General features: G+C 36.7%; 1 protein-coding gene and 2 long non-coding RNA genes across 4 annotated transcripts; all 3 read left to right on the top strand.

Annotated features, from left to right (window-relative positions):
* Nucleotides 1-28,736: 28,736 nt before the first annotated feature.
* PICALM (phosphatidylinositol binding clathrin assembly protein) lies at nucleotides 28,737-130,988 on the top strand. Of its 2 annotated transcripts, XM_081238780.1 has the most exons (22): nucleotides 28,737-29,153; nucleotides 55,322-55,464; nucleotides 58,819-58,894; nucleotides 62,357-62,459; nucleotides 78,696-78,789; nucleotides 81,863-81,974; nucleotides 83,586-83,692; nucleotides 85,993-86,034; nucleotides 89,343-89,428; nucleotides 91,739-91,862; nucleotides 92,135-92,268; nucleotides 94,427-94,530; nucleotides 99,856-100,005; nucleotides 107,593-107,700; nucleotides 109,238-109,369; nucleotides 109,462-109,492; nucleotides 109,673-109,772; nucleotides 113,515-113,538; nucleotides 114,927-114,986; nucleotides 116,475-116,579; nucleotides 128,277-128,379; nucleotides 129,630-130,988. In XM_081238780.1, exons 1-21 carry the CDS (start codon nucleotides 29,024-29,026, stop codon nucleotides 128,367-128,369), a joined length of 2,058 nt encoding a protein of 685 aa, XP_081094906.1. In that variant the 5' UTR covers nucleotides 28,737-29,023; the 3' UTR covers nucleotides 128,370-128,379; nucleotides 129,630-130,988. The 2 variants fall into 2 exon arrangements, with proteins under 2 accessions (XP_081094906.1, XP_081094907.1); XM_081238781.1 differs by lacking the exon at nucleotides 128,277-128,379 and having other exon boundaries at nucleotides 28,741-29,153.
* Nucleotides 44,708-47,259, top strand: LOC308619697. The gene is made up of 2 exons (XR_014016216.1): nucleotides 44,708-46,877; nucleotides 47,109-47,259. It is a non-coding gene; the product is annotated as an uncharacterized lncRNA (long non-coding RNA).
* LOC308619696 lies at nucleotides 58,901-62,344 on the top strand. The gene is made up of 3 exons (XR_014016215.1): nucleotides 58,901-59,321; nucleotides 60,180-60,895; nucleotides 60,936-62,344. It is a non-coding gene; the product is annotated as an uncharacterized lncRNA (long non-coding RNA).
* Nucleotides 130,989-144,179: the final 13,191 nt, after the last annotated feature.

Here is a 144,179-nt window from a genome sequence, read left to right as displayed (position 1 = left end):
GGCCTGACCTCAGGTCTACTAATGCTAGGCTTTTGCCAAATAAATGTAGGGATATTGATGTTGTTTCCTAAAGTTTTCTTGTTTAGGTATATGTGCTGATTTTACTTTACTGTAGTTGAAAACCACAATGGAGTTTAGAAAAGACACAATAGGTAGGAATTGGCAAGAAAAAATTCATGTTAGCATCTTACCAGTAATGAAGAAATGAGATTTTATAGGTGGGTCCATAGTTTTTTTTTGTTTGTTTTTTTTTTTTTTTGCGGTACGCGGGCCTCTCACTGCTGTGGCCTCTCCCGTTGCGGAGCACAGGCTCCAGACGCGCAGGCTCAGCGGCCATGGCTCACGGGCCCAGCCGCTTCGCGGCATGTGGGATCTTCCCGGACCGGGGCACAAACCCGTGTTCTCTGCATCAGCAGGCGGACTCTCAACCACTGCGCCACCAGGGAAGCCCATAGGTTTTTGTTTGGCTTTGTTTTTGTTTTTCTTTCTGGATGACGGCATAGGTCTTTGAAATCTTGTACATTTCTTCAGTATTTTACATACTAAAGAAAAATAATAAACCCATGAAAACAGCTGATTAAAGTCTCTTTTTCTGGGCTTCCCTGGTGGCGCAGCGGTTGAGAGTCTGCCTGCCGATGCAGGGGACACGGGTTCATGACCAAGACCGGACCGGGAGAATCCCACATGCTGCGGAGCGGCTGGGCCCGTGAGCCATGGCCGCTGAGCCTGCGCGTCCGGAGCCTGTGCTCCGCAACGGGAGAGGCCACAACAGTGAGAGGCCCATGTACCGCAAAAAAAAAAAAAAAAAAGTCTCCTTTTCTTGCTTAAGTAGGTTGAAAAGTAGGCCAGTAGTTAATGAAATTTTTAATGACTTTGACCTTGATGGCATCTTCTCCAAAAGTTGAGCAAAGGCCATGCTATCATTAGTTTTCTTTGTAGGACTTTCTCATTCGTGATTTCCTCAGTGTTCTAAGAAGTCCTTATAAATATTAGTGAGCGATTGTCATAAGAATTTTCTTTCATTTAAGGATACAGCCCTCTTTATTACTCATAGGTCCTTAAGAAATGGGGATAAGTACCTGTGCACCCCAAAGACTGAGGCTTAGTTGACATTAATTTATCTTTGGATCATTTTGGCCATAGTTCCCCACTACTAATTTCTCAAGCTTTTTGATTTGAGAAGTAGTGTGTGAGGTGGTGGGACAGACACTGGCTTCAGAACTTGGACACAGAGTTTGAAACCTGGTTTTGCAACAATCTAACTGCATGGGTTTACTTGTCTTGTCTTTTCTCACCACTTGGACAGGGACTGTGTTTTATTTGCCTACTTATTCTTACCACCTGGCATATAGTTTTTACTCAGCTAATGTTTACTTAATGAAGCTTGAATGAATTCCTAATCTTGGGCAGCTCACAGTCTTTCTGGACTTCAGATTTGTCATTTGTAAAATAGACCAGTTGTTCTCTAGCATTATTTCTAGGTCTGACATTCTGCAATTATATGATCTGTGTATTCTGAAGCCAACTTCCCTAAGCAAGCTCTCTTGTTTGGGGCATTGAGAAATGGTATTGCATTACTTGGTTATAAGTGGCTTCTTCATCTCTGAGTCATTCTTACTGAAAACAGTTTCAAAGAGCATGCAGAATTGCTGTATATTTAGTGTAGAACAGCTTAGAGAATTGACCATTCAATATTTATTTTATAGTTTCAGGCAGAGCTCTCGGCTCTAGGAGGACTGCTGAGATATTTCACGTAGCTTCTTTTTTTTAAAAAATTATTTATTTTATTAACTTTTGGCTGCGTTGGGTCTTCGTTGCTGTGCGCAGGCTTTCTCTGGTTGCGGCAAACGGGAGCTACTCTGTTGCGGTGTGTGGGCTTCTCATTGCGGTGGCTTCTCTTGTTGCGGAGGATGGGCTCTAGGGCACATGGGCTTCAGCAGTTGCAGCACGTGGGCTCAGCAGTTGTGGCTTATGGGCTCTAGAGCTCAGGCTCAGTAGTTGTGGTGCTCAGGCTTAATTGCTCTGTGGCATGTGGGATCTTCCCGGACCAGGGCTCGAACCCGTGTCCCTTGCATTGGCAGGTGGATTCGTAACCACTGCGCCACCAGGGAAGCCCTCACGTAGCTTCTTAAAGACATCTTCTGTCTCAAGGAGTTTGGTAGTTATCTGGTTAAACTGATTTGGCTGTATTTCAGCAAATTTGTTGGCCAGCTTGTAAGAGTTCAGATGCCAAGGCATCCATCTGTCCATAACATACTACAGTTTTTCTTTATCCCTTTCAAGTAAACAGAGTTTGCATGAAGAATCATAGAAACATAAGGGCTGGAATCATAACATCAACAATGTAGGTTAGAGTGGGAAGGATGTGAGTTTTGTTGGGAAGGCTTCAGGAGCTGCCCGAGCAGGGTACAGTGGGGGGAAATTCTCATTAGACAGTATTCTGAGTTCTCCTCATTCCAGCTTCAACCATCTCAACTAAGAGCAAAACTGTTTCTGTCCTTTTTACATGCTGATCTTCTGAATACATTTATTTAAAATATTTTTCTGCAGCTGAATAGAAGTTTGACCTATCAATCTAGTCCAACTCACCATTTATAATAAAGAGCCTGAAGAGCATAAGGGATTTGTTCTCGAAAGAGGTAACTGAAGGATTCAGACTCACTCTTAATTTTCAAAAAAAGATTTTCAGGAAAAGAAATATCAAGGTAGATCCAAAGTTATAGGCAGAAAAGCCTGCAGTAAGAGAATGCTTAACTTTTATAATTTACAAAGCACTACCACATACACATCGTTGGATCTTCACAACAGACTTCTGAGCAAGCAGTACAGGTGTTATTAACCCCAATTTAAAGATGAGGAAACTGACACTGGGCAAGGTCAAGCGGCATGCACAAGGCCATGAAGTGTGAGAACCTGGCCCAGGGCTCAAGTCTTCCGACCTTGAACCCAGTGCTCTTTGTATTACACTACACTGCTGACTAAAAACAGACACATGACAAGTGTGTCAACATATCTTAGAGACATGAGTCGGTAGTGGGTAGAGGACTCACACATATTCTGGTGCCTGAGGATATGATTTGGCAATTGTGTGCATTTCCCCAACATCATGGTAAGTTGCCATTGCTCACAGGCTGAATCATGCACATTGTTACCACTGGGGGAACATCTGAGCATATTTTTCCATGTGTTATTTTAACAACATCCATTTGCTAATAAGAAGACAAAATTATCTTATTAGATCATAAGGAAACCTGCCTTTTGGTTTTGTCAGACTTCTTCTGTTCCTGCTGGTTAAAAATCTTTTGGTATTTCTTATTAGAACTTTCTTGGCCAAAATGTTTAATGTGCACTTAGATAAGTTTTCTTTTGTGTTAAAGTCTAATTTTTCCATTTCATTTTTTTTTCTCCTCCCACCCCCTACTCTTATCTACCTCCCTAATAATTATTCACTATTCAAAACGTAAAATATCTTTTCAAGGGTAAAAAGAAAATTTAAAAGAAATGAATTTGTAACTTTACAACATAGGACTAAATATATAATAATAGATTGAAAGATTTTAGAGATTAGATTATAAAAATGAGGGAACATTTGAAAAGAAATGCTAAGCTTTTAGGAGAAACAAGTGTGTGGTTCTTTTCAATGCTATATATAAACCAGGTTGAAGTTTGAGGTTAAAAGTCACATTTGGCTGGTTTACCTTTCTTAGTACTTTAGGAAAAGGTTCTAAGGCTTAGTACTCTAGGAAAAGGTTCTAATTTTAAAGGTGTAAAGTTAATGAACTGTGTAAAGAGCAGGGAAATCATTTAAACTAATTTTATAGAACAAAACCCAGAATATTTAATTAAGTCATCTTGGGAGAATATAAGCATATTATCTGAAAAGTTGCTACTGTATTCATAAGCTAGGGTTAATTGACAAATTGAATCTTCTTGAAGTTGTTTAGCTGTCTTCGGCTTCTATGGGCCAGATGGAAATAGGATAGTCATTCAGCGTGGGGAATAGAAAAAGAAAATGATCGTGGAGATAAGGTCAAATCCTTCTCTTTGCTTTGCCCAAGAGAGAAAAATATATGCGGACTCTGTAATAGATCCTTCTGTCTCTTAGGATTAGGTACAGATGAGAAAGACAGAAAGCAGCAAGTAACAGTGTCTTAAATGAGATATAAATTCATTTCTCTCTTACATAAATGAAGTCTGGAAGTAAGCAGTCCAGGGTTGGTAAAGCAGATCGACGATCATCAAAGAGATAGATTCTTTTACCCTCTTGCTCTGCCACCTACAGGGTGTGGCTTCTACCTGATGATCCAGAATCGTTGCTGGAGCTCTAGCCATCACAATTTGTTTTCAGTCCAAATGAAGAGATAGAGATGAAGAAGAAGGCTGCACGATTTCCCTTTAAGGAGTCTCCCAGGAAATTGCAAAGGACAGTTCTACTAACATCTCACTGATTAGAATTCAGTTATATAGACATACCTAACTGCAAAAGAAACTTTGTTTTTTTTTTGTTTTGTTTTGTTTGTTTTTTTTGAGTGGCTATAAACCCACAAGTTTCCATCACCAAGTAAGGATGAAGGAGTGGATATTTGGGATTACGTCTGACACAAGTCTTTTTTTTTTTTTCATCACCATTTTGGTTAGCCACTCACTTGGGCTTATGCTGCTTGAGTCTGCCTGAAATCCCATTTTCCCAGTCTGGACTAAAGTGTAAATAAATAGCTGCTGCTTCCGGTCCAGTAGAAGAACTGGCGGCTGTTCATTTTTTCCTCCTACAAATTGCTAGGAAATGCATTTTAGGATGTTGTTCAGTACTAGATGCACGTTGCTCCTTGTGGAACTCCAGAAGAACTGAAACTCAGAATAAAACTGTATAGAACCATTACTGTATCCCTAATATACGAACTTAAATTTAAATGTTATTTTAAATGTCAGTCAAACAAATAACAATATCCAAAGCTGGTATGAACCTGTGTGTACGATGAGATTTTTCTGAGAAAAATATAGCCACATGCAGTTCAAATCTAAATAAAGAAAACATCTCTCTAAACATCCTGTAATTTGTTTTCTAGCAAGGATCCTAAGAATAATAGTGGAAAGAAAAGAATTTGAATGTTCCTAGTCTTCACCTCAAAAAGGTTCATGGCAGAGTCAAGGCCTACATGCCCTGGGTAAAACATGTCAAAACAAGAACTAAGGGTATAGAAATGACTGAACTTAAAAAATCATTATTTAATCATATAAAATTTTGTTACATGAAGCAGAGGTAGTACTGCAGTTAGCTCAGTGAATCTATTTTAGACTCTCAAGTCACAAAGTATTATGTTTGTTAATTTCCCTAGCCTGTTCTTGGCTCCAGATTAATCATCATTGGTTTGCTAACCCTATATATACATAATTGAGGTATAGTTGATTTACAGTGTACACCAGTTTCTGGTGTACAACAAAGTGATTCAGTTATACATATACATATATAAGCTTCTTCATATTCTTTTCCATTATAGGTTATTACAAGATATTGAATTTAGTTCCCTGTGCTATACAGTAGGACCTTGTTTTTTATTTTATATATAGTAGTTTGTATCTGCTAATCCCAAATTCCTAATTTGTCCCTCTCACACCCAACCCCTGCCTTTTCCCTTTGGTAACCATAAATTTGTTTTCCATGTCCTTGAGTCTGTTTCTGGTTTGTAAATAAGTTCATTTGTATCATCTTTTAGATTCCACATATAAGTGACATCATATGACATTTGTCTTTCTCTAGTTTGACAAGCATATATTGCGTGTCAACTGTGTTCCTGGCACTGTGCTAAGAGCTGAATAAAACAATCTCTGCCCTCAAGGAGCTCAAAGTCTGGTGATGACAAGTTACTTACAATTTTCGTCCTTAAGAATAATAGTAACATTGTACCCTGTGAACTTGGAATCTGGGATTAGGAGACATGGTTGATTCACCAAGAACAAAGTGAAAAAAATACAGGCTGAAGACTCAGAAAACATCTATTTGAAGCTCAGCCCAGTCACTTACTACCTGTGCCCTTGAGCAGATTAGTTAACTAGTCTTACTTTTAGTTTCTTCCTCTGAAAATTGAGAATAATGCCTACCTCTTGAGAGTGTTCTGAGGCTCAAATGATATAATGTAAATGCTGTGCTTGGCACATAGAAGGCACTCAAAAACTAGTTGTAATTATTATAATTATTATTAATGATTGTGTTATTTCCAATAATGAATTGGTTTAAAACATAGAATAATCGTATATAATAATAATGATATATCATGTAATTACTAATATATTGTATTAATCATTATATAATATTATATTAATATATAATTACATATATATAACTTGCTATAATCCATGTACTGTTCTCAACACATTACTCAATGAGACAGGTGTTTTTAAGCATGGCAACTGTCCTTCAAGGTAGTTATTGTTATTAGCACCCCCATTCTACAGATGAGAAAACTGAGATGTAGGAAGGTTAAGTGACTTGCCCAATGTTACAAAACTAAGTAGCAAAGTTGGGATGTGAACCTAAGCACTATGTCTCCAGAGTCTGTGTGCTCTCACTATTATACTGTATCACTACAGATAACTTAATTCATTAATCCATGAATCACATAAGGGACTAGAACGAACTTTCTGACTTTCAATGATTGACTTTTGGAGCAGTAGTGCAACCAACTCTGCTCCCTGGGCAAGGTGGCCCTGCCTTAGACCCTGTGTTTTAGAAGGCCCCACTTATCATAAAAACACACACAAAATTTATTAAATAGCACATGGGCACCTCTGGCACTTGAGTTCTGTGCTCAGCATTGGCACAGCATGTCCTTAAACATTCACTTTCATGCTTAACAGCATTCAGGCCCCAGGGAAATGCTTCTTTATGTTCCTTCTCCTATGTCCTTTAGTGAAAAGGCAACTGCATCTAAATGCTATGAAGTCCTGTGGATTATAACGCCACCAAACTTGGAGATGTACATCAGCAATTTGGGTATTAGATAATAGAAACACCTAGGAAGAATAAAAGACTACCTTTTCAGATTCCTCCTCTCAGATAGTGTGAACGCAAGAGATTTTTCATAGCGTGGTATCACTTTCTAGCATATCAAGCATCCATTTTCTTGCTTTTCTTCACGTTTTAATTTGTGTCTCCAGACGTACTTGTGAATTAGCATATTATTTGCAGTAATTGAACATGATGGCTGAGGGACTTTTTGCAACATAAAACAATTCATATTACTCTTACATGTGTGTATATGTAGGCTAACATAACATACATGAAGCGGTGATATCAGTTCCTCACATTGGCCATAGGATGGTCAATGTGAGAATCAAGAATACTTTTATTTTAATTAAAATATTTAAATAATGCAAATAAACTTTCAAAAATTTTTTCTGTAATTTTGATTTAAAATTTTGATATTCAATAACTACAATTTATTTTTCCCTTTTCAATTTTTAGGGAGAGAGTTTTGAATTCTCTAGAAAAAAAGTTTTTTTTATACCCTGAGAAAACCATAATTCAAAAAGAGTCACAGTGTTCATTGCAGCACTATTTACAATAGCCAGGACATGGAAGTGACCTAAGTGTCCATCGACAAATGAATGGATAAAGAAGATGTGGCACATATATACAATGGAATATTACTCAACCATAAAAAGAAATGAAATTGATTTTTTTGTTGTGAGATGGATGGACCTAGAGTCTGTCATACAAAGTGAAGTAAGTCCGAAAGAGAAAATAAATACCATATGCTAACACACATATATGGAATCTAAAAAAAAAGAAAAATGGTTCTGAAGAACCTAGGGGCAGAATAGAGATAAAGACACAGATGTAGAGAATGGACTTGAGGACATGGGGAGGGGGAAGGGTAAAGTGGGACAAAGTGAGAGAGTGGCATGGACATATAAACACTACCAAATGTAAAATAGATAGCTAGTGGGAAGCAGCTGCATAGCACAGGGAGATCAGCTCAGTGCTTTGTGGTCAGCTAGAGAGGTGGGATAGGGAGGGTGGGAGGGAGATGCAAGAGGGAGGAGATATGGGGATATATGTATACATATAGCTGATTCACTTTGTTATACAGCAGAAACTAACACACCACTGTAAAGCAATTATACTCCAATGAAGATGTTAAAAAAATAACATATAAAATATTGCAATTATTTCCAGTTTTATTGAGATACAATTTGCATATAACATTGTGTAAGTTTAAGGTGTACAACATAATAATTTGATACAGTCATCTCTGGATTGGTTCCAGGACCCCCTTGGATACCAGAATCCATGGATGCTCAAGTTCCCTATATAAAATGGTGTAGTATTTGCATATAGCCTATGAACATCTTCCATATAGTTTAAATCATCTGTGGCTTACATATAATACCTAATACAATATAAATGCTATGTAAATAGTTGCCTGTATGGAACAAATTAAAGTTTTTCTATTTGAAACTTTCTGGAACATTTTTTTTCTCAAATATTTTTGATCTATGGTTAGTTGAATCCATGGATGCATAACCTGCTGATACAGAGGGCCAACTGTATGTATATATTGCAAAATGATTACCACAATAAGCTTAGTTAACATCCATTAAATCACAGTTACAATTTTTTTCCCCTTGTGGCGAAAACTTTTAAAATCTACTCTCTTAGCAACTTTCAAATATACAAGACAGTATTTTTAACTATAACTATCATGTTGTACTTTATATCCCCAGAACTTATTTATCTTATAGCTGAAATTTTGCACTTTTTGACCACCTTAATCCAAAAATAATTGTAATTTTTCAGGTTGTTTTGTTTACTTTACATTTTTTGATGGAAAATATATTCAAAATTTGGACAGTTTGAATACAATTACATTTTGTTTTTCAGTCTTTTAGAGCATTAAGAGTGAGTACAAGTTCAGGCCAAGATAGAAATAGAAAAATGTAAACGTGAAATTCAGAAAAGAAAAGAGAAAATATGTCAAGTAGAAGTATAGGGTGTTCTTTTTCTCTAAAAGTTTGAGAACTTGATACGTAACTTTTAAACATGTAGACATATGATATGTGGCCCTCTATGTACCGTCTGGTCTCACCTCCACATATGTTAGGGGTGTGCCTTTTGGGCAGAGTCCATACACAGCAAGCTCATTTTGGCCTAACTGGTATTTTGGCCTGTCTAAAATAATATAGTTAAATCAGTAGCCTCACAAGTAGAGTCACAGATTAAGAGACTGGGAGAGCGAATTAACAGCAAAAAATTTAGCACATTTCTGAAATATGAATACCTTAAAGAGGATTACATAAGGGATTTAGGTGTTTTAAGTACTATACAGTTTTCTTGGGGAAAATAGTCCATGTGGAAAATCTCTGTACTATGTTCTAAAACAAAGAATGATTTCTGAGACAAAATGATCTTCATGGAGGAAAAGCATGATAAGTGGGTTTTTCTTGAAGAAGTGTTCCTATTAATTTGGTCAATCAATAAATGGGTAATGATGTTCATGTAACATAGTTGGCCAACATAGTTGGCCAACATCGAGGGTTTAAAATTTAATTGAAGGGGTAAATGATGTATATTTGGAAAAATTAGAGAATAGATACTAAGAACTGTGAACAGTGAGGTCCAAACAAGTATTATGGAGGATCAAAGTAGAGAAAGATTGGTGTGATCTTGAACCATCCAGCAGGGAGGATTTCACAGAGGGGCACTGGAGTGAGACCAATAATATAATCCCTGGAATGGAGTTAGGGCCTTATAGGTCCAGGGAAATCACATGAGCTGTAAACAATATTTTCAAACAAATGAAATGCCATCCCTCTGTCTCCTTCCTCTTCCATAACAATGCTGTAAAGGCTCCTACTGTTACCTAGTTGTTGTTTTTTTATCGATGAGGGAACTGTGATGTGTGTGTGTGTGAATGTCATTAATAGCGCTCTTTTCCTCTACCTGACTGTGGAATCAGCTGAGAGACAGATATAGAATGCAGATAATTGAAGATTAAAATAGAAGCTTTATTAGTGGTGAAAAGCTAAATGGGAAGATATGGCTCTGATATGTGACCAAATATCTTCCAATCTGATATACATTTCACCCCCAAATTGGGTAGACTTACTCATCTAGACATGGGTCCACTGGAGACACCAGGCCTCCCTAAGCAGGCCCAGGCCCCTTACCATTTAGCAGAGACAGACCAGACACAGGCCTCTGCAGGCAGACAGATCCAAACAGGTGAAGGCTACGCACAGGACTAGAGTGTGTAGGGTGCAAAATTCAAGGAGGCCCGCATTCTCAGGCTCATGACCATGTCTGTCTCATGACCCTGAGTGTGAGCGCCTTCTTAAATTTTGTGCCCCAGATGCCTCCCTGGCCTCATACCATCCTGGCCCTAGCCAGCATGTCCATTTCTTTTTCCTGAACTCACCCATCAGGTAAATCCCTCCTCTTTCCCTAGGGAGAGTGATTGTGGAGGAAAAGAGAGGCCAGGGGGGTGACTCTAGTGGAGGTATCCGCACTTGGAAAAAGGCTAGGGGAAAGGAGTTTCCCTTAAAAGAGATCATAGAGGGACTTCCTTGGTGGTCCAGTTGTTAAGGCTCCATGATTACCCTGCAGGGGGCACGGGTTTGATCCCCGGTTGGGGAACTAGGATCCCACATGCTGCATGGCATCGCCAAAAAAAAAAGAAAAAAAGAAGAAAGAAAGATCATAGAAGTAAAGCTTTTTGCCAAGGCTATACAACCAGTGGTGGCTAGAACCCAGGATTCTTGTTCCTCTTCATAAAAACAAAAAGATGATATGATGCGCTTTGTGAATTAAACCCATTCACTAGAGCACTCAATTAACCAGGTCCTCTATTATTACTATTATTATTACTGTTATTATCATTTTGCTTTCATAACTCTTCTGGGTGACTTAAGCAAATTATATATTAAATTATATGTAAACTCATATAGCATGTAGTAGGTTGAATGGTGGCCCCCCCAGAGATATGTCCACATTCTCTAACATATGAATGTGACCTTATTTGAAAAAAAGGTTTTTGCAGATATAATTATATTAAGGATCTGGATATGAAATCGTCCTTCATTATCTGCATAGGCTCTAAATCCAAGGGTCCTTGTAACAGCCACACAAAGGGGAGACACACAGAGAAGAGAAGAAAGCCATGTGAAAGTGGAGGCAGAATGAAGTTAAAGTAGCCACAAGCCAAGGAACACATGGAGCCACCAGAAGCGGGAAGAGGCAAAGAAGGGTTCTCCCCTAGAGGCCTAGGAGGGAGTGCAGCCTTGCCAACACCTTGGTTTTGGACTTTTGGCCTCCAGAACTGTGAGAGAATAAATTTGTGTTGTTTTAAGCCACGAAATGTGTAGTAATTTATTACAGTCACCCTAGGAAACTAATACATAGGGCAGAGATATGTTATTAAAGCCCTGTATTAGTTATCATTATCTCAAAACTTAGTGGCTTAAAACAATACTTCACACAGTTTCTGTGGATCAGGAATTTGGAAATGGCTTGGCTGGGTGATTCTGGCTCAGGGTCTCTCCTGGGGTTGCAATCAAGATGTTGGTCAGGGCTTCTGAAGACTTGGCTGTGGTGCCAGAGGATCTGCTTCCAAGATGGCCCACTCACAAGGCTGGCAAGTTCATGCAGGCTGGGGGCGGGAGGCCTGTGTTCTTTGCCACATGCGCCTCTCCATTAGACTGAGTGTTCTCATAACGTGGTGATGGACTCCTGACAGAGTGAGTGAGCCAAGAGAGAGCAAAGTGAAGGCTGCAATAGTTTTTATGATCAAGCCTGAGAAGACACACACCATCATTTCCTCAATGTTCCCACACAGGCCGTTCCTGTTCATTGTGAGAGGGGACCATACAGGGACATGAATACCAGGAGGTGAGGATCACTGAAGTCCATCATGGAGGCTGGCTAGCACAGGTCCCAAATTTTTCAGGGTATTTAGGGAACCGGAATACTTCCTATATAGCCACTTGAACCATCTATATTTGAAGCCATAATGATAAACTATACAAAACACTCTTTGGAGTGATGAACTTGAGTTACTACAAGTTATTTAAATATTCAGGTCAGTTCACTTTCCTATTTTACATTGAACCATATGAAATTTGTGATTTTTGTGGGTAAATAATTATCCAATATCAGCAATTTCATGTTTTCAACCCACTACTTATAAAGGTAGGACTATGAACTAAGATACCTTAGATCAATTTTTAAGCAGTTATAAATATAAAAACACTTTGCTTTCAAACAATTATTTAACCATCAGTTTAAATGAACTAGAATAAACTATTCTTCAAACACTCTGGTTATTTGAAATGTTACTATAGAATTGACGTCCCCATAAAGTTTTCGGTCCATGAGCCAAAGGGTCTGTGAGGGCATTGTATCAGAGTGACTTCATAAAAAGTAATTTAACATCTCTGGGACCAATTTTCCTCATCCATAAATGAAAGAATTTGACTAGATGACATCTAGGCTGACTTTCTGTGCAGAAATGTTAAATAAGTCTTTATATGCTATGCTTGAGCCACTACCAGTTCCTTTCTCAAACTCACAGTAAGACAAATTGCATATTTAATACGGTTGTAGGAAAGTCTTTAACTAAATATGTTTATTAATTAATATGTAATATTAATAGTTAAACTCAAGATCCCTAATTTTTTCAGAAGTCCAGAGAGTCCTCCCTCCTCCTTTGTTCTCTAGAAAGCATAGACTGCCCTTCAGTAAATCAATTTTCTTAATTTGACTTGCTATATTTGACAACATTTTTTGGGTTCACATATTTTCTCTTGTGCCAAGTGCTGCATTTTTCATTTCCCACAGAATCAGGACAAACTGTACATCCCCTGCTGTGTCCAGGGCAGATCTGGCTAAATGTCAACTATGTTAATTGGTATAGAGAAAACAGCAGCCCTATTATTATCTGATTAAAAATCCCCACAAACATTCTCCGCTAAAGTAAATCTATGTCAGTACAAAGTGATTTAGTTACAATGTCAAGTTTGGCAGATGTATCCCTCCTGTCTTCATTTTACTGTAGCAGGCAGAATGCTGCTGTTTCCTGGAAGCTTTCAGTATCTAAACTTTTAATCATACTTTTGGAGGCTCAGAACTTGGTACTCAAAACTTTCTGTGGCCTGCCAATTGGAATACAATATCTTCTCTTTACAGTGATATTTTTAAACAAAAAATTTATAGGATAATCTATAGATTGTAATTTAAAAGGCAGTTTAAAATATTTAATTATACTTTTAAAAAGTCTCCACGTTAAAAATTGCCCCAGGATGAGAAGATTATGTAATATAATTGCTTCAGTTAATTGGGGTGTGGGAGGTGTGGGTGTAAAAGAATAAAAGGTAATGAACTTTGATAAATTTATATGAGCAACAACAAAGTACCAGAGAAAATTTAATTTTATTGGAGGGTGGCTATATCTTCAGTGCTCCTTTAAAATTGTATGCTGCCTCTTTAATGTTGGAATTCCCCAGGACTCCGTCTCACTCCTGGGAGCTCACTCCTAGGTAGACTTCATATACTCCGTGATTTCACCAACTGCACAACTTGTACACTCATATTGTTTGGGCCTGTATCTCCAGCTTACTGAAAGCCACATTACTATCCCTTGATATACTTTGGGTGTCTCATGAGCACTTCAAAATCCCCTCTTCTGGTTTCTGGTCCCAAATATAAGGAGCTTAGAAGTCAGCACTCTGTCATAACAACAGGTAAAAAGCTGAACAAACTGAAAAATGAACTCTTCATACATCTGTCAGAGAAGTGAGGTCACAGAGCAAACTGCCCCAAAAATTGGAGAGACACATAGGTGAACACAGTGAGTCACAGTTTGCTGGAGCAGAAACCCACAAGCAGAAACCTCCACAGGAACCAGTACCAGCATAGGGAAACCTAAACTATAATTAACAAATTGCTGGTGGCTCAACACATCTTTCTCAATGGTGAAAAACTGAAACCATTTCCTCTAAGATCAGGAACAAGACAAGGTTGTCCACTCTCACCACTATTATTCAACGTAGTTTTGGAAGTTTAACCACAGTAATCAGAGAAGAAAAAGAAATAAAAGGAATCCAAATCAGAAAAGAAGAAGTAAAGCTGTCACTGTTTGCAGATGACACAATACTATACATAGAGAAGCCTAAAGATGCTACCAAAAAACTACTAGATATAATCAATGAATTTGGTAGAGTAGCAGGATACACAATTAATGCACAGAAATCTCTTGCATTCCTATACACTAATGATGAAAAATCTGAAAGAGAAATTAAGGAAATGCTCCCATTTACCATTGTAACAAAAAGAATAAAATACCTAGGAATAAAACTACCTAAGGAGACAAAAGAACTGTATGCAGAAAACTATGACACTGATGAAAGAAATTAAAGATGATACAAACAGATGGAGAGATGTACCATCTTCTTGGATTGGAAGAATCAACATTGTGGAAATGACCATCCTACCTAAAGCAATCTACAGATTCAATGCAATCCGTATCAAACTACCAATGGTATTTTTCACAGAACTAGAACAAAAAATTTCACAATTTGTATGGAAACACGAAAGACCCCAAAGAGCCAAAGCAATCTTGAGAAAGAAAAACAGAGTTGGAGGAATCAGGCTCCCTGACTTCAGACTATACTACAAAGCTACAGTAATCAAGACAGTACGATACTGGCACAGAAACAGAAATATAGATCATTGGAACAGGATAGAAAGCCCAGAGATAAACCCATGCACCTATGGTCACCTTATTTTTGATAAATGAGGCAAGAATATATAATGGAGAAAAGACAGCCTCTTCAATAAGTGGTGCTGGGAAAACAGGGCAGCTACATGTAAAAGAATGAAATTACAACACTCCCTAACACCATACACAAAAATAAACTTGAAATGGATTAGAGACCTAAATGTAAGGCCAGACACTATCAAACTCTTAGAGGAAAACATAGGCAGAACACTCTGACATAAATCACAGCAAGATCCTTTTGGAGCCACCTCCTAGAGAAATGGAAAAAAAACAAAAATAAACAAATGGGACTCAATGAAACTTAAAAGCTTTTGCACAGCAAAGGAAACCATAAACAAGATGAAAAGACAACCCTCAGAATGGGAGAAAATATTTGCAATGAAGCAACTGACAAAGGATTAATCTCCCAAATTTAAAAGCAGCTCATGCAGCTCAATATCAGAAAAACAAACAACCCAATCCAAAAATGGGTAGAAGATCTAAATAGACATTTCCCCAAAGAAGGTATACAGATTGCCAACAAACACATGAAAGGATGTTCAACATCACTAATCATTAGAGAAATGCAACTCAAAACCACAATGAGGTATCACCTCACACCAGTCAGAACAGGCATCATCAGAAAATCTACAAACAACAAATGCTGGAGAGGGTGTGGAGAAAAGGGAACCCTCTTGCACTGTTGGAGGGAATGTAAATTGATACAGTCACTATGGAGAACAGTATGGAGGTTCCTTAAAAAACTAAAACTAGAACTACCATATGACCCAGCAATCCCACTATTGGGCATATACCCTGAGAAAACCATAATTCAAAGAGTCATGTACCACAATGTTCATTGCAGCACTATTTACAATAGCCAGGACATGGAAGCAACCTAAGTGTCCATTGACAGATGAATGGATAAAGAAGATGTGGCACATATATACAAGGGAATATTACTCAACCATAAAAAGAAACGAAATTGAGTTATTTGTGATGAGGTGAATGGACCTAGAGTCTGTCATACGAGTGAAGGAAGTCAGAAAGAGAAAAACAAATACCATATGCTAACACATATATATGGAATCTAAAAAAAAAATTGGTTATGAAGAACCTAAGAGCAGGACAGGAATAAAGATGTAGATGTAGAGAACAGACTTGAGGACATGAGGTGGGGGGAAGGGTAAGCTGCGATGAAGTGAGAGAGTGGCATGGACATATATACACTACCAGATGTAAAATAGATAGCTAGTGGGAAGCAGCCACATAGCACAGGGAGATCAGCTCGGTGCTTTGTGACCACCTAGAAGGGTGAAATAGGGAAGGTGGGAGGGAGATGCAAGAGGGAGGAGATATGGGGATATATGTATATGTATAGTTGATTCACTTTGTTATAAAGCAGAAACTAACGCACCATTGTAAAGCAATTATACTCTAATAAAGATGTTAAAAAAAATTCTGGTGTCTCACTGTGGACAAGCTGAGAGTTAAAATCTCCAGGGGAACTCAGGAATAAGGGGCCCCCCATTTCTGTGAGTTTTACTTCTAGGAGCTCCTCCAGGCCCTCACAGCAAATACCAGAGAAAATTCCCCTGGTGTTTCCAGCAGAGGGAGGAGAAAAGGAACCATTTTGAAATATACCAGAGCATTCTGTTATTCTTAATAAGGTCTATCTTCAGGAGAAACTAGAAGAGTCTAACCTGCTGGGTTTTATCAGAGCCTAACCTACCTGGGGCAAGGGAAATACACAACTCCAGCCCCCTCTGGCCATCCTGTCCTACCTAAGTGGGGGGAAATACTGAGAAGCACTGGTAAAGTTCACAGTCCATGGGCACAGGCTTACTAAAAGACTGAGACCCAAAATCATAGAACTAGAGCATGCTTTTCCTCCCCTGACACCTTAACACCACACCACAAAAGGCCTATTCACTGGAGTTTCTTTCACTCAGTACCTCACATCTGGATTTCAACAAGATATTACAAGGAATACAAAAGGGTAAAAACACAATTTGAAGAGACTGAACAAGCATCAGACTAGAGTCAGGTATGGCAGGGGTGCTGGAATTATCAGACTGGGGACTATGATTAAACAACTATGATTAAAATGTTAAGGGATCTAATGGAAAAAGTAGACGACATGCAAGATAGATGGATAATGTAGGCAGAGAGATGGAAACACTACGAAAGAATAAAAAAGAAATGCTAGAGATCAAAAACACTGTAAGAGAAATGAAGAATGCTTTTTTTTTTTTTTTTTTTTGGTACGTGGGCCTCTCACTGTTGTGACCTCTCCCGTTGCAGAGCACAGGCTCCGGACGTGCAGGCTCAGTGGCCATGGCTCATGGGTCTAGCCACTCTGCAGCATGTGGGATCTTCCCGGACCGGGGCACAAACCTATGTCCCCTGCATCGACAGGCAGACTTCTCAACCACTGCACCACCAGGGAAGCCCCGAAGAATGCTTTTGATGGGCTCATCGGTAGACTGGAAATGGCAGAGGAAAGCCCATGACTGCATTCTGAGCTTGAGGATATACTAATAGAAACTTGCAAAACTGAAAAGCAAAGAGAGAAAAGACTGAAAGGACAAAACAGAATATCCAACTGTGGGACAGCTACAAAAGGTATAACATGTGTAACAGGAATACCAGAAGGAAAAGAAAGAGTTAAAGGAACAGAAGCATTATTTGAAGCAATAATGCCTGAGAATGTCCCCAAATTATTGTCAGACACGAAACTACAGATCCAGGAAGCTCAGAGAACACCAAGCAGGATATATGCCAAATAAAAAACAATAAAACAAAACAAAAGCTACATCATGCCATATCATATCCAAAGTTCAGAAAATCAAAGATAGAGAAAAAAATTTTGAAAGAAGCCAGAGGAAAAAACACCTTACCTATAGAGGAGCCAAGATAAGAATTACATCTGACTTCTCAGAAACCACGTGAGCAAGAAGAGAGTGGAGTAAAATATTTAAAGTGTGGAGATTAAAAAAAAAAACTATCTAATGAAGGAAGACAAGAAAAGGAGTTAAAAGATATACAGACTGGGAAGGAAGAAATAAAAATATTTTTGTTTGCAGATGACACTATTGTCTATATAGAAAATCTGAAAGAATCAACAAAAGAAAAAACCTTCTGGGCTTCCCTGGTGGCACAGTGGTTGAGAGTCCCCCTGCCAATGCAGGGGACCCGGGTTCGTGCCCCGGTCCAGAAAGATCCCATATGCCATGGAGCGGCTAGGCCCGTTGCCGCGGAGCGGCTAGGCCCATAAGCCATGGCTGCTGAGCCTGCGCGTCTGGAGCCTGTGCTCCACAATGGGAGAGGCCACAACAGTGAGAGGCCCGCATACCGAAAAAAAAAAAAAAGAAAAGAAAAAACCTTCTGGACCTAATAAGCGATTATAGTCATTCTGCAGAATACAAGGCCAATAAACAAAAGTCAGCTAGTTTCCTACATTCCAGCAACAGAGAAGCAGAATTTGATATTGAAAACACATTATCATTTACATTAGCACTCAGAAAAGTGAAATACTTAGGTACAGATCTAAAAAAATATGTATAATGTTGATATGAGGAAAACCACAAAACTCTAGTGAAAGATATTTTTTAAGAAACCTAAATAAATAGATATTCCACATTCATAAATAGGAAGACTCAGTATTGTCAAGATTTCAGTTTTTCCTAACTTGATCTATAGATTCATTGCAATCCCAATCCAAATCCCAGCAAGTTATTTTGTGGACAATGACAAACTGATTCTAAAGTTTACATGGAGAAGTAAAAAACCCAGAAAGTCAACTCAATATAGAAGGAGAAGAACAAAGATAGAGAACTGACACTACCCAACTTCAAGACTTACTATAATACTACAATCATCAAGACAGTGTGGTATTGGCTAAAGAATAGTCAGATAGATCAATGGAATAGAATGGTGAGCCCAGAAATACAGCCACATAAACATAGTTAACTGATCTTTGACAAAGGCACAAAAGCAATACAATGGAGCAAAAATAGTCTTCTGTATAAATGGTACTGGAATACATCCACATGCAAAAACAAAAAGACCTAGACACAGACCTTACACCTGCCACAAAAATTAACTCAAAATGAATCATAGCCCTGAATATAAAATGCAAAATTATAAAACTCATAGGAGATAACATAGGAGGAAACCTAGATAACCTTGGGTATGGCAATGACTATTTAGATACAACAACAAAGGCATCATCCACTATAGAAATAAAATTGATAAGCTGGAATTAATTAAATAAAAAACTTATGCTTTTCAAAAGACAATGTCAAGAGAAAGAAGTCAAGCCACAGGTTGGGAGAAAATATTTGCAAAAGACACATCTGATTAAAGGACTTATTCAAAGTATACAAAAACTTTAAAAACTGAACAATAAGAAATCAAACAACCCACTTAAAAAATGGGCAAAACACCACAACAGGTACATCATCAAAGAAGATACACAGATAGCAAGTAAGCATACGAAAAAATATTAAACATCACACGTCATTAGGGAATTACAAATTAAAACAACAAAGAGATACCTCTATACACCTATTATAATGGCCAAAATTCAGAACAATGAAAACACTAAATGCTGGTGAGGATGTGGAGTAACAGGAACTCTCATTCATTGCTGGTGGGAATGGTACAGCCACTTTGGAAGACAGTTGGCAGTTTCTTACAAAACTAACCATACTAATACCATACAATCCAGCAATCGTGCTCCTTGGTATTTACCCAAATGAATTGAAAACTTATGTCTATACAAAATACAAAAACCAGTATACAGATGTTTATAGAGCTTTATTTATAATTACCAAAACTTGGAAACAACCAAGATGTCCTTCAGTAGGTGAATGAAAAAATACCTTGTGGTATATCTAGATCAGCACGAAAAAAGGGGAGCTATCAAGCCATGAAAAGACATAGAGGAACCTTAGATGCATACCACTAAGTGAAAGAAGCAACCCTGAAAAGCCTACGTACTGTATGATGCCAACTATATGGCATTCTGGAAAAGGCAAAACTACAGTAAAAAGATCAGTGGTTGACAGAGGTTGGGGGTGGGGAGGAAGGACTAAAAAGGGAGAGCACAAAAATGTTTAGGGCAGAAACTTCTCTTTATGATACTACAGTGGTGGATGCTTGTTATTATACAGTTGTCCAAACCTATAGAATGTACACTGCCAAGAGTGAACACTAAAGTAAACTTCAGACTTGGGCTAATAATGATGTGTCAGTGTAGGTTCATCGGTTGTAACAGATGTACCGCTGTGGATGTCGATAGTGGGGGAGTTTGTGCATGTGTGGGGACAGAGGTGTACGGGGACTGTCTGTACTCTCTACTCCGTTTTGCTGTGAACCTAAAACTGCTCTTAAAATATCAATTTTATTAGTTAAAAAATAAATTATATTCAAATTGAATGCATCATTCTCTCCCTGCCATCTTCCCAACTTCCTCTCCCTCTAGGTTCCTCCTTTTCAATAACTGGAATCGTGATGTATCCAGATGAACCCTATCAGAAACCTAGGAATCAACCTTTACTTTGTGTCCTCCCTTGTATATTTCATGCAATCTCTTTATCAAGTTCTATGCATTTTCCCTCATATATCTAGAATCTATCTCCTTCTTCCCCTCTCTAATGCCACTGTTACAATGCCCTCTACCCACCAACCAGTTTTCCCTTGATCTACCCTTGGGCTAAGTGTTATGAACAAGTACAACTATTTTTATAAGCTTTTTGTTTTCTAATCTATCAGACTTCTGTAAATCAGGCCCAGTGCAGACCATAAAATGCAAAGCTTAGCGGTTCAGAACTTTCTTGATAACTTTTCTCATAACAAGGCTTTAATTAAATTAAAAACCAAAGCATTACACAGGTAGAGAATGAGGAAAGAGATGGAATAATGGTTTATGGCTTTGGGACATCTGTTAATGTATTAATCGAACTAAGAAAATGAAAGGGACACAAAGGTCAGTTAGACCTCCATCCCATTCCTGTACTTAGAATATTTCAATACATTCCCTTTGCCTTCAGGACAATATCCAGATTCCTAAACACAGCATACAACGTTCTTCATGACCTGCCTACTGTCTTCATTCCAGCTTCATCTGCCCCTATTCTGCATTCACCCACTTGTTCAGGCCAAATTTTAGAAGTCATCATTGTATAATCTCTTTCCCTTGAGTCACTGTCCTCAGATTCTCTCCCCACCATTTGAGCCACAAGCAAATTCTGTTGATTCTACATTAAAAATATACCTAAATCTATCTACTGTTCATTTCCATGCCTTCCACTCTAATCCAAGTCACTGTCACTGACTGCTCTTCTTGTCTAAAGCAATTCCTTCCTACTTTCCCTGCTTCTATCTTGCTCTAAATTCCATTCTCCACACAGCAAGAATGTACATTAATATATATATATATATATATATATATATATATATATATATATATTGAGATCCATCTGATGACTTCTCATCTCACTTAGAATAAAATCCAAATTCCTGCCAAAGTTCTCTGCATTAGTTTCCTATTGCTACTGTAACAAAATTACCACAAACTCAGTGACTTGCATAATATAAATTTATTCTGTTGTCTTATTTTAGACCTGTAACCTCCAGAATTCACTTCAAGGTGACAATACGGCTGGTCCCTTATAGAGGCTCAAGAGACAATGCATTCCTTGTTTCTTCCAGCTTCTAGAGGTGACTGGCATTCCTTGGCTTGTGGTCACATCACTCCAATTTCTGTTTCTGTTGTCACATAGCCTTCTTCTCCCTCTGACCTCCTCTTTCCCTCTATAAGGACCCTTTACATCAGGCCCACCCAGATAATAAAGAATAATCTCCCCATCCTCAACTTAATCTTATCTGCTACATCCTTTTTACTATGTAAGATAACAAATTCACAGGTTCTGGGAATTAGGACATGGACACCTCTGTGGGGCATGTGATTTAGTCTGCCACATTCCATACAAAGATCATGAGAAAAATATTTCATCATAAAAACATGGATTTGTTAAAGTTGCTAATAAGGGGAAGCATCACAGTAATAGAGTCTCAATAACGTCTCAAAAGGGGGTGGTAAGGGGAAGATATTTATAGGATCAACCATAGGGTGCCTTTGTGGTGGATATTAGTAGCCTAGGCAGGAATTTTACAAATTAGAATTTGTAAAGTAACTGAATTACTAGAACCTATGAATCTGTGCAGAGTTACAGTTAAATCAGTTTATTTGTGGTCTTATATTGTTACAAATGGGCCTAAATAAGCTGGTGTTAAAACAATAAGAGCTTAAAGAGTTTTTATTACATATCATGGAATGGTACAGTTGATCATTTCAGTTTTTGCTTCATTTCATTTTGCAAATCATTAGTTTTGGCTTAATTTCTCAGTCCCCCTTCTTTTGGTCACTCTGTAGCCTAAGCTGAAAGAAAGACGATTATTTTCCTGGGGAGGTGACAAATCCAGATCTGCACTGCTATTTAGTAAGTTGCAATTACATATTGAATTTTTCATGGTAGTCATATTGACCTCTATAAGTATCAGGCTTTCTTGTTCTTTTTGTTGGATGATCATTTGTAAATCATCTAGTGTTAGCAGTGGCTGTGCAGCAGCATTTAAGACTCTGAAGATCATATATCTGGTAACTGCTATGCAGACAGACACTAAGACAAAAATTATTAGAGTTTGAAAGGCATTTGAAAGCCATATTCTTAGATTTTGAAAACTGAACAATGAAAGCATGTGACAATCTATTGGGACTTTCCTTATGTAATCAAGTTTCTTTTTCCCTTTAATTTGGGTAGGGTTTATTCAACCTTACTAGTGTATGAGGAATACAGGTCTTGGGGATACCATGAGTAAAGGACGCAGATGTCCATTAGCTATCTAGGACCTTAATCCTGAAGTGGGGGAAGAAAATAGCTGAGAAGATAAAGATGCAAAACCCAAGGGGATACAGGTACAAAGAAGAACATGGCAACAAACGGGGTCTTGTTCCAGCTGTCTTGGTTGGAAACAGCCTACTTCATGCAGTCTTTAGTTGTTCCAAGGACCTAGGGCTGTCTCTTCTCATGGGACATCTACCTCTAGATGTTACCTAGATTCCTCAACATGACTTATAAAGCCCTTCATAATCTGGTCATATCTCTGGGATCATTTCCTAAATCTTTTTCTCTTCACTCTCTCTTTGGTGGCCACACTGTTCTTACTGTTCCACAAACAAGTTAATCTTGTTCCTGTCTGAGAGACATTGTACTCATTGTTCCCTTTATGCAAAATGATCTCCCCAATATTTGCACCGCTGACTCCCACAATCCACTCAAGTCACATGTCACCTTCTTAGAAAGGCTTTCCCTTGTCATCATCCAATTTAAAGTCCTCTTGATTCTTTTACCTTGCTTAATTTTTCTTCATAGCACTCTTCTCTCCCTGCATCTGTTTCATATTTATTTGTTATATGCCCCTCTTGAATATACACACCATTCAAGAAGGCAGAAAACTTTTCTATTTTGTTCACTGATGTGTTTTCAGGACCTAGAACACTATTCAGCATACGTAGGTGCTCAATAACTACTCGCTGATTGACTGAATAAATAAAAACCTCACATACACTATGTTTCAGCCGTATATAACAATTTGCAGTCCCCAAATGGCTCCTTCTTTTGCAGATGTGGTTTTCCTCTGCCTGCAATAACTTCTCCTTGATTCCTTCACAATTCCTAATCATCCTTCAAGAGTCTGTTTATGTGTCACTGTCCCTGATAAACCTTTGTTGATCCCATCAGGAAGAACTAGGTGTCATCTCTCTTTGTTCTAATAGTACTCTAGGCATACCTCTATCATATTACTTAATACAGTTGACCCTTGAACAAAGCAAGAGTTGCCCCCCATCTCCCACCCCACTGTCAAGTCGAAAATCCATGTATAGCTTTACAGTCCAATCTCTGCATCTGCAGATTCAACCACAGGGATCATGTAGCACTACAGTACGTATTTATTGAAAAAAGTCTATGTATAAGTGGATCTGTGCAGTTGAAATCCATGTTGTTCAAGGGTCAATTGTACATTGCATTAACATTTTGTCTAATCTATGTCTGTATCCTGAGACTCTAGTAGAGGGCTTTGCCCATAGTAAATTCTGAGCAAGTGTTTGTTGAATGATTTTATTCATTGAGTGACAACTGTGTGTCAAGCACTGTACTAGTTTTTATGCACATTATTTTATTTTTTAAAGTTTTTATTGGGGTATAGTTGATTTACAATGTTGTTTTAGTTTCAGGTGTACAGCACAGTGAATCAGTTATACATATACATATATCCACTCTTTTGTAGATTCTTTCCTCATATAGGCCATTACAGAGTATTGAGTTCCCTGTGCTATACAGTAGGTCCTTATTAGTTATCTATTTTATATATAGTAGTATGTATGTATCAATCCCAATCTCCCAATCTATCCCTCCCCCACTCCTTACCTCCAGTAATCATAAGTTTATTTTCTACATCTGTAACTCTCTTTCCATTTTGTAGATAAGTTCATTTGTACATATATACAATGGAATATTACTCAGCCATAATAAAGGATGAAATAATGCCATTAGCAACAACATGTCTAGACCTAGAGATTGTCATACTGAGTGAAGTAGGACAAAGACAAATATCATATGATATCGCTTATATGTGTAATCTAAATAAAGGCTACAAAGGTACATTATCTTAATCCTGACAAGAAATCTGTAAGATATATGCTACTATCCCTGTTTTACATACGATGAAACTGAATAACTTGCCCAGAGTTTCAAACCTAAGTGTGTCTGACTCCAAACTGGTATTTCTCCCATTGCCTCAAATGAATTAATAAATCTCCTTAATTTTAGTGATACTTACTGGTCAAAATTTAATATCCTAATTTTACCATTAACATTGAAACTCTGATCTTTTAGTTCAGTGTTGCATGCTGTAATACATTTTTACTTGATTCAGCCTCTTTATATTACAGGGAAGAATGGACCCCAGGTACCTTAACAGCACAGGTATCCTATTTTTATTCTGCTTCATACTTAAAGAATTTTTGATGATGATTCAGGGTCAAGGTTTGGTTACTCTTTCCTTTTAAGAGAAGGATTATATTTAAAAGCTAGTCCACATGTCATCTTTCAAGAGGTATAAAAGGCCCAAATACATTGAAAGTCATATTGAAATTATAGAATTAATATACCTGGAAGAAAGGAAAATGTGGCAGGAATGAGTTAAAAATAGTAAGACAGTCACACATATGTGGGAGAACCTGGTGGTCACCCTGATTTCTGTCTTTTCTGCATGCTAGGTGAAGCAGTGTGTACTAAATTTTAATAAAGTTTTTAGAAGTATGTAAAATAGTATCACAAGGATCTCAAGCAGTGAGAGCCCAAGCTCTAAAGTCAGACAGACCTGAGATCTAATCCTTGCTCCCCTACCTAATAGCTGAGCAAATTTAAGCAAGTTACTTAACCTTTCCTAAGCCTCAATTTCTTCATCAGTAAAATGAAGAGAAAAGAAGGGCATTAGGTAGGGTAGCTAATTACTACTATAACACACAGCATTAAAATTTTAGAGGCATAATTTAATAAAACAAGTAAAATCCAATACAGGCGTTCCTGGTCATGCAGTTCTCTGGGGCACCATTCCTTCAAGGACTAATTTGGGGCCCCATGCTTCTTCTATTTTGCAGTTTTGACTTCCTCTAGATTCTTTGAAATCTTCATTCAGCTGGTAGGTAGGGAAAGAAAGAGAATATGGCACATGTGTAGGAGGTTTTAGAGGTTTTGTGGGTCCAAACTTAAACAGCTTTCATGGTTTCTGTCCACAGTCTATTGTGTATTGTCAGTCACATGACCCCAACTAATCACAAGAGAGGCTGGGAAACATAGTATATGTGCTCAGGAGAAAAGGAAACAGACTTCGGGGAATTCAGAGGTGTCTCTGCCACTTCAGGTCATGAGGTGGTCTCAGGGTTTAACTGAGATAATGCATGTAACATGCTTAGCATAGGGTAAGTAATCAACACAGTTGCATGTAATTATTATTATCACAAGGGTGTATGCTGCGAGTCTGAATAAGGAAGTGAAGTCCTTGCTTGGAGGTTCTAGCAAGAGAGCTCAGCTACATTCAAAGAAAAGTCCTTACCTTTGTGTAAGGTTATATAAGATTATGATCTTTAACTGATTTGGCAGCATCAGGAAACATAAACATTGAAAGGTGAGGGATGTAGGGGTTGCCAAGTTGTTCATGTCAGCTTAGCTAACAGAATGTCAAAAGATTATAATTTAGATAAGCTTAATGTCTAAGAAGAGTGGGAATAGGGAACTGGTAGACTCTTTGGATTTGGGAATGGGCTTAACTGAAATAATAAAGGGTAAAAATTCTGATCAATCCCCTCTTCCATATTCTTTTTCTCCCTCATTTTCTTACTTTAAAGTTACAGACATCATAAAGATTCTTCAAGTGCAGCATATTTTCTTCTCCCCACTTATTTTTCTCCCCTGTTGCCATTTAAAATAGTGTAAGAACTCTGAGAACAGAGACCATGTTTGCCTCACACATTATTACATCTTAGCACCTAGCAATGCCTAGCACAGGGTATGCAGGCAAGAAGTATTTGTTGAATGAATTTAATATATATGGTAGTTGCTTCAAGTCTTGCTTAAAGAATCTAGATAAAGTAATGGAAAGACAATGAGTTTTTAAATCTTCCTTCTATCACTTGAGTATTTGTGGGATTCTGGGGCTTCTAAGACTTAATTTTTTTTTTTAAGCAATAGAGAAAAATTGTATAAGCATTTAATCTCTAAGATTTTTTTCTTCCCTGTATTAAGTGGCACAATTCTTTTTAGAGTTATAGTAATGAGAACTAAATGAAAAAATTCATGTAGTGTTCCTAGCACATAGAAAGCATTCAAAAAACGGTTGTTCCCTCCCCTGTACCTCGCACCTCTCTACAATATACTTTTTAATTTAGGGGACCCTAACAATTAATTGACACTAATTGTTTTCATATTTAGAAACTTCTAAAATATACCCTTGAAAAAAAGTACAGTGATATTTCTAACAGAAGCTAGTTTATTTATAAGGTGAACATGTCTACAGTTATTTGAATAATGGTGGTTTATAGGAATCTCTTTGGTAAAAGTAATGGTGAAATACCTTCCTAGAATGTCATTCATAGTAGTGCAAAAAATACATGTTGCCTTCTGTGTGTTTAGGTATAATTTTTACATCTTCCCTAAAGATGAAATATTTAGCTACTGATTTAGCTCCTGTTGACCTCAGCAGGGGTCTACCAATGCAGAGGCTCAGGCCACCTGGTAATTTATTAAATGGAAGCCACAGAAGAATAGTAAGGATGTCTTAAGAATTGGGTAACTCCATGGCCCAATGGACACAGGGCAGCAAACTGGGCACCAAACTGCAGATGGATTGCAGATGCACTGAAGGAAGTCATTACAGTTTTGAGAAATTTGGGGCTGGCTTGACAAAGATGAAGCCTGCTGGTTTCAGCACTTTATGTTCTTGGCAAAAGCATGGTGTTGCAAATTTTCACCAGCCATAGTGAAAAAAAGGGGGGAAAGGGAATGGGAGGAGACCACAAAATTCATGATGATACATAAAATGTTAACCATTAGCTTTGCATCTTTTGAGAGTCACCAGATTGAAGCACAGTATTTTGGACTTGGCTGGCAGATGGTGTACACAGACTTTCTGAGTATGTTAGCATTTCATTTGAAACTAGCAAGATTACATAGGACTATCATGATAATTTAACATTCATGGAGATTTTAAAATTTATCCTTAAACTTGTGTTGAAAGTGGGGCATTTTAACATTTTAAAAGGCTTTGTGAAATAGATCTGGATCTCATAGAACAGATTCACAGGATATAATAATTCCTCTAAAATGCCCACAGGACAGTTTCAAGTGTCTTCTTTCCCTGAAAATCTGGCTTACGCAAGAGAAAAAGAGGCCAAAGAGAACAAAGACTAAACCAGGGGAGATGGCAGGTAGTGATGTCTGGATTCTCTGAATGGGACTTCTCCACTTACTACCTTCTCACTTCCTTCTATGGTCTGGACCTTTAATCACCACAGCAGTCAGCCTTGTAGGGTCAGCTAATCTCTGGTGACATCACCGTACTACTTCCCTTTTCAAATTCCAGTGAAGCTATGTGTTTCCTGTCCTATTTGACACTCTAGAGAAAAAATACTGGCCCATTAGTATCCAAATTTAGACTGGCAGCAATGTGTCAAGTTTTCAGGGAAGAGATAAACAAAAACAGGTGACATTTCCAAGCCTCTCAAGAAAAGGGGAAAAAACCCCCAACCCTTCTGGGGTAAGTAAGCAGGGAGAGCTTCAATACCCACTGTAGGGAGAGGCCTGCTGACAGCCTCCGAGAATGGGCCGACGGAAGCCTTTTCCTTTTCATTAAAGCCAGGATGGTTTTGGGGGCCTCCCTAAACACATTCTTGATTCTGCTAGGAAAGCCCAAGCAGCTCTGACACCCCCTTGCTCAGGGGGAGCTGTGAAGGTAGCTGCACCTCCTCTTCGGGAAGCCGTTGGTTTCAACCACAGACACTAGGACACCCTTGTGGGGGAAAAGGGAGACGCCATACGTCCCTCGCCCCGCCCCCTCCCCCCCCCGTGACCCCAGCGAGCCCAGCCTCGGGCAACCTGTTGGCAGCGAGCATCACGTGACGCGGCGGGCCGCGCACTGCCCCCGCGGGGGAGCCTCCTGTTGCGCCGGCCGGGCGGGTTCCAGCACGTAACACGCGGGCGCCGCCCCGCTGTTCCCTCGCCGAGCGAGGGAGGGCCTGCGTCGAAGAGGAAAGAGAAGGGAAAAGGGGCGGGAGACGGAGAAGGAGGGGCGGTGCCCGAGTCACGTGACCTGGGGCAGCCCGGAAAGCTCCGAGGAGGAGCCTGGCGCCGCCATTTTCCTGCAGCTGCCTGTCCCTTTTGCCCTGCCCGGCTTCAGCTGACCAGGGAGGGGGTGGGCTGAGCTGAGGCGGGGGCAGGGGAGTGCCCCATATCGTGCCTGACCCCGCGGGTGACAAGAGCCGGTTCTTTCCGGGCTGGGTGGCAGCGCGCGGCCCTGAGCCCCGCCCCAGGCCGGCAGGCGGAGAAGGAGCCGGTGGGGGTAGGGGGGGTGGGGGTCCTCCGGTGCTTGGGGGTCCCAGTCCCCGCCGGCTGCCGAGCGGGAGGGGTGGCGGAGGAGCCGCAGAGATGTCCGGCCAGAGCTTGACGGACCGAATCACCGCCGCCCAACACAGTGTCACCGGCTCCGCCGTGTCCAAGACAGTATGCAAGGCCACGACCCACGAGATCATGGGGCCCAAGAAAAAGCACCTGGACTGTGAGTGAAGCCGACCGCTGCCCCCGCGACCCGCATCCTTCTCCCCATCTCTTTTCTTCCCCGCTTCAGCTGCCTCTTCCCTCCCTGCGTCTTCTCTGGCGCGGCGGGTCCTGTGCTCATCCGAGCTGTGTTCTTTTTGCTTCCATCACACCTGCCTTCACGGCTTCCGTTCCCTGTCTAAAAATCCCTGACAAGCCACTCCCCTCCGGGTTCCTAGGGGACCCTCGCTTCTCTGCCCGGTGCTCCGCGATACACATCACAGCCGGCCAACTTGCCTCTCCACCTAGCCCCTCACCTCCCGGCCTCTGTCTGCTGCAGCCGTCTACTCTTTCTTCCCACCCGTCCCGTGCTGCCTAGCCGCCCTCTCCTGAGCGTCTCCCCGCTTGCTCCCGGCCTCACCGCCCTATTGTTTCCCCACTAGCATTCTTCGGGTTTCCGTAAACGCCCGGTTCCGTGGGCCCGGATCCCTCTTTCTCCGCAACCCTGAGGGCCGCCTCCCTTGAAGTGATTCCCACTTCCTTTGCTCCACTAGCCTCTTCTGTCCCTTCCTTTCCCGGTTTTCTCGTCCACCTTTCCTCTCCCCCCCCCCGCCCTTGAGTTACCTTTCTTTGCCTCTGTAGCTTCACTTAAGTTCCTTCGTCTCATTGTAAATATCATACTCAATATCCGACTTTTTTACCCTGACTACTTTCTTCGTGGGCGTGAAAGTAAAAGGGATTCCATTGGTGTGGGGAAAGCTTTGTGGAACGCCGGGATTTTTAATCACCTCTGGTGGGGTTTAATCATTGTATTTTCATGCTTTTGACTGGGATAATTTGTGAATGTCAGTCACCCCCCCCCTTTTTTTTTTCTAATGGGGATATGGAAAAGGGTTTGCTGATTTTGGTATCAATTCCTAGAGCTGTTAAGTCTGGCGGTTTGAATTCAGAAGCTTGAGTGAAGCGTAGACTGTTGGAATTCAAAATAGATTAATAATCAAATCTACAAATAATACATCCTTTAAAAAACTGGTAAAAAGATATTTGGTGATGCTTGAGTTTGGACTCCGTTTTAATTTATGCTGGTTATCTTTTGAGGAACTAGCTTATCTTACACGCATGATATTACACCATTCACTAACTTAGCTACAGTTACTAGAGCTAACTCCTCCCAACTTTTTCCAAACCTGGAAGCCACCTGTAATATCCTCCTTTTTTATTCCACTCCTTTACCTCAAGGTACAAAGATCAGTGGATTACTCAAGCTTTGAATCAATGGAGATTTGACCTGAAACTTTTCAGGGAAACATAGGGGAAAAGGCATTGTAATAGATAAGTTCCTTTTTTAAATGGCTACTGGACACATAAGCCTGACTGACTTCATCCTACGTGAAAGTTACTTTGCTTTACTGTTTGAAGCAAGAGTGAGCATGTCCTGAAAGGGAATTCACTGACGGGAGTCCTGTTTTGAGTTCTCGTTTGGACTTTGGCCATAAGGTTTGCGCTTTTAAAAAAAATGTACAAAATGTGAATTCTTCCAAGATACTTTGCTCATGAAGTACTGTTAGAACAAGTTACTGCTACAGACAAACCCATTATTCATTGTGACTTATTCCTTCCTTGTGGAAAAGTTTAAAAAAGCATCATTATTGCTTGGTTCTTCTTTTGATGTGCGGTTCATGGAGGCTGCTTGTTAACTATCAATCCTTGACTGTTTTAAAGAATTCAGAATATATTTAAATGGTGACACATTTATAAATGGAAAATTCTTTAAAATATATTATGAAGCCGTAAGTGCCTCTTTTGATTGTCTGATATTTGGAGTAGACATTTCTACTGTTTACTTCTCTTCAAATGACTACTTGGCTTGCTCTACCTAATCTATGGTTTGCCCTAACACTGTTAATTCTTTTGTTAGGTTGGTTTTGTTGTTTGTTTGCTTTTGGCGTTGAAGAAACTACTTGTGACTTTGTGAACTGTTATCCGCATCTCTCCCTTCAAAATGATAAATTATAACACGAATAGATACCACTTTTAAAAGTCTTTTTAAAGGTTCTTGTCTTATTTCAAATGTTGCAGTTCTAACACATTGTGGAAAAGGTCAGAAAATAGGCTAGGTAAATTTAGGAGAGTGAGACTTGCTTGTGGTTTTATGAATGTTAGCCTTTTCTCTTGTAATGGAAGCTGCTGCAGATAAGAACTGGGATTAAGTTTGGTATGGATAATCTCACATTTGTAGTCTTTTTCTCTACCACTGCTGTGTTTATAAATTCCCACTTTAGAACCTGAATATTCCTGGTAATGTTTGATTTTTTAAAAAAACCTGTATGAATAAGGAGCCACTTACTCTATGAGGTTTTTAAAATACAGTAATACTATTTTCCTTATATTGTTGTTTAAAACACCCTTATAACCAGTTCCACTAATGGAATAAATTTAAGTCTGACCAGTGAGTGGTTTTTGTAAACACCTTCTTCCCCCACACACTTTAACATACTTTGAGGAAATTGAAAAGGCTTTCACAAACAGTTCTGTGTTTTGACATCATGGACTTTTAAGTCTTTAATGTAGTTACAATTTTTCCTCTTTTAGGAATTTTTCTTTCTAGTGAAGGCTTAGTTCTCTTGCGCCTTTTAATATACTGAGAAACTGTTGCCTAATTAGTTGACCCTAATAAAAATGATTTCATTTTTTAAATATTAGTATTTAACAAAAATATGCTTAAGACTGTTTTTTCCTATAAGCCTTTAGAGTGTGGAGGTGATTTCTGTGTACTTCGCCAAGGTCTGTCAATATTAGGAAATGACGATTGTAATCCATGAATTATGGCTTAATTCATACTACATTGTATACTTGTTTAAGCAAGAGCTTTTGCTTTGCTTATAAGGGTCAGTAGATAATAATGTTAAGTAGTGTCCCTAGTGTGAAAAGAGTTGTCAAACCTGAAACATATTTTTAAAAATAAGCATGGTTTGCATTTAATTTCAGGCCTCTAATGGCCATAATCAAGATAGAAGAATAGCAGCCTTGTATTTGAAGGACTTCAGTTTGCCAGGCACTTATTAACCATTATCTAATTTAATCCTTTCTCATAGCTATGGGAGAGGCAAGTCATATGCATAGAAGGTCATCTCTAACTAAATTTAAAGAGGGTATAGAATACTTAAAACATTATTGGTTGAAGTACAGACAGAACAGTTTTAAAATTTATAAATTCTTAAAGTAAAAACATTCCTACCTGATTTCACAACCTTTACTCTTGTTTTTTGACAAGAACACTTTTTTCTATACTTGTTTACTTTCCTTGGGCATTTATGTTGGGGCATGTTTCACTGAGATGAAATATTATGTTAATGGCTCTAATGTTTTCACTTTTTTATCCATATTTTTTCCAGTTAATTTCAAGGGACACTTCATTCCAGCCACCATCTGCCTTACATTCTGTACAACAAAATCAAGATCATGTTCTTATTAAGTATCCGTTATAAGCATATCTCTAAGGTAGATACAGTGTGGGTACTTGTGTGTTGTGTACTGGCTCTAGACTCTGCCTACTTTTAATTGTGGAAACATATTTTTTTTAAAAGTAAGAATTTCTGAATGTTTTGAATATGCAGAGGGTGGAATTTGTATTTGGGTTCGTGGTTTGTATAACCATTGAAAATACATATAAAATATTGACATGCACCCAAAATAATTATCTTTCTAAGTAAATTATTGATTTTTAATGTCTTAGTTAATGATATCCAATGGGTGCTTAGTTTGTGTATTGTCAAGAATGTATCTGGTAACTGGGATCTGATTTGAAAGAAGGTACCTGAGAGGAAGATAGTAAGTAGAAGATCTGCCCCTAGATGGCGCTTGTTTAGAAATAAGGTAACTGGGGCTTTCCAAATGGACAATTATTTCGTAGTTATGTTTGGGCTTACTGTTCTTTCCCATAAGAATTAATCGTATAATTTATATTTTCATTTTCATTATTTGACCTATTCTGTCCCTTACTACTTTAATAGTTCTGAAATACAAAAAAAATGGTAATTAAGTCATCAAAGTGGTAATAGTAAGATTTGACTACTTATTACAAATGCAGGAGGTATATAGTAGAACTACACAAATGTAAGTTTTTCCTCCTTGACATATTTAGTTATGTTTCTGAATAGTATGTATTTTAAAAGAGAAACCTGAAGAGAATTTTACCTATAGCCATTTCGGTAGCTGCCTTATTTGTAACTAGCAAATTAATTCTAAAATTTCTTTGTAAAGTAATTAGGTTTCACTGGTGGACTTGTTACTTTAAGAAATACTGTTTAGACTTTATTCATCTATTTTTTATCCTTGTAGCAGTTCTTTTTATGTTTATATATTTTATATATCTGAATACTTTTTAAAGATGTCATAGAATTTAATTTCAACTGAAAAGAAGTGAAACTTCATTATGAAGTAACATGCTTTTTTTCTCTCATTTGAGTTGTAAAGCACTTGTATGATATTTAATTAGATGTTTTATTTTTTAACTTTTTTAAGCTCTTCCACTTTACTTTTTAAATTAAAAAAATTATTTATTTATTTATTTATTTATTTATTTACTTTTGGCTGTGTTGGTCTTCATTGCTGTGTGCGGGCTTTTCTCTAGTTGCAGTGAGCGAGTGCTACTCTTCATTGTGGTGTGTGGGCTTCTCGTTGTGGTGGCTTATCTTGTTGAGGAGCACAGGCTCTAGGCATGCGGGATTCAGTAGTTGCGGCACCTGGGCCCAGTAGTTGTGGCTTGCGGGCTCTAGAGCACAGGCTCAGTAGTTGTGGCGCACGGGCCCAGCTGCTCCACGGCATGTGCGATCTTCCTGAACCAGGGCTCGAACCCGTGTTCCCTGCATTGGCAGGTGGATTCTTAACCACTGCGCCACCAGGGAAGTCCCTATTTTTTTTTTTTTTTGGCTGTGCCGCACAGCTTGGGGTATCTTAGTTTCCTGATCAGGGATTGAACCCGTGCCCCCTTTAGTGGAAGCGTGGCGTCCTAACCACTGGACCGCCAGGGAATTCTCTAGATGTTTTAAAAATACATTGTTTAATTTATTTTAACTAATCAGAATTGCTTTAATTTAAATAATGTGAAAGTTCACCAATTTGTTTAAAATAATTGATTTTAATTATTCATCAGAATTGCTTTAATTTGAATAAAGTAGTTTATTTTGACTTTGATTATCATTTAGAATATTTAATGTGAAAGTTCACCCTAATACATAGAAAGTCTCTTCTGTTTTCTTCAGTTTCAAAGTGCTTAGTTCCATGATTTTGCCCTTAAAGTCAAAGAAGCAAGTAAAATAAACTTAAGGACTTCTTGGCAAGAGGTTAGAGCCCTACCAAGAAGAAGTAGGGTTAGATTTTCAAAGTAAAGGCTTAATATTTGCTTTTCCTGTTCTTTTGGTGGCTGAAGTGGCATTTCCGTTACTTTGTGTTCTGTCTCAGTATGTTCCCAGTTAAATGGCTTTATATATTTCTTTAGAGAATTGAAATTTTTGGATTTGATCTTTCAGAATTTTGTATATTCACTGTGTATATGGTTCTTTTCGTGGAGAATTGTTTGTAGGCAGTTACAATTTACTAATGATATTCCTTTAAAAGGGAATTTTAATGAACTTAAACCTTTGTATTAAAAATTATGTTCAGAATTGTAATTTGCCAGGTTATCAGAATATTAAGGATTTCTCGTTACATTAGAATATAGTGGCAATACTCACAGCTAGATGTGTTTTTTGTGTTTATGCCTAGGTTGTGTTTATATTTATTTAACAAATGTTTATTTATGCTTACTTTGTGCTGGGCACTCACATTACTGAACACTTTGCATTTGTAAACTTGTTTATTCCTTTCAACAACTTTGTGAGAGATTTTATTATTATTATTATTTTTTTAAAATTTATTTATTTATTTTTGGCTGTGTTGGGTCTTCGTTGCTGCGCGCAGACTTTCTCTAGTTGCAGCGAGCGGGGGCTACTCTTTGTTGCAGTACGTGGGCTTGTCATTGCAGTGGCTTCTCTTGTTGCAGAGCATGGGCCCTAGGCGTGTGGGCTTCAGTAGTTGTGGCATATGGGCTCGCTCAGTCGTTGTGGTCGCGAGCTCTAGAGCACAGGCTCCGTAGTAGTTGCTCCACAACATGTGGAATCTTCCTGGACCAGGGCTCGAACCTGTGTCCCCTACATTGGCAGGCAGATTCTTAACCACTGTGCCACCAGCGATGTCCAAGGGATTTTATTATTATCACCATTTTACTGAAGAGGAAACTAAGGCACTGAGTTTCGTAATTTGCCCAAGGTCACATTGCCAGGAAGAGGAGAACTGGGATTTGAACCCAGGTAGTTCAGCATCAGGTCTGGCTTTCACTTTAGTGTAACTTTTTATGTAATGCTTTTCTATTCTAGAGAATGAATAGACCATGTTTATCTATTCATGGCTGTTTCTTAAAGTGTGGTCCGGGGATACCTGGGAGTCCCCAAGACCCCTTCAGCGTATTTGTGAAATCGAAACTATATTCATATGCTGAGACATTATTTTCCTTTTCCATTTTCATTCTTCCACTATTGTACAGTGGAGTTTTCCAGAGGCTATGTGATACTGCAACAAATTGAATGTAGTAGCAGATATGAAAATCTAACTGTTTTCTATTAAGCCAGATAGTAAAGAGTTTTGGAAAAAATGTGAAACAATGCCATTGTTCTAAATTTTGGTTTTGGAAAATACAGTTATTTTTTATGAATAATGCTAACATATGATGAATTTTATTATTTTAAAATGAATTAATATTTTAAAATTTCTCAGTTTTAATTTCTAACACAGTAAATACCAATAGAGAAAAACCACATAAGCAAAAGCTCTTTGGGGTCTTCAGTTTTTAAGATTGTAAAGGTTCTGAGACTAAAAAAATGCAACTCTAAGGAAGGGTGTTTAGAAGAGGGGAGAAAAGAATACTCAGAGAGAAACTAGATGCAAGTGGTCCTTTAAATTCTCAGAGTAATTTTGATTTGATTTGATGGGTATCAGGGGCCCAATCATTGTAGGACTGAGCAAGAGATGTGACGTGATCTTTTGATTACGTCATACTGTTGAGTAGATTGGAAAGAATGTGCTGTTTGACTTGGAAAGGAGACTTCTGGGGGGCAAAAAGAGTCTCTAACAGTAATGATGTAATTTTTCCTAAAAGGCCTTGATAGAGTCCATCATTAATTGAGACTCTTGATCTATTTTTCCTCACTTGTGTTGTTTTGTTTTAAATATATCTAAGCTATTTCTTTTCAGCCAAGCAGGTTAGGTACCAGGTGAGCCAAAATAAGTTCTTGACCCTCAAACTATTAGCCAGCCTTTGCAGATCCCATTCCTTGGACACAAAATATCTTCACCTCTCTGTCAGTACAGATGCATCCTTCCTTTTAAATCTTCTTTAAAATAACTTGCTTTTGTTAACATTCACATTTAAAGTAACCTCTTTCATAAAGACGTTACTGAATAACTCCCCCTGGTTCTGTCAGTCCAACATTATTATTACCATTTAAAGTTTACATGTATATATATATATTTTTAACTGTACTTAGTATTATGCTTTTATATATATATTGGGTTCATGTGTGTTTTCTCTGTGAATAGAACTGTTCTTTTTTGTACTGTTCTATGTCTCTTCTCAAAGTACCTAATCAGTGACCCTTTGGGTACCCAGTAAGTACTGAATGATTACACATAATCTCCCGTCACAGCTCAGGCTATTCCATGAACAACGTATGGACACACCGTAGAGATCTATTCCAGTAGATATTTTAATAATGTTTTTATGGCCATTATCTTAGTTGCAGTGAATGGTAATCACCTGGTTACAAAATTATATATGGAGTCATTCAGTAGCATTGATAAAAAAGATTATAACAAATTGCTATGGCACCCATGAGGCATTGAGGTTTAGTTTTGTTTAGGTATTATGTGGTTTTTCCAAAGTATTGTTATAGCAAAGAAAAAAAAGTTTCTTAGTTACAGCTACTCAGTTTGAAAGCTATATTCAAATGCATGTTTTTGAGGATATGGTCTTAAAAGTAGAAATTAATTTTAAGAATTAAACAGGGGACCAGAATTAGATTTGAAATGTTCATCAGAGCTGCTTCCTTGTACAACTCTAGGAGGTGCTGATCACATTATAATCTATGTACACGGTGCCTCCAGTATATAACTGTATGGCAGCCTCACTTTAGATATAAGGAAGGATAAAGTACACTTAATAGATAATGTCAAAATGCAAAAGAAAAGAAGTGACTGTTTTAGAATTAAGGCTTGTGAGGTATGAAGCAAAGGTTGGAGTAGTAGTAGTGATGGCCTAAAGTACACGTAATAGATAACATCAAGATGCAAAAGAAAAGAAATGACCATTTTAGAACGAAGCCTTGTAGGGTAAGCAAAGGTTGGAGTGCTAAGTAGTGATGGCCATGATAGTAAGACCACTAAATCCAGATCATCAATTCATTCCAGGGGCTGGTAGGAGTTGCTGCAAGTCTTCTCTGAATGCTTGGAATTCCAGCAGTGATTTCTGAAATGGTGCTGGTATTTATAGTCATAAACTTAGTACTTGAAAGTTTGCTAGGGGCCCTGATTTTACTCAAGGGACATTTCTTTCAAGTAGTGGTTGAGGAAGCTAGATATGCTTTCCATACTTCTTCCCTCACTAAAGATTGCAGGTATACTTTACAAGTGACTTCCTAGGGTATACTCAGTTGCTGTATTTTAATGTACATGTTTCTGCTGATTATAGATCTCATGTGATTTATAAGCTCTGAGAACAAGGGTGTGTGTGTGTGTATGTATGTTAAAATTTTTATGTGCTGGTAATAGAGTTAGTTATCCTGTGGAAGCTTGAGAAATACAAATGTAACATTTTAAGTACATCTAATATGCAAAAATCTTATCGTAATTCAAGTATATACCAAAAAGTAAATAGGGTGGTATTCACACCGGAGAGGATTTGCAGACCTTTTTGGTGTATTAGAAACAATTGTTTGCAGAAATTTATTATCATGTGTGGTATTGACTGATTTGAGATATTGTCATTTAATCCAAAGCTAATGTGAAAAGGGGGATTGTGAGGCAAAGTGATTTTTTTAATGCAATTTTTAAATTGAGATGTAGTTCACATAACATAAAATATATTCACAGTGTTGTGTGCAACCATCTCCAGTATCTAATTCCAGAACGTTTCCCCCCACCCCAAAAAGAAACCACCTATCTGTTAGCAATCACTCCCCCCATCTCTCCACCCTCATTCCCTAGCAACCAGTAATCTACTTTCTGTCTATGGATTTTCCTATTCTGGACATTTCATATGAGTAGAATCATACAATACATGGCCTTTCATGTCTGGCTTCTTTCACTTAGCATAATGTTTTCAAGGTTTATTTATGTTGTAGCATGTAACAATACTTCATTCTTTTTATAACCTAATAATATTCCCTTGTATGGATATACCACATTTTGCTCATTCATCCATTCATGGACACTTGGGTTGTTTATCCCTTTAAATCCAGAAGAATAGTATTGCTATGAACATCTGTATAGAAGTGTTTGTGTTAACGTGTTTTCAGTTCTCTTGGGTATGTACAAAGGAGAAGAATTTCTGGGTCATATGGTGGTTATATGTTAACTTTTTGAGGAATTACTAGACTGTTTTCCACAGCAGCTGCACCATTTTACATTCCCAACAACAATGTATAAAGGTTTCAGTTTCTCTGTATTCTTGCTAACAATTGTTATTTTCAGGGTATTTAAAAAAATTTTTTTTCATCGTAGTCATCCTAGTTAAATATATATAGTATATATCATGATTTTGGTTTGCATTTCCCTAATGACTAATGATGTTAAACATCTTGTTAATGATGTTGAGCTTATTGACCATTTGTATATCTTTGAAAAAATGTCTATTCAGATCCTTTGCTCATTTTAAATTTGGTTCTTTATTATTTGGAATGCTAGAAGAGTTCTTTACATATTCTGCGTACTAGATCCTTATATGACTTGAAAATATTTTTCCCATCCTGTGTCTTGTCTTTCCACTTTTTTGATAGTGTTCCGCCTGCCCTTTTAAAAATCAAAGTATAGTTGATTTGCAATATTATATTAGTTCCACATTTACAACATAGTGATTCATAATTTTTTTAATAAATGATAGTGTCCTTTGATGCACAAAAGTTTTTAATTTTGAAGTTCAGTTTGTCTATATTTTCTTTGAATATTTGTGCTTTTGGTATAATATCTTAAGAAACCATTGGCTAATCCAAGGTTACGCAGATTTACACTTCACCTACTCCTAAGAGTTTTAGCTCTTTTAGGTTTGATCAACTTTGAGTTAATTTTTATATATGGTGTGTGGACACAAGGTGACGTTAAGGAAAATGAAGGATATTTGAGTTTTTCCCCTTCTTTTGAGTTTTACATGGGGTACAACTCTACTACCTCTTGTAATGTGGAAATAGAGATTAGTGAGGGAGAAAAAATTTTCCTTGATGGCATTCTCCTGTACTGGTAATAGTTCATTGACTATGGAAAATTCAAGTCAAACATTTTTCAACTGGATGGACTAATTAATCTAATCCAACAAACTTTTTTTTTTTTTAAGGTTCTTGGGATACTTTAAATGTGTGAAGAGATAATACATAGTTGCATGAGTGTCCATAAGCAGTTATTTTTGTCTATACAGAATGGTGTGTATGTTTCCATAGTATCTTGCACTTCTCTATAATGACTTGTACTTCTTTTTATTATTGGAGTAAAATTGCTTTACAATGTTGTATTAGTTTTTGCTGTACAATGAAGTGAATCAGCTATATGTATACCTATATCCCCCCTCTTGGACCTCCCACCTCCCCATCCCACCCATCTAGGTCGTTACAGAGCATGGAGCTGAGCTCCCTGTGCTATACATCAGGTTCCCACTAGCTATCTATTTTACACTTGGTAGTGGTGCATTTATGTCAAACCTAATCTCCCAATTCGTCCCACCCTCCACTTCCCACCCTGTGTCCACATGTCTGTTCTCTATGTCTACATCTCTATTCCTGCCCTACAAATAGGTTCATCTGTACCATTTTTCTAGATTCCACATATATACGTTAATATACGATATTTGTTTTTCTCCTTCTGGCTTACTTCACTCTGTATGACAGACTCTAGGTCCATCTACATCTCTACAAATGACCCAGTTTCATTCCTTTTTATGGCTGAGTAATATTCCATTGTATATATGTACCACATCTTCTTTATCCATTCATCTGTCATTGGACATTTAGGTTGTTTCCATGTCCTGGCTATTGTAAATAGTGCTGCAGTGGACATTGGGGTACGTATAGCTTCTATAATTATAAGTGTTTACAGAAAACCCTTGTGTGTCCTCTTTACTGTGCTAAATAGAGCATATAGCAAGTATGTAATAAAAAGATGCTGAAAGAATGAAGGAGGGATGGAATTTCCATGAGAGGTTTCTAATGTGTTACCAAAGAACGTTTTAGGATTTTTTCCACAAAGGAAGAGAAAGATTACTGTAGGGGTAATGCCTTTGCTATAAGTAGTAGTTGTTTGTTTAAACTTCTTTCTGTTTCCGTGATGAAGTAAATTTTTATTCTTTATTGGTTGAAAATGTGAAGAATTATGGAAGTTAAGAAGTAAATTTCCAGAGTTAGATTATATAAAATTAGGGTAGTTTGACACACTTAAAATATTATTTATTCCAGGACCTACTTAATATTGGTATATTTGATTTCAAATGTTTCTTTTGTTTTTGTTTTTGTTTTTTTCCCTGTTATTATGAGTATTATTTGCTAATGTATGGTTGTTGTAAGTGAATTCCAGGCAGTCTTTGATTTTAGAGTTTGTGTTATCTGTGATAGTTCACACCTGATAGCAGAATGCTATAGGCCTTATTTGCTAAGTGCTTGTGTTTTTTGTTTTAAGATATTGGCAAAACTTGTAAAGTGCAAAGAAAGATAGAAATGAAGTATATGTCTTTAATAGGCTATAATGAATGAACTGGATGTTGACCTTGATTGGCTTCTTCCTACTACCTACTTCACCTATGCCCTTTTTGTCCTTGTCTTAGGGCTCTGTGGTGAATTGCCTATGGAAATCCAAATTAATTTTTTTTGAATGTGTAATGTAGCTAAATCTTAATTCATTTGTGTACCAGCAGACTCAAGAGTTTATTATTTTGTGTGACTTTATATTTCTTGGAGAAGGCCTGAGTGGAAAAAAGAGAATTATAAGAGCAGATCTTTTTCTAAAATTTCATGTTATTTTAGTAAAATTATCTAGGAAACTGTATTAAAATCTTTTGCTTGTTCTATGAGCAAGAATATGGGGTGAAAGTTCTGAGATTGAGTTCTGTTGAATTGAACAGTGCTGGCAAAACCCCTGGTTAGAAGCATTAAATGGGGTGCTGAGGAAAAGTGATCAAGGTCTAGAAAGTAATGTAAAATGAATGGCACTTAATCATTACTCTAAAAGGAACATGAGATCTGATGTTGAAAATGTATAAACAAATAATTGTAATAACTGAGATAAATGCATAATACGATTTACATGAAGTATCAAAGTAGGGGCTGGAGTAATTTTGAAGGAGTTAATGACAGCTTCGTAGAGGAGGTAACAAGAATTTTAAGGATGAACAGTGATTTGCCAGATGGACAAAGGGATTCCTCCTAAATAGATTAGCACATTTAGGGACACAGAGGCAAGAAAGCATTTTGATGTGTTTGGGGAAAACTTTAAGTAGTGCTGTATGGTGGAATGTAAAGTGTTAATGAGAGTAAGAGGGAGATGAGGTTGGAGAGAGAGCCCTTAAATGTCTTGTAAGGACAGGAGTTATCTTGATAGACTCTGGTCTCTTCTCCCCAGATCCTGATTTTAGGATCCCCTTTCCTCCCATTTATTAGCTGCTTTCCTAGCTTTAGATGCCAGCGTTACGGAACTGGAGAAGTACGCTTTCCTTTTTCCTGGTAATTTGTGGCAGGGTTATTGAAAGGGAAGGAAGATAGGAATCTACAATCCTGTTGCCATTTGTGCAGGGGCTAGATGAGCTTTGGCACCTGAAGTGTACTTCTGAATGTTGTTATACATGGTGGTTTGGCTCACTGAATAAATAAAATCAGGTACACTGATCTCATGGCTTTTGGGGGCTTGGGTGCAAGTGAAGTTTTTTTGAGTTCCAAATTTATGAATGAACTTAAACACAAACTATCTTATCATCTGATGATGGTCAGCGTGAAGAGGAAAAGTTTGATAAGATTCTTGGGGGCATGTTTGATTTATGTGGTTTAACAATTGATATCAATTTATCTACAAAGGATACATTAATTATTAGTTTCTTTAGGTTTTTAAAGCCTGATTTCTACCAAACAAGACTTTATTAGTCTAGTGGAAATTAATATATGCATTAGCAATTGCATATTGAGTGTCTGTTATATAAACAAGTTACCATGTTGAGATTATTGAGAAATCTAAAACTGAAATTGCTGATCACGTCCTCAGTCTAGTAAGGAAGATGACATATACAGATAGTTGTATTACCAGGCAGTGTGAGATAAACTCAGATCAGATGTCATTGAAAACTAGAGGAGAGAGAGAGATAACTGCTTTCGATAAGGGGAAGAAATGGACCTTAAATGATAATTAGGGAGGAGCGGTCGGCATTTCAGGTGGAGGAAAGAGCACTGAGCAAACATCTGTAGGTAGGAAAGCTGGAACTGTGCTTGGGGAACAAAGGAATCTGTACAACTGGAGATGGTAAATGGGGGTGCTTTGAGGCCAGAGGAAGGAAACATTACTAATAAAAGGAAATAGAGAATAAATTTAGCACTTAAATGGCAATGAAGAACCTTGAGTAGAAGTCAGGCAATCTGGGGAATCTCATAGCTCACAGAGAACTTTTAGGGAATGGGATGTAGTTAGGAGAAAGCCTTTCTTTGAGAAATATAATTTCTGTAAATATGTAAGATTACATTTGGAAACAGCAACTTCTTATACTTCTTATGCTTTTAGAGGAATAAGCCCTGAACTGGAATGTGGTGTGCTGGCCCCAGCTCCATATGACCTTAAGAAAATCCCTTACTCACTTAAATTGCTTTTTTTCTAAATTACCTCCCTGCTCTGCTGTTCTGTGATGCTATATTTGTGCCCCTTTAGCTTTTTTGTTCTTGGCTTGGTGCTTTGGAAACTAAGATTAAGGATGGTTTCTTTATGAGCTTTTGCTTCATTCTCCATTAATTAGAGTAGTTCACCTACCAATATATCATCTTTCCTTGAAAAACAATTTTAACTTACATATTTTACTGTCATTGGGAGGGAGGGGTAGCATTGTTTTCTGTGACTTTGTTTTAGGAGAAAATGGCCAACAAAAATGTGGATTTTCTTCTATCATATTAAAAATGTGTGAATTATGTAAAATATTAAAATACTTGATAATAAAATACTTCCTATTAGCCTTTCCAACCATGTTTCAAATGCTTTCTTTTCTGAATTTTTCACTTCAGTCAGCCAGGTTGACCACAGGATGTTTATCTTCCTTTAATGTTTGCCCCCTTGGGGCACGTATGTTTGAGTTGGATGCCCTTATTTGGTGAGGGAGAACAGGAACCTTCTCCCCTCTTCCCCTTTCCCTGGTTGGTCAGATGAGCCATATCTGTCAAGCTTTCAGTAGCAGTTGTAATCAAATTGCTCCTCTATCCCTCTGCAGAGGCATTTTCTTTTTTCTGTTTTCCTTTTCTTCTTCTTTTTCTTTTTTTTTTTTTTAACTCAGAGCATCCTGAGCATGTTTATTTCTCCTGAAGACAGGGACTCTGCTTTGTCTTGGTATCCCCAATACCCAGAATATAATGAATGCCTGGTGCATAATAATATCTTAGTAAATATTTAATAAATTTTTGATGACGATAATGGACTTAATATACTGGGCTGGTGAATGAACTATTTAGTCAACAGTTTTTTTTTTTTTTAAAGGGCTTCAAATGCTTGGCTTTTTATTTATTTGTTTATTTATTTATTTTTGGCTGTGTTGGGTCTTCATTTCTGTGCGAGGGCTTTCTCTAGTTGTGGTAAGCAGGGGCCACTCTTCATCGTGGTGCGTGGGCCTCTCACTATCGCGGCCTCTCTTGTTGCGAGCACAGGCTCTGGACGCACAGGCGCTGGACGCACAGGCTCAGCAGCCATGGCTCACGGGCCCAGCCGCTCCGCGGCATGTGGGATCCTCCTGGACTGGGGCACGAACCCGTGTCCCCTGCATCGGCAGTCGGACTCTCAACCACTGCGCCACCAGGGAAGCCCTACATGGAATTTTTAAGTTAAAAAAGTAATATCTTCGGGCTTCCCTGGTGGCGCAGTGGTTGAGAGTCCGCCTGCCGATGCAGGGGACACGGGTTCGTGCCCCTATCCCGGAAGATCCCACATGCCGCGGAGCGGCTGGGCCCGCGAGCCATGGCCGCGGAGCCTGTGTGTCCGGAGCCTGTGCTCCGCAACGGGAGAGGCCACAGCAGTGAGAGGCCCGCGTACAGCAAAAAAAAAAAAAAAGTAATATCTTCAATTTTGACATCTTATAAAGCATATTTTTATCTCAGAAGATATTATGCCTTTCAAGAAAGTCATTTGTCATGAAATTTTCAGCTTTTTTTTTTTTTGCTGAGAAATAGGCAAATGTGGGTTATAGTGAATTTCATAAGAACAGTTGTATGGTTACGAAATGTGTGAGAATGGAGATCTTTTGGCTGAAATACTCTGAGTGATTATTTTTTCCTGTAGAAACTTAAAGGCTCAAGTTTAAACTTACTAGGAAAAATACTTTGGCTTTAGTTTATTGGGATTTGTTAATAAGATATTAATTGCTCACATTTTCCACTTAGCGTTATTTCAAAACTTAAAGCCATGTAGGTGGGTTATTCTTTAGTGCTTACTATTTTTGGTTATATCTGTCATTACTGTTTACATCAGTTTGGAAAAAGGTTTTTCAGAAATGGCATTCACTTTGTTACCCACTGGCTTTGAGGGGTCTCTTGATGCCTACTTCATGAACTGTAGTAGATGGCTGGTACCATTTTGACTCACTGAAGGTGAACGTATTGCTTTGATTTAATTGTGAAGTGTGTGAATAAATGAGATTTCCGCTGTCTCTACTTAACTACGTAAAACTAGAGGCTTTGCAGAATCAACAAGATTGCTGTTCAGCATGACTTTGGTTTGGTAAGGGAGAAGCACACATAGGTGATGTAGAATGAATGGGATGCCTCCGTACTTCCCTACTATGTGGAAGATGGTAATTAATCATGGTGGTCAGTTCCATAGGCCTCCAAGCCACTGGTGACACCCTACCATTGTTGCTGTTAATTTTTAGAAGTCTCTTTATGCAGGACCCCTGATTATCATGTATAAATATCAACCTCCCCCAAGCACCTGCCCCATTCTTCTTAAGGGCTAACAAATCCTTAGCACTTCTCACCATCTGACATGTTTTTGTTCATTTGTTTATTGATTGTCTCCCCCACTAGTATATAAGCTTCATGATGGCAGAACTTTGTCCACTATTGTATATTTCTAACTCGTCAGACTATTTGGCATATTATAGTATGCAGTGAGTATTGTAGAAGAAATGGGATTTCTGTTTGTTTGTACTGAAGTTTGCAAAGTTGTGGGAAGGTGGAATATAAAGATTCTATTGTTGTAATTGCATTGGGGACATGAAATTTGTGTTTTCTGGGTGAGTAGACTTTGGCACAGAGGCTAACTGCAATTTGTTATTCCCTCTGTCTAGGCAGATTTAAATTCTTAAGAGAAGCCATTAAAATTCTTTTGGATTCCTACTTTTTAGATGTGGGGTTGGCTGTTACTGAATAACATTAACCTAGCTATGGGGAGGACTTTTTGCCTCTTATTCTCTTCTTCCCTCTGGATCTTAGAGTGGAGAAATGGACTTTTGTTTCACCTATAACTCTACAAGTATTTATACCATCATATCAACACATGTACAAGGAACCATGCCACACGTTGTGGAAGATAAAAGGAAACAAAAGATTCCTGAATTTATTTTAAAAAAGCAAAGAATGAATCTTTATCACTTAAAACAAAAATGGTGGGACAGTCAGGTTACAGTTAAGATTATGTTCCTGTTTTTTAAGCAAAAGATATTTTTGGACATAGAGGTGAAAATTTCTAGTATTTCCAATTCCCCAGAGAAGAAACTTGAGAATCATTTGCATAGAGGTTTCTGTTGGGGATGAGAGGACAAAATAGAATGGTATAACCCTCAGAGAAAGAAAAATGCAAATATACTCAGAGTAGATGGTGATTGTCTATTAATTCCTTAGCTACATGTAGACTTTTATTAGGTCATTTATAATAGAGTGACATATGATTTATATTCCAAACTGGGTCACTTTCAAGAGTGAAAGTATATGCTATCTGAAGTATATGCTATCTGAATGGAACACTGGGACAACAGGTGTAAGCCAGGACTGTTACAGGAAAATCAGGGCACTGATCACCGCTTCCTAATAACATACTTTTCTACAGACTTAGTCCCAGTTCTTTGAACCTCTCCACATAATTTTCTTCTCCTTTAGAGAACTCTGATCTGCACTCATAGAGTCTCTCAAGCTTTGGTTCCTTTTTCCTGGTCTCAGTGGAATGAAAGAATTCTTTCCATATTTTCTGCAGCCCTGGACTGTTCTGGTTTACAGCATTGTTGGAGGTAAGTACAGAACTTGTAATGTATTGTTAGTTGACCTTTTATTTTGCTTAGGAAATCAGGTTTTGTGTGTTTCTGATCCAGTGTTCGATTGTTTTTGAGAATCCTGGTTGTATCTCCTTAACAGGGCTGATGAACTATTATTAAGTTCCTAGAATGTAGTACAAAGAGAATTTGTAATTTTGGCATTTACTCTTAAATTATTCAATCCGTACTTTGTTTTCTTTTCTACAGGTGGGATTGTAATTCTGAAACTTCAGATCTCCAAAGAAGGGAAGGAGAACGCCTTGTGCTTATACCATAGACATGTGATTTTTTTTTTAAGTTGGAGCACTGTAATGTTTTTATTTTGTTTAAATAAATTTAAATAATTTTTTTATTCTTATATTAAGTGATGTGTTTTTATTCTGTTAAGTAACTTTCTATTGTTACCTTACATTATCTGGTAAATTTAACATTAACACAGAAGTAATAGTTACCTCTGAGGTAGTGCTTACCAAAATGTGGTTCTCCTCACCTCTAAGATCTTATTTGGAATCTGGGTTGGGACTAAACTTGTCTAGGTTTGGAAATTACCTGGAATCCTAAGCAGTCTCAAAATTAAGGGGTCTGTTTATAGGTAAGCTTGAACCCATGTCTGTTCTTGCCAGTCCTGTTGTTTCTCTGTACAGTCTCCCATCTAGTGGTAGGAATGCAAAGTACATCACAACACCATGGAGAAAGCTTTAGGTTTTCAGACTTTTTCATATTAAGAATGCTTTTACATAGTAGGCTAAAACATTTTGATAGTGGGGGGGCGGAGAGAAAGAAGAGAAAGAAGGTAGTGGCAGTGAATTCTGAGAGTATTCTAGGAGTATATGTTTCTCTGTGTAGCGCTTTCATGACTTAAACTTTCTTCTGCTCTTGTTCTAAAACTTTTATGTATGACAGATTGCTTGGTAAAGAGGCAGATGCATAAATAATAATAGATAATTTAAAGAGACAGGTTGAGCTGATTTGAAGAAGATGCTTGGTGTGTGATTAAAATTTTACGGCAACTACGTGATGATTCCATTAACTAAAACAATTTATTTTGAACTTTTAAAATTAAAGTATGGACAACTCAGCAAACTTGGCTTGTGTTAATCTGTGACATAAGAGCTAAATTTCAGTGAAATATTAATGTAGAGTACCTTAGGGTTGGCTTTGTTTACCTAGTTCCATCTGAATTCTTCTCTTAGGAATTCCCTTTTTAGTTCTACTTCTTTCTTCTGCTACAGATGTAAAGGAGGTCAGTCCTTTATCTTCTATTGGTTTTTAAAGTGTTCTGAAGGCACTGAACACTTCCTAAATCTGTTGTTTTTAATTCCTCTTTCTAAAAAAATTGATTTCTTTTGGTGGCCTCCATAAGCACCTGAAATTAGCACTGATGGAGGTGTTTTCAGGTTAATATCTTCTTCAAAAAAACTTTGTTTAAAATAAACAGAAAACCAGGTAATGAGAGAATTTGTGACGATTTATAGCAGCTTTTCTGTTGAATAGTTTCTAAGGGGTAAAACACCTCTCCTTTTACATGGTGATTAAAAAAAACAGTTAAAGAAAAACTTACTGCTCAATAACCAGGTTAAAAATAACTATACTATCATACTATTAATATAACTATACTAATATATGATTATCAAATTGTAAAGTTATCTTTACATTTCTTAGTTTTCACGTGTGAATCCTTAGTCCATTCATTTTGCAGAAAACACGGTGACAGAAATAGCATATCTAGTTGTGCTAACAGATTGATTTTTCCTACAGCTGCAACTTGTTTCTTTTTAGTAAGATGGGAGTTTGCCTTACTTTCTTTATGGGTTCTGGAGATTCCTCAAGACTTAGCTACCATGGTGAGAGATTGAGCTTGTATTCAAAATATTGGCCTTACCTCTGCAAGAGTGGCTGCCGAATTTCCAGCTGTTATACCATGCAAGTCTTGTACCACCTCTTCCTCACATCCTTGAGGAAATAAAGGAACATGTCAGTGCTGTCCTTTCAACCATTGATCATAATATGCTCCAAAGGGTCTGGAATGAATTACAGTACAGGATTGGTGTTTGCTGTGTGACATGAGAGGTGCCTACTGAAATTTGTGAAATTATGGAAATACCAGTGATATAGTTCTGTTACATATTGGTTTTAAGTACATGTTCATATATAACAATTGCTGAGTAATTTTGAAAGTTCAATTCTTTTTGCATCATCCCATATTTGGGCAAATACACTATATATCAGAAAATATAGTATATCTATGATTTTAAAAAATGGAATCTTACTCTGCATTGTTCTTTAACGTGTGTTTTTTTTTTTTTTTAATCTATTTATTTATTTATTTTTGGCTGCGTTGGGTCTTTGTTACTGTGCACGGGCTTTCTCTAGTTGTGGCAAGTTGGGGCTACTCTTTGTTGCAGTGCGCGGGCTTCTCCTTGCGGTGGCTTCTCTTGTTGCAGAGCACAGGCTCTAGGCGCGGGGTCGTCAATAGTTGTGGCACGCAGGCTTAGGGTCGTCAATAGTTGTGGCACGCAGGCTTAGTTGATCTGCGGCATTTGGGATCTTCCTGGGCCAGGGCTCGAACCCATGTCCCCCACATTGGCAGGCGGATTCTTAACCTCTGTGCCACCAGGGAAGTCCCTTTAATGTGGTTTTGATATAATATACTGTGAGCGTTTTCCCCACTCAGCTTTTCTTGCCATGTATTTGTTGGCCTCATAGTATTTCAGTGTCAGACTGCTGCCATTTAATGAACTATTGCTCCATTATTGGACGTGTCCACTCACATTGTGACTTACGTATCCTAGCGTCATAGTACTTTTATCAAAGCCTTTTAGATACCTTTGTCATTTCTTTTTAGTACTTTGCTCCTTTCTCTCCTCTTTTCAAATTAATTCAATCCTTATTACTTGTACTGAGCACTCTATATTTTGTGAGTCTTTCCCTAGTTTTAATTTTAACATCCAACTAAAATGTTAGTTAGATTTATTTCTTAAGGTATAAATCAGTCTGTGAAGACTGTATTTTTGAGTGAATTCTAATGGAAGTTATGTTAAAGTGCAACATGTTTCTCACAGAGGATCCCACAAACGTTAAAGATAAAATTGTAACAGTTACATCTTAATTTGGACCGTGTTTTGTGACCCCTTACACAAAAAATTGAATGGAGTAAGGTATAAGACTGTTCATTTTGTTTCCCAGACATCTTTTGGCTGAGGTCTGATTTCAGCTTGCATGTTTTCTAAATACTTTCACACTTTTGCTAAGTGAAAAAAATTGTGCCAATACTTTATAGCAAAAGTTCAGAAACTGTTTTCTTTATCCTCTAGTTACTGGATATTTGGTGAATATTTCTCCTTTTTATTTGTACTCCTACCCAGGGAAAATTTCAGAGATCTGATCAGTGAAGGAACATTTGATGAACCACTTAATTTGCCTTCCAAACTGAGTGTGTCTCCAGTTTTCTGGATGGTTGACAAAGTCAGTCTTGTGTTACTAAAATCAATTATGAAAGCATTTGCAAAAAGAGTATCTTTCAAAGTGACCCTTTTCAAAGAGACGATGATATGTGGCTAAATGATTATATATATATATATATATATATAAATTTTTTTTATTTTAAAGACGAGTTTTAGGCAAGCTCATTTATTAGAAAATCTACTTGGGTGTCAGCATAGTTTTGATATAGCCTAGAGAGTGCCTGTTTAGATGGGAACTTGAGGCCTCTACATTCTGCTAATGGTGCATGCCACTGGCTGGGTTGCCTGACTTGCTGTGGAAGTCAGCCCCAAGTCCTGTAAGTTTCTAAAGTTGGTGAACTTTGCCTGGGGAGGTCTATACAGATGTGTGGCCTGTTGTACAAATACGGCTGTAAGATTAATGAAACCATCTGGTAACTAGTTACTTCCGAGTTTTTGTACTTTGCTGAACATTTTCCCTTGAATACAAAATATTTTTTTTTTTGCATTTCACTACTTTTCTTTCTGTTTTTTGTTTTTAGTTAGCTAGAAATTTAGAACTTGCATTAAATTGGCTGGTTGGGTATTCACTTCGTATATGTTTCCAAGCACCCTTATCTTTTACAAAAATTTAATTCTATTAATAAATCTGTTATATTTAGTAGTGAGCTCCTGTGACCTTACCTATGGGTAAGCACCTAACCTGTGTTAATACAATTAACATTTATTTTATCTACCCCAGACCTTGTTTGTTGGAGAGGCATATTAAATAATAAAAGTGAGAACATTTTTTTAATATAGTAGGGATTGGTTCCTTCTGCTGTCTCTGTATGGAAAAATGCTCTTCATTTCCATAGTGGGCCTATTTTCTCCCTGCCCTTAAATACTGGAAATCCTCATGAATTCTCACCTACCTAAAGCAGAGAATCTATGTGCCATATAGTAGTTGCTTTTTGAGTGTAGAGTTTAGAATTTGTTACTAATGTAATATTAAAGAAGGTTTTACAATTTTTAATATTTGTAAGGTAAATAGCTAAAAGAAAATATGAGTTTCTACTTTGGAGGCCTTTTGATTGGTAAAGGAAGTTTAATACCAAGTTTGTGCTTTTTAAGAAGTGAAATCTGGATTGAGAATGAAAAAAGCAGTAGCTATCAAGATTCCTATGATATGCTTGACTTTTGTTTGAAACAGTTTGCTTTTGGTTAGTCAGAGGTGGGGAAAACATTTTCCTTCCTGAGTTGTTGGAGCTCAGACTTAAAAGCATTTTCAGGTTACTACTATAGTAGAAACATTGTTCAGAGGAAAAATTACCCCTGGAGAAAATGACTGGTTGAGTTAAAGTACTATGGGGAAGTGTGCGGAGTTTGTATAACCCGTGCAGTATTTTTTCTCCCAGTAATGTTTGTATATCTTTGGTTTTGCTTTTGGTCTACTCTGAATTCATGCATGAACTCTTATCTCATTTCTCCTGTTATATGTGAAGTGTTACATTTTAGCTTCTGGAGTTTTCCTTCAGCTTTTATGTGGTCATTTCTAAAGCATACTATATAGTTTTCATAGCATTACGATAAACCATTAATTGTTAGATCCCCTTTAACTTGAAATTGAAAATTTTTACATGCGATGGGCTCAGGTTTGTTTTTCAACTTTTGGGGAACAGCAGGTTGTGCAGAGAGTTGTGGATCGTTGGTTTAGTCTACGTAAAAAATACCATTTTGGATGGTCCTGTTACGACTGTCCTCCTGCATACTAAAATAAGTGTATTTATTCAAAAAGTATGGGTGGCCACTGTATGCGTTGCACTATTCTCGGCCTTTGGGGATACAGCAGAGAACATAATAGAGCCCTACCTACATGGAACTTATACTTTAATTGGGAGAGAAAGACATTAAACAAATTAAAATGAGTTAGGTGATGATAAGTGCTTTGGAGAGAAATAAAGCAGAGTAAGCGGGTATAGTGAGGGTATGGAGGTAGAGGAGTGCCCTTAAGGCTTTATTACTTTTTATAAATATTGAGAGATGTTCTTCTGATGGATGACATTTGAGCAAAGATCTATAGTAATAAAGCCAGGGAGTAAGAGAAGTGTGGATATCTGGGAGAAGAGTATTCTAGGCAGAAGGAACAGAAGTACTGAGCTCCTGAGGTAAGGGTACTTGACTCGTGGGAGGCATTGCAAAGGAGACATCAGTGTAACTGAAGCAAAGTGCTGCAGAGAGGAGAGCTGATCACAAAGGGAATATAGCATAGATAGAATATATATATTCCAATATATAAAATACTGTAGTTGTTGAAACTGCAATCTATACTTTTGGCTTCATTTAGGATCAGGCTCTATCTGACTAATTAGCAGTTTACTTCCCTCCCTGATTAAGAGTATGGAAATTACTAACAAAAGTGTTTGCAGGTTACTTTTAAAATCTCTCATTCTAGAAGAAGAGAATGATGTGGAAGTAAATAATTAAAATGTAGAATTATGTACCAGCTTTAGTGTCTGTTTGGCGGGTACCTTAGTCTGTGGAGGAGAAGATTTCACAAAGGAAAAGACATCATTCATTTTGAAGAATGAGCAAGAATGGAAGGATTTGGTTGTGTAACAGCAAGGTACATTACAGAACACTGGAAGGTGGTTCTGTGTTGGAAGCTAAGGTTCAAGAAGGAGGATATGGACAAAGATGAAATGTATGCCAATCCTGTAAGCAGTTGGGACATCATTGAGGTTAGGCAGTGACAGTCAGTGTTGTGTTATAGGTCAGTTTATGGCCAGTTTAGAGAATGTTTGGAAGTGTGGCGTGGGTAAGACCCCAAATTAGGTATCGTTAGAAGTGAAGAGACCAGTCAGTCCAGTATTTTCTCAGTGGGGACAGTTTTGGGTGGGGTAATTTTTAATTGTGGAGTGTTAATTGTGCATTGCATGACAGTCTCCCTCACCTTGACATTAAGTGCCAGTAAAACTCCTCAGAGAGCGTGGTAATCACTCTCCCCAATTTCTGAATGCTCTAGGAAGTGGTGACCTCTAGTTAAGGAAAAATAGGATCTGAACTCTGGCTTTGGCAGTGATAACGGGTTGGAGAGGAGAAGGTGGGATTGCTAGAGGTTTAAGAGACTTGGTTACTGATTGGCTCTAGGGAGTGTTTATAAACACACATACACAGGTAGGAGCACCTTTGGGCAAGTACTGCGACAAGAAATTTTGTGACAGGTTCAATTTTGGAAACTAAAATAAGATTCTGAGGAGTAAAATGACTTGATGTCATTGTGAGAAAGTAACTATTATATTTAAGAACTGAATAGCTTATCAAGATAGTTTCTAGAAGGATATAGAAAAATATATAAGGGTAAATCCATGGGAAAAAAGGAAGCTAGAAGTATAACTTCTTATAAAGTTCAGAACTTGACCACTGTGCTTGAAGTTTTAAAGGATTCAGAATGAGCAAGACATGGATAGGCCTTGCCCCCAGTAAATTATATTTTGAGAGAGACAGAAAATTTATCTTTGGGAATAAGGCAAGTACAGTATATTCAGTACCATAGGACAGGTATAAAGTATTATTCAAGAAGTTTCAGAGAAGGCAGAGGTCAAATTATAAAATACCAGAAGTAAAATATCAGAAGCTGAGCCATACAAACCAAGTTGAATGTACTATTTAATTTTTGTTGCAGGTAGTCTCAATTGTGAAAACCTTGTGTTCTCCTGTTCCATGGGCATTCTGTTTGACTGTTTTGTGCTTTGTTCTTCAGGCATTGTGGGCCAGGGTAACTGCTTATCTAAAATGCATTTGCTTATCAAATGTTACTTTGTATAGTAATTAGACCTATTAGAACAAACATTTTTGAAAGATTATAAGCAGATAAACGGTCATAGTTAACATTGATGTTTCTTACTAGCAATCACGGCCAAGTTAGGTCGCTTGAATTCATATTTAATCATTAGGTACTAAAGGTTAAAAGTGGACAAAACTGCTGATGAGTCACAGATAACTAATTTTTTCCCCTTTATGGTAGTTATAACTGAGGTATTTATACACTTTGTTTTATGCATACTTTAAAAATAAAACAACTCATTTCTTGGTCTTCCTCTTCATTAAGTCTCTAAATTGGACCATATTTTGTATTTTCTTCATTGAATTTGCCAGTAATATCTCTGAAGCAGATTGGAGGTGGAACTCTGAGGTATATTAACTTTTTTTTCAGTTTTGGTGCTAAAACAATTGTGTATTAGATGATTTTATGGTAATGCTTTCCAATTATTTATATTTTAAAATATAAAATTAGAACTTACATTGTTTTAACTGTTCAGAGTAATAATCGAGTAGAATTCCTGGATCACTTCTTTGGAAATTTATTGCATTGAGAAACTTTCAGTTCATTTTCAGTTTTGTTTGTCAGTGTTAGCTAGTTGATATCAAGTGAAAACTGAGCTAACTCAGTAGAACTGAAGGGAGAAAAGAATGAGAATTATTTTATATAAACAAACTGAGAATCCTATCCACTCACAGACCACGTATCTGCTCTTTCTATTAGTGCAAACACAGCATTCTAGGGGGGGATATTAATAAAGTGTTTGAACCTCAGCTTGCTTATGCTTCCATATGTATGAATTTTTAAAGTTTTTTTTTAAATGTAGGGGATGAATAATATTAGTATTGAAACTGAAGGTTTATGAGTAGTAAGAGAACTGAAAGTGTTACTCAAGGCCTTGAAACAGTTCCTTTTGAGATAAATAAAATACTTAAGGGTGAAAGGAGTTTGATTTACTTTCTGGTATTATTGATCAATTGTGTGATATTAATCAATGCCCTGTTTACTTCTCAGGTAGAAGTACTGTCTCAATTGTTCTCTTGAGAAATTTTTAACAACTTCTGCAAACTGTCCATTGTTGCTCCACTCTTTTTAGATCTTTGCCCTATTAGTATGCAGATCTAGCATTAAAAATAAATGAAAGCCAGAGTAAATTGATCTTTTTTTTATTGCAGACTTAATTCAGTGCACAAATGAGATGAATGTGAACATCCCGCAGTTGGCAGACAGTTTATTTGAAAGAACTACTAACAGTAGTTGGGTGGTGGTCTTCAAATCTCTCATTACAACTCATCATTTAATGGTGTATGGAAATGAGGTAAGCAGTATTTTTAGTTAAGAAGTATACTGGGGAGTTGACTGATTCAGCTAGTTTCTCTCACTGACACTACAGAAATGGCTATAGCAACTGAATAATATAGGTAAAAAGGGCAATGTGCTTATACAGAAATAGAACTGTAGACCCTACACTTTGAGGAAAGATGGCCTTTAAGTCAGAAAGCAGAAAATGGGTCAGAGCACAGGGCACTTTCAGTAATGGGATCAAGAAGCAAAGATTAATGCTAGAGATGGGTTCTATAAGCATCACTGATTTTTTGCAGGCCTTTGTGTATAGATTGTATGTTCGTCTATTTTCATTTGCTTTTTTATCATAGCCCAATCAGATTTCTGTCTGATCTGATGTAGTTGTCTATAGACGCTCTTTGCCTAGTTCAAGGCTGTGATATTAAGGACTAAGATGGCATTTTGCTGAGGAGACTGACTGAAGAATGCCTTCTTCAGCAAAGAGTTGTGTCTAAAGCCTTTGTTTCCCAAAATAGGGTAACAAATAAGATGCATAAGCTTTTTCAATTTACTGTTTGGAGAGAATCATCTTGTTTTCCATGATAGCTAATTTTTGAGTTCTTACCTTAGGTGATTTTCCCAGCGTAGCATACTTACTTGTAAAATTCTGTCAAAAGGAATATTTTAAATTGTGTTAAAAGAAAATTTGAATGGAACTAGATAAATCTAGTACCTTGGTATGTGCCTTAGAAAAATGCAGACCACTGGTTGCTGGGAGATAGCTCCCATAGAGATGGGGAGGGACTTTATTCATTGGTGTCAGATTTATAAACATGACTTTCTGACATCCATCACTTTACTCATTATTTTGGGTTTTGCAGTCATGAGACTCTGCTGTTATCTTTGACAGATACCAAAGAGAACATCATTAGAGTTCATAATTAAAGCAGAAATTTACCCATAACTCTTACATTGCAACAGATCTGTTTGCATGTTTTGGTGTTCCTTTCTGGTCCTGTCCAAAGTATTTTTTATAGCTATAATCATAATCTATATAAAATATTATATTTAACTTTTTTACATATCACACCATAAGAAGCATCTCCATGTTCTGTGTTCTTTCTGTTTATCATCTTTAATGACTACATAATTGCTCATATGGTCCATCATTTTCTTAATTCTTCTCTTTCCTGGAAATTTAGTTTTCTGATTATTCACTGTTACAGTACCACATTGAATGATTTTATTTCTAGTTCTTAAGTTTTAAAAATTAGTTCCAGAGGCGTTACCTGAAATATGATTACTTAGGTAACAGACGTGACCATTTTTAGGACATATGTTACTCAGTTGCTTTCTCATTCATTATAAGCAGTATATAGAGTCAATAGAAAAATTTGGATATACTAACCTCCGTGTAACTCGAAACGTTTTGATCTTAACTAGGATATTAGTTTCTATTTTCATCAGGAATGTGTTTGTCTAAGATCATGATCATTTATTCAGAAGAATTTCAGGCTTGTATGTATTTTTTACCTTTTAAAAATATATATAATTTATTCTTTAAAAAGAAAAAGCCACAAATATAACCAACTACAATACTGGATAAAGAGGCACACTATCAGTGGTGACTTTCAGAGGTAAATAAGGTGATAATACCAGAAGCAAAAACTTTATAAAGGCAAAAAACCCAGAAAGTTGACTGTCATTCCTTACACTTGACTGATAGAAAGAGAAAGGTAGCATTTCAGTAGTGGTTTTCAGATAAACTCTAGTTTCCCGTCAACAGCTAAGAGAAATCCAATGCTCCGCTCTTTTTTTGGTGCTAGTTTGTACAGCCCTCAGGTTTTTGCATTGGCAGGTGTTATTAGTCTGTAAGAGAGTATGCATAGGATTTCACTATGCTATGGTGTTGGAAATTACATAGAACAGTGGTTCTCAAATAGGGCAAGGGCAGAGAGTGATTTTCATCCCCAAGGGACCATTGCTCATAACTGGAGGGGATGCTACTGGCATGTAGTAGGTAGAGAGGCTACTGGCATGCTAAACATCTCATAATGCACAGGACAGGCCCCCACAAAAAAGAATGATCAAAACTTATAAAAAATCATAGAGTGTAATATTTTCTTAGGATATTTCAACACCTTTTTGAAACAGGTTATTTTAGGATAAATGATGAAACAGGAGTCTTCGATTTACAAATTGTTTTTCAAAATCCTGGTTTGTTTGGAGTGATCTCTGATGAACAAGATTGAGTCAGAGAAGTGATGATGTGCATAAAATTGATAATAATCCTCTGCGTACATTCACAAAAAAGTAATCCTTTTAAAGGAAATCGAAAGGAGTTTCTTTAGCTATTTTAGAGGTTGTATGTAAAGGGAAGCTAAGGTAGTGTTCTGTGGTAAGCACTTTGGAGAGGGTTTTTACAGTATTTTGAGAAAATGTACTTTCATACGCATACTGACCCAACAATTCAACCCTAAGTATATATCATGAGAAACTCTTGTATGTTTGCAGGTGGGAGACCAGTTCAAAGATGTCAGTGAAACATTGTTAATAATGGTGAAATTGCAAAGAATTTAAATATCCATATAGAAATGGATACATAATGATATAGTAGTTCATTTAAATGCTCAAACATTGTTTAAAATGAATGAACTAGATGTACATGTATTAATAATTCTTGGGACGAAGTTGTTAAAAATCACACTGGAAAAGAATAAGTACAGTATGGTATTTCTGTAAATTTAAAATAGAAAACAAAATTATGTACAGTTTATAGATACTTATATATGTAGTAAAATTGTAAAAACATTTGTGGGAATGATGTAAACCTACTTCAGAAAAGCCATTGCCTCTGAAGAGGGAGGGAAGGAAGGGAATGGTTTTGAAGGCCTGTGTCTTCAATACTCTGTAATTTGATTCTCTAAGGGGTCTGAAGTGATTATGGTAATGTGTTTAATCTGGACAGTGGGTAAGAGGATGTCTGTAATATTATACTCCAGTATGATTACAGGTATTTTGTTTTTTTAAAAAAAGTCATAAAAATTGTTGAGTCACCAGGTATCTGTGTAAAATAAAGGCACCATCTGAGTATGATTAACTATAGCCATAATATGCTATAGTAAAGCCAAAAATTACTGCTTGTAGTTTAAAAGTGCCTGTTTCCTTTTATTTTAATACCATAGCTGTGGGCATTAGACTTTAATAAATTCCTGCATGCTAGTGAAAAATATATTTTATGTTTTTAGGAGGATTGAGGATGATAAATTTAAACCAGATAAGATTAATGGAATGTGTTAACCATCAGTTTCTCCCCTTATTCTCAAATTAGAGTTTCTTAGATGGCAGTACTATTTGACATAATTATTTGTTTGTTTTTTTTCCCCAGCGTTTTATTCAGTATTTGGCTTCAAGAAACACATTGTTTAACTTAAGCAATTTTTTGGATAAAAGTGGATTGCAAGGTAAAAACAACTTATTCATTATAGAAAATCAAGAGTGACCCCATTTGAGGATTACTGCAGAGTTGAACTCTTTCCTTTAGAACATGTGCTATGGAGGAACCTCATGTTTTAGTGAGGGTTGTAGGGAAGGAAAAACTGTATTTTCATGTGAAGATAAAGATGGACTTCACTACTTGACACCCAGAGCTTTTTGAAAAGTAGCATAAGGTAGCAGTTTGAGAGCATGGGTTCTGGAACTGGACGGACTGCATTCAAATCCCATCTGTAACACTTACCAACTGCATAAACTTGAGCAAGTTACTTCACCTCTCTGCATCTGTAAAATCAGGAATAATGATAGCACCCACCCTGTAGGATTATCATGAGGCTTAACCTAGTTATACATGTAAAGTGCCTAGAGTGATGCCTGGCAAATAGGAAACACTATGTAAGTATCTGCTTTCATTGTTGTTGTTCTTATTATTTTATGCTTTATTCCAAGAAATGTAGTTGGGAATATCATACATTTTAGTAGCAAAGGTAAGCATAATGTGTTATTCAGATGAATTGTTCATTGATACTTACCTGTTCTTTATTTTACTTTTAATTCAGTAAGTTGAAATTGCTGTAATCTGGTATTCTCACCCTCCATGTACATTCTGTCTTAATGGGATCTGTTATACTTAGTTCCAGAACTAGGCTGTTAGCATTATAGAATGTTAACTCTAGGAAGAGCCTCATAAAGGACATACTAAGACCATACTAAGACATACTAAAGGAATACTCAGCAATAAGGTTCAACTGGGAAGTATCTTTAGAGATCTGTGAGATGTGTGCTGCGCTTTGAAAGATGGGTGAGAACATGAGTTGGCTTAAGCAAAGGTACACAGATGGACGTGGATGTGAAAGAGAAAGAGCATGGGGTGTTTAACATTTATAGAGCAAATGAATGTGAACAGAATGTAGGTTGAGGTATTAGAGAACATGTAGTGACAGATAGCCCTCAAGAAGCTGTTTGGGGCCAAAATCATGCACAGAAGATTTTGATATAGTTGGGATTTTGTAATGCAGCGAGAAACCATCAAACTTTTTTGAGTTGAGGGAGGAGGAGAGAGGGAGTGTGTGTTATAAAGAAAGCACCATAGCACAGTGCAGGCTGGATTCCAGTGGATAAAGTCTTAAAGACCTTGAGACTGCTCTCGTCATTATTTTGGTCATCTGGTAGAGAGTTAATGAGGGCTTGAATTGTGGCTTTTGTGGCAATAAAAATCAATGGAATTTAGTGACTAACTGTGTTTGTGTTTAGGAACTGTCCAGTTCAATACTTATTTACTTTTGGCAGATGGAAGTATTAATTAGAATGAATTGAATACCCAGTCTTCCAGAGATTCTGGAAGGTCAGTAATCTATACATAGGACCAAGTGTTAAGATTGATTTTACTTTAATGAGAGATATAATGCCTTAAATAGTTAAGGGGGAAAAAAATGAAGCAATGGAATCCCTTTTTCAAATAAAATCTTTTTTTTTTTTTTTTTTTTTTTTTTTTTTTTTTGCGGTACGCGGGTCTTTCACTGCCATGGCCTCTCCCGTTGCGGAGCACAGGCTCTGGATGCGCAGGCTCAGCGGCCATGGCTCACGAGCCCAGCCGCTCCACGGCATGTGGAATCTTCCCAGACCGGGGCACAAACCCGTGTCCCCTGCATCAGCAGGCGGACTCTCAACCACTGCGCCACCAGGGAAGCCCTCAAATAAAATCTTAAATATAAGCTAGATATATATAACAGATGAAACTGGAGCTGCTGTGTTTTCCGGAACATGGAGAAAACTCTGCCTGCTCATCTTTTTATTTCTGGTTTCTCCCTTATTCAGTTCATTTGAACTATGAGAGTCTGTGGAAAGCAATATGCAAACCACTACTCTAGAGCAGAAAATATGCATATGTCCAAGTGGGTTTTTTGTGTCTTATTAGCTACTGATTTTCTACTTTCTTAAGATGGAAATTAAGCACTTCTAGTGATAAGGTTTTTTTTTTTTTTTTTTTTTTTTTTTTTTAGTGATAAGGTTTTAAGGCTTTCATTCCTTTTATGTAGAGAACAGTTTTTGGGCCTTTTATTTAAAGCTCATATTCTAAAGAGATTATGAAGGTAAGACTGAAATGGTAATTAAAAGTATATAATTCAGTGGTGTTTTTGTAGTTTTGATTGCTGATGTATTTTGTTGGGTGGAGTCTGATATGTTTTCTTAAATATATACTGGGTGTATATAATATAAACTTCCAGTCTGGTGAGTGAGGTAGACACTGTGTACATCTAGTAGCTTTGAGCTGTACTTGGAGTAAGAATAATATGGGAGCACAAAGAGTTCAGGGAAAGTTTCAGAGATTGAGCCTTGAAGGATAAGAGAGATTTCTCCCATTAGTGAGGATGGAGTAGAGTGGATTAGAGGGAACAATATTAACTAAAGAGCTGAAGAATGTGAGTATGTAACACCTTATAAAATGCACTAGTAGCTATGAGAATATCTGAGGGCAGTGATTTTTTTTTTCTACTTACTGATTTTTCTCCAGTGGCAAGTTAGTAGCCACTCAAGAAATATTTGCTGAATAAATGAATTGGTGATTACATTAAATCCAGTCACTTTTCTTTCTTTCTTTTTTTTTTTTTTGCTTGTTTTGGTACTATCTTTTTAAAGTAGCAGAGACCATCAACAACTAAAGTTGAATGTGTTAGATGAAGATGACCTAAAATAGAATGATAGAATGGACCTGCTTTTACAACGAGAAGCAAAAATTTGTAGACCTCACTGAGCCAGGCAATAGCTAAAACACAAGTTTTTTTTTTTTTTAATATTGATTAGATTGTATGGTGCTGAAGTTTTCAAATCTCATGATTGTGATGAAACAAAATTTTAGAATGATTTAGGTATTCATTTTGAAAGTTTAGTTGAAAACATTCACATAATTGTTTTTTGTTGGGCCTTAAACTTGCATATTGCCATTTCTTTCATTGTACTATGCAGTAATTTTCTCTACTACTTATAAGGTTGGCACACATAAGTTATAATTGTTCTAAGTCATGTGCAACTAAAGATTGGTAAGTATGAAAATTATTAAATTGATTAATGATTTAAGGAGTGGGGTTGTGGTTCCATAGGACGTTAAATTTGAGTTATGAGTTTATCAGGTAGTATAAGAAAACAGGCTTTTCAATTCATGATAACTAAAAGATAGGAATATTGGTCAGAAGTAAAACAGAATTATTATTTTAGTGAAATTCTAAGGGGGAAGATTTTTCTAAGCCACATATGACATAACTGACTTTAAAAATGTTAAGTATTAGAGATTTTAATGTCACTTAATTTACATCACTAAATTGAAGGTGGGATAACAAGACAATATGGCCATTGGATGAAATGAGTTAGTTTTCTAAGCTAATTGGGATTTTAATAATTTATGAAACCCTTTTCTGTTTCTTTTCTTACAGGATATGATATGTCTACCTTTATTAGGCGGTATAGTAGATATCTAAATGAAAAAGCAGTTTCATACAGACAAGTTGCATTTGATTTCACAAAAGTGAAAAGAGGGTGAGTTAAGCTTGCTTTTTTTTTTGACATCTGATGTATTTGAATATTTTAAAATATAAATCATAGGCATTATTGATTATGAATTATTGAATTTCAGGCCAGTTTTAAAAGGTGAACTTCATTTTTCTCTGAAGAAGTATATCAGATACTTTTTGCACTAGGATTTTCAAAGTTCTTTTCAATTTTATAACAGCTTTATTGAGACAATTCATACAACATAAAATTCACCCTTTTGAAGTGTACAATTAAGTGGTTTTTTGTATATTTACAAAGTTGTGCAGTATCACTGCTATCTAATCCCAAAACATTTCATTGCTTCCCATTTTCTTCTTCCTCTAGACCCTGGCAACGACAAATCTACTTTATATCTCTATGGATTTGTCTGTTCTGAACATTTCGTATAAGTGGAATCGTACAATATGTGGCCTTTTGTGTCTGACTTCTTTCATTCAGCATAATGTATTCAAGTTATAGCATCTTTGTTGTAGCATGCATCAGTTCTTCATTCCTTTTTATGCCCAAATAATATTCTATCATATAGAGACACCATATGTATATACATACCACATCTTTATACATTCATCTGTCCTTGATGGACACTTAGGTTGCTTCCATGTCTTAGCTATTGTACATAGTGCTGCTGTGAACATTGGGGTTCATGTATCTTTTTGAATTAGAGTTTTGTCTGAATATATGCCCAGGATAGGATTGCTGGATCATTTTTTAAGGAACCTCCATACTATTCTCCATAGTGGCTGCTCCAGTTTATATTCCCACCAGCAGTGTAGGAGGGTTCCTTTTTCTCCACACCCTCTCCAGCATTTATTGTTTGTAGACTTTAATGATGGGCATTTTGACTGGTGTAAGGTGATACCTCGTTGTAGTTTTGATTTGCATTTCTCTAATAATGAGTGATATTGAGCATCTTTTCATGTGCCTCTTGGCCATCTGTATGTCTTCTTTGGAGAAATGTCTATTTAGGTCTTTTGCCCTTTAAAAAAAATTTTTTTTTTTATTCTGCCCATTTTTGGATTTTATTTTTAAAATTTAATTAATTTATTTTTGGCTACATTGGGTCTTTGTTGCTGCACAAGGGCTTTCTCTAGTTGCGGCGAGTGGGGACTACTCTTTATTGTGGTGTGTGGGCTTCTCATTGAGGTGGCTTCTCTTGTTGTGGAGCATGGGCTCTAAGCACATGGGCTTCAGTAGTTGCTGCACGCAAGCCCTCGAGCATGCGGGCTTCTGTAGTTGCTGTGCGTGGGCTCAGTAGTTGTGGTGTGCGGGCTCTAGGGCTTGCAGGCTCAGTAGTTGTGGTGCATGGGCTTAGTTGCTCCGTGCATGTGGGATCTTCCCAGGACCAGGGGACAAAGCCGTGTCCCCTGCATTGGCAGGCAGCTTTTAACCACTGCGCCACCAGGGAAGTCCCAATTGAGTTTTCTTTTTTTGATGTTAAGCTGTATGAACTGTTTGTGTACTTTGGAAATTAATCCACTGTTGGTAGCATTGTTTGCAAATAATTTCTTCCAGTCCATAGGTTGTCTTTTTTTTTTTGTTTATGGTTTCCTTTTCTGTGCAAAAGCTTTTAAATTTAATTAGGTCCATTTGTTTATTTTTGTTCTTATCTCTGTTACTCTAGGAGATGGATCCAAAAAAATATTGCTACAATTTATGTCAAAGAGTGTTCTGCCTGAGTTTTCTTCTAGGAGTTTTTATAGTATCTGGTCTTACATTTAGGTGATTAATCCATTTTGAGTTTATTTTTGTATACGGTGTTAGAGAATGTTCTAATTTCTTTCTTTCCATGTAGCTGTCCAGTTTTCCCAGCATCACTTACTGAAGAGATTGTCTTTTCTCCATTGTATCTTCTTGCATCCTTTGTCATAGATTAATTGACCATAAGTGCATGGGTTTATTTCTGGGCTTTCTATCCTGTTCCATTGATCTGTATGTCTCTTTTTGTGCTGGTACCATACTGTTTTGATTACTGTAGCTTTGTTTTATAGTCTGAAGTCAGGGAGAATGATTCCTCCAGCTCCATTCTTCTTTCTCAAAATTGTTTTGGCTATTTGGGATCTTTTGTGTTGCCATGCAAATTTTAAAATTTTTTGTTCTAATTCTGTGAAAAATGCCATTGGTAATTTGATAGGGATTGCAGTGAATCCACAGATTGCTTTGGTTAGTAAGGTCATTTTAAGAATATTGATTCTTCCAATCCAAGAACACAGTATATCTTTACATCTGTTTGCATCATCTTCAGTTTCTTTCATCAGTGTCCTATAGTTTTTGGAGTACAGGTCTTTTGCCTCCTCAGGTAGCAAACTGTTTTTCAAAGTAGTTGAACCATTTTACATTCCCACCAACAATGTATACAGGTTCCAATGTCTCCACTTTCTTGTCAGTGCTTGTTATTTTCTGTCTTTGATTATAACCGTCCTAGTGGGTGTGAAGTGATGTATCGTGTTTTGGTTTGCATTTTCCTGATGGCTAATAATGTTGAGTGTCTTTTTATGTGCTTATTGGCCATTTGTATATCTTCTATGGAAAAATGTCTGTTCAAGTCCTTTGCTTGTTTTTTAATTGGGTTGTCCTTTTACTGTTGAATTGCAAGAGTTTTTTTAATATATTCTGGACATCAGTTCCTTATCATATATATAATTTGCAAATATTTTCTCACCTCCCATGGCTTGTCTTCACTTTCTTAATGGTATTCTTTGAAAAACGTAAGTTTTAAATTTTGATGGATTCCAATTTTATTTATTTATTTTTCTTTGGTTGCTTGTACTTTTGGCATCATGTCTAAGAAAGCATTGCTTAATCCAAGATCACAAAGATATACTCCTACATTTTTTCTGTTTTGTAGTTTTAGCTCTTACATTTAGGTTTTGATCCATTTTGAATTAATTTTTGTATGTGGTGTGAGGTATGGGTGTAAATTCATTCTTTTGTATGTGGATATTCTGTTATCCCAGCACCATTTGTTGAAGTCTTTTCTTTTCCCATTGAATGGTCTTGATGAAAATGTATTGATCATAAATGTAAAGGCTAATTTCTGGGCTCTCAATTCTATTCTGTTGATCTATGTCTGTCCTCATGCCAGTACCACACTTAAAGAATGTTGCTTGGTAGTAAGTTTTGAAATTAAGAAGTGTGAGTTCTCTGGCTCTCTTCTTAGTTTTCAAGATTGTTTTGCGATTCTGTATCTCTTGCATTTTCGTATGAATTTTAGGATTAGCTTATCAATTTTTGCAGAAATGGTAGCTGGATTTTGATAAAGATTGCATTTAATCTGTAGATCAAATTGGGAAGTGTTAAGTGTCTTAACACATTGTTTCTAATCCATAAATACAGGATGTCTTTCTGTTTATCTCGTGTAATTTCTTTCATTGCTGTTTTGTATTTAAGGTTCTTTTTAATCTTGAACGCAGAGGTTGAATTTATTTCTTGCTATGCCCTAAATCACAGTCTTCTTGTCATAAGAACTAATCTCATGAATGATAGAATCAGTGCTTCTATACCTGATAAAAAGTCTGGTGTACAGGCTTTTTTTAGGATATATAATGAGTCCTCAGGAAAGAAGACATTCTTTTTTTTTTTTTTTTTGCGGTACGTGGGCCTCTCACTGTTGTGGCCTCTCCCATTGTGGAGCACAGGCTCTGGACGCTGAGGCTCAGTGGCCATGGCTCATGGGCCTAGCCGCTCCGCGCATGTGGGATCTTCCTGGACCGGGGCACGAACCCGTGTCCCCTGCATCGGCAGGCGGACTCTCAACCACTGCGCCACCAGGGAAGCCCAGGAAAGAAGACATTCTTAAGGGGCATCAATGACCCTTGTAACTATGGAAGCCTGCCCTGAGGGGAATCTGGCTTCTGCGGAAATACTCTGAGTTTCAGAATTTCCCTGCTCTTTAAAGATCCCAAAGATCTACGCAATTAATATGTTCCTTTAAATTGTTCTCTTGACATGTTAAATTACTAGACGGAAATGGAAAATTTAATACAAATGTAAAGTAACCTCTCAGTTATTCAAGAAGTTTTAAAGCTGAATTTAAATGTTTCTGTGTCACTGTTTCAAATTAATTGGGAGGTGATGAGTTTGGAACCTACCAAAACTGAATTCCACAGATTTTTTGTTTCATATATTTAGGTACTTTGTAGGTGATTATGATAGAGGAGGTCATATTAGAGGTCTGATTCTTAACCCTCAGTATTCTGTCCAGTAAACCACTTTCCAGCTGGGTTTATATTAATACTTCCTGTAAAGCATGTTCAGTTAAAACTGATCAAGATATTTGTAGATTTCACATCATATATATATATATATATATATATATATATATATATATATATACACATACATATATACATATATATATATATAATATTTATTTGGTTGCACTGTATCTTAGTTGCTGCTCACGGGTTCCTTAGTTGCGGCTTGCTGGCTCCTTAGTTGTGGCACACGGTCTCCTTTGTTGTGGCATGTGAACTGTTAGCTGTGACATGCACGTGGAATCTAGTTCCCTGACGAGGCATCGAACCTGGGCCCCTGGCTTTGGGAGCATGGAGTCTTAACCACTGTGCCACCAGGGAAGTCCCAGATTAATATATTTTTTAAATTGTAACTTTTTTTCTAAGCTGAAAGGCCAGTTTCGCGATTGAGGAGTGTTGCTGCATTTTTATATTTAGTAGAGCAAACTTTTATTACTTGGATGAGAACAGCCCTTGATTATACACAATGTAATTAGTACTGATTTAAAGGAAATTACTCTTATTTAATGCTAAGGAAAAGGAAAGTGAATCAAAGAGGACCTATGATTGAATGGAATCAAGAATAGCACAACATGTGTATGTATCTGGGTGTATAAAATACCCAGATACCTACACATACACATATATATCAGTATAAATAAGAAAGAAAAATATAGAACATAAGAATATAAGATGAAGGCGTGAAATTTATTATACGATGACAAAAACCTGAGTAGACTGTTTCAGTTTTGGAGAGGGTTTGTGTAGTAAGTAGTAAAGTTTTATTTACTAGGGTAACGAATTTTTATGTTTACAAAAGTAATAAACTATTACAAAATTTCAGGCAACATAGCATTCTGACTTAAAGAAACAATATTTTGGTGTATCTAATCAGTTTTCTGTGTGTAAATACATGTATGAAGGGACACAGAAAATTACATAATCACATTATTTGAAGACTGCTTCCCTCCCCTAATATATATTTTAAGTATTTTCAATGTCTGTACACATAGTACACATAGATCCATCACATTCTTCTTTTTTTTAAAAATTATTTATTTTGGCTGCATTGGGTCTTCATTGCTGCACACGGGCTTTCTCTAGTTGCAGCGAGCGGGGGCTACTCTTCGTTGCGGTGCGGGGCTTCTCACCGCGGTGGCTTCTCTTGTTGAGGAGCACAAGCTCTAGGCCACATTGGCTTCAGTAGTTGTGGCTTGCGGGCTCTAGAGCACAGGCTCAGTAGTTGTGGCGTACGGGCTTAGTTGCTCTGTGGCATGTGGGATTTTCCCGAACTGGGGCTCAAACCCGTGTCCCCTGCATTGGCAGGTGGATTCTTAACCACTGTGCCACCAGGGAAATCCCCATCTCATTCTTTTGAATGGCTTTAGAATTATGTTCTAGATGTACATTTGATTTATTCCCATTTTTTTTATCTTACAAAAGTAACACATTGACCATTCTTTTACATATGGCTGCATTTTTTCTTATGTAAGTAACATTTAATTATATGTTAGATGTATATACAAGTATTACTGTTTTAGAGAATAAGGGGGAATAACAAACTAGATTTGGGCTTACTCCCTAGGAATGGACATGTGGAATAGGAACCTTTACACAGCATCAGAATGTATGGCAGGGCTTTCAACAAGAAAACTGTGGGCAGAAGGATTAATCAGCATAGTAGTTCTATGATTTACCAAAGGCCCACTCCTCATCTTGACACCTTGGATGTGGATGCTTCTGTGGCCCCAGGGAGCCATTAGCTTTGGGCTTTGTTATAAATTAGCTTCCAGGGATCTGATCAGAGATCCCTGGAGAAGATCCATTCTTCTGCCTAAAGAGGGCCAAACCATATGACTGGGCAGTTTTTTTGTTTGTTTGTTTGTTTTTGTTTTTTTAAATTAGAATATAGTCATTTCACAATGTTGTGTTAGTTTCTACTCTACAGCAAAGTGGAGTTCCCTGTGCTATACAGCAGGCTCTTGTTAGTTATCTATTTTATACATATTAGTGTATATATGTCAATCCCAATCTCCCAATTCATCTCACCCTCCCCCACCCCCAGCTGCTTTCCTCCCTTGGTGTCCATATGTTTGTTATCTACTTCTGTGTCTCTATTTCTGCCTTGCAAACCGGTTCATCTGTACAATTTTTCTAGGTTCCACATACCTGCGTTAACATACGATATTTGTTTTTCTCTTTCTGACTTACTTCACTCTGTGTGACAGTCTCTAGGTCCATCCACGTCTCTACAAATGATCCAATTTCGTTCCTTTTTATGGCCAAGTAATATTCCATTGTACATATATACCACATCTTCTTTATCCATTCGTCTGTTGATGGACATTTAGGTTGCTTCCATGACTTGGCTATTGTAAATAGTGCTACAATGAACACTGGGGTGCATGTGTCTTTTTTTTTTTTGCGGTACACGGGCCTCTCACTGTTGTGGCCTCTCCCGTTGCGGAGCACAGGCTCCGGATGCGCAGGCACAGTGGCCATGGTTCACGGGCCCAGCCGCTCTGCAGCATGTGAGATCCTCCCAGACCGGGGCATGAACCCGTGTCCCCTGCATTGGCAGGCGGACTCTCAACCACTGCGCCACCAGGGAAGCCCCATGTGTCTTTTTTAATTACGGTTTTCTCTGGCTATATGCTCAGTAGTGGGATTGCTGGGTCATTTGGTGGTTCTGTTTTTTGTTTTTTAAGGAACGTCCATACTGTTCTCCATAGTGGCTGTATCAATTTACATTCCCACCAACAGGCAGGAGGGTTCCTTTTTCTCCACACCCTCTCTAGCATTTGTTTGTAGATTTTCTGATGATGCCCATTCTAACAAGTGTGAGGTGATGCCTCGTAGTTTTGATTTGCATTTCTCTAATAATTAGTGATGTTGAGCAGCTTTTCATGTGCCTCTTGGCCATCTGTATGTCTTCTTTGGAGAAATGTCTGGTTTGATCTCCTGCGCATTTTTCGCTTGGGTTGTTTGTTTTTCTGACGTAGAGTTGCATGAGCTGTTTGTATATTTTGGAGATTAATCCCTTGTTGGTTGCTTCATTTGCAAACATTTTTATCCGATTCTGTTGGTTGTCTTTCTGTTTTGTTTATGGTTTCCTTTGTTGTGAAAAAACTTTTAAGTATTGTCAATTTTTGTTGTTATTTCTGTTACTCAAGGAGGTGGATTAAAAAAGATATTGCTTGTGACTGATTCACTTTGTTATAAAGCAGAAACTAATTAAAAAAATTTAAAAAAAAAATTAAAAAAAATAAAAAGATATTGCTGCAGTTAATGTCAGAGAGTGTTCTGCATATGTTTTATTCTAAGAGTTTTACAGTATCCAAATCCTTGCATCCCTGGGATAAATCCCACTTGATCATGGTTTATGATCCTTTTAATGTATTGTTGGATTCTGTTTGCTAGTATTTTGCTGAGGGTTTTTGCATCTATATTCATCAGTGATATTGGTCTGTAATTTTCTTTTTTTGTAGTATCTTTCCCTGGTTTTGGTATCAGGGTGATGATGGTCTCATAGAATTGAGTTTGGAAGTGTTCCTTCCTCTGCAGTTTTTTGGAAGAGTTTGACAAGGATGGGTGTTAGCTCTTCTCTAAATGTTTGAAAGAATTCACCTGTGAAGGCATCTGGTCCTGGACTTTTGTTTGTTGGAAGATTTTTTTTTTTTTTTTGCAGTACGCAGGCCTCTCACTGTTGTGGCCTCTCCCATTGCGGAGCACAGGCTCCGGATGCACAGGCTCAGTGGCTATGGCTCACGGGCCCAGCTGCTCCATGGCATGTGGGATCTTCCCGGACCGGGGCACGAACCTGCGTCCCCTGCATCGGCAGGTGGACTCTCAACGACTGAGCCACCAGGGAAGCCCTGTTGGAAGATTTTTAAATCACAGTTTCAATTTCATTACTTGTGATTGGTCAGTTCATATTTTCTATTTCTTCCTGGTTCAGTCTTAGAAGGTTATACCTTTCTAAGAATTTGTCCATTTCTTCCAGGTTGTCCATTTTACTGGCATAGAGTTGCTTGTAGTAGTCTCTTAGGATGCTTTGTATTTCTGTGGTGTCTGTGGTAACTTCTCCTTTTTCATTTCCAATTTTATTGATTTGAGTCCTCACCCTCTTTTTCTTGATGGGTCTGGCTAAAGGTTTATGAATTTTGTTTATCTTCTCAAAGAACCAGATTTTAGTTTTATTGATCTTTGCTATTGTTTTCTTTGTTTCTATTTCATTTATTTCTGCTCTGATCTTTATGATTTCTTTCCTTCTACTAACTTTGGGCTTCGTTTGTTCTTTCTCTGGTTCCTTTAGGTGTAAGGTTAGATTGTTTATTTGATAGTTCTCTTGTTTCTTGAGGTAGGATTGTATTGCTATAAACTTCCCTCTTATAACTGCTTCTGCTGCATCCCATAGGTTTTGGATCATCGTGTTTTCATTGTCATTTGTCTCTAGGTATTTTTTGATTTCCTCTTTGATTTCTTCAGTGATCTCTTGGTTATTTAGTAATGTATTGTTTAGCCTCCATGTGTTTGTGTTTTTTACGTTTTTTTTCCTGTAATTTATTTCTAATCTCATAGCATTGTGGTCAGAAAAGAAGCTTGATACGATTTCAATTTTCTTAAATTTATTGAGGCTTGATTTGTGACCCAAGATGCGATCTGTCCTGGAGAATGTTCTGTGTGCCCTTGAGAAGAAAGTGTGATCTGCTGTTTGTGGATGGACTGTCCTATAAATATCAATCAGTTCTGTCTGGTCTGTTGTGTCATTGAAAGCTTGTGTTTCCTTATTAACTTTCTGTCTGGATGATCTGTCCATTGGTGTAAGTGAGGTGTTAAAATTCCCCGCTATTATTATGTTACTGTTGATTTCCTCTTTTAGAGCTGTTAGCAGTTGCCTTATGTACTGAGGTGCTTCTTTGTTGGGTGCATATATATTTATAATTGTTATATCTTCTTCTTGGATTGATCCCTTGATCATTATGTAGTGTCCTTCCTTGTCTCTTGTAACATTCTTTATTTTAAAGTCTATTTTATCTGCTGTGAGTATTGCTACTGCAGCTTTCTTTTGATTTCCATTTGCACGGAATATCTTTTTCCATTCCCTCAGTTTCAGTGTGTATGTGTCCCTAGGTCTGAAGTGGGTCTCTTGTAGACAGCATATATATGGGTCTTGTTTTTGTATCCATTCAGCCAGTCTGTGTCTTTTGGCTGGAGAATTTAATCCATTCACATTTAAGGTAATTATCGATATATATGTCCCTATTACCATTTTCTTAATTGTTTTGGGTTTGTTTTTGTAGGTCATTTTCTTCTCTTGTGTTTCCCACTTAGAGAAGTTCCTTTATCATTTGTTGTAGAGCTGGTTTGGTGGTGCTGAATTCTCTTAGCTTTTGCTTGTTTGTAAAGCTTTTGATTTTTCCATTGAATCTGAATGAGATCATTGCTAGGTAGAGTATTGGTTGTAGGTTCTTCCCTTCTATCACTTTAAATATGTTGTGCCACTCCCTTCTGGCTTGCAGAGTTTATGCTGAGAAATCAGCTGTTAACCTTATGGGAGTTCCCTTGTATGTTGTCATTTTTCCCTTGTTGCTTTTAATAATTTTTCTTTGTCTTTAATTATGTCAGTTTGATTATTATGTGTCTCGGCGTGTTTCTGCTTGGGTTTATCCTGCCTGGAACTCTCTGTGCTTCCTGGACTTGGGTGCCTATTTCCTTTCCCATGTTAAGGAAGTTTTTGACTATAATCTCTTCAAATATTTTCTCGGGTCCTTTCTCTTTCTCTCCTTCTGGGACTCCTATAATGTGAATGTTGGTGCGTTTAATGTTGTCCCAGCGGTCTCTTAGGCTGTCTCCATTTCTTTTCATTCTTTTTTCTTTATTCTGTTCTGTAGCAGTGATTTCCACCATTCTGTCTTCCAGGTCACTTATCCTTTCTTCTGCCTCAGTTATTCTGCTGTTGATTGCTTCTAATGTGTTTTTCATTTCAGTTATTTTATTGTTCATGTCTGTTTGTTTGCTCTTTAATTCTTCTAGGTCTTTGTTAATCATTTCTTGCATCTTCTCGATCTTTGCCTTCATTCTTTTTCTGAGGTCCTGGATCATCTTCACTATCATTATTCTGAATTGTTTTTCTGGAAGGTTGCCTATCTCCACTTCATTTAGTTGTTTTTCTGGGGTTTTATCTTGTTCCTTCATCTGGGACATAGTCCTCTGCCTTTTCATTTTGTCTATCTTTCTGTGATTGTGGTTTTCATTCTGCAGGCTGCAGGATTGTAATTCTTCTGTCTGTCCTCTCTGGTTCCATTAAGTGAAGTTTCCTATAGAATAAATTCTTAGACTTGACAAGTCAAACATTATAGACATTTACCATTTTATTAGAAAATATTAAGTTGCCCTGGATAAAAGTGGTACCAGATTATTGAGTTAATTACAGTTATAAATACCTCTTTCTCTGTTTTCTTCCATCATCGTGAAAATGTATCTCATTAGATGTTCATTTTATGTTGGTTGATCAACTAATTTTTAAATGGTGATATTGAGCCTCTTTCTCTCTTTTTAAAACTGGCATTCATGCTTTGTTAATTGCTTTTCAATGTCCTTTGCCCACTTCTCTGTTGGGCTTTTACAATTCTTTTCTGTTGTCTTAAGACTAACTGGCTGTTTAATCAGATAAATTTAGGTTTGATTTCTAGCTTCACTCCAGTTAGATGAAAGATTTTAGTAGGATACTTCAGCCAGCTTGTTAAGTTTTAAAAAATAATTTTATTTTGAAATAATTTCACTTCCTGAAATGCTGCAAGGATAATACAGATAACTCCTATACACTCTACTCAGATTTACCAGGCTTTAACATTTTGTCACATTTGTCACATTCTTTGTGTATGTGTTTGTATACTTCTTTTTTTGATCCATTTGAAAGTGGATTACATACCTCATGCCTTTTTACATTGTATAGCTCTTAATACTTCAGTGTCTATTTCCTAAGAACAAGTATCTTCTTTTTACATATCCATCAGTTTGCTAACTATTTCCACATCGTGCCACACAAACTTATGTTATTTGTATAGGACAGTGGGTTAGTTACATGGAGAAGACTGTTTGAGGCTGAAGGGTTAGGCATTAATGTGTTGGCATACATATGATCCAGTTGTACCATAGTAGTCTGCTGTGGCACAACTGGGAAGCCTTGACTTAAGCTCCAAGTTATTTCATCTGTAAATATTTTTTCATCTGTAGAATGGTGATGTTAATAGCACTTATCTATTAGGATTGTTATGAGAATTGAATGATATATTTTATGTAATGCTTATAGCACATGGCAAACTAACAAATAAGCTTTTGGTTTTATTGGGAAAATAAACTGTCACAGGTTACAAATACTGCTCCTGGTTTTATTTTAGCAGTATTGAAACTTAAAAAAATTCTTATGTGTTAAAAATTGTTCTCTTTATTTATTTATTTATTTTTTTGCGGTACGCGGGCCTCTCACTGTTGTGGCTTCTCCCATTGCGGAGCACAGGCTCTGGACGCGCAGGCTCAGCGGCCATGGCTCACGGGCCCAGCTGCTCCGTGGCATGTGGGATGTTCCCGGACTGGGGCATGAACCTGTGTCCCCTGCATCGGCAGGTGGACTCTCAACCACTGCGCCACCAGGAAAAGCCTGTTATCTTTATTTTTATGGCTGTTGTCTTTTAAGCAAACTTGGAGCGGGGTTTTCTACCCCAAAGTGATCAACTAGTTATTTATATTTTCATTGCATATTTTTATGGATCCAGTATTTTATATTTAAATCTTTAATTCATTTAGAATATATCTTGGTATTTAGAAATTGAGGTGGAGATTAGCTGTAATTTTAAATAGAAATATAGGATATTCAAAAGCAAAATGAATTATTACCCTTGTATGGTTAAATGACTTTTCACTTAAATATACTTCTTTTATCTAGCCCCTTATTCGTTATTCTGGCAAATTCTTAGTCATTCTTCAAGAATTCACTCAAACATAATTTTTTTGAGGAAGGCTTATTTCTGTTAGATTTTATATGAGATTGTCCATCCATGAAGACAATATAGTCTTACTCAGATTCATATCTTCAGGACTTTCCACAGTATCTAAACATAGTAGATATGTAGTAGTTTTTGAAAAGATGACTAAGTGTTTCTAAATAGTACATTAAATGGTTCTATGAAAAATGGATCTAATAAATTGCCTGAAGATTTATCTTTTTAGTTGGTTGTGTTAAAGATTGGTCCCTTCATTTTCTATTTGTTTAACATTCCATTTTTTGATAGTATTAACTTACCATGTTGAATTATCTTGAATTCTAAATTAGTACAGTTCAAAGTAACAAGACATTGTTACATAACAAGCAAAAGAAAGAATAATAGAGGTATTGTCTGTGAGTAAGGATATGGATGGTCATCCTTTAACTCGTTGCTCTTATATTTGGGAAGCAAGTATCTGAATTTAATTATAATCTATTTAAGAAGTAATAAAAACTTGTGTTCTGCATGGAGTATGAATTGTCATACATTTGGTCTGAATCATATTTAAGCATTTGGGTTTGTGAGTTGAGTTTTTTGAAGTCTGATGTAAGCATGTGATAACTTAGGATTTTTCTTAATTGAAAAATTTTAAGTTATTTGGGATGAAACGATGTGTAGGCTAGTGAGAGAGGGAAGAATAAAAAAACATCCCCATAGTTTCTGGCCTAAGTCATTGGGGAGATGTTACCTTTTACTGGGAAGGTTTTTGGGAACAGGGTAGGGTAGGGTATAGTGGTTAAAAATTAAGGATTTCATTTTTGAAATATTAGTTTTTAGATGCCTGTGACTTTTATAAGTTAAGGTATCAATTAGGCAATTCAACAATACTAACTAGGAACTTTGAGATTTCTAGTCTGGGAATATAAATACATCAGTGGCAGTTTGGTAATTTCTGCCTTGGGAATGACAGTATCCTAGGGAATAAATACAGAATGAGAGGAGAGGGCCTAGAAACATCTTGAGATACACAGCATTTATTTTAGAGAATGAGTAGAGGATGAGGAGTCAATGAAAGAGACTAAATAAGTGATAGTGAGGTAGGAAGAAAACAAGGAGTGGGGGATATAGGGGATGCTAAGACAGAGTATTACAAGAATGAGGGAAACTTTTGAATGATGCTGAGAAATCTAGTCAGGTAATGTTAGACAAGTACCCATTGGAGAGGCAAGAGTGGATCTTATATTGGAGTGAATTGAATAATGAATGAAAAGCAAGGAAGTGGCAACTCTTTTAAGAAGTATGCTTGACTATGCAATAGAAGTGGTAGCTGAATGGGAATGTGGGGTTAGTGCAAGTGTGTGTGTGTTTGTGTTTAAAGTGTGGTAATCTTTAAAGTGTGGTAGACTTCACTTGCATGTTCATGGGAATGATCTAGTGTAAAAGAGATTAATGATCTGCACTGTCCAATATGGTAGCTGTTTGCCACGTGTGGCTGTTTAAATTCACCTGAAATAAAATTAAAAATTCATTTCCTCAGTTGCATCAACCACATTTCAGGTGCTCAGTAGCCACATGTGGCTAGTGGCTACTATACTGAACGGTGTAGGTGTAGAACATTTCTACCACTGCACATAGTTCTATTGGACACTGCTGTGTTAGAGAGAAAGAGGATAACCAAAGATTGTGACAGAGTGGGATCCAAAGGATCTGTGTGAGTGATATTTACATTTGATAGAAAGAAATAAACTTCCTCCAATGTAATATGAGCAGATCAGATAAATGTAGTTTTGGTGGCAAGTTAATCAAACAGTCTCTTTTTGTCATTTTCTATTTCTGAATGAAATACTTTGAGAGTTATGAGCTGAGAGTTTGTGTGTTGGATGTGGGGGAGGGGTGGAGAAGGACAGGTGGGAGAAGGTGGTTTGAAAGTACTCAGGGGAGGGATTCACTAGAGAGCCTAAGAGGGCTGCTGGCAATGCTGAGTCCCCATTTGAGGCTGATGATCAAGAATTTGTAGTTCTACCAGTTTACCCAGTTTTCTTTACTAGCACTCAGCTGCATGTGTACAGGCATGGAGAAGATAAATGTGTGTTCACCCAGGATTGTGAATTTGCCAGGTGACTGCAAGGGAATGAGAGGTATAAGAGAGTTAGGGTATTAGCAAGGGAGTGATTATAATAATGATCTGTGGAATTATAAGCTAGATTAAAGAAGGAAAAATGAAAAGGGATCAATGTGGGTAGTGGTGGGGTTGATGCATTGAAGTTTATGATAAAGTCAAATAGTTTTTGCCATGGGACACTTGACCAAGGCAGCTGGAAAGTTAAAAGGTTATTGTCAGGATAAGGTGTCTGAATTTTGTCTTTTTCTTAAGGTGGGGATAAGGGAGTAGGAGTGGGAGTAGGGATAATGTTGTTTCTTGGGGGGATGGGCAGTTAAGGTCAGGATCTGACTATGGGAATAGGGGTTGTGGTTAAGGGATTTTGCGATCAAGATGTTGGATTGGTTGTGCATGTTAAGATGTTGAAGTTAACTGAGAAAAACTGAGCCAGTATTCAAGTCTTCTGTGATGGAGGGGAAGTGACCAGGAGGTCAAAAATTACTTCAGCAAGGAGAGCGAGGAAGAACTAAAAGGGGACTAACGGTGACTGATAAAATGAGAGTGTGATGTGTATGAGTATAAAGAAAGGGTTACAAAGAGGGAGTGGTGTCCTTATCCCAAACTCCAGTCAATGTAGTTTAATACCTGAGAGGATATAGGTGTCCGTGGGTTAACACATCTTATGTGGGAGAGTTGTTGGACTAAAGCTGGTCAATAGCTGCTGCCTATGTAAGGCAGTCCAGTGTTTGTTCTTTAAACTCTTGTTTTGCCCTGCAAAGCACTGTTTTTGCTTTTCATAGCTTAATTGTTTTTCTGGTATCTGGATTTGTGGTTGAAGGGGTAGCTTAGGGTAGAACAGCTGTTTATAAGTATGGATCATTTGTGAATTAGCGAAAGCCTATATATTTTTTGAAAGGGTCTTGTTCCTCTGCCAAAAGGTTAAGAAAAGCACTGTTTTGGAGCCTCATACACCTGGGTTTACATACTGGCCCTAAAATGAATTTGTTTTCTGAACTTAGATAGTCATAACCTTCCTGAACCTAAAATTTCATTGTCTATAAAATGGGAAAAGACTGTCCACAGGATTTTTGTGAGGATTTGAAAAACATACATCAGGCCCTTAATATGGAGCCTGATATATAATAAAGACTTAGTGTTAGTTCTGCACCTTAACCCCAGTACCTCTTATGTAGTGTTTTTGGTGTCAGTTTTGTAAAATTCTAGTTTATTTGGTACTGCTGATATTTCTCTTTTTAGAAATATCTAAAGAAATATTTAAAGAAATCTTTTTGGAAATATTTAACAGAACATTTTATTAAAAACCATTCCTCTTAATTATCACTTATTTTAATGGCCAGATTAGAATGACTTGGTAAAATTGTCCTTTATTTTATAATAAAATAATTTTATTTTGATTTGAGTCACAAATAAAGTACGTTAAATAAAGTGGTGCTCACCAAGACTTGTGTTCAACTGCAGACTCCATTGTGTCCTATTTAGTGATTTGAGGGAAATGATTTTTTAAAATTTATAATTAAAAAAAAAATCTGTAAAACTGCCCTTTACACACATAAGTGGTGTGAGGATCAGATGATTTTCTCATGTAAAAAGTGTAGTATAAACTTGGCTATATAATGTAAGCTTTTATTTTTATGTCTCATGCTTTACATCTTCTTTTTAGTTATAAACGAGCACCTTGATATTGGACATAGCGGTGTTTGCTGCTTTTGTTTTTTCTATGTGATTTCTATTGATACTTGAGGTTTCAGGTTCAATAATGACTTAAAAACGTGCGATGATTTGTAGCACCTTGTTCTCTGTTTAAATAGAGAACCAGATGGGAGTTCAAAATGTAATTTAATAACAAACTCAATTGTTTTTGTTTTTTTGTTTTAAACAGGGCTGATGGAGTTATGAGAACAATGAACACAGAAAAACTCCTAAAAACTGTACCAATTATTCAAAATCAAATGGATGCCCTTCTTGATTTTAATGTAAGTTCATTGCATAAATGCTTTTATAATTTGAGATTTTAAAAATTATATCATTTTAATTGGTTAGAGTTTTTATTCTCGAGTTATCATAGACTAATTTTTTCACACTAATATCCTATTTGCCTAAGGATTTTCTATAAATGTGGTCCCAAATCAGATTACTTTCCATTTTTATAATTGTTTTAGATTTACTCTGATTTCTTTGGTGGTGCTTCTCTAACCCCCTAATTATAGGGTATACTAAAGAAAGTGATGGAGAGATGAAGAGATTGATATGAAAATCTACTTTCTTTTGATAATGGTTTTTAGATATTAAAAATATATAAAGATTTTCTTTATGATGAGCTAACTTAATATTTCACTTTTTGTCTGCATTGTAGAACTCAAAGCATGACAGTTATTGAGAAATAAAGGGAAGTTCAAATATAGCTATTGCCCAAGGACATTGTGTTCCCTGGGATTTTTGTTTTACTGACTGTTACTTGAACCAAGTTGCCAGCTTTGTCATTTGTTTGTAATATGTTAGGTGTTAGCATTTACAAGTCTTTTCTTTTTTGGTGCATCTAGCTTAAAGACATTGTATCATAGAGCTTGTAAGTGCAAGTTAGTGATTGGAACTGTGACAGTTTTATGCTGAAATTGATTTTCCTTTAATGGTGTGCTATTAATTGGTAATCTTTAAGCTTCTGGAGGGCAGGGACCAGGTCTTCTTTTTCCCTGCTGTGTCCCCAATGTCAGTAGTGTGTGGCACATAGATAGTGTTCAGTAAACATTCAGTAAATGAATCCTGAAGGTGCTTTATAGACTAGGACAGGTTCTCAAACTAGTATTTTTTTATAGGCTTGTGAACTGAGAACATTTTTAAATGGTTGCAAATAATAAAAAATATTTTTACATTTTTAAATAGTTGCAAATAATAAAAAGAAAAGAATATTTTTAACAGGTGAAAAGTATATGAAGTTTATTTTTCAGTGTCCACAATTGTGTTTTTAGAACAGGCTCATTGGTTACATGTTGCCTGTGGCTGCTTTTTTTGATGTAATAACAGGGTTGAGTAGTTGTGACAGAGACCATATGGCCTGCAAGTCTAAAATACTCACGATCAGGCCCTTTACCAAAAAGTTTGCTGGCCCCTAGTCTAGATGACAGGGGATTAATGTAACTACTGAGCTTTATTTTGGTTTTTATAGAGAAAGGGTCCAACCATGAATTTTTTTTTCACTTAATTTATTGTGGGTACCTTTATAAAATTGCATATTCTTTTCAGTGTCTATTATCCTGCATTGTGTGTAACAACTTATCTGATCCTCCTGTTGATAAATATTTAGGGTATTTTGGTTTTTTAATTCAGAAAATAAGTGGAGAAAAGAAACAAGAGGGAGGGACACTGCATACTCTGTGTGTGTTAGATAATAGTGTATCTACACAATTATAAACCTATTTCTGTAGGGTTAATGCCTAGAAAAAGAATTTGGTGGTTCAAGGACATAAACATTTAAATTTTTTTTTTTTAAGGAATACAAACTTTATTTATTTTTTATTTATTTTGTCTGTGTTGGGTCTTCATTGCTGCGCAGGGGCTTTCTGTGGTTGGGGCGAGCTGGGGCTACTCTTCGTCGTGGTATGCGGGCTTCTCATCGAGGTGGCTTCTCTTGTTGCGGAGCACTGTCTCTAGGTGTGCGTGCTTCAGTAGTTGCCGAGTGTGGCCTCAGTAGTTGCAGCTCACAGGTTCAGTAGTTGTGCTGCCCAGGCTCAGTAGTTGGGGCTCGTGGGCTGTAGAACGCAGGCTCAGTAGTTGTGGCGCATGGGCTTAGTTGCTCTGCGGCATGTGGGATCTTCCCGGACCAGGGATCAAACCCGTGTCCTCTGCATTGGCAGGTGGATTCTTAACCACTGCGCCACCAGGGAAGTCCCAGCATTTAAATTTTTAAGAAATTTAAATTTTAAATCTTGCCAACTTAACACTCCAGAAGGGTTGAGCCAGTCACTTGTCAATAGGTGCCTGTTTTTCTTCATCCTCTTCTGTATAGAATAATACCTTGGTTTTGATTATCTTGATACCTACTAGTCTGGTGCTCAAAAAAGGATAGTTCAGTAATTTAATTTGATTATTTTAATTTACTTGATCAGTGAAGTTGAACTTCTTTTCACATGTTATTAGCTATATGTATTTTTTATTTTGTGAATTGTCTTATAGAATTCTCTCTATAATGGAAGTCAACCTTGTCAGATATTCTGCAAATACTTACCAGTTGGTTGCTTACCATACAGCTTTGTGCTTATATTTTTCTATACTTAACAAGGTAACTGTCATGTACTTAGATATCTAAAAAGGAATTTAAGATAAATTTGGTTTATCCTTTTGATTCTTTCTTTAAGATAAAACTAAAGGTATTTCTTGTATTTCTTGGTAAACAAGTGCTTTTTTTGTTAAAGCATAATTCACTAATAATAATAAATATTGATCATTTATTTGTAAAGTACTGCATCAGGCTCTTTACACTCAGTATATCATTTAATTCTCCCAGTAACCGTGTGAGGTAGAAATATTATTATATCCATTTTGAAGGTGAGCTTGTTTGTAATATTGGGAAAAGCTATATTTTAAAAAAAATACATATTCTGCCTAGCTTAACTCAGTGCCTTGGTGATTGTAGTAGCCATTTAATAAATATTTTTTGATTTAAAAATATTCAGTAAATTCTTCATGACTCAGAGTGAACTTCTACCTAGAAATGGCCTTTATTTTGCAATTAGAAGTATTTAATGTTGAAATGAACTTAAAAGACTTTCGAGATGTAACCTAAGAATTTCAAGAGTTAAAGGGTACTTTTGTTCTCAATGACTTATTTCTGAACTAAATTGAATGTTGTAGGATTTGTGTTTGTAGCTTTTAAATAAATCTGAACTCTTTGATCAAGATTTTTGTACTATATGGCTATAACTCTGATTGCTAGAGACAAATGTCTTCCTCTCATACACCTAAATGTTTGAATTCATTGTATTTTAATTTGAAGGAAGTAATTGTCATTTTAAAACAAAACATTAGCTAATCTTTCCTTTTTTTTTCCAGGTTAATAGCAATGAACTTACAAATGGGGTAATAAATGCTGCCTTCATGCTCCTGTTCAAAGATGCCATTAGACTGTTTGCAGCATACAATGAAGGAATTATTAACCTGTTGGGTACATATTTCTATAGTTTAATAACATTTTATTTCTTATCTCGTGTCATATAGTAAATAATATTGTCTAAGTTGTTACTTAAAGCTGCCTAAAAATCCACTGAGATATAGTCATTCGTTGTAACAATTTGGAGAAAAGAATTTTATATCTGACTACACATGCTAAGTGATTAAATACTTACACAACTAGAATGTTCAGCTAGATGAATTTTGTATTTTTTAGATATATCTGTTTTTTTCTATCAGTTTTATTATTTTTAGAAATACAAAAATTTCATAAAAATTAAGTTGGAATTTTCTGTCTCAGGAAAATCATTTCCTCATAATTTACTCCAAAATGAACTTTAACTGTAAAATTGGTATTTTTTTCTAAACTTAATTTTCAGATTGCAAATTATTTTAAAATAATTAAACACGCATTTTTAAGGATACTTTTTACTTTTGAGGCATTTTAGGAATGTGGTGCTTTACTGTGTATTCAGTATATATGGAATGCAGTTAATTTTGCCTAGAGATGCTAATTTTTTTAATGGGATTTGGTTGGAGTAGACAATTAACAGTCTGCCAAGTGTGCCAAAGTATCAAGTGTCAGATGTCAAATATTCCAATGTAATTGTTCTCCCTTTTCATTCCTTTTTTTTTTAGAATTTATTTAAATTTGTTTTTCATAGTCTGGCTTAATACAGACTCATTCAGGGATGCTTTAATCTATGGAGATAGGGGAAAAGGGTTGGGTTTTTTTTAACAAGTGAAAAATGGAAAGTTTTCTTTTCTACAAAGTTTTGGAAGGCGTAGTCTCCCACCCTGTGATTGGTATAAATTAAGCTCTTTACTGCTGTTTATATATTAAGTTAAATTAGCTTTCCAAGTGACATTTGGACATGGAAAAGTTGCCATCTTTCTTTTTTTTTTTCTTAAATTAATTTATTTTTGGCTGCGTTGCGTGTTTGTTGCTGCGCGCAGGCTTTCTCTAGTTGCAGTGAGCGGGGGCTACTCTATGTTGCGGTGTGCAGGCTTCTCGTTGCAGTGGCTTCTCTTGTTGAGGAGCATGGGCTCTAGGAGCGCCGGCTTCAGTAGTTGTGGCACACGGGCTCAGTAGTTGTGGCTCGTGGGCTCTAGAGCGCGGGCTTCAGTACTTGTGGCTCACGGGCTTAGTTGCTCCGTGGCATGTGGGATTTACCTGGACCAGGGATCGAACCCATGTCTCCTGCATTGGCAGGTGGATTCTTAACCACTGCGCCACCAGGGAAGCCCCCATGTTTCTTTATCATTAGTAAGAATATTTGGAAATAGATGTTAGCACTGTTTTAAATGGAGTCAAATGTGATCTGTATTAACATGCAAGTATATATTTAGGGAATTGTGAGGGAAGAAATATTGTAGAACATACTAGTAATATGAGTAAAGTTATAATTTCTTAATTTTTAATATAACAGCATCTCTATTTTAATTTGCTTTAAATATCTAAGCTTATTTAACACTTTTTTTCTGTAGGGTGAATGTGTTCTCTGAGACATCAATATAATCTCTTTGGAGCTGTTTTAAATCTTTTTCCTTTTTGAGTGTTATATTTTGAAGTGAATAAAAGTATATTTACATCTACTTTTGGCAGAAAAATATTTCGATATGAAAAAGAACCAGTGCAAAGAAGGTCTTGACATCTATAAGAAGTTCCTGACTAGGATGACAAGAATCTCAGAGTTTCTCAAAGTTGCAGAGGTAAACTGTCTTTAAATGACTGTATCTCTTAAGTTGCTTTTTTTGTCTTTTAAGTGTGCATTTCAAAGAAATCAGTCTATATCCAAGTGAAAGAAGTGTCTTAAGTATAGTAAGGTATATATTCAATTATATCACTATGCTATATTGAATTCTGTGCTATGGTATGAATATGATATAATATTGAATAAAAAATATCCTGTATATTTAATTCAGTATTGAATACTGAAAGGTAATCTATTTTTAAATTGTTTATTTCTCTATAAAATCAGGTAGGTGGCAGTGACTTTTATGTTTGGAATTGGCCATGTATTGTAGAAGACTTATTCTATTCAATATGGTAGAGAATATTCTATGTTAGTGCAAGTCTCTTTTCTCCAGCGAGAGTTGCAGCTGGAGCCACATGGTTCAAAATGTTTTGTTCCCTTCAGAAGTGAAAATAGTGCATTTATTGTTTGTCATTGATTATGAAAACCATGAACGTAGGTTATAGGATAATCTAATTTTACAAATCTGTTTAAAAAATAATTTTCTGAGACTGTCACAGAAGGTAGTTGTCATAATGCTTGTGGGCATTATCTTTCTTGCACAGAGGCAGCACTTGAAGTGTTTTTGTTTGTTTTCCCTTTCTCTGCCCTCTATGCATTACCACCAGAGGTGTCTTGCTAGGATAATTCTAGAAGATGAATAGACTATATAACTGATTAATAATATCAAAGTAGTTAATCTGAAACTAGCAAGTTGGTGATTCTAGCTCTATTACCACAGTGATGTTTTATTCTGTAGCAGATGGAGGAATAGGAGAAAAGGATGATGAGACCTTTGAAGAAAATAGCTTTGTGGTGTTAATCAGCTATTTTATGAAGTGTACTGAAATTTATTTTGGATTTAAAGTATCTCTCAAGGAGAAATCCATGTTTTTTCCCCCATTTCTTTAGGGTCAGTCACATACTAAAACCAGAAAAAGGTAGTGTTTATGCTATGATTCTAGTAAATTCTTTAAATAAAGTTTTAGTTTGTTGGCTTTTCCCTTTGGCTTCTTTTGTTCTTTCATGAGGCGGTCTTTGGGCTAGCAATTTCGTTATGAGACCTTAGTTCTTGGAGTAAAGACACAAATAACTGAGACTTCCCTGGTGGTGCAGTGGTTAAGAGTATGCCTGCCAATGCAGGGGACGTGGGTTTAATCCCTGGTCCGGGAAGATCCCACATGCTGCAGAGCAACTAAGCCCGTGCGCCACAACTACTGAGCCTGTGCTCTAGAGCCCGCGAGCCACAACTACTGAGCCTGCGTGCCTAGAGCCCATGCTCCGCAACAAGAGAAGCCACTGCAATGAGAAGCCCGCGCATCGCAACAAAGGGTAGCCCCCGCTGCCCGCAACTAGAGAAAGCCCACACGCAGCAACGAAGACACAGCGCAACCAAAATTAAAAAGTCAAAATGATACTTAAAAATGAAAAAAGACGCAAGTAACCTTTTCAAATGTGTTTGAAGAGGACAAATATATCAATTAGTGATTAGCTCTTAAGATCTTAGTATGAATTATTTTATCAAATTTTCTACTGCTGTCATTCTGGGACTGGCCCTTGAGAGGTTGAGAAAAGGAAGAGAGAATGATTAGAAGATGAAATATAGTCATATAGTCATGGGAGGGAAAAGAATTTTTAAATTTGGGTGTTGGAATAAATAGAAATGGTTCTTATCTTTTTTGCTAGAAATTACCTAGTACCTGAACATCATGAAAGTGTATGGGGATTGCTTTGTGAGGACAGTTATATCCTGGTTAAATATCACTTGGTATTTGTATAAAACCTGACCTGCTTGAGTGAACATAGGTTTTAAAAATTGTTATCTGTGGTGATTGCCAGGGAAAGCATACTATATGGAGAGAGAGTCATTGTCATTAGGTTTGTTCCTTAACTTCTTATGCCCCAGGGGACTTGTTCATGGTCAGCCTTGCTCATTCTTGGTGTAATGTTTTTGTCATAGAAGTGATAGATTTTTCACATTGTGACAAGGTAGTTTATATAGGTGCTTAGAGGATGTGGAGATGGTAACTTAATAGCCTTGTTGAATTTCCAGCTCTTGCTCCCCTCCTGTTAGAACTTTTAGAGCCATCAGACAACATCTGAGTCCTTGGAAGTACTGAATGATATCTGTGGGGATTAAATATTCTTCTAATTTTAAAGAATTCTTTCTAAAATATTGCTCATAGTACTAGTCATAAATGTCATTTTCTAAATTTTACTTATAAAACACCCTATTGTAATTTTATCTATTAAATACAATGCTGCTTCTTCTTACAGCAAGTTGGAATTGACAGAGGTGATATACCAGACCTTTCACAGGTAAGTATTGTTATAATACCAATCACTGCCTGCTATATTCTGCTAGATATGAGGGGTACAAAGATGAATAATATGCAGCCCCCACTGTCAAGGAGATCAGTGTAATTTTTCTTGACAGATTTTAACATTTTGATGCATTCCTGACAATTGTTCTAACATTATTACCGTATAAAATCTACTCATCTCTTATATTGGTGGAGCTAGCCACTACTCTACTATTCCTTTAGTTTATTCTCTTTAATCTCTCTTTGTTTCTCATCATTATCATTATCAAAAAAAAAAGAAAGAACTGAACTTAGAGAATGGTATTTTAAAAACAAAATTTTCAGTATACTGTTGGTAGAGAATTATCTTATACAGGATTTATTTTTCCTGTTTTAAACCTTCCACTTTGGCTCTTTGGCTCAGGTAAATATATTAAATGGGATAAACCTCAAAACATGATGTTGGGTTAAGAGAGCAGGCTTTGTCTAAGTTTGAGTCCTGGCTGTTCCACTAGCTGGCCCTGTGATTTGGAGAAGTTACTCTCTATGCTTCAGTTTCATCTCTAAAATGCAGATATTACAATACCCATCTCATTAGGTAGTTGGGAGGATTAAATGAGTTAATTCCTAAAAAACATTTAGAGCATTAAGTACTCAGTGTTAGCTATTATAATATTATTTTTATCATCATTATCTTCTAAAAATTTCTGGGAAGGAAACTTTAAACCTGAAGTTCTGGCCTTTTCTGGTGTTTGTTTACTGAGTATTAAGAATGAAAGTACCTGGCATAAACTATCCTTATGTATCAAGGTTCTTACTGTTTTTCTCTCTACTCATTTGTTCTGATTCATCCCTTTGATCACCAGGCTAAGAGTATGCACTAGATCTAGTTATGGATTGTATGTAAATAAAAAATTTCTGCATATGCCCACATGAGATAATTGATGTCATTAAGATTAAGCACATTACTGTAGGCTAAATGTGAGAAGAGTCATTGTTTGAACAATATGTACTATAAGCTGATTTGGCAGTTTCAGATAAGCCATTACCCCATTTGTCATGTCAGCTTCACCTATCTGTTTAAAAAGCATCAGCCTCAGGCCAGACTGTTATCATCGGTCTGTACTTTAATATTCACGGTATTGTGATTGGGTAGGGTTGGCCAGCCTCTGACCCTCTGTCCCTCCCTCTTCATTGATGATCTCTGAATGATTCAGAAAATTTTCAAGTGAATTAAAACAAAGCTTTTTATACTTTAGGGAAGATGGTAGTTAAACACAGAAGAGGAAATTTGAGATTATTCTTTTTTTGTTTGTTATAAATTGCTCTTTTTAGGATGTGAAGCATCACATTTCTTTCACTCTTTGTAATGTGGGTTTGACTTTTAAAGAATAGCCAGATACATTTAGAAGGGATTTGGGAAGTAGTTTATTAATTATCATAACTAGGTAGTTTAATATTTGTAAGCACAGCTTAAACCCTTCAGAAGAAAATAAAGTACAGTTTAAATGACCACAGTTTTAATTTAGGATTCTGTAGCATAGTAGTTAGTATCTAGGCTTTCAGATCAGACAAACCTTGCACACTGTGTTAGCTCCTGCTATGTATCAGATATGTGATCTGGGACAAGTTGCTTAATTTTCAGTTTCAGGTTGTTTATTTGTAAAATGGATATGTAGTAGTGTCTTTCTCATAGAGTCAGTGATTACATACAAGGTAGCTTGCACAGTGCCTGTGGTGTTACAGGAGCTTTTAAAATGTTAACTGCTATTGTTAACTTTCCCATCATCATCTCCAACAATAGCTCTTGGGACAGTAGTTGGCCTGCTGATTCGTTGGGGGTGAGGGAATGCACATGTGTTCTCGGATCAACAAAGAAGTCAGTGTTTTCTACCATATCTTTCTTGTGCTAAGGTCTTGATATGTAGAGAGAAAATACAGGATGAAGGAAATTGTTCAGGTCATAATTGGCAGAGAAGTTGGCTAGTCTTGTCTCTTCCAACTGCTTTTGGATCCCTGTAATTGAGAAACTCTATCTGAATTCACCTAAAGAATATTTGATGTAAGTGAATGCCACTGATGTATTTGCTTCACTTAAAAATAGTGAACAATTCCTTTTCAATTCACAGAAAAGATTTCTGTTTGAAAGTAATTAACTGTTCATATTAAGTTGAGATTTGACATATAGACTGAAGGTTTAAAGCTAGTCTTTAAAAAAAATTGAGGTAAATATCTATTTGAATGAGGATTGATAACCATTAACACTTGTGTAATCAACACCCCATTCAAGATATAAATCAGTTCCATCACCCCAATCCTCCTGTCCCCCTCCAGTCACTCCCTAATCTGCTCCACACAAGTCACTATTTTGAATTCTAATAGAATAATTTGTATCAGATTTTGAATTTAATATAAATGGAATCATGCAACTATTTTCATATCTGGCTTCTTTTGCTCATCATAATGTTTTGAGATCTGTCCATATTGTTGAATATACCATTGATTAATTCTCTTTAATTGCTGAATAGTATTCCATCATGTGAATTTACCACAATTTTATCTATTTTCTAAATTGGAAAATTTGGAAAGTTTTGGATTATTTGCAGTTTTTTAACTATCATAAATAAAGCTGCTTGAAACATTCTTGAACAAGTCTTGTGGAGATAACGTTTGTCTCTCTCTTGAATAAATAGCTAGGAATAGAATTGGGTAATTAAGGTAGTTGTATATTTAACTTTATTTTTTTTAAAAAACCCATAGCTTTTTTCAAGGTGGATGTACTCCCACCAGCATTGTATGACAGTTGCATTTGTTCTATATCTTCATCAACATTTGATATTACTAGTCTATCTAACTTTAACCATTCTAGTGGGTAAGAAGTTATATCTCACTGTGATTTCAGTTTGTGTTTCCTTGATGTTAGTCTTCAGTTTCATTTGTCAATAACTATTCAGAAATAGTGTTTGGACATTTTCAGTTACTCAGTGAGTAGTTATTAAGTACCAGGACCATGCTCAACAGTATGTCTGATTTTTAGGGTTGTGTTTCTATTTAAAATTTAAATAAGTTAAATATAGAAAATTCTAAGATTCTCTTAATGTTTCATGTTCACATAGTCTTAGTTTTTATATCTTTATGTTTGTTAATACCCCTTTCCAGGTCATGCTTATGTAATAAAAATAATAGTGTCATTCTTAGGTGGCTGAAACTGCACTGTTAATTAGATCATGAGGAATATACCTATTTATTTTTATTGCTCTCCTGTGTTAGACAATACTTGATTTATTTTGATGAAAGAAAGTCTTAATATTTGTACAATTTTAGGCCCCCAGCAGTCTTCTTGATGCTTTGGAGCAACATTTAGCTTCCTTGGAAGGAAAGAAAATCAAAGATTCTACAGCTGCAAGCAGGTACATTATTCTTTGTGGGGCAAAGAACAGTAGTGATGTTTCTGAGAAAGTAGATGGGTCTAGCTGAAGTTCCAAGTTATTGAACTTCTCTCTATCTTGATTTAACCATTTGTAAGTTGGTTTAATAATAGTATCAACCTCAGAGCTGTTAAGGATTAACACATGTAAGTTTTGGGGATAGTTCCTAATTTTCAGTAAATGTCAGCATCTGTTAATATGATGACAGTGAAAACTACGTGGTTTAGAATGGTGTTCATAATGTCAGTATTTCTCTTGAAGATGAAATGCATAGGTTCATATTTTGTATTATAATTACAAGATGCCTTTTTTTACAGATTTGACTAACCCTCACAATAGCCCTGTGAAGTATGCAGTAGTAATTCTGGGACTCAAACCTAGGATGTCTGACATAAGATTTCATCATCTTTCTCTAATGCCAGTTCATGGGGTTGATTGTGGACATATTTTAATCATTCTATTAGACTTCTAGCTGATTTCCAAGACCAAGACCAGCAAATTGAAAGTAATATAGATCATCGCTTATTGACCTTGTAACGTGATTTTTGTGTTGGTTAGTAACTTGAGTAATTCTCATGTTTTCTTATGAAGATTTCCTTTTAGCAGTATGAAGAAGAAATTTGTATGAAGTATAATGAGAATTCTTTTTGATTGTTGTTTCAGAACTTTTTTTTTAGCAACAAAATTTAAGTAATTTGTAAAGGAAAATGTCATTACTGGATTTTAATGCTTTTTAATTGCCGATTTGTTCTTTGAATTTTCTAGTAGGTTTTTAGAAGTATAAACCAAGTTATAAGGCCTGATTATTTGAGAAAGTAATGAAAAATATAGCCAGGTAGCTCAGGTACACCGTTTTACCTCATATGTTTTTTTTTTTTTTTTTTTTTTTTTTTTTGCGGTACGCGGGCCTCTCACTGTTGTGGCCTCTCCCGTTGCGGAGCACAGGCTCCGGACGCGCAGGCTCAGCAGCCATGGCTCACGGGCCCAGCCGCTCCGCGGCATATGGGATCTTCCCGGACCGGGACACGAACTCGTGTCCCCTGCATCGGCAGGAGGACTCTCAACCACTGCGCCACCAGGGAAGCCCCTTCGTATGTTTTTTAACATAACATATTCTGGGTTTCTTGTATTTCTTCACTACAGTATTACTCTTCCTTTGTCTTCTGAGTTATATCTTTATATTGGCTCATTTATAAAATTTATTTTACATGAAACTTAGTTTTTCCACTTGTGTGCTTAGAGTAGAAATTAATGGTGTTTGGTGTGTGAGAAAAGGAAAATTAATAGCAGTCACTGAGGAGTAGTTTCCTGTTAGAATTCTTAACCACACTTGTTTATTTTGCCTAGAATTAACATTTGGGAATTAAATGTTGGGGTTTATGATCTGGATAAGGTTTTGATATAAGGGAAACGAGGTGGTTTGCTGTGAATCCACCAGTAAGGGATGATGTATTGTGCATATATAATATGTTTGAAAAGAAAATTCTAGCTTGGCAAAGGAGTAGCAGACAGAAAGGGGGTGCCAGATGGACCAGTGACTGGAATGAAACTGATCTTCCTTTGAGAGAACCTGTGGGTCCTCTGGGAATGACATCTTTGGGTGTTATTATAAGGGAAACATACCTAGACATACATTATTTATTGCTGGTACTTATGTTTTAGTATTCTGTAGTAGTACTGCCAAACCCAGGCTGTAAATTAGCAGAAGATCATTTCCTATGAGAAATTCAATACTTTTTACACATCAGGGTTTTCCTAGAAGTATGTAAGCTCTTCTCTAATTGCATTGGTTCCCTACCTTGGGGCTTGGAAGAGGCAATGTCCCTCACCTTTACTGTGAACCCTTTCCAAAGTCTAACACTTACTTTAAAAAAATAAATGGGGGCTTCCCTGGTGGCGCAGTGGTTGAGAGTCCGCCTGCCGATGCAGGGGACACGGGTTCGTGCCCCGGTCCGGGAAGATCCCACATGCCGCAGAGCGGCTGGGCCCGTGAGCCATGGCCGCTGAGCCTGCGCTCCGCAAGGGGAGAGGCCACAACAGTGAGAGGCCCGCATAACGCAAAAAAAATAAATAAATAAATAAATAAATAAATGAATGTATGTGTAGATCAACTAATTTCTAATAATCCTCTAGGTCAGTGGGTAGAATATTTCATCTGAAGTATGGGTTTTGACTCCATAAGTTTATTTCATAATTATGGTGCTTATCCATGGCTAGCTTGCTAGACCATTTCATAACCAGTGAAATAAATGTTTGGCAAAAAACCAAATTCCCTTTGTCTGATTATCCTAGGGCGACAACACTTTCCAATGCAGTCTCTTCCCTGGCAAGCACTGGCCTGTCTCTTACCAAAGTGGATGAAAGGGAAAAGCAGGCAGCATTAGAGGAAGAACAGGCTCGTTTAAAAGCTTTAAAGGTAGGTGTGTGCATTCTCTTTATTTGGAAAACCAAGTATAGGAGTTCATAAAGTAATTGGGACCTCTGTACAGACTAACAGTATTTAATAAATATTTGTACAAATGGGGTGAAATTCAGTAGTCTAATTTTTCATCCTGACATTGAGTGACTAGCAAAACAGAGAATACCTTTCTGCTTTCAAAACAAAATTAGAAAATGCCTTTTTTTTCCAGAGGCCATACAAACATATCTGGTTTCTGGATTCCTTATGGTAATTCCCTTTCTCAACAGGAACAGCGCCTAAAAGAACTTGCAAAGAAACCTCATACCTCTTTAACAACTGCAGCCTCTCCTGTATCCACCTCAGCAGGGGGTATAGTGACTGCACCAGCCATTGACATATTTTCTACCCCTAGTTCTAACAGGTAGGTGGAGTGGTTAATGATTACCTTTGAATACTTAGGCTTAAAGACTTCTAACAGAAATTTTGCAGAGTTTTTCAGGTTTAGTTTGATACATGATTTTGTAATCATAAATTCACACAAAGGAGGTAGTGATAAATGGTGGTAGTGGTATAATAGCTAAATATAAGGTGATCGACTTTATATTTCAAATATTTAAGAAATGGGATATGGCTAAATGATAGACTTACACCAATTGGAAAGGTGGTGGTATACCAATTGGAAAGCTGGTGGGTTATCTGGGCAAATGTTTCATTGTAAAAAAAATTAACTATAGTTAAACACATTTGTGAAGTGTCTAATGGTTCAAGACCCTGTGTATAACATGTTAAATGTTTTTCATTTCTAGTCCCTGGTGTTAAACTCAGTAATTTGGAACACAATAAGAGTTTAGTTGCCAGATTTCTATGGTATTGAAGCCTACCAGCCCAACTTCAAGCTACTTAACAATAGGAATATTATATTTCCAGGCAAATTAGAATAACTGGATTTTTCTAAATTCCTCCGATGTTTTACCTCAGAGTGGTTTAGAGAAATTTGAAGTTCAGATTCTGGTTTGAATCCTGGTTCATTTATTTCTTAATCTTTTCTTTTCTTTTTTTTTTTTTAAAAACCTCAGTTGCCAAGCAAGATAATGTATGGTATAGGTCAGTGGTTCTCAGTCTTTACCTAACATTAGAATCACCTGGAGGGTTTATTAAACCATAGATTTCTGAGCCCCACCTGCAGGGTAAGGCCCAAGAATTTTCATTTCTGCCAGGGTCACAGGATCACTAGTATAGGGTTTAACACAGTGCTTAGTGCATGGTAAATGCTACATAGAGAGTGATGGGGTGTTTTGTTTGCTTGTTTTTCTTTGATTTTGTTGTTGTTGCTGTTTATTTTATTAACTCATCCTTAAACCGTCTTCCCTTCCACCTACCGACTCCCGTCACAGCTCAGTGTAACTTTTACTAACTCAGCTGCTCCCTGCTCCCTGAAGTCTTAGTAGATGTTGAATTTAGCTATGTGTTTCTCTTTCAGCTTTATCTTTTTGTTTGTTTTGATTTTTGTATAATACCTTCCTTAGTCCCCAATAACATTGAACCATTAAGTGTCAAGTTTTTCACTTAGGGACCTTAAAAAGGAGTCTGTCTTAGTGGGGTGGGGGGATGGGCGTAAATGGAAAAGAATGTTGATGGTTTGAGGATGAAACAAATTATTAGATAAAGAACTAATCTTTTTATTTCACTTAATACCCTCAACATTTTCACCTTTTTAATAGTAATTGAGGACAAACCAACAGCCTATTACAGAATGCTTATTGCATATTCTGTACTTTTCCCCAAAGCACTAAATGCTTTTGTATTTTGATTTATATACTTATAAAACTATGTTTTACATCTGAAAGATATGTCTTCAAAACTTTTGTTTTTGAGTAAGTGTAAGTTAAAAATAATCTATGCTGAGATACACATAATGCCTCAATTCATGGAAACTGGGATCTTTTTTTGTGTTGTTCCTTAATCACGTAACACGAAATATATTACGTAAGTAGTACTCCCCTAGAGTTGTGTAATGGGATGGCTTTGTTATAAATTTATATCATATATGCATGTATAATTTTTTCCATGTATTGTTGATATGTTTGATATTTGAAGCAATAAAGGTAAGGTTAACAGGTATTTTACTTTGTAGGGGTATTGGTGTTGCAAATGTAATTGAAGTTTTTTGAAGATGAAGAGTAAGAAAACAAATTCCTTTAAAAAAAATTAATTGCCATGACGTTTCATATTTTAAAATTATGTTGTTTAGGTTCTAGGTTCTTTTCAATAAAGAAATTAGTTTTTTCCTGGGGAAGTCATTGATTCTTTCCAGAAGGGCTATTATTATTTGAATCCTATGTAAACTTAAGATATGGTACTTGAATAATTTTCCAGGCCTCCTTAGAAATACGCTGTTACATGAGGGGTATGCAGCTGTTAGCTTGCTGCACCTGTTCTTCCTTTGGAGATTTATATTATTGGGACTTTTTTTTTCACTTTTCTTTTTAATGTTTTTATTTACTGGGGTGGATGAGGGGAGTGGCTAATGTAGCAAAGTTTATCTAATAAATAAAGCATCTTTCAAAATATCTTCCTAGCACATCAAAGCTACCAAATGATCTGCTGGATTTGCAACAGCCAACTTTTCACCCATCTGTACTTCCTATGTCAGCTGCTTCTCAGGTAGCAAGTACCTGGGGAGGTAAGCATTAATGAACCTACTTTGTATGTTGTATAGGCATCTCCCTTCCCCATTCTGTGGGGTTTACTTGCCTTACACTTGATACATGAGTACTTGAAAAATATTAATATGACAGTGAAGTTGTTTTGCCCCTTGAAGACATTTCCATTCATTTATAAATGCAGTTTTGGAATGTATGTTCAATTAAATTATGAAATGAAGTTTAATGAAGATGAAAAAGGACCAAATATATGTTTAATTGTGAAATCATTCTTTCAGTGTTGAATTTCTGTTCTATTACCCAAAAACGTGTAATGGTTATCTTACCTTTGGTATAGAAAAAAATTTACTTGCAGAGGGGAAAACTCATCTAATAAAGTTCTAATAAAATTCAGATGGTGTTATCAGGCAGTGCACTATCTTCTCTGCAGGAATGTCATGACAGACTTTATGCTACTTGTATCTAAAATGTTGATTTAATTCAGACCTGTAAGATTTTGGTATTCAAAGAAATTTTCCCCTAGTACCAACAGGAAGGTTTGCTCACCTTGAGTAGTTCTTTGATCTTAAGGTGACCATATAATGATCATGACCTGGCATCTTTGAAGGAATGAGCCTAGTCCATGTCAGTTTTTAAGCAGTTTTGCTTAGACATTTAGTATGTTTTCAAATCATTTCCTTTGTTTGGTTTTGGTACTTCTGTTTGTTTTTATGTAAGTATCAATATTATTTTATAAACACTGAAAAATTATTTGGGAGGGAAAGATACTCTGAGGAAGGACACTGTCTAGAGAACCGTTAGAGAATGGCAAGCTACCTTAAAATTTATGTTGGCTCACATGTAAAATCTGAATTGACTGGCTTACTTCTCATAGCGGGATTCATTGTTCTAGTGAGTTTTTATGGTGTATTAGACTTTTTCATCTTTATTTTAATGATTTGAGTTAATAACTTTTTTGGGGTTTTTTAATAGTTATTTCTTAAGACTATATTTTATATAATAGAATGTAAACTATGTGAAGGGAAGAGCTCTAAAATATTTTGTTGAGTGATATATCCCTGATGCCTAGAATACTTATTGATATATAACATGTACTTTGTAAATATTTGTTGAATGATTAGACATTTTCTTTTTTGGGGGGCAGGTTATTTCTGGTTCAAGACAGGGCAGGGAACAGGAATAGTGAAACACTAAAATACTAGATTTTTAGACTAATTTTGTGAGCCATAACTTGATTTTTAAAACTAATTGATTTTGAAAGCTAGTTTAATTTAGCTAAATCTTAAGATCTGGGAGTCATTTCTAAAAGTGATAAGCTAGTTTAAAGTCAGTAAATATTTTAGAATTATTTATCTGAATGATCTGTAGACAGCAAATTAAGGTTAAGAAAGCAGTTTCTTAATATCCTAATGGTCATTACAATTTTAGGATTTTTAATCTGCCAAAATTTACATGCTTATTTACTGCTTATTGTGAATTGCTTTAGGAAACATTAGTAGGATTAACATGACCGTTTAAGCAGTTTTAGCTTGCTCACCTTTTAAAAAGACAAACCAACTTTTCTAAAACTAAGGCTGAAAAGTTATATTTTTAGATAGATGAAAAATTTTACAGAAGGTTTAATGAGAACTAATATAACATTTCAATGAAACTGAGCTGTGAAATTGTTTTGTCTGGATACCATGTACAATTAATTCTAACTGACAAATTAAAGTTTCTGCTTGGAATTATTGAGCTCGTATATGAAGGCAGATAGACTGTTACTGTGGGAGAATAATTTTAAGTAATTTCAGCCTATAAAAATTGTTTTATATTCTGTTAGAAGAAATATTCCATGGCAATTTGTGTGTGAATACAGTGTGGGAGTACATTTAATCATGATTTCCTTTTCTATTTTAGGTTATTTTGGTTTATGTACTATTTTCATCAAAATTTCTCCCATATTTTAACATTAAGCTTGCTGTGTCCAAGTGACACTGTTAAACTGTTTAAAGGACAGTGATCTTCTATAAACCCCTCAATTTAAGAAGAATGAAATCTTGTCTTATATTTCATATAAAGATATTTGGTTTCTGAGTTGGTGATAATTTCAGAGTTTTGACTTCTGCATAATTGGATAGTGGAAGAGTATTTTAAGCCAAGAACTTTGAATACTTCCTAATTTAGTCATTGTATTGTTCATACCCATGACATTCAGATTAAGACTTTTTACTTTATTTTTAAAATTAAAGTTACTAAGATAAATAAATCTTTTATATAAAAAGCTTTGATCATAACAGTAAATTCTAAAAGGCATTTTTTTTGACATTAACCATTTACCTGAACATTTGAAATATGTAGCATTTTACATCATGCTTTTTTATAGTATGTGACAAAACAAAGGTATGCTTTTTTTTAATAATTCTAAAATCTTATTCTATGCTTTCCTTGCTCTCATTTGCTAAAAATGGGTGTTAACAACAGATTTGGTATTTAATTTAGTTCTTATCATAAGCACCACAGAAACGATGTGTATTCCCAATCACAGCTAGGTTAGTGATACAGAGTTAAGAGGAGGTAAAGTTCGTATGTTTAATGTGAGAGGCATTTTAAGGTTCCACCTAAAAATGAACATTGAAGAGAGAGAACACAAGCTCTTCTGTTTCTCTCATTGCATTATTCGTGAGCCTTTGATTTTTCAAGAAATGGTCTGGCATCTAAACAAGCACTTGGTGTTGAATACTAATATCTTGAGATATCAGTTTTCATCACCTTGAAAACTTTGAGTTACAGCAAATCTAAAAATATACAGTATTACCAGGTTAAGTATGCCGTTGTATATTTTAAGCAAGATTTCAGAATTTAATTCAGGCAAAAAAGAATGACCCTTTCTGAAGTTGTATTTGTTTTAGCCTCAGCTGGCATGAGACACACAACACTGTGAAAACACTCAATTTTCTGTGAATGAATGTAGATATCAAATATTTACCTCAAGACTGTAATATGACTGGTACTATTTTTGTTTCAATTTTTTGGATTATTTTTCTATGACTCTAATGTAACATAAAATTAAACTTTCAAGTGAATAATGATAAAAATAATGGAAAAAAGTATTTATTAAAAGTATAAGGGGGGCTTCCCTGGTGGCGCAGTGGTTGGGAGTCCGCCTGCCGATGCAGGGGACGCGGGCTCGTGCCCCGGTCCGGGAAGATCCCGCGTGCCGCGGAGCGGCTGGGCCCGTGAGCCATGGCTGCTGAGCCTGCGCGTCTGGAGCCTGTGCTCCGCAATGGGAGAGGCCACGGCGGTGAGAGGCCCGCGTACAGCAAAGAAAATAATAAATAAAGTCTATTAATAATACATTTAAAAAATAAAAATAAAAAAATAAAAGCATAAGGAATTTTAGAGTTGCCAGTCTGATAAGTACAGTTTAAGTTGGAATAGCTATAACATTATTACTATATTTTTTTATCTTTAATGAATTTGAATTAATCATTTATGGTATAGTAGACTAACATTTAGATTTAAAAATCATCATCTAATCTAAATGATGTTAATCTGCTACCCATAGTAGTAGTGTTTTGTCAAGGTAGATTAAGAGCTATTTTTTCTTATTGTCTGACTGATCTAAATATACAGATTCACTTAATGCATTTCTGCATGTTCTTCTTTAGGATGTTTCATATAATAGGAAATGATTGATACTAAGTGCTTAGGTAAAAAGTGCCAATCAATAGAATAGCAGATAACTAGTAACTTTTTCCAAACATGTCTTTTCTCATGAACCTAATAGATCTGTTGTAGAAATGTGTGTACTCTTTTTGAATGACTTCTCTCATGACTTCTTTTGCATGGAAAACCAGAGAGAAGTTTTGTGTTACTTGTCCAACAAAGTATGATGTACTTTAAAAACTCCATGCCTCTATCAAATATTTAAAAGTAGTACTTTCAACCAAAACGGTCAACTCTAAACTTAACGCAACTCTTTCTTATACAAGAAGGAGTTAGAGCAGTCATCATTACACTTTTATTTTAGTACAAAAAAGTGAATCTTGTTTTAGACTATTTTCTGCTTTTGACTATTTTCTGCTTTTTGTTTCTGAATTATTTTTTCTGTTTCTTTTCCCCCATTGTTCCATTTATTGAGAAGTGGAGGGGTGGGAAAGATGTTTAACATGATCATTTGAGTTAGAATGTACATCAGTGAGTTTTGATGTTTGTAGGACTTCATACAATGACCTCAATATTATCTTGATATTTTTCTTTTTAAAGTTGCAGGATTTGTGGAACACTAGCTTTGAATTTATTGACTTTAAGGATAAAGTGTGCCTATATTGTTTTGCAGAAGCTGATCCTTAGGCCATTGCTTCCTTATTGTTTTATCATACAGTCTTAGAGTAAAATACAGTGCTTAATACTGTATTCTTAAGTAAGGACCACAAACTAGACTAGAAGAGGCAAGAACAGGCGCTGGTTGGAAGTACAGGAGTATCTTTTCATTTTTAATTGTGTTATAAGAGAAAAAATTATGACACTATATTTTCGCTGCTCTTTATTTTTTCTTCTCCCCATTTACTTAAAGTATGATGAATGGCTTTCAATCAATACAGTGACAGTTATCTTGAATGAGGTATAGGTATAGTAAATACGTGATTCTAAATTTGATAATAAGGTACATATTTGGTACCATTCTAGTAGGGAACAATACTTTTGTTATTCCTTCCAAATCATTTAGGCTTTAAAACTCATAGTTAGGCCTTCAAAGCTAATCCCAGTCTACTGGGATGGCCAGTCTTTTGTCTCTGTTCTTAATTTTTCTAAAATTCCTTTCCCATCATTAGACCTTTTCTTCGTCTTTATTATTTTGTTTCCTACATCTGAACCTATACAAGAGTTTATATTCACATGTTAGAAACCCCTAATTCCCTTTGGCTTTTGAAATACTGCTTATTCCACATTTGAATTAATTATTTATATCAATTATGTGTGTAAACATAGCTATGCCACCAGAACTGATACACTCCCACCTTGGGTGGGAACACGGTTCAGGGTAGATGGCTCTTTTATAGAAACATTTTTGTTCTTACATATCTTCTTTTTTAACTACATGACTGTTGGCTTTCTGATGTAAAGCAGATCTAGCCTTCGTATGCTACTGTTGTTATGGACACATAAGTATTTTTTTCTGAGGGTTCATTTTGAAATATGTTAAATGCATTTCTTCTATCTTGGTGATTAGATTTGATCATTTGCATTTAGATTAATAATAATATAGCTACTACTTTTCACGTTGCATCTTTTGACTGATTACAATACTAATTAATTTACTTCCTTTCTTCATTTTGCTATAATGCACTTGGACTGCACAGATCCTTTCTCTGCTACTGTAGATGCTGTTGATGATGCCATTCCAAGCTTAAATCCTTTCCTCACAAAAAGTAGTGGTGATGTTCACCCTCCCATTTCTTCAGATGTATCCACTTTTACTACTAGGACACCTACTCATGAAATGTTTGTTGGTAAAGTACCATTTAACCTTTCTTTCCAATTAATGTTTATACTGCCTAAGTATTTTTTTTAACGTATCCATTATTTTTAAAGCACTGCAATAATTACTTTGTATTTTAATAACAAATTTTAAAGTAAACTAAACAGCAATAGTGTAGTGAGATTTTTTACGCCAATATCCCTAATTTTATTTAATGCAAGTTTTTAGGAAAGAAAATTTCCTTTGAAATTGGACTTTGTTTTGTTCTCTATCATACTGTAGCCTCACATGCTACATCCTGTTTATTAGTTCAGAGAGATAGTTATTAGGAGAGTTGATTGAAGGAGTAACATCTCTTAAACTTAGTTAGGTGTTTATACGTGCTTATATTTTTCCCTCTCTGCTTGAGAAAGAGGGTGATTGTCACTCTTAGTAGCTTTCTGAATCTTTCTGTTTTTTTTCCCTTTTTAATTTCAAATAATGGTACAACTTTATATTGTCTAAAACCCACTATACCCTCTGTACAATCTTAAGGGTCTCATTTCATTGTTAGCCTGGGGTGAAAAGTAGAAAATGAAAAGCAACTTGACTGAATAGCCTTAATTGTGGTATAAAAATCTGTAAAAAGGCAAAATTTCATACCAAAGTTGTACAAGGAAGAATAAGTTTTTAAGTACATACTAAACTGAAATAAATGTTTTTGAATCCTGCTAAAAAGATGCTAAACCCCCTTAAAAGATGATGAAAACTGCTTTTATTCAATTCAAAGAAACAGCATAAGGTGACACAAATTTAAATCTTTGATTAAAGCAGCATGCAGAAAGTCATCTGTGTACCCTAGGTAGATCATGTGGCCATATTCTGTTAGATATATCTGAGAGAGGGGAGGATGGAAGGTGACTAGAAAGCAGTAGTTGGAAATCTGAGAAAGTTTCAAGGCAGGTGCTCCAGTTATACAACTAGTCTAATAGTTCTAAAATGTAATATTTGCTTGCAATAATTCCTTTATTATACTGTAATACATTTAAAAATTATATAAAAAGTAATTGAAACTAAATTATACATTTTGTTGCTCTAGAAATTTGTCAAATGGAGTGCCTTTTTGCTTGGTAATAAGGGTAACTAGAGTTATCTTTGGAGTGTTCTGTTGGGGTAGTGGTTTTTTAGGTTTATCTTTTCTTCATATTTACTGAATATGAATAGTCTGTATATTGTAAATATGGCTGTTTGTATCTTTTTAAGTCAGTTGCCTTAATTGGGGATATGAAACAGATAATCTTTGCTTTGGGACTATATATTTAGATCTTTTAGGTCAGAGCAGTGCATGGGCTTCAGGATGTCATATCTGTATCCCCTGAAGAGGGACAGAATGGAGGGCAGTAACCTTAAGTGCTGAAGGTTGTAGCTATTTCACACATAAACAAAAACAGAGTAAAAAAATATAAAAGTCATGTGAGAGAGTTAATTATTATTTTGACTTTTCAAGGAAAGCCTGTAATAAGAGGAATATACTAGAAATGTCATATTCCTAATGTTTTTTAAGTTTAAGGCCTATAATTTGGGGCAAGAGGAAGACCAGAAATCAAAGCAGATTAGTAAAGTTGATGGCTATATACTCCAAGGTCAGTCGGTCCATTTGAAAATTAAAATCATAGAATTGGTGACTTAGAGTTTGCAAAAACCTGCAGAGAATGTTTGGTCCAGCTCTCAACTCTCACAGTGGTAAAAGAACATTATTACCATTTTATGGATGCGTCACCTGAGTCCTAGAAAAGTTAATCAAGATAACCCAGCTAGTGGGAGCAAAGCCTAAAGCAGGGGACAGCAGCTTTGCTCTGCAGTGCTCTTTCCCTTATGGAAGTGCAGACTTTCATTTAAACCCTATCTTCCTCTTTCTGAGGGCAAATAATACAAATGAAAGTATGAAGTATACTTAAAAAAAAATCACATCTGCCAAGTTTTGTCATTAGAGAAAAAAAACTTGTTAAATACTTTTCTTTTTTTAATGAAAATGAGTGCAGAAGGGGAAATTAAAAACCACTGATGTCAAACCATTAGGCGTTAGTCTAGAATAGGGGTCAGCAAACTTTCTTAAAAGGTCAGATTGTAAATATTTTTGGCTTGTGAGTCACACGATCTCTTTCGCAGCTGCTCACCTTTGACATTATAGCATGAAAGCAGCCGTAGACAAGACATAAACACATGAGCTTGGCTGTGTTCCAGTAAAACTTTATTTACAAAGACAAGCAGCTGTAGTTTGTTGATGCCTGTCCTAGAAGAGGCTTTTTATAAGTCTTTCAATGCAAGTTGAAAGTTCCTGAGAAGTAGAGTTGTGTAATAAAAATTCCAATACTTTCTTACTCAGAGTAGTAAGAGCATGAGAGGACCACCCAAGGTGTGCCATTCCTGGCACTGTATCGTCTAATTAGCCACTAGCCCCATGTCATCATTTAAAGGTTAAAATTAAATGTTAAATAAAATAAAAATTTTACTTCCTCACTTGTACTAGCCACATTTCCATTCTTCAGTGGCACATGTGCCTAGTGGCTACCATATGCACATATATGCATATTGTGTGGATTTATAAAACATTTCTGTTATTAGAAAGCTCTGTTGGATAGTGCTCTAGAACAGTGGTCAGGAAACTTTTGGTGTAAGGAACCAGATAGTAAATGCTTTAGGCTTTTATAGGATGCATAAAATCTTTGAGTCGTCATCTTTTCTTTTTTCTTTCTCTTTTTTTTTTAAAAACAACCCTTTCAAAAGGTAAAAACCATTTTAGCTCACATGGGCATATAAAAATAGGCCCCAGGCTGTAGTTTGCCAACCCCTGCTCTATAGGATTAAGAACGACCAAGAACAATCAGAGTTAGGTATGTAGATACCTTCCAACCCTTCCAGGGGAGAACCTTGATTTGATGATATGGTTCTCAGTGTACTTGGTAGCTTGTCCTCATTAAAGCTATAAGAATACTGAAATTTGTAAGTCAAGGGGAGTGGGTTGTGGTCCCAGCTATACCATGTTTGTGACCTTGTCTAGGCCTGCTTCCTCATCTGCAAAAGAAGACATGTTGGTATTGACTAAAAAGCCAACTGGTTCATATTTCTTTATCTAAAGAAATGCAGTATTGGTTATTTTTAAAAATTTGTTGTGAATATTATTTATATATATTTTTTAAATATAGGACTTATAATGGAGGTTTAAGTGCTTTTTTTTTTAGTAAGTTGTAATTTGAAGAACACCAATGGCTTGGACTCCTCTGTTTTTTCTTTTGTTTTGTTTGTTATTATTTGTTTCTGTTTGTTTTTAATTACTCCATTCCACTCTTAACTGTTCCTCCTCACTTTCTCACTTTTCTCTTTTTTCTTTTTTTCCTGTCCTTTCTTTTCCCCCCTTATATGCCTTGTCAGATTCTTTTTGTGGTACTCAAGCTTATCGTAATACTACCCTTATGTGCCATGAGCCTTCTACTGTAGCTGGTTTATTTGGAGGTAGGTAACAATAATCTCTAAAATTTATCAGTTCATTTATGCAAGAGGGATTTCTTTTTGTTGCTTTCCTTAAAATGAGTTGGTAAGAAAAAAAATACTTGGTTTTGAAGAACAGGTAGTTTTTTGCTTAATTTTGTTTTCCTTGATTAAACACGATTGTTTTATGAATGGATGCCTGTCATCTTCCTGCTTTTATTCATTCTCAAAACTTTCAAATTTTCAGAAGAGTTTATAACATTTTAATATTACAAGCTTATGGAATTTAAAGCTCTGTGTATAGATCTTAGTGATAGAATGGCAGATAATTTTGATTTGAACAGTTGTGGCACAGGTGAAGGGAGATTATACTGGAAAGAAGCATGCTTTTCCAGTGCTATGCAAAGGCCATAGAAATGGGAAGTAGTTTCCAGGAAGGTGTAACCAATTTGATCTGTATCTTTCCAAATGTATTCTGTCTAGGCCAGTGCGGTAGCAATAAGACCTCAAAATCCAGCTGAATTTTTTTGTGTATAGGAGTTGTTACCTTAGTTAAGTTGGCATTAAAAAGTAGGTTTGACACAACTGAAGAACTGAGGTTCTTGACTGGCAGTAAGAATTAGACACGGTTAAAAGTGTTTAAAAATGGAATTGTTGAGGGCATTTAACGGAAAGAAAATGTTTGGAATACGGTGAACTTGGGTGTGAATTCCAGTTACACTCCTTTACCTGTGTGACTTTAAGCAAGTATTTAACCTTTCTAAGACTATGAAAATTGGGATAATAATGTCTTGCAGGATTGTTAATGAGGTGTACATATATGCCCGTATAACATCTAGCACAATGCCTGACACAGAATTATCATTAAAACTACTTGTATTGAGAACTATCCTGTGGGGACTTCCCAGGTGGTCCAGTGGTTAAGACTGCACGCTTCCACTGCAGGGGCAAGGGTTCAGGCCCTGATCGGGGATCTAAAATCCCGCATGCCGCAGGGCAAGGCCAAAAAAAAAAAGCAATTATCTTGTGTATGCAGATCATTTCATACTTGGAGTGTACTTCTTACCTAAATTATTTAATCATCAGATATAATCTTGAAAACTCATTGTTTTTGTATTGCTTACAGATTTTTAAATTGCCAAGGGCTATTTAATTTTTAGCCCAGTATTTGCTATTTCAAAGCTCAAGAAGTTCATAAAACTTGAAGAGTCCTGATAAGTAGATATAATTATTATAACTATAATAATAAAAACTAAATTTCCTACCTACTAATTTATATAAGATGAAATACTCAGGATAAACCACAAACCCTTAATAGATTCTGGAATCAAAGAAATTGGGGTTTAAGTCTTGATTCTGCCACTTACTAATTATTTTACCTTGGATAAGTTGTTTAATCTCTTAGTTTCCTCATCTGTAAAATGAGGATAATAATAACTGTCTCATAGTGTTATTGTGTGGTTTAAATAATAACCTATCTATAAAGCCCTTGCATAATGTTTAATAAATAGTAGCAGTAATTTTCTCAAAAAAGAATGAGGCCTATTTATTACAGAACTACCACCAAAATCTATTAAACAACCCAGCCAATTTTTCTCAAAGGTGTTTGGATTGCCTTTCTGTCCCAAAAGTTTTTTCATCTTGTGCCTTTCAGTCACCTTACTATTGTCAAGGTTTGCCCTGTAGTACAGTGGTTTCTCAATGTTAATCTGTGAACTGGAGCTGTTCAGTGACAGAGTTTTCATTGGGCTTTGTGAAATGAAAGAGTTAGGCAGTTCAGTGTAGTGATTATTTCATAAAATTAACCTTAACTTTGATAGCCTATTCATCTTTTTGGTGGGGGGGGTCCCTAAATCTGCTCTTTTGAAATGGTGGTATTAGTTCTGTAACTTTGCTTTAAGTAACTTTTAAAAATTAAAGGTTGACAATCTAATCAGCTATTATAATTTATTAAGAATTTTAGTTTATTCTTCTGCTATGTAAAAGCTTTTAAAATTTGAGGTACTAGCTCTGGATTACTTTATATCTTTTCAAATCTTTTATACTTTTAGGCAGTAATATAATTTCACAGATTGGTGCCCCTAGGGACCTCAGGAGATGGCTCCTCTCTTTACAGAAAGAAATGAAGTTGTTTTTGTGTTATTATAAAGGATAGGCTCATCTCTGATATCATCAAATTCTAGAAAGAATTTGGGACAAGATAGCAAGGGAAAAGAGAAATTGGTATGCCATCCTACTTTATAAATTATTGTTCCCTGTGTTTTCTAAAGTTGAATGATATCATAGCTCAGATATTATTTCCAGGATGATTTAAAGAATGCTATGTGTGGTAGTTTAGCATGGGCATATAATTAAGCATGATAGATTTTTGTCTTTCTTGAGTAGATACATCTGTTCTTTTTTAAGGAGTTATGAGAAGAACCATCAAGCCCATGGTATATTTCTTAAGCAGTTCGTACACTTCAAAAAGCTGTTAAATCAGTATATCTATAGAATTCTAGGAGCCTTTTGATGAATGGTCAGATTTATTTACTAAATTACTTTATGTTTTGATAGTGCTTGTATTCTCATTGTATGACCAGTGTCTTTGAGTTAAGAGTATTTTAAGGGTTAAATAATTATGGAATAAGATCAAACTTGTACATTTAAAAAATTTTGTGCCCTACAGAATATTCATACTATGATGTAAAATGCTACTTTTAAAGTAGTATCATTGATGTATACCAGCTTGTGTGGGTCATTGTTAATAATAAGTCATTGCTTTCTGGCTTCTCTGGCTTTGAGGACCTTCTTGAACTTCTTACCAAATCTTGTCCTACCTTTTGTTTTTCTTTAAGATTAGTCCTTTTAGTACAGCGTTATTGTACTTCTTTATATCCTGGTGGTACACATTAAGAATTCAAAGTGAGATTCTTACAGACTGAAAGTCCTTTAGCAGAAAGTTGGGACAGGAAGAGAGAGTCTATGTTTAGGGCTCAAAAGTTTAACTTCTCTTTAATGATACAGTTGTTAATCTTCTAATACCAGACTTTTTTTAAATTTTTAACATTCTGACTTTATAGAATTTAGAAATGGAAGAGAATTCAGGAGCCATTTATTACAGCCTTCCACAAAGCAAAAGAATCCCTTCTTTGTGATCCTTGCTAGGCTGTTCTCTACTTGGATATATACTCAGTGATTGAAAGCTCCCCAAGTCATGTGACAGCCCTAATGGTTTTAGATGATTTTAATTCTTCTTGTCAGCCTCTGGAAATTCAGAGCCTCACCTCACAAAATACAACCTCACACAACTGAAAATCTTAACGTTTACCTCGCATTGCCTGGTTTCAGCAGCATGAGCTGGGTGTCTGTTGGCTTATTGCCACTACCATCCGTGTAACATGGACAGGAAAGAATAAATTTTCTGGTGTTTCAGAGCAGTTAGGTAAATGAGTATATTTGATTATACATGTCAGCTCCACTTTTGGAAGTAGTTAAGTTGAAGTTAGAGGGTGGTTGGGTGTTGAAAATAGCCTGTTTTTTGTTTTTTTTCTAATATTCAGAACACATCTGGACACAAGCGGGGGTCATAAGGATTAGTGGGTTATAACTTTCAGAATCCTGTCACTTCTCAAATTAACGTAAACCATATAGCTTTTGATTAACCACTGAAGGAAGGAAGGGAGAAAGGAAGGAAGGAGAGAGAAATATGGAAGGTGAGTAGGTAGAGGGAGAAAGACTTGGGGGATACTAAGTAGACTCATATTTTTTTAAAGCACCACAGAATACTTACTTTATTCCCAAATGATCCCTTAAATTAAATTTGGCTTCATGCAAAATCCTAGAATTTTAGATGTTTTTGTTTTTTTACCATCAGCTTACAAGTTTAAGGTAAAAAATAAGCAAAAAATGTTATTTCTGTAATGAAACAAACTAGTAGTTCAACTTCACTTGCTCTTTTGTTAGTTTTCTTAGTCAGTGGGATGATTTTGTTTTGGAAAATGTAATCACAAGAGATGTGGTAGTCTAGGAAGCATTTTGCTTGAAAGGTTGGCTTTGTTTTTTGTTGTGGGAATTTACTGATTTTTCCATTCTATTGGCATCATTATTAAAGAGCTGTAGACGTAGAGTTATTAAAGAATTGAGCTTTTTCCATTTTGGTTTTTCTTAGGATTCACTCCTTCTCCAGTTGCACAGCCACATCCTTCAGCTGGCCTTAATGTTGACTTTGAATCTGTGTTTGGAAATAAATCTACCAACGTTATTGTAGATTCTGGGGGTAAGAAAAAATTGCTTTATTAACATTCCTATAATGTTCTAGTTTAGAGTCTGTGTAAGGACAGATAATGGTCCTTTTAACATGTGTAAATAGATGAAATTGGGGTAGCCAAAGAAGTGGTCCCTCTTCCCCCAGCCACTAGAAGAAAGCTTCAAGGGACTGTTAGCCTTTACTCTTTTCTTAGTGGCAATTTTGAATCTGGATAGATTTTGTTTCTCCCAGAGCTATTAAATAAGAGAGAAAAAAAGAGATTTTACTCAGATTAGACTGCTAAATTGCTAGTGACTCTTTGTAGAATGCTGTACCTTTTACTCTAACTTTTACCTTTACTGAAATGAAATTGGCTTTTTTGAAAACTAGGAAAATGTGACCTGTGGTACCTTGACTTGTTGAGGCAGTCTGTGTAATGAACAGCTAGAATAATTAAATATCAGAGTTGTGGGTTCAGGGGCTTTTTATTGTTTTATAGTATGCTTGTTTAGTCATCTTAAGAGAACTTTATAAATCTGTAGAGGCGAGTTTCCATTTAACATCTTGGTAATTTGAAGTTTTGTAAAGATGAGTTCCTATAAAGTTGGCACCAAATTATATTCTTAATCATGGGGTAGTAAGTGTAGTAATTAAACTCAAGCCATTTAAAGAAATATATTGAGGTGTTGTTAATTTTATAATATACAATTAGTTATCATAAGTATACATACAAAAGTAAGAAGCAAACTTATAAAGAATGTGTATGGAGTAGGAATTTATTTTTTTCTGTGCACTAGTAGGTCTTATAATTATATTTTTTGATGCATTTGACTTTTTCCTCCTGAGTTTATCTTGCTGGGGAAAAGGATAAAGGAAATAGAAACCAATTGTTCCTATTTTATAAACCCCCGTTTTTGGTGACTTTTTCATATTCTCTAGTATTTCTGGGTTGTGCCGTTTAGTCCTTTGGTGGTTTGTTGATTGGATTTGTTTTACCTTCTACCGTTTGGTAGAGAACCTTAAGGGATTTTATTTTATTTATTTATTTTTATTTTTAAGCAGTGTTCTACTTTACTAGATAGTTTTATGCAGTTTGAGTGTAGTTTAGCTATTTCTTATGTATAATTTAGGCTAGCTGTTTTTAGACAGGAAAAGAGATAACCTAATGGTTCATTTTCACTTGCTTCTAATATACTGTTTTACATATACCTTACATTCTCCACTTTGAAGAGTATAAAAAGGTCTATAAAATATTATTTCTTAAAAGGAACTTTTTTTTCAAAGTTAGAGATATATTTTTTACCTGTATTACTTCAGGTATAAGTGAGTCTTCAGAAAATTTTGTCAGCTGAGGGGAAGGATTAATTCCATTCCCTTCTCTTTCACAGAGAAGGGATTTGAAATGGTGGATTTATCCTTTTTCCACTTAAGAGCATTTATTAGTGCCCATTTTCCTGGAGGACTTCTCCAGTAAACAAACAAGGAGAAAAGGCAGAGACCTCCTTTAGAAAGCTGTAGCACCATAAAGTTCCTTACAAATCCTATTTCGTCTGTTTGTAACTTTAAGGCTTTGATGAACTAGGTGGACTTCTCAAACCAACAGTGGCCTCTCAGAACCAGAGTCTTCCTGTTGCCAAACTCCCACCTAACAAGTTAGTATCTGATGACTTGGATTCTTCCTTAGCCAACCTTGTTGGCAGTAAGTATTTTTTGTATTCTTTAATCTTTAAAATAAGTTGTTTTATAAAAATTAGTCTAGTTTTTAAATGCTTTCTTTTTCTCCTGTCCTAGATCTTGGCATTGGAAATGGAACCACTAAGAAGTGAGTGTTTTATTTGTATTCTTTCCCTGTGTGCCATTTAGAGGTTGATTAGGCTTTCCTCTCAAGAAAGTATATGTAGAGATGTCATCTGCATCTTAAATGCTCTGTTCAAGCTAAATGTATAGTAAAGAAACTTCATAGTTACACACACTTAATATTCTCACTCATATTTATTTAAAGTGATGTAAATTGGAGTCAGCCAGGTGAAAAGAAGCTAACTGGAGGATCTAACTGGCAACCAAAGGTTGCACCAACAACTGCTTGGAGTGCTGCAACAATGGTGAGTTGGAAAAGCTCATTATATACTAACATGAATGATGTAGGTAAATGTGTAACATGAAAATGTTTTTAAAATAGTGATAAGGCATAAGTGGAAAGATTGTTATCAAGTTTTAGAAATATAAGTAATTTGTATTTCTTTTAAAGGAAGCTTGGTTGACTATGTTTGCCAGGTACATTTTAGTAGCTAGCATTTATTTAAAGGTTACTTTGTGTCAGGCATCATTCTAACAAATAATATGTGGTTTTGTTTTATATAATCCTCAAATTAACCTTACATGGTAGTAACTATTATTATCCCAGTTTTACAGATGAGGAAATGAAAACACAGGGTTATTAAGTAATAAGCCCAGATCACAGAGATTGGGCGGGTTTTTAGAACCCAGGCAGCCTTACCTCAGAGCATATTCTCTTAATCACTATTCTCTACTGCTGGTTTCAAATCTATTATTTATTTATCTACAATAAATAAATAACCTTAACACTAAACCAGTTGCTAGATTCACACACATACACATATTTCCCCCAACAATGGCTCAGCGTTCACTAATGCAGGGGTCCCCAACGCCTGGGGCCAGAGACCCATTACAGGTCCGCTGCCTGTTAGGAACCGGGCCACACAGCAGGAGGTGAGTGGCGGGCAAGTGAGCGGAGTTTCATCTGCCGCTCCCCATCGCTCGCATTACCGCCTGAGCCATTCTCTCTCTGCTCCGCTCCTCCACCCGAGGAAAAATTGTGTTCCCTGAAACCCGTCCCTGGTGCCAAAAAGGTTGGGAACTGCTGCACTGATGGTGCAGTGTTCACTAATTCAGTGTTCTGGTGACTTTAAGAATATAAGTGCAGCAAATAAGAATCAACTATATAAATTATATGACAGTATTAACAAAAGCCAAGCAAGTGTAGTTTTAATTGAGTATGCCTATACAAGTACACATCTCACATAGATTATAATCTTAAATCCCAAAACAAAAAAAACTCATTCTAGTGGATTATATATTTTTTTATTTTACAAAAGAGAAAAGGAGTGCCAGAGGTGTTAAGTGACTTGCCTGAGGCATCCCCACTAGTAGGTGCCTGAATTGAGAGATTCTCCCTATCCAACTGGCCCCAGAGCCAGAGCTTCTTGCAGTACACTACACTGTTCCCTACTTCTCCATCTTCTGGTCATCTTCATGTCAGAGCTGAAACAAGGCACAGCCCCACCTTGTTTGACCTCAGCTGGGAATGAATGCATCCGGTGACAAATTTTTCACCACTTTGCGCACATATGTGAATGACTTCAAAAGCACCACAAGTATTGATTTTAGGATTACAAATAAATTTCAGTGCATAGCAAGTTTGCAAATACAGAATCCATGAGTAATGAAAATTAATTGTATATGATAATTAATGAGTTAGCATCTAGTACTGAAGAAGTTCTAATGGTTTTAATTAATATAAGGTATGGTCGTCCCACAGTAGTTTTGTCGCCGTACCCCTATCCTTGGTCAGCTGCTGTTTTACCAATCCAGTAAGTCTCCCTGGGTCGGAGCAAACCAATTTCTTTTTGCAGAAAAATTTGAAACATGCTTTCTTGCAACAGTGTGTGCTATTAAGCAGCATTTGATTACACAAGCCACACATTGTATCCTTTCTGTTGTTGTTAGAGACCCCCGTTATCCTTTTGTTTTCCATTTTTTATTTTTTTTATTGGAGTATAGTTGCTTTACAATGTTGTGTTAGTTTCTGCCTCACAGCAAAGTGAATCAGCCACATGTATACATATATCCCCATTTGCCCACTTTTTTTTAATATACCTTCAGGGGCATTAGTTCTTTTTTTTAAAGTTTTTTTCATTTTATTTATTTATTTATTTTTTACATCTTTATTGGGTTATAATTGCTTTACAATGTTGTGTTAGTTTCTGCTGTACAACAAAGTGAATCAGCTATATGTATACCTATATCCCCTCCCTCTTGAGTCTCCCTCCCACCCTCCCATTCCACCCTCTAGGTCCTTACAAAGCACCGAGCTGATCTCCCCACATTATCCTTGTTATAGCTACTTTTTGTTATTAAATCTCTTCCAGAGCACTGTGCTGTTGCTGTTTCCTTGGGTTAATTGTATGTTAAAATTAATAGGGCTGAGCTAAAAATAGTGTGCTGTTAAAGTTTTACATGACATTAAAGAGTTTTATTAGTTTCAGTCTTCATTAATGGAAAATAATATTGAAACTTAGCCACCTTTTTATTATTTATTTATTATTATTATTTTTTTTTTACTTTTTAAAAAAATTTATTTATTTACTTTTGGCTGTGTTGGGTCTTCATTTCTGTGCAAGGGCTTTCTCTAGTTGCGGCAAGCGGGGGCCACTCTTCATCGTGGTGCGCGGGCCTCTCACTATCGCGGCCTCTCTTGTTGCGGAGCACAGGCTCCAGACGCGCAGGCTCAGTAGCTGTGGCTCACGGGCCCAGTTGCTCCACGGCATGTGGGATCTTCCCAGACCAGGGCTCGAACCTGTGTCCCCTGCATTAGCAGGCAGATTCTCAACCACTGCGCTACCAGGGAAGCCCTAGCCACCTTTTTAAATCAGTACTTTTTCTCTGGTAGTGGTCACTACCGTCACCAATAATAAAACCTTGCATTTAAATAGTTTACATTTTTACACACACACACACACACACACACACACACACACTATCCTGAGTCTGTAAATAGTGCACTCTTGGAGGAGTTTGAGCAGCTATTGTCCCAACTGTAAGGATAAAGTTATGCAATTTTTTTTTTCTCTCAAGTGCAAAGCAACTAGAAATCCATCCCTTCTGACTCGGAATCCAGTGTTTTTCCCACTCTAACACACCTCTCTGACTAGGGATGGCAGGAGGTTAGGTTAGTAGATGTTATAGCCTCAGGAGTGAATTATACATTGATAATATATGAGGAATGATATAAATCCAAATGATGATATAACAATACAATGAATATTTTCTTATTTTGTATTAAATTAGTATTAATCTGTATGAAGTATTAGAAGTTTGCAAATAACACTTGACTTAAGATTGTTAGCATGTAATAGGCATCTAGAATTTGTTGATAAGAAGCAATATCTATGGTGCTGTGTTGTATATGGTAAGGTATATCATCTCTTAAGGATTTTGTTAAAACATTTGTATGTATGTATTTTATAGAGGTTCTTTTTAATGACTAACATTTAGGGCTAGTGATGTGATTCACTACTTAGATAAACTGCTGCTTTTGACATTTCTTTACATTTCTAACCTTTTAATTAATCCTTAAACACTGTCAAGGTTTTTAAATTTTTTTAAATTTTAAACGTTCATTGATGTTTTATTAAAATATATAATGATAGTAGTCACACTACCAACTCTTTTCATTACTGTTTGCTTTTTTTCTGTGGTAGACATTATGCAATGCAACCCTGTTTATGGGATGCACTGAATTTTGCACTGTTGATGCTACTGATAGATTTTATGTTTTGATGATACTTGTAAAACTATTCGATGACACTCAATAATCTATTATGTAAGTAAGGTGATGATGCCAAAGACTAAATTTCCCGTGTCAACCTTGATAGTGTTTTAGTATAGATGTTCTTCCATTAGATACTGGAAATACAAGGGATTTTAGGTAGTTAGTGAATGTTCATGTGAACTAAAATGCTCTCTATGTATTTTCTGTTGTGTAAGTACTTGTTCTAATCCAGTGTTATTGCATTATGTAATTGTTCTCCCTGGGAAAAACAGAATGGCATGCATTTTCCACAATACGTAAGTGACCAAAAACTAGCCTTTTTTGCAATAAATTGGCATGCTGTTAACCAATGCTGTAGCAGAATCTTATAACCTTCTAGCTATTACTTGTTTTCACATTCAGATTTTCAATGTGCCAAAAATTCTTCCTAGCATCTACTGATTTTGTGGGTTTGTTGCAGAATTGATTCTGATGGTGGCATGGGAAATATAAATTTTTTTTTCTTGCTTAATATTCTGCCATTTGCTGCCAGATGGCTGGGTGTCTGTGTCTGTATCTGTGCTGCCACTATGCACTTGATGACTTCTGAATGAAGGGAAATGTTGATTGTGGTAATGTTGAAAATAACAATTGCATGAAATCTTACAGGCTTCTGCTGAACTTGGCAGTTTGTCTACTGCTCTTGCAGCTCTTGGTTTTTAAGTAGGGAGAGACCAATAAGTCCTACATGCTCACCCAAATACTAAACTTGTAACTGTTCACTTTAGTTATGCTTCATTTAACTTCTCCATGTGTATGTTCAAATTGCCATATAATTTGTTGTTTTTTTTCATGTTTTAGCAGTGTTATTGGTCTTTCACCTGTATTCAGCTTCAGTTTTTATTATAAGATAACACACACAGGGAATGTTGTTAAGACAGCAGATATATCTAAAATGATTCTGTGCTGAGATTGTATATTTTGAGTTAAAGTGGGAGGAGGAAGGGACCTTAAACATCTTAGCGGTAGATGGCTCTTTTAGGACTTAAAGCATAAACAGACTTAAAAATGTATTGCTCTTCCAAATTAGTGCTTTGCAGAAGATAGTTTAAATAATTTATGGAATAAATTAGAAGGAATACTAGTATACATACTCTACATAAGAACTTGTGCTTCTTAGAAATAGTCATACTCCATAGTGGTTTGAAATCTTTGGAGTTATTTGAAAAGAATGAATGTGAGGTCCTTAGAAACTAATTTTTTGGAAGATCAGATTGTTCATTGATTTGGGATCTTTTTTTTTTTTGCTCAAAAAATGAAATACCTAGGAAAACATTCAGTAATGCTACTTTTCTAGGCAAACATTTTTTATGTTAGTGATAGACTTTAAATTTTAGAACTTTGAGTATATTTTAAAATCTGAATATTTTTAAAGCTTGTAAAAGCACATTGAAATCTTAAATCACTGTTGTATCTAACTTTAAATGGTATTTTTTCTTTCTGATAATTCTGCTTTTCTGCTAATTTCAGGACACTTTTTTTCATTGAGCTTTAATTGACGCAATTATTAACGAACACAAATGTCATATTTAATCACAGCTGTCTTAGCAATTCTTTTTAGTGGAACTGCAGCTATTAATTCCTTGAACTCCGTTGACATACATGAGTTATACTTCCTTGTTTATTTTTTGTTTCATCATGTCAGGCACCCCCTGTAATGGCCTATCCTGCTACTACACCAACAGGCATGATAGGATATGGAATCGTAAGTATTTTTCCCAACACAGCTTTTTGAAAATAGGTTGACTCACATTTAACATGCATTTATTTCCCAACTTAACTGAAAAGAGAACTTAGTGCCACATATATCCTTAATGCCTAACACAGAACCTTGCACCACAGCATAGGTTTCATAAGTATTTCTAGAATAGTCATTATACAACAGATACTATTTATTAAAGTTCACTGTATCTGCTTGGCTTATTTTTCCTCTCATAAGTTTGCTAAGCATTTTATACTTCATTATGAGCTCATTTAAACATTAATGTTAATTCCAAGTCTTTGTTGCTGTGACCTTACATTAATACCAGTGAGGTCTTATAACCTGAATACCACTCTAGGGGAAGGGGGGAATTAATATTTCTTGAATAGTGTAGGGGTAAATTTAGTTTAGTAAAGGCCATGGAAATTTTCCTATGACATGAGTGGGATAGTACAGAAACAGTCCTTAAACCTTTAAGCTGCCCACAACCCACATTCTAGACTGCCCTTACTCTCCCAACTCTCTTAATACATAGACTCACATAAATAAGAAATGAAGGTAGTGGCTTCAGCCCACCATACACTTGGCGGAACTGTTGCTGTTGGGAGGCATCACTCCATACGTTGGTATTGCTACTGTGGCTGCTTCTGCTACTTCTTCATTTATTATACATCTGTAGCTCTTTTCCTGCATATGAAGAAGTTTCACAGCTTTTGGATTCGTAGTCATTACATAAAAAAGGTGTCTGCACAAAAAACTCAAAATGAATCTCTCACTACAAATAGGAGTCATCCTAAAAGGCTAAATAGAACTTGCAGAAAGATAAGGCTTTAGAATATAGCATTTTAACCAAAATAATATGGTGGTCAGTGTGTACTCTATTTTGTCACTTACGTTAATTATATACCATGGAGTGGTAATTTTTAAAGAGATGGTTGAGATTTATTTTCAATTATTTAAGAATGAACTAACCTCTTTGTGTGTAATTTAAGCCTTTTGGTTTTCCCTAAAAATGCCTGAAGTAAAATGAAAGAACCATTGGGAGTAAACTTCTTCAAACAGTCAACTATTTTCCCTTGTGCTTATTTGCATAATGGCATAAGAACTTGATTTGATATACAAAGGCAGTTTTCTTTGAAATGTCTTAGCCATTTTATAGTTTCAAGTTTCCCATGTCTAAAGCTGGCAAATTTGGAAATATTTTTGGCCTAAATTATTTTGTCTGTTTATCGTAGTTTGAATTTTGCAACTCATGTAGAAAAAGTTGAGCTTTTTGCAAACTTTAAAAGAGCACATTAAAGACTTTCCATACAAAAAAATACTCTTAAAAATTTGTAGCTGTCAGTCTTATTTGCATTTACAGGTATTTTCCCTTTGAGTTACTACAGAAGTACTAGTACTATTCATCCCTGTCATCCTTCTTGTTTACTTACTCATAATAAGGAAAATGTGAGTTAACATCCTTTAACTTGACATTTTTTGTTTTTTTAGCCTCCTCAAATGGGAAGTGTACCTGTAATGACACAACCAACCTTAATATACAGCCAGCCTGTCATGAGACCACCAAACCCTTTTGGCCCTGTATCAGGAGCACAGGTACTAATTAACATGCTACACGTAACTGTTTTAATGTGCTTGATGTGGAAGAAATATAATAACAAAAAATCCTTTTATACAACTTGAGAAGCAGGTTATTAGCATTTTTTCCCCTTCATTGTGGATGTTATTTTCTTCGCATATCTTTCTCATCTAAGAGTTTTTAGGAATATTGATTATTTGGAAAGAAAGGGGAAGCAGATTACAAATATTAAAGATGGAAAATTCTTGATAACTTACAGTTGGTGGGTCCAGAGGATGGTTTTTCTGAGGTTAAGGAACCTTTTTTCTGATAATAATTCTGACATGCTCTCCTTTGTGGGCCTTAGAAACCTTGAACTCAGAACTCAGTGCCTTGGCTTGAATGGTGCTACAGTAAAGGTGTTGCCTTTGAGATGTTTGTGAAACTTGACAAGTCTTCAAAAGTTGGGAATGCTGTTTTTTCATTAGATAACTTCCTGCTGCTAAAGATCATATTAAAAAGCAAACCCCCCCAAAAGGGCAAAAAAGCTTGAAATGCCATGCTGACCTAATGTCTTCACAGGAAAGACTTTCCTCTTCAAATGTTTCTAAGGCCTTCTTCCAGTTCAAGAAAATTCACCTAAATATTCACTCTTTCTTTTTCATCTCATTGTTAGCATCAGGGGAGTCTGTTTTTTTCTGAAAAAAGCTTCTCATTCTGGTGAGAAGAGGAGATATGAAGTTTCTCTGTTATTTACTTCTCTGGTGGCATACTATGGAATGAGATCCTTGTAAAGTGATAGGACAGCTTGTCCTTCTATATCTGTGGCTGTGCTCATATCGTTTAACAGTTAGAAATAATGACATGTGATTGTTAAAGTACACCTTTCTTGGCTTCTGATGCCAACTGATTGGTTACTTTATGTGTTTAATGCTATTTGAAAACATTCATGGGAGCGTTTGGTAATGGACTTATTCCTTTTCCACTTGAATGGATATAAGTATTACACTTGCCAATGCATACAGTGTTACATTGCCAAAATTATTTGTATTGATCCAGTTGAAGTTCTATCTCAGAAACAGAATATACTGTTACCTTAACCTTGGATGCTGCCTGACCGTTTCCAAGCACTTTCACATACATTATCTCATCTTATTCTCAAAATAATCTTTAAGGTAGATGGGCCTAGGATCACTATTGTCATCATCCTTTATCTTTATAGGTAAAGAAAGTTGAGACTTGGAAAGGTTCTTCAACTAAATAAGTGGTGAGATGCAACTTAGCTCCCAGAATCCTTGATTCCTGGTCGAGTGCTCATTTGTGCCACACTGCCTCTCTACTAGTGCAACTCAGCCCCTGTGGCCACTACAGTAGTACTGTCTTCCTTTTGTCAGCAGCGAAGCACTCTGCTAATTCCTTGGGTTTCCTGTTGTATTATAAACTATATTTATGTATTTGGGATATAACTACTGTAGTTGTCAAGAGCATCCTATACAATTTTGGATAATACTTTTAACCTTGAAACATTTTATATGAGGTGTTTCTTTTTTTAATATGGTAAAAAAAAAATCTTAGTAAAAAATCTACCTTTAAAAAAATTGCTGGCCCCCTGGCATGTGTTCTTAACACAGATTTTATATCCTGTTTCCTTTTGAAATCCATGTAGCTTTCACTGAAACACCAAAAAAAGTGCAAGAATTTCCAAGTTCTTTAAATGAAAGAGTGATAGAACTGCCTTTTTCTAATTATACCAGAAGAGAAGAGAATGAGAACATTAAGGTAATAAGTTTCTAGTTGAGAAATCAAATTTGAAGCGAGTACTTAATTTTAAATATTACTGATTGAGAAAAGCCTGTGAAGGAAGGAAATTGATAACTAGGAAAAGAAAATCAGGTGTCAGTAAAGTGGCTCAAAGAGGCTTTGGTCTTCTCCTTATGCAGTTATTTGAATCAGTTGAAAGTCAGAATCTTAAATTTTATTATGTTACTTTTAATTCCTTTTCCCCCTTTGTTTTCCATATGTCTTGTCATAAAGTCCCACTAATTGTTCCTCTGCTATTATTAGCTCCACCCTTCTTGCAGTCTATATCCTTTGCCCAGATTGGAACTTTTCTTGCCTTTCTAATTTAATCCATTTTGTAGATACTGGAGTAAACTTTTATAGGCAGCATTTGTATCATCTCCATATTCAAAAATCTGAGGAGACTAATATAACTGAAATGTAAGGGTTTCCTTCTGTCATAAAAACTACCTCACAAAATCTCCCTCTTTGTAAGAATAATAATGAATAAACAGAATATTCAGCTTCTTCAATTCCCATGCCTTTATAACTCTCAGTAAGTATCCAGTATTCTTCTGCTGTTTGTCTTTTCCAGAAGTCCTTTGTCTGTCATAAAGTGCACTTACTCTTTACTCTATCTTAGTCATGTCTTGTCCCTTTTCAGTTCTTCTGAGATCTGAAGTTCTTTTCCTTATTCTGCATTATTTTTCTTTATAGAACTTACCACTACTTGACATCTGTTTGTCCATCAGTCTATCCATTTGTCCGTTCATCCATCCATCCATCTGATCCAGCAAGAGGCTAGATTGTAACCCTCATAGAGGCAGGCTTATATGTGGCTTGTTTACTTCTGTGTTCATGGTTCCTAAAACAGTGCCTGATTCATAATAGTTTTTGAACATTATTTGTCAAACAAGTGAATTTGGTTGAAAACTTACCTTTACCATTTCATAACTTACTCTGCTTCTCATTGGTATATCTTTTTACTTATAACCATTGTAATAATTTATAGCAGTGTTCAAAATTGGTTTAGTTTCATGGCTAATAGACCATAAGTTAAAATGTTAGATGACTGTCACCTGAAGAATGAAGACACCTTTAATTTCATGATTGAATATTTTTAATCATTTAAAAATTAAACTATTTATCTTTGAAGTAGGAAAGATTTTCTCATGCTTGAGTATTTTAATGATTCTTAGCCAGTCCCTTGCATTAACTTTGTCCATCCAATGGTAGTAGTAACCAAAATAATTTTTCTTAATGAATTACCTTTTAATTGTTCTCTCATTGTTTTGCTCTTTTTTCAATAAAAATTCCTTGAGGCAGAGACGTCTCTTTGTACATTGTAAAGTAAATGATAGTTTAAATGTAAGTCAAATGCCATCAAAATAGAATCTTTTAATCAAATCCCAGTTCTCCAGCTCTTGTCAAAAGTCTTTTCCTTTTCCTTGAAGTATTTCTTTTGGGAGCCATTACTTACCAAAGGCGTAACTTGTAGCTCCTGGTCTCTTGCCTACTTACCATTGAACCAAGTTAATATTCTTGAGAGTACCTCAACCCTCCCACATATATTTATCATATTACCATTAGTGAGGTATTTCAAACAATGTGTTGTGTGTTCTAAATTATATCTAGATTACTCTTAGTGCTGTGTTAGGGCCTGCTAGTGAGAAAGTAGCTAATACCTTCCACATGACTGTTAGCTCAGACTTTTTGTTCTTTAGGAAATGGTCTTCAGGATAGCTTTAATCTAATAGACTATACTGTAATGTTGAAATTATGCCTCCCTATACACCTATACACTTCTTCTGTTCTGTTCCCATTTTTTGTGCTGGCTTATTCTGTATTTTTTTAAATATTTTTAACACAACTATTAGATGCTTAAAGATGGGTATTATGTTCTTGTGTTTCATGCCTAACATTGTAGCTTTTTTTTTTTTAAATGTTTTACATGAGTGCATCTTTCTAGGTGTTTGACTACATGGAAAACACTAGATACCTATGGTTAATGCTTTTTTTTCTCTTCTGTGCTTCCTCACACTATTTGATTGCCTGTTACCGGTTACTAATGTGTTTATTAACTTGGGGAGAGTGGGGACTCTTAATGCCCTCTCACTCATGCTTTGTATAAATCTTACTGGTACTAACTGGTATATAAATTGAAATGTCCATTGCTGGTCAGTATTTTATAAACTCATTCTGCATTGCAATATGCAGCTATTATGTTACTAAGCATGAAGACAGTTAACCTAGTTAGTTTCGCTTTTTTTAAGTTACTGTGACGTGAACTAACATTCTCTTAATGAATGTTTATAAGACAGTTTAGATGTTGAAGATTTTTGAGGGGGAGGGTTGTGTTTATTATGTTCTTATCACTTATTTATATGAGAAACTCAAACTGATCCCTTATCTGTTTTCCCAAAAGCAATATGAAAACCATAGTAGAGTGTTACATTTGGGGATTTAATTTTTAAAAGAAGCATATTAAAAGTTTTATTGTTTTCTTGATTGGTATTGGGGGACTTTGAGGGTTTTTTTTAATGGAGGATGTGGCTAAAGATGTAAAATGGCTGCTGGGTTTTGTTTGTATTGGCCAAATTTAAGTAAGTATGACATCAGTTAAGTGTCTGAAAGGACACAATGGCTAGTTGTGAGTGCTTTTTACCGATCTAAATGGGGGCACTGTTGGCTTTGGATATTGGAATAATGCAAGTCTTACCAAAAAAAAAAAAAAAGCCTTTTTAATGACTTTCCTGTGTATAAGAACTAATAGCTCTCTTTGCTTTTAGGCTTAGTTTAGTTTTTTTTGTTTGTTTTTTGTTTTTTTTACTTTCTTGGTATGTTAACTGGGTGTTGGCAGTGCCTCTCTGTCAGCTGATCTTCTCAGCTGCATTTCTGTGAAGGCGTTTTGCCTTGTCAGCAGTGTGTTGTGCTCATTCATCCTTGCTTAGTAGAAGATCCCATGAGGGGATTTACTTTGGGAATTGGGATTTAGGGCCATAGGTGAGAATGTTTCTGCAGTCCCCTAGACACACCCAAATCAGTCAAAACAAAAATTCGAGGAGTCCCGTCTGCTTACCATTATTGTTAATAAGACAACATGTACGACCAGGCCTTTTCACTGGATTTTTGCTGAGAACATTTTTTCTAAAAGGTGGAAATCTAATTCTTGTTTTAAACAAAACTTAGAACATATTCATAAAATCTTGGGTGACTGTGAAGTTCTACAAAATCTTCATGATGAACATCAGTGATTGTGTACAGCACTGTGAATATAGAAAGCACACAGGTGTATTAACTGTCTAACATTTACTAGAGAAGTCCTTTTTAAAAAATTAGTTCTCTACTCTTCAACTTTTTTCTGTACATTAAAATATAGCCATGAATTCTAGCTGAGTTGAGATTGAGATAGCAGATTTTAGAGAGAAAGCAAAGCACCAGCCTTGGAGTCAGCAGATCTGCTTTTGAGTCTGTTATTAGTGTCCTGGGGCTGCTGTAACAAAAGTGTACCACAGACTCGATTTCTTGAAACAACAGGAATTTAATCTCTCACAGTTCTGGAGACTTAAAGTCCGAAAACAAGGTGTCAGTAGGGCCATACTTCTTCTGAATTCTCTAGAGGAGGATCCTTCCTTGCCGCTTCCAGCTTTTGGTAGCCCCAGTCATTCCTTGACTTAGGGCTGCAGCACTTCAGTCTCTGCCTCTTTCACATGGCGTCCTCCTTGTATCTCTGTCTTCACATGGCCTTTCCCTCTTTTTACAAAGACATTAGTCATTGGACTAGGGCCCAGCCTAATGACCTTGTCATAACTTGATTACAACTGCAGAGACCCTATTTCCAAATAAGGTCACATTCATAAATACATTCATAGGGGTCAGGGCTTTAGCATATCTTTTTAGGGGATACAGTTCAACAGACTCTCAGCTCGACTCCTCACTAACCAGGTGTTTCAGAGAAAGTTGTCTACGTAACTTTGATGAGTCTCAGTTTCTTTATCTATAGAATGGTGATTTTTTTACCTTGTGTACTTTATAAGTTTGTTGAAAGGTCCAAATAAAAATATTTGTAATTGACTTAGGAATGTGGATGTTTATGTTTTTTTATTGATGATTATAAGGAACCTTTTTTGTCTTTAGAAGAAAATGTTACAAGGTTGCCCTATTTTCAGAAATTGTTTCTATTCCATGAGGCGTCCCTATTCCCAACTTCTGATTTATAATAATACAGTTTATATTTCTTCCCATGTGTTACAAATTATCTTTATTGTAAATATAATAATTCATAGTTCATTATTTTGAAACCTTAATCATGACTCACTATTATCTGATGACATCAGATAAAAACTCATAGAGAACCACAGGCTAGGGTGGTCACTGGGGTGTGGGGATGGGGCAGGCTGGGTGAGCACGGTCTGCATTAGGGCCTGAATCATCCACATGAGGTGTAGACGCTGGACATTGTTTACAGGAACCCAACACACCACTCTTGAGGACTCTGTCAGCAGCACCAGAATTGGCTCATCATTTGTGGAGGTGGTGTTACCCTAAAGTACCAAGCTTTATTTTTTAGTAATTAAAATCTTTATTTGGTCCAATTTAATACAGTTTATAAGTCTCTTTTTGTGTGGAGGGGCAAACCTCTTTTGAAAATGTCTCAGTCTAAGGAACTCTGTCTTAGACATTTTTAGTGGAAGCCCAATAGATAAATCAGGTAAAAGCAGGTAGCCTCAAGCTCATATATGGAACACAGTTTGGAAACTTTTTTTAACCAAACAAAAGTGCCATATTTTCAATAAACAGCAAATAAGTGGTGCATTGTAGGCACATGTAATTATTATTTTGTCTCCTTATGTACCAGTTGACATAAACCTTACAGCTTTTCATTTTCTTTGGTTTTCAAGGGGTAAGAGTCTAATATGAATGAGCAGTGAACATTTTATTCAAATAAGCTGAGTCAGTTTTCATGATTTCCATCCATCAAATGGAACTTTAAACAGACTTCTCTTACCCTTGCAAATACTTCTGATATACAGAAATGTTGTTTATTTTTGGCTTAGGTCAGTTAATAGTATTTCCTCCCATGAGTTTAGGAAATCTTCTGATCTATTTCCCTCTCTCCAATTTGGTCTTCTTTATTAACTCTTTGTCAGTTTAGGTTGCCATAATTCTAAGGAGATGACTTAGATGCCATTTTGGAATAATGTCACTCCTATGTTAATAGTTTTAAGTTATGTGGACTCTAGCAGTAGAGAGGTTTAGAAACAACATACATTCAAAGAAATCCTCTTAGGTCACTGTCTGGTGCCCCTAAGACAAGATGAAGTAGTGCTTTGAAGGTGACAGGAGTAAGGTTGGCGTAACTTTGTGATGTTATTGATGGGCAGAAGCCCAAGATGGGTTGTGTTAAGCATAAACCCAAGAAGCAGTTATCAAAAGGCAGCAGACTCAACGTACAGGACAGGCCCCCTCTACCTTATGCAGTAGAGAAAGAAGTCCTCTCTTTTAGCCATACTTCACAGAGGCAGCTGAGAATAGCATTATCTTTAGTATAAAATTTTGGAATGCAGCACTATATGTTTATATCCCTATGCATCTGGATTCAGTGGTCTGGCTGTGGTCTAACATTATTCAAAAACAACATACCTTTCTGTACTCAGTTTTATATCTGACATCTCTGTGAAGTCATATTAAGTAGGGCTGAGGTTTCTAAAATGTTTCCATTGCACAGCAATATCAGGAAAATATTCTTTAAGCATGTACCCTCAGTGTATTTATATTTATATATCCCTACAACAATATGTTATGTACATTAAATAACATGTAAAAATAGACATTTTAAAAGGGTAAAAATTAATCGGGAAGTTCTAGTACCTCTAATATCCGACTTTGGTGACCATTTTTATACAGAGCTTGTTTTATCACCAAAAAACATTTTAATTTAGCATGTTATAGAATGCTTATAATATGTGTAAGTCACTGCTAGTTGCTGAACAAGAGACAGGGAGAATATATTTCTTACATCTGAGGAGCCTAAAGGTGAGTATAATATGGAAGCACAAGTGACTGGTTGATGGTAAAATAAGAACTCTTATAAGAGCAACACAGACAAGACAGAGTGGCTCCTAATATGTAAGACTAGATGAGCATTTGATTGTAGGTGGTAAGGAAGGTTGAACTAATATTTGAGTGACTAACATATGCCAGGGTGCTTTTTGTATATTTTAATCCTCAAGATAGCCATTAACGGGGATGTGGGTATTGGGTCTTGATGTTCTTATTCTTAACCTCATTTTACAAAAGAGCCAGGTTTAGATTCCTTTCCATCTTCCATAAAACTGTGCTCTCTCTTGGGCTTCTCTGGTGGCACAGTGGTTGAGAGTCCGCCTGCCGACGCAGGGGACACGAGTTCGTGCCCCGGTCTGGGAAGATCCCACATGCCGCGGAGTGGCTGGGCCCGTGAGCCATGGCCGCTGAGCCTGCGCGTCTGGAGCCTGCACGTCCGGAGCCTGTGCTGCTCCGCAACGGGAGAGGCCACGACAGTGAGAGGCCGGCGTACCGCAAAAAAACTGTGCTCTCTCATCCCAGGCAAAGGAAATATACCCATTTTTTCCTAAGATGTTAACTTTGCTTCTTCAACAAAGACAAAATGAGTCTTTACGGCATTGCTATTTGCTATCCAGGGTTTTGGATGCAAATTCAAATGTAAAGATGTGGCAAAGGTGCTTCTTCTCTAAGAATTTTAAGCACAGCCAAGTTTGTCCTTAAATACCCAGTCTTTTATTCTCCCGTAAGCTTTCAATTGCACTAGGTTCACTTTCTGAGACTGATGCTATTTTCCTGTTCTAACATGAAATTTTCTTTCTTTGGTGTTGAATAGGAGTAGAATGAAGGAGTAACCATTTTTATTTATGGTCTTTAGTGTACTGATAGAATTCTTATTAAAAAATTCCTTTACTCTCCGTATGTTTGCTTTTTTATAAAGTTAACTTATGATTTCTGTACTCTTGTCTTTACTATACTAAACACACACTACAGCCAAAAAAAAATCTTTGCTCTGGAGATAAAAACAAAGGTTTTTGGTAACATTAGATTTTTTTTTTTCTATTTCAACTTTTTTTTTTTAAAGGTTGATTAGAGTGGCGGGAGGGGGTGAAGGAATGTCAACTGAGAGTTGCCATCATCAATTACATGTACATTTTAGTATTTTTATTTATCTGTGACTCTTCTTTCACTGCTTCTCAGTATTTCATTTTCCTATAAAATGAGAAGACTTTAAGTATGTCTGTATTAGACTAGTGAGACTGACTGCTTTGTTTAAATGGCATATTTAGTTGTGAGGTAGGTCGATTTAATTTGAACAAACTGATAGCTGTACTAATTTTTTAGCTCTGGGAATTTTGGTATAGAGAACGTTACTTGAAATAAATGAGTGAAAGTCTTTTTCTTTTGTTTGGCGTGTGTGTGTGTGTGTGTGTGTGTGTTGGCATATTTGTAGTAGAATTTTACTGGAATGGTCAGTTACAATTTGTCTTATTACACTGGCTTGTAAAATGTGGTGATTTTGTAATTAATGGTGGTCATTGGATTTTTTCTTTTTTTAAATTCCTTATCCTCCAGTACGTAGCAACCCTACGTGTTCTTTAATCTACTCCCAAGAATTATAAGTAAAGGAGGGTTAACGTGACTTTCTCAGGCTCTTTAAATCCTGCTGCTTCTCACCCACCAGGATCCTGTTGCTCCTTTGTGTACTTTGTTCTTTCTTCTTTCCTTGAGCATTAACTGGGCGACTGCAGTATATTTCCTTTCCTTCTGCTTCCTTATTTACTCGCTGAGCTGACTACCTTCTCACCAGTGCATGATGTGCCTATGCTTTGGTACAGGTGCCAGGAAGGGGTGGGGCCAGCTGGTGAAGAGCTGCTCCATGGCCCAGTCCTTGGCACTCTCTGCAGTCAGCCAGTCCAGTCTGGGCCAAGGTTTCATCTGCTTGAAATGGGTGTTGATTATATGAAACTTACTGCAGGGATATTAAGTCTTGTTTTCTCATGTTTTAATTTAGCTACATATTTTTTATAGGTATAAGACATATGTATGTGTTTATTTTGCCAATTTAACAGAATAGTAGAAGTATTAGTTAGAAACTAGCACTTCTTCCCTTAAGGAAAATTGATCCTCTTCAACATTGTTTTTAAGCCTCCAGGACTTTTCTCCAGCAGTATGCTCACATATGGAAAAGAACAGAATTCTGGTGTTCCATTGGACCATATTCTTCAGGGGCATTTTCCCCTGAGACTGTCAGGTCTTCAGACTGCTGCCCTCATGAAAATTTGATTTAAGAAGATGTTTTAGTGTGGGGCTCTCATGGGGGAGTGTTGATTTTGGATGCTTATCTATCTGCAGTAAGCAGCGGGTTTTTGTTGTTGTTGTTTTTTAACTTCAAATGAAAAAGAAAACCTGTTTTGGAGAAAAACCCAGTTAATCTTAAACTCCCTCCAGCTCAGGGATCACTTTACTTAAAATCATTTCACTTCCGAATGGTCATCCTGGTTGGTCTGAAAGGTGAGAAGGAAATGTCTTTCTAATTAAGTTGCACCTTATTCTGTCTCAGCACATATGATACTTGCATCTCCAAACCCAGACCTGCTGTCCTGTCCTCCCATCTGTAGCTGCTTGTGTAATTCCATCAACTTTTCCATTGTCTCTTCCCATTGTCTTTGAACATTTATTTCTGAGAACAAGGTATGGATTAAGAAAATGACTCAACCACTAATATAACTGAAGATGATTTCTAAACCTGTAAATTAATCTTGGCATCCAAAACAACAAATTGCATATACTTGTGATGTAATATTTGTTGAAAACTCATTGGCTCTTCATTCTCTATAGTGCTTTTCTTAAGAAAATAAAAAGGTAGAAATGAGATCACTTTGACCCAGCAAAGACAGATTTTGAGCCTTGAAATCCTTTATAGGAATTCGAATGTTGAGGTATGAATTGAAACTATTTCTACTTAGTCTTAACTTTGATTTAATGCTCAGTTGAACATTCCTGTGCTTGCATGTCTCTGCAATCTGATGCAGGAGGAGGAAAAAATTAAAAGATTTGTTCCAAACTAAAATGGCTCATATTTGCTTTAAAATACTCTTAAAGTAGGCTCGGTGAAGGAGATACATATATGAAATGAACATCTTGGTACTTTAGGGATACTAAAGACATGTTTTGGAGTTCAACGGTCTGCTTGCCTTACTGTATATTCAAATTAAACAACAGGAGCAAATTCCAAGAATCAAGTGAATGTATTCTAACAGGAAGCTGAACCAAAGATCTTAAGTATTCCATGTATTCAGGGCAGTATGTGGGTAGTTGGACCAGATAACCTCTAAGCTCCTTCTGCCTCCCAGAGTATAAGCATCAGCTGTGGCACGTCCAGATAAACAGGCAGGAGACAACTCCATGTCAAAAAAGTGTGAACACTGAGAACAGGACTTTCCACCTCTTATGAGGAAGGAAGGAAAGGGTATTGCAGCTAGATGTGTTGGGTCTGGACTGAGGTCAGATTTGACACACCGTTTGACAGACAGCCTGGACACAGGAAGCCATTTTCTGTGGCTCACATTTAGGCTGTGGTTCCCGTCTTTCCCTCTCCCCCACACACATACAATAAAAGTCTTAACCATGGGTCAGTTTATTTCGACCTTTTCGGGTAAAAGACTTTATTCCTTTGGAGTTCAGAAACAAGAATTTGTTTTCTGAAAAACACATGCCATTGGATACCCTTTAACTCGACGTGTGACTGAAACTTTTGTTTTAATAATTCCACCTTCTGCAAGCGCTGCCATTATATTTATTAAAGATGACAAAACAAAAACCACTTCTTCTTTCATTACATTTTCTGCTTTCATATTCTGTCATTCTGAGATCTTTTTTTCTTTCCCTCTCTCTGTCTTCTTTTCCCCCAGCTGTCGGCAGCATCCAGCCCCTCCAGTCACAGTCCTCACAGAGCTTCAGGAAAGGACCCTTTTGCAGAGCTCTCTTTGGAGGATTTCTTATAAATCACTTTAGGTATTGCTGCTTGTTGGGGGAGATGGGGACTTAAATATCAGTACTTTTAAAAATTACCAAACATTAAGCACAATTTACTCTTCTCCTTTGTTTCTTTAAAGGACTCTAGGTTCCCTCTCTTCCTCCTCCTCCTCTGTTCTTTAGGTGAAGAATAGATCAAGACAGGGCATAAGGACAAAGAACTTTTGGAAAATATCTTTAACATTATTAGAAGACGTGAAATCAAAGGACCATCTCACATATATACGTATAAGCATCCACTGTGCACAGCAGATGGATGAGCTCAAACACCACCCGTTAAAAACTGGGTGTTTTATTTAGTCTTAAAAGATTTATAGAGAACAACACAATTTTACACACTGGATTCAAGCTTTATTAGGAGCATCTTTAGTTTTAATATAATGGCCAGGATTCATTGTGAAGAATTCATTTTAATAATTTCTTTAAAGGGTTATAGTTTTATGTATGCCTTTTTCATTTTAAAATAGTATTTTCCAAAAATACAGCTTATATATTTTTTTAAATTAAAGGCAAGTGAATGCTTAGTGCCCGTTTTGATAGAAAGATTCTGCTTTTGATCCACACTGCCTCTTTTCCTGGAAGACAATGTCATTTGTTCTTCTTGATGCCGTAGCCCCCTTCTGGATCTTTGAGAGTTTGTACTCTTCTGATTTGACAACAGTTTATTAGCACATCTATTTCAGTAATGTCTTTGGATGAGCAGTTTGAAGGATAAAGATACCATGAGTGAAATATCTGAGTGACTAGTTGACACCCTATTGAAAAGTATTCTTTTGTAGATCTTTCAGATTTTGATTTATATTAGAAATTTTTAGTAAACATAATATTACTGTTTCCTTAATTATCTCTGATTTTATTATAATATTTGGAAATAATATTTCAGATTTTGCTTGTTGCCTAAAGGAGATTTTTATGTGGAATATTTGTGTTCATGGAGAGATTTTCTGAACTTGTCATGGAAAAATCATTCGTTCATCTTCTTTCTTCCCATATCCCTTGGTTTTTTAGTAATTAGATATTTGGAAGTTCCTGTAATTATGCTTCAAATATTGAGTTCTGGCTCATGATAAGCTGATAATACTGACTTCATTTTGTAATCAGGGTTTGTGATAAGTATGCCATGAACACTTCCAGGCAAGTTGAATAGTAAGAGGCACAAAGCATTTTTACTTATGAGAAGATACCCTACAATGCCGTGAATTAACTTACACTCTTTTTTTTCCCCCCAGATACAGTTTATGTAACTAGATGGAAGAGAATGGAATTATTCCAAAAAGACAAGTGCTCAAGCAGCAAATACTTACTTCCAGCAAAATCCAAACTGCTGTCTCTTAAACTCTCATTAGAATGCTACAGTAACCCAGTGAAGGCCCATGAAGGAAATTGGGACTAGTCTATAGGAGAACGTATCAATACAGTTTATAAAGCCAAGAATTGCCATGAATTCAGACTGTCTTTTTGGTGACTAATTCTTCAGTTCTTTCATCTCCTATTAATACCCATAATCAGTAACCTACCAAGAAAAGCCCTTATTTGGAAAGAGTGAAATTTGTATTTGGAAAAGCTGCCTGGAGAGAAGAGCTGTGTCCTTTACTGTAATGCAACAGGACTCTTCTGGGGGGATCAAATCATAATTCTTCATTATGCAGTATCTTTCTTTTCTCCAGTCCTCACAGATACAGAAACAGTAACTAAAATTAACTTTTCTTTTTAAAAAATTATATATTCAGTTTGCAGTAGACATTCCTTAAGTATTTGTATTTATTTATGATTATCAATTTACATAACATTAATATTGTATCAAACCTCCTTATGAAAATGAGTATGGATGTACACAGTATGTTTGATTTTTATCCATAAGAATGAATCTGATTCAGAATGCTTTTCAGCTGACATACAGAGCACTAAATATTTTAAGGCAAGTCCATAGGTCTGAATCGCTTAAGAATTCTCAGTTTCTATGGGATTTAGGGAAGCATTATAAATGCATTAATCCTTATAGTCAATTCTGTGCCTAGGATTTTGCAAGGGAACAGTTCACAGAACTGGGGAAAGCACTACATTTTAAATTCAGCATTAGTGCATTGGGAAGGAACTTTACTGCTTTGTGCTTGGCATGTCATTATTTTCCATTTGACATTAGGGCCTTTCCAAAATGAATGTGAGGAATTGCTTTCACTTCAAGACTTTCCTTCTTTTCAGTAAAACTCTAGGAGGTGTTATGGGGGGAGGGGAGGGGACAAAATCCTTGAACCTTTTATTTGGCTCATGCCATGTTATGATCATGTACCTTTTAAATAAGGGGAAATAGTATCTTTAAAGTTAATGTCTAGCCAAGAGTTTAGTTAATGAAGAATTAAGCTGCACTGTTGATCGGTGCTTTGTGTAAATACATCTTAACATTTGGGTTGAGAGGGGCCTTAAGAAGGACAGTTTGTTGTAGGAAAGCAATTCTGTACATGAGTTAAGCATACTTGTTGCATTGTCTCTGCAGATTCTATTTTTGTTTACAATATTAAAATGTATGTTAGCAAAAATGGGTGGATTTTCAAATAAAATGCAGCTTCCACAAAACTTTTGTTATGGTATTCTGGTCTGAGGCACATTTACTTTTTTCCTCTTTTCTTTATCATTGGTATTATTATTTTTTGCTAATAAAAGTATACCCAAGTGATTATATTTGATGATTTAATAAAATGTAAAATTTATTTCTCTTTTAACTTAACTTCCAAAAAGCTTGATCTTGGTACTTTTGTTACCTTCTAGACACTGATAAACTGAACTACTTATTAAAACTGTTCATTTTTGTCTTTTGATCAGATGCCTTCGGTCAGGTAAGTTTAAGGGAGAAAATGCTTTGAATTTGACATATTGATGCATGTGATTATGTCTGCCAAAGAAACCTCTGACTGTATCGTGTTTCATGTTGAATAGTAAGTAGGATTCAGAGTACATGATAGAGGGACTAAAAGCTTTGCATTGATAAATGCCTGCATACTATTTGCCGTGGTTGGAAAAAATAGTCTTTAACCAATATACTTTGTTAATTTTACCACTTTTTAAGTTTCACTATTATTAAACCATTTTCATACAGACTGGAAAATGTACTTTTGTAAGTTAACTTCCTTAACATCATCACAGATTTTGATTTGTCTCTCCTGGTGGTGTTTGACTGGATGTTATATTTGAGGTCTATGGCTTGTTCCTTTTATACTACATTTTTTTTCAACATATTCAAGTTTGTGAAATCCTTCATAAACATTTCCATCTTATTGTTCAAACTTTTGGGCTTGTTGGGTTAGTATTATCCACATTTTACCCATTTTACAGATTGGAATAAGGAACTTGCTCAGGTTGACAAGCTAACAGACATTGGAGTCAGGTCTTTGTTTCATGGTCCATTGTTCTGTCTGTGCATAAACTGAAAAGGGAATTATTTCCCTCTGTGGTCTAGCCTGATGACCACTCTCTATTCTCAGATGGCCTTCTCCTATGAAGCATACTTCCCACCTCCTGCTCTGATGTCCAGACATCATTGACAGGGAAAAACACAAAACACATGAGCACGTTAACTTTAATCAAAATGTAACAAGTAAAGTAAGTCAGCTGTTGAATACATTAAAAAATACATAACTAAATCAGGTTATAAACCTGTATATGCCCCCACCATCTTACTACCCAGCTAACAAGTTGGTAGTGGCTGCAGAAAGAGATTGAGATTGTTAGCAGAGGGCAGCTAACCCATCCCAGATCATTTGCAAAATTTTTTCTTTTAACATCTCATTATTATTGTTCATTATATTTTTAAGATATACTTTTCTTAACCATTGACTGTGAGAGTCCATATTTAGGAAGAGGCCTTATGTTAGAGCAGGAATCTTTTACTTCTCCACGAGCCAACAAAACATTACCCCTGGAAAGCAGGCCTTTATGGGATAAGTTTCTCCTTGAACTAAAGTAATTCCAAGGCTCTTCTCCTGTTTATTGTCACTAATAAATATGTTTCCAAATTCTTGAGAATTCAGAGTACTGATGTAAATGCTTATTCTCCAGCACTCCATGGAGAAAAACAGAATCTCTCTATTCAGGGGAGGGTGGCTCCTGTGTGTTCAGCAGTGGCTAGCTCACAGTATATGGAAAGGCCACAGCATTCAGCCAGGTGAACTTAATCTATCTTATCCTCGAGAAAAGATGGCTCCACAGCTTCCATCAGTGGCCTTTGCACCTAGCTTAGATCTTTGTTCTGTCACATTTGCTACCTTCCGTGGGTCTGACTACACCTAGAATTCTGCAGTCTGAATAGGCTCTGAATGGAAAGGCTGCAGTATCATCTTCCATGCAGTCTCTCTCAGAAAACCTCAAGCTGATTGCTTGCTTTTACTAAGAAGTGGCATTCTATTTAGTGTGTCACCAACCAGAAATGTTTTCTAAGTCTCTAGCTAGTATTTTAGTCTAATTTTGCCATAAGCACTTAGGAAACGTCCCCTTTGTTACTGATGTAGCATGCAGGTGCAGTTTTTATGCTGTATGAAACTACCCACATTGTCAAAAGTTAGGGTCTTTCTGTGGTGGTACTATTGGGGCAGACCATTCTGAGGCAGAGTAGGTTACGCTGGGTTTAGGCATACACCTAGGAACGAGAAGCAAGGAGAAAGCTTTGTGGAAACTTCACTTCCTAATAAGTTCTCATTCCAAAGAGCTTTTCCTTTATCTGCTACAAAAGCTAATTCCAAAGTTGGTTTTGAAATAAAAGTCTCTGTGTGAGAATCACCTGGGGAGCTAAACCTCAACCTGTCGGAGCCTTCTGCAGTCAGGTGCCTGCCCGTCTGCCTTGATCCTGGGCACTTGGCAGCTATCCTGTACTCTTGATAAATAAGCACTGGGTTATTGTGACCTTGGCTTGGAGTGGAGGCAAAGAAATATCAGAAGAGAAGTAAGCAGCCCCCGCTCTCCTGCACGAACCTGGACTCCGGAGTCTGCACTGATGTGCAGAACTTGCAGTTGATTTGCTTGACGTCTCAAGAACACTTCAAATAGAAGCATCAAGCATGTTGCACTGGCACTGCCGTCTAGTTCAGTGGCGTCCTAAAAGGCAGTGAAATCTGCGTTTCTCTCATCATTTTTGTCCTGAAGTAGGGTAGCAGCTGAAAGCTCTTCACTTCTGTGTGATTACTCATTGATGGCAGATGTCACATACCTGGAGGAGGTAGAGGCACTGCTGTAGGAGAGGAAAGACTCGGGAGAGATCCCAAGGAGCCCAGCCAGCAGTCTTCAGAGGCAGGTGCAGGAATGGCCGCGCCAGTGTTTGCTGCTCATAACAGCTATTGCCAGGAGCTGACCTTTTGACAACTATATTGAAATGTAGAATTTGGAATTCATGGTGGACAGAATTTGCATCACTATGGGTCCAAAGTACAAATCAAGGAATGACAGTTTGCTTCATCCGATAAAGGTACGATAAACTGGTGTCATATTGATTTAAAAGGAAGACAAACGAAATAGCATAATGTGAAATGATAGAAAATACATATTGTAGTCTCTGTCCCTGGTTCCTGGCACAGAGCTCCTAAAACCCCTATTATTTCCTAAGTGATAGGCGAGCACTAAGAGCATCTTTTGTTCTAATAGTTGGCCTTTGACCCTAGTTCCTGACGCAAAGTTTATAAATCCCTTGGAATTTCCTGGGTGATAGGAGTGTTTTTTGTTCTAATGGGGCGACTCAATAGGTTCCTGGATAGCTTCAGGATGGGGGCCGGTCAGAAAGACCAAGAGATGATTAGAAGCTTGGAACTTTCAGCTGCAGCCTCATCCTCCAGGAAAGGGGAGGGGGCTAGAGACAGTTAATCAGTTGTGCCCTTGTGAATGAAGCCTCCATAAAAATACTAATATTAAGGAGTTTAGAGAGCTTCCAGGTTGTGAACATATCCATGTGCCAGGAGGGTGGTGCACCCCAACTGCATGGGGACAGAAGCTCCTGCATTCGGGACTCTTCCAGACTTTGCCCTATGTGTCTCTTTATCTGGCTGGCTATCTGTATCCTTTATCATATCCTTTATTATACAGTAAACTGGTAAAGTTTAAGTGTTTTCCTGGATTCTGTGAGCCATTCTAGCAAATTATCAAAACCAAGAAGGGGGTCGGTCGCAGGGGCCCTGATTTATAGCTGATCAGTCAGGAGTACAGGTGACAACCTGGACTTGTAATTGGCCTCTGAAGTCGGGTAGGGGGAGGCAGTCTTGTGGGACTGAGCCCGTAACCTATGGGGTTTGTGCTAAAATAGGTGTGGAAAACCCACACATCTGGTGTATATTGTAAGTGTGAGTAAAGGAGAAACACAAGTGTTTTTCTCATACAAATAATAAACCTAATAACTGAGGTGTTTCTGTGATTGAGATGGCATTTCAAAAGAGTATTTATATAAGCCAATTTGCTAGCATCATATATCTATTTGGGGAAGGGGGGTGGAATTCCCTCCAACATAATACCAACATAAATTCCAAGTGAGTTAAGTATAAATGTAAGGAACTATAAAGATGAAGGAAAATACAGGTGACTATCTCAGTCAAATAGAAAAAGGGGAAGGATATGATTAAAAAAACAGTTCACCAAAGATGAAATACTAATGACCGATGAAAAGAGTTCAGTAGTAACTGAAAAATTCAAATGAAAACAACAGTGCTTTCCAAGTGTAAGGCTGTTCTGAGTGGTTTTGGACAGATTGTTCATTTAATCAAGTCTGTGAAGGAGGCACCTTTTGTTATACCTATTTTATAGATAAGGGTACAGGCCTAGCGGCTGGGGTAAGTCACTGTGTGATCCTTAACCACTAAGTGGTTGAGCTGCAGTCCTGAGCCCCTATGGTCTGGCTCCAGGTCTGCCATAACCACTGTGCTGTATACTGTTATGGAGGATGCCATTTTGCCTGTCAAACGGCATCTGTATCTATAACAGCATGGGCAAGAGTACACAGAGTTTGACTGCTAATCTAAAGCTGAAGTGAGTATAAACCAGTACAGCTTTTTTTTTTTTTTTGGTGATATGTTAGAAGACTTGAGAGTTCTTACCCTTCACCCAGCAATTGTACTTTTAGAAAATGTACCCAGGTGAATAACCTGGGTGTCAGGTTTTAGCTAGGGGACTTCAATTGCTGTATAGCACATAAGTTTAAAAATAGGAATTGTTCATATCAGAGACTAAGAGGTCAGATTAATGGAATGCATTCCTCCCTGAAGCCACGCCCGCCCCATCCCTGCAACACAAAGCAGCGTGAGTTTCATGGATTAGTTTACATCAGCAGATAGTAGACAATTAGAGACTCAGATCTTTACTGTTATCATTCCAGATTAGAAGCCAGTGTACACTACCCCAAGCTCTGCCAGTTCCCAAGCCAACCAAAGGTAAGATATGTTTTCAACCCTCTGGGAAGGGTTGGTCTGCTGACAATGAGGTGGAGGGAAGGAGTCTCCACTGAAGACATGAGGAATACTGGTCTGAAGTGCTTAGAACAAGATTCCCTGCCGGTTACCCAGTAGAGAAGAGGGACTCCCACTCATCAGCAGGAGTTCTACTTTCATATGAAATATAGAAGGTAAGTGGAACTCCCCAGGAAACTTGTCCTGTATTATGGGAAACTACAGGACCCACAGGCATTTTTAGTTTCACAATTAACAAGCAGCTTCTCAGGCATAGTTTCTCAATCGCAAGCCTTACCATACATGTTTCACGAAGTTTCCACACTTGACAATTTTCTCCTCAATTTGTAGCTTCCAGAGAAGGGTGGGGATTATCCATCACATGCTGGATTCATCTGTCTGGTTGGCTCCAGCCCCTTCCCTTCAATCCTGCACTTTAACTGCTGGAATCCTTCACTGTACTTGTGTGGCTCAGTGCTCATCAAGTATTCAAGGTCTACAACAATTTCAGCCTTTCTCATACCTCCATTCTAGGTACTTCTGCTCAGGCATTTTCTCTTCACTGAATAGAACTCGAGTTTTCTGCCCCTTTGCATCTATATGTTTAACCTATTTTCACTGTACAAATCCTATCACTCCTGGGAGGGAAAACTAGCAACTCATAATTTTTAGGGGCACTGTAAATTAGTCCTTTCAGAAAGCCATAAAAATATTTGCATCCTTTGCCCTGTTATCCCACTTCTGGAAATCTAAAGAAATTAACCCAAAGTATGGAAAATATGCGGAAGAATACATCACAGTGATCAAGATTACCAAAGGAACAACTGTGTGGAGTAAGGATAAGTTCAGTGATGAGTCCCAGAGAATATTTCCATTAAAGGGTAGTAAAGAATTAATGGAGACCAGGAAAGAACAGTCAACTAGAGAATAACCAATAAAGAGATGTCAAGGACATAGTTGAAGTCAGGAATAGTCAACTCAAGTGAAATAAAGCCTCAAACTTGCCCATTGGGCTGAGCAGGTAGGAATTTAAACCCTACCCCTAGCTATACCCAGGCTTTGCAGGGACAGAAGACAGATTACATGGAATCGAGGAGGTGGGAAGAATGTAGAGGTATCAAGAAGCTTGGTTATGAACTTAAAAAGGTAAAGGACAATAAGCAGAGGGCATACAGGCCAAGGAAGAGTTTTCTTTAAGATGAAAGTAAATTTACTTTGTTCATCCACTTGACACTTTGAGAGCCTTCTATGAGCCAGTAGTTTTAGGTGTGAGAAACAAGGGTTTTGTGGACTGTGACAGGGCACCAAGCTCAGCACATGAGTCTCCTCCCGGCTCTCGGGAGGGATGCTATTTATTCAGTTTGGGAGAGGAGGGAAAGTATTTCTGACCCTGATGCCAACAGCTTGGGTGGCTATCAAAGCAGGATCACAAGGGATGTAGGGGAGCAGTGCTAATCCGCACAGCCTCCACCTGGCCACCCTCACCCCCTGCTGCCACTGCTTCCTGCCCATCATTTGAATAAACGTGTTTCTACAGAAAAAAGAAAGCTTTGCTTTTATGGAGTGTATTTTCTTGTGAGAATGGTCAATGGACAAATATTTCTTGACATGATGAGTACTCTGAAAAAAAGGGTGAAGAGATAGACTGATATGATCAGAGTATGGTGCTACTTTCTATAAGTTATCAAGGAAGACCTCTGATGAGATGACATTTGAGCAAAGACAAATGAAGTGAGGAAGCAAGATGGTAAGATGTGACTGGCTGCCCTCTCCACATACACAGGCAGAGGAAAGACCAAAGATCCTAAAGGAGACTATGCTTGGCTTCTCTGAGCGGCATCAAGGATACCAGGAAGGCTTGAGCAGAGTGGGTGAGAGGGAGCTTGGTGGGAGCAGAGGTCAGGGAGGTGGCAGTGGGCCAGGGCTTTCTAGGTCATGCTGAGGTTTGGATTTCATTCTGAGCTGGGATGCCACTGCACACGTTGAGCAGAGGATTCTTTAAGAACTTTTGTTGTCAAAAAGGTCACTGTGGCTATTGTACTGAGAGACAAAAGAAGGAAATGGCAAATCAGTCAGGAGACAATTTGAATAGTCCTTAAGTATGAGCAAAACGTAGGCCCTGTGAGGAGTAGCTGGAAGAGCTGACCAAAGATAAGACACAAACAGTAGAAGGAGCATTTACTGAAGGTTGACCAAGGTGACAGGAGACTTCTGAACTCCCCTCATCCCACAGGCACACTGAATGTACAGCTACATGTGGAGCAATTACCTCTATAGGAAATGTAGTCATAGCTGAGCAACCCTTACACATCAAGTGAATGAGAACACAAATACCTGTGTCAAAACACGTAGGTAAGTCTGAGACACACTTTCACCATAAACTCCACCCCAGCACAGCACCAAACAATTGGGAGGGAACATCCAATTCCAGCTTTTCCCTGAGGAGTGAAGGGTTTGGATCCCACATTTAGCACCTCAACTTTTAAGACTCCCACACAAGGGATGGGCCCCCAAAACACCAACAAGGCTTGCATTTATAAGAACCACAGCACTGGCTATTTATGAGATGGCTTCACTGGTGAATTCTATCAAACATACAATGAATTAATACCAACACTTCTCAAACTCTTCCAAAAAATAAAAGAGAATACTTCCAAACTTTTTTTGAGGCCATCTTTATCCTGATAATAAACTGGGCAAGGTCACTACAACAAAAGTAGAAGCCAATATGCCTGATGAACATAGATGTAAAACTTCAACAGAATATTAGCTAATCAAATTTAAACAACTGTGGGTCATGTAGTACTGTAGTATATATTGACTGAAAAAATATACATATAAATGTTTTCCAGTGGTCAACTGTACTTAGGAATATATTTAACCAAGTAGGTCAAAGGTCTATACACTGAAAACTATAAGACACTGATGAAATAAATTGAAGAAGACATAAATGGAAAGCTGTTCTGTGCTCATGCATTAGAAGAATTAATATTGTTAAAATGTCCACACTACCCAAAGCACTCTACAGATTCCATGCTAGCTAGCCCTATCCAATAGCATTTTTCACAGAAATAGAAAAAGAACAGTCCTAAAATTTGTATGGAATCACAAAAGACGCTGAATAGTCAAAGCAATCTTGAGAAAGAGCAACAAAGCTGGAGGTATCATGCTTCCTGATTTCAAACTACATTACAAAGCTATAGTCATCAAAACAGTATGGTATTAGCATAAAAACAGACACATAGATCAGTGGAACAGAATATAGAGCCCAGAAACAAACCCCGGCATATATGGTCAACTTTCAATATAGGAGCGGAAAATATACAATGGGGAAAGGATAGTCTCTTCAATACTTGATGTGAGGAAAACTGGATTGCCACATGCAAAAGAATAAAAGTAGACCCCTGTCTTACACCATATACAAAATCAACTCAAAGGCTTAAATGTAAGACCTGAGCCTGGAAAACCTCTAGAAGAAAACATAGGGGGTAATCTCACCACTGGTCTTGGCAATTATTTTTTGGATTTGACACCAAAAGCAAAAATAAAAAAGTGGGATTACATCAACTAAAAAGCTTTTGTGCAGCAAAAGAAACTAAACAAAATTCAACAAAAAGAAAAGGCAGCTTAATGAACAAGAGAAGGTATTTGCAAATGATACATCTGATAAGGGGTTAATATCCAAAATATATAAAGAATTCATAAACTCAACATCAAAAAAAAAACCAGTTTAATAATGGGCAGAAGACCTGAATAATTATTTTTCCAAAGAAGAAATACAGATGGCCAACAGGTACATGAAAAGGTACTCGGCATCACTAATCATCAGGGAAATGAAACTCAAAACCACAGTGAGATATCACCTCACACCTGTGAGGCTATTAGGATGGCTATTATCAACAAGACAAGAGATGACAAATACTGGTGAGGATTTGGAGAGAAGAAACCCTAGTGCACTGTTGATTGGAATGTAAGCTAGTACAGCCACTATGGAAAACAGTATGGAAGTTCCTCAAGAAGTTAAAAATAGAACATGATCCAGCAATCCTATTACTGGGTGTACATCCAAAGGAAACAGCACTGTTATCTCAAAGAGACAGCTGTACTCTCATCTTCACTGCAGAATTATTCACTACAGCCAAGGTATAGAAACAACCTAAGTGTCTGTTAACAGATGAACTGATAAAAAAAATTGTGATAAGTATACACACACGATGAAATATTCCATCTTTAAAAACAAGGAAATCCTGTCATTTGTGACAAAATAGATGAAACTGTAAGGCATTATGCTAAGTGAAATAAGCCAGAAAAAGCAAAACAATTACTGTATGCTATCACTTATATGTGGAATTAAAACATAAATAAATAGAAAAAAGTAGAAAATTGGTTTCCAGGGGCTGGAGGGTGGGGGAAATAGGGAGAGGTTAGTAAAAGGGTACAAAGTTTTAGTTATAAAAAGAATAAGTTCTGAGGATCTAATGAATAGCATGGTAACTATAGTTGATAACACTATATTGTGTAATTGAAATTTACCAAGAAAGTAAAATTTAAATGTTCTCACCCTGCCCCCCACCAAAGGTAAGAATGTGAGGTGATGGATGGGTTAACTTTACGGCAGGAATACTTTCACAATGTATACATGTATCAAATCACATTATACACTGTAAATACCTGAAAATTTTGTCAATTATATCTTAATAGAGCTGAAATAAAGAATGTACTAACAGCATTAATTACTTAGAGTAGAAGGAGTTAAGGAAGTTTAAAAAAAAGAGTAGATAGGCTGAAAAATCAGCTGGAGGAAGGGGAAAGCTGAGTGGTCTGGAGTGGAGGTGAGATGAGCTGGGAGGTGGAAGAAAGGCAAATGGAGAGCCTGGTATACAGGTTTATACGGAGGACAATGTGCAGAAAATGCTCTTTATTTTGAAGAGCATTCTCTTTCCCTTCTGAAAGCATTTCCATCATTGAGGAAAGCACCTGCTTCTTGATGAGAAAATGCAGCATAGCTGTAACAGTGTGGACTCTGCAGCCTTGCTATGGGTTTAAACCCTAGTTTGGGCAAGTTACATACTCTCCCTGTGCCTCAGTTTCATCTATAAAATGGTATAATAGTGCCTACCTCATAGGGCCAATGTAGTCAATGAATTAATAAATGGAAGCATTTTAAAACAGCCTGGCACATGATAGAAGTTCAATACATAGTTACTGTTCTTACTGGAATGTGGAATAGCTTGTGGTTAAGAGCCTAGATTCTGGAGATAAAACACCTGTGTTCAAATCCTGACTGTCTCTTACTAGCTGGGAGACTTTGGGACAGTTACTAAATTTCCCTCTGCCTGTTTCTTTATCTGTGAAATGAGAATGATTAGAGACCCTACCTCATAGGATTATAAGAAGGATCAACTAGGTTAATGTAAGTAAAGTGAGTTTAATAAGTGCATTTAAGTGTTTGCCATTATTAGTATTACTAAAGAACCTTTGAAAATATCAGTCTTTGGATTTATCCAACCTGCTCTGTTTGCATAGTTGATGTCAGTGCAGTGCTGGTGGAGGTTCCATGAGCTGCTTCCAAAGCAGAACCCCGAGCCCCCGACTCCACATGACCTCAAGCAGGAGTCCTGGGTGCTGAGGCAGCTTCAGCAATACTGTAGTTTGGTGTGACAGAACACTGTTTTGAAAACAGCAAGCCCAACAAATCTAAGTATACTTAGGTCGGCGGTTTTAGATGCCCTCAGATAAAGCAGAATACTTTCTAAAGTAGTTTGAGCCCTTTTTAAAATTTATAACAGAGAATAGATACTTACTGCAAAGACTTATTTAGGGTCCTGGAGACTACATTTTACTATTGAAAACATTGACTTCAGTGAGATTAGTATTCATGTCAGTCTCTGTTTTAGGATTAGGTTTGGCTGTGTGTAACAGAAAGTTCACACTAACAATGATTCAAACAAGACAGAAGTTTATTTTCTTTCGTGAAAGTCTGAGTGGGCACGGCAGCTTTGCAAGATTGTTAGGTGTCCGTTTTAGGTGTTGGGTGTCTTGCTGTTCCACGGGCCTTAAGGTGTTCCTCTCGTCACACAGTCCACTGTGGCTGAGCAGCAGAACTACATTCCAAGCAACAGGATGAAAGAAGGGGGGAGAAGGGGAGGGAAAGGGATGACCCAGAAATTATTCACCTTCCATTGGCCAGAACTTTGTCACGTGGCTGCAAGGGAAGCTGGGAAACAGAGACTTTAATTGGGTTGACCGTATTCTCAACTCAACAACTAAATGAATGTATTATTATTGAAACGGGAAGAATAGATTTGAAGGAAAACTAGCAGCCGCTATCGTAGTCATACATTTTTTATTAAAAGAATTGCTAATTTCTTGAAACTTTTCTGCTCAATGACCTCAACACCCTACCATGTCACATATTGTAACTTGAGATCTGAGATATCCTAAAAAAGAATTATAGTTTATAGTTTTAGAATTTAAATATTTCAAAGGAATTAAATGCAAAAAAGTTAAAAGCTTATAAAAGGAAAAATAAAAAAATCCAAACTGTCAGTGTTCGGCAAGTGTTACGAGCATGTTGGAAATGTGTACCTTCTCACGAGATTTTAGGCCCTGCTGTATTCCAAGTTGACATTTTTACATAAATAGCGCAAAAGCCACAGAAGACACTTTTTAAGTGGCTAGGAGAAAATGACCCATGCAAAATGAAATGTAGCAGTCAAAGAACGTCAAAGATCTGAAGTTAATTGCACACTTGCACCAGAACCTCAAGTGAGGCCAGAGCCCACCATCCCTCTGATTTGGTGTCTGAGGGCTTTAAAGATAAAAATGCTTCGCTGGCCTCTGTCAGGCAGAGGGGAATCCAACAGAGTTAATTTTCATTCCTCTTCAGAGGAGGAAAATGTTGCAAGGCCTAGCATATTTTTATAGCTGAGACTATACAAAAAGATGGCCCTAACCCAAGAAGGCGAGAGGTCAGTGAGTTGAGCAAAAGATTTGAGGAAGGAAATGCTGACAAAACCTTTTACTAAGAATCTTTGAGTATATCTGCCTCTGCAGTCCTTTCAAACTCTTTTGCTGGCTGGAAATCTGAAAACATTTCCATGTGAAGAATCTTTTAAAAGTATCTTGATGTTTTTTAGCACTTACGTAGATCATAAGAACAGAATGACCTAAAACATAACCAATCTAAAGAGTCATGGTCAAAAAAGCAGCCTTTCTGGGAACTTGAGCCTCACAAAGTCACAGGAGTAGGAAATGGAAATACTTAATCAAGTTAAAGTCACTAATATTTAGAAAGCCTCCGCTGCTTGAGGGCACAGTTCCTTGTGTCTAGTGCAAAAACCAGTTTTATTCCAAGAAAAATACAGAGAACTGTTGTGCTGAGATCTAGTAAAACAAGCAAGGATCAAGCAGGCCTTTAACAAACAGCCCTTTATTGCCACAAAAATCCCCTTGGTCTCCCTGACCCTGAATCACTCCAGTGTCTGACTCTAGGATTCAGAAAGAAACAAAATTGTTACCACTGACCCACAGTGCAGAGTGCCCTTCCTCCACTGCACTCGTAAGAATTTTGGAACTGGGTTTACTACTTGTCCCTACTGATGTAGATCTGCAGATCCAGGGCAGGGCTTCTTAGAGTCCTCACACCAGTGGGTGGCTGAGCCCTCTTTCCAGCCACCCTGAAACCAATTCCCCCCTAGAAGTGAGTTCCTCTGCTGAGTTTCTGACTACCCTCTCTATCCAAAACTGTATTCCTTGTTCTCCAGCTGTTCTCCCTCAAGATTGAGGAGTATCAAAGAAAAGGGGAGATTGTAATTGATCAGGATCCTATGGTGCCTTCCCAGGACCGACCCTTCCTATGTTCTCCGCCTGCATCTTGTTTGTAGAAAAACTTTAGCCTCCTAGGCCCTCCCAGAGTCCCAAAGAGCAAATTTAATCAGAGAAATGAGAAAATGCAGAAAGAAAAACAAGCAAGACAAAATAAAAACAGTTTAGCCATAAAACAGTCCAGGACCTTTAGTTCCTCTTCAAGGGCTGTGGATAATATTCTGAGCCATGTCCTTGAGCTGTTCTGCAGATACTGAAACCCCCACCAGGTAGAGGAAGTTAACTGCATTTTGACCCCCAGCACATAGACCCCAGACTGGTTGGAACCAGAAGGTTGATGATGTTGACTCCCAGTTACCTCACCACCAACCAATCAGAAGAATGTCCACAAGCTGATCACACACCTGCAACCCTCTCCCTCACCCTCTCTTTGAAAACCGTTCCCTGAAAGCCATCAGGGAATTTGGGTCTTTAGAACATTAACGGCCCATACTCCTTGCTTGGCCCTACAATAAATGCTGCACTTCTCTTCACCACAAC

This window comes from Mesoplodon bidens (assembly GCF_964165515.1).
Source record: "Mesoplodon bidens genome assembly, chromosome: 7".
NCBI classification, from domain to species: Eukaryota; Metazoa; Chordata; class Mammalia; order Artiodactyla; family Ziphiidae; genus Mesoplodon; species Mesoplodon bidens.
This window is presented reverse-complemented; position numbering and strand designations above follow the sequence as displayed.

Coding starts and splice junctions, on each gene's coding strand:
- PICALM (XM_081238780.1), top strand. CDS start 29,024: ATGTCCGGCCAGAGCTTGACGGACCGAATCACCGCCGCCCAACACAGT. Junction 55,465..58,818: donor TAATGGTGTATGGAAATGAG/GTAAGCAGTATT, acceptor TTTTTTCCCCAG/CGTTTTATTCAGTATTTGGC. Junction 83,693..85,992: donor AGTTTCTCAAAGTTGCAGAG/GTAAACTGTCTT, acceptor TTCTTCTTACAG/CAAGTTGGAATTGACAGAGG.